The sequence below is a fragment of the Scyliorhinus torazame genome, chromosome 24 (assembly GCF_047496885.1).
Source record: "Scyliorhinus torazame isolate Kashiwa2021f chromosome 24, sScyTor2.1, whole genome shotgun sequence".
In the NCBI taxonomy this organism is placed as follows: domain Eukaryota; kingdom Metazoa; phylum Chordata; class Chondrichthyes; order Carcharhiniformes; family Scyliorhinidae; genus Scyliorhinus; species Scyliorhinus torazame.
The window spans coordinates 46,133,293-46,255,188 of NC_092730.1; the positions used below are offsets into that span (position 1 = coordinate 46,133,293).

General features: G+C 47.7%; 1 protein-coding gene and 2 non-coding genes across 10 annotated transcripts; all 3 read right to left on the reverse strand.

The window, feature by feature from the left end:
• Positions 1-16,335: 16,335 nt before the first annotated feature.
• Positions 16,336-16,408, reverse strand: trnak-cuu (transfer RNA lysine (anticodon CUU)). The gene has a single exon. It is a non-coding gene; the product is annotated as a tRNA-Lys (tRNA).
• A 9,217-nt stretch (positions 16,409-25,625) lies between these two features.
• trnaw-cca (transfer RNA tryptophan (anticodon CCA)) lies at positions 25,626-25,697 on the reverse strand. The gene has a single exon. It is a non-coding gene; the product is annotated as a tRNA-Trp (tRNA).
• A 2,776-nt stretch (positions 25,698-28,473) lies between these two features.
• LOC140400040 (histone H2B-like) lies at positions 28,474-121,613 on the reverse strand. Of its 8 annotated transcripts, XR_011937998.1 has the most exons (3): positions 62,143-62,353; positions 43,065-43,300; positions 28,474-29,090 (listed from the first exon to the last, which is right to left on the reverse strand). XR_011937998.1 is itself a non-coding variant. In XM_072489524.1 (2 exons), exon 1 carries the CDS (start codon positions 34,819-34,821, stop codon positions 34,435-34,437), a length of 387 nt encoding a protein of 128 aa, XP_072345625.1. In that variant the 5' UTR covers positions 34,822-34,915; the 3' UTR covers positions 28,474-29,049; positions 34,107-34,434. The 8 variants fall into 8 exon arrangements, 3 of the variants coding, with proteins under 3 accessions (XP_072345625.1, XP_072345623.1, XP_072345626.1); XR_011937996.1 differs by lacking the exons at positions 43,065-43,300; positions 62,143-62,353 and adding an exon at positions 121,532-121,613 and having other exon boundaries at positions 28,474-29,049; XR_011937994.1 differs by lacking the exons at positions 43,065-43,300; positions 62,143-62,353 and adding an exon at positions 121,532-121,613.
• Between the last annotated feature and the right edge of the window lie 283 nt (positions 121,614-121,896).

A 121,896-nucleotide genomic window follows, 5' to 3' on the forward strand; every position in this document is an offset into this window, starting at 1 on the left:
ACCATTCGATTTGGAAAGAAGCCTTCAGATATTCGAAAATCTGAGTTCCCTGAACGCACAATTCGACTGATTAAATAGTTTGTGTAACAACATCAGTTACATTGGAAAAATATCAGAAATTCATGTTCCTTTTCAAATGCAGCAGCACTAAACTTCCCAGTCTGGATGAAAATTAAAATGATGAATCTAGAAATTAGAGCACAGAGGGAGACCAGTGGAGACCGAATGGTCACGTGATGACGCAACTAAAATGATCACGTGTCTGGATTCCTGCAATTCTTCCCGGATCGCGGTCAGAGAACAAGCCAGGAGGAGCAGCTCAATTATTAAATCAATTATTTTTTTATTACAACTCCTTGGTTTCCAGTGATTCAAAGACGACCATTTCTACATGGTGTCAGGAGTGGACATTATAGCAGAAGCATTTGAACGCATCAACCTCCTTGCTTCATAGAATCGTAGATTCTCCAGCGCAGAAAGCCATTTGGCCCAACAAGTCATTACTTACCCTCCGAATGAGCACCGCAGCCACTCTCCACAAGAAGATGTTTAATGGGCAATGCAGCACCAGCTCGGCTAGCTCAGTCGGTAGAGCATGGAACTCTTAATCCCAGAGTCGTGGGTAAGAGCCCCATGTTGAGCGCTTCCTTACTATTATCGGAAAAGATTGATGCTGAATGAACTGTCTTCACAACAAGAAGACAAGGTTATGTCGCTGGACTGGGAATCCAGAGGTCTGAACTAACCCTTGGTGACAAGATTTAACAAATCTGGAATTGAAATTTCGTCTCAGTAATGGCGCAGAAAGGTTCTGCTTCAGGCGGATCAATTTCCACAACTGGGAACACATTTACACAACAGGGAACGATTTGACACAACCACAGTGAAGATCTGTCACCAGCAGAGTGACGGTTCCGACAGAGAGAGCACAGTTACACAGCAGAGAGCACGGTCACACAGCAGAGAGCACAGTTACACAGCAGAAAACACATTTTCCGAAAAAAACAGTTTCTTCATATCGGCACCTTTTCTGTGTGTCATTGTGTGTGTGTCCTGATAGTCCCTTCCTGCATTTCTCTGTGTCTTTCTCTGTCTGCCACAGCCGTGATGATGTTACGGATTCATCTCACTTTTCCCAAACAGTAATTGTGATTGACAGATGCAGAAATATTTTCACACTGACATTCAGTACCAATGTCTGATAGAGACTGAATTCCACTCTCACAAAAAGTACCAGACATTGACTCATAATGAAGGCATCCTGCTCTCACAACCTGTTCCAGAGACTGAGGTGCAGACTGTTCCCTCCACTCGCGAACACTACCTGTGATTTACAGATCCAGAACAAATCTCAGTCAGGTGAGTAGCAGAGTGTGATGGGTACGACATGTATTCCACAATCGCCTTCTCTGCGCCAGATAATCAGACGCAGTCGACATACGGTGTCTGTGTTGTTTTAACAAGAGTTTTACACAAGAACCGGAACACATTTACACAATATCAGGGTATAAGACGGAGGAGCAGAAGTAGACCATTCAGCCTATCGAATGTGCTCTGTATTTCAATGAGATCATGCTTGATCTGATATATGACGTGTTATGACCTCATACGGTGGCACGTTGTCACAGTGGCTACCTCACAGCGCCCGCGATCCGGGTTCAATTCCAGCCTTTGGTCACTGACTGTATGGAGTTTGCACTTTTTTTCTGTGTCTATGGGTTTCCTCCGGGTGCTGCGATTTCCTCGCACGTCCAAATGTGTGTGGGCTAGGTGGAATGCCCATGCTAAATTGCCCCTTTGTGTTTATAAAGTTGGGTAGTGCGTTGCAGGGATGTGGTTGGGGCATAGGGACTCTTTCAGAGGGTCGGTGCAGAGTCGATGGGCCGAATGGCCATCTTTTACATTTTAATGATTTCATGATGATCCTCATGCCCACTTTCCCGGCTTTTCATCTCTAGATTTCATGATTAACCTTTAAAACCAATACTCCAACTAAGCCTCAGGTACCAGTAACTCCTGAATGGGCGCTAATTTGCCGGCTGCCAATCATTTGATCAGTCTGAGGGAAGTCACATCCTGGAGACATCATAAATTGATCCAGTTCCAAAGTAAATTAAGTGGCTTCAGTCCCTGATAACCAAAGGCTGCTTTCCCCGTTGATGGTGAGACCTGACTGATGGTGATTTAACCTGAGGATCACGATACCTCAGGCGAGTGGCAAGGCTGCGAAGGCGGGGTTTTCCTGATTCAGTTCTATTGTAACCGTGTGATCTGAATCTAATTAACCTGGTTCTCACTCTGTTAATATTGTCTCACGCTGATGCAGACCTCACCGATTGGATAGACGAGTGATCGTTCTTCAGTCTCGTCATGGACGAATCCGCTAAATATTAGACCATAAGACCATAAGAAATAGGAGCGGAAGTAAGGCCATTCGGCCCATCGAGTCCACTCCACCATTCAATCATGGCTGATTTCAACTCCATTTACCCTCTCTCTCTCTCCACAGCCCTTAATTCCTCGAGAAATCAAGAATTTATCAACTTCTGTCTTAAAGACACTCAATGTCCCGGCCTCCACCGCCCTCTGTGGCAATGAATTCCACAGACCCACCACTCTCTGGCTGAAGAAATTTCTCCTCATCTCTGTTCTAAAGTGACTCCCTTTTATTCTACGGCTGTGCCCCCGTGTCCTAGTCTCCCCCTGCTAATGGAAACAACTGCCCTACATCCACCCTATCTAAGCCATTCATTATCTTGTAAGTTTCTATTAGATCTCCCCATAACCTCCTAAACTACAATGAATATAATCCCAGGATCCTCAGACGTTCATCGTATGTTAGGCCTACCATTCCTGGGATCATCCGTGTGAATCTCCGCTAGACCCGCTCCAGTGCCAGTATGTCCTTCCTGAGGCGTGGTGCCCAAAATTGCTCGCAGTATTCTAAATGGGGCCTAACTAATGCTTTATAAAGCTTCGGAAGTACATCCCTGCTTTTATATTCCAAGCCTCTTGAGATAAATGACAACTTTGCATTTGCTTTCTTAATTACGGACTCAACCTGCAAGTTTACCTTTAGAGAATCCTGGACTAGGACTCCCAAGTCCCTTTGCACTTCAGCATTATGAATTTTGTCACCGTTTAGAAAATAGTCCATGCCTCTATTCTTTTTTCAAAAGTTCAAGACCTCGCACTTGCCCACGTTGAATTTCATCAGCCATTTCTTGGACCACTCTCCTAAACTGTCTAAATCTTTCTGCAGCCTCCCCACCTCCTACATACTACCTGCCCCTCCACCTATCTTTGTATCATCGGCAAGCTTAGCCAGAATGCCCCCAGTCCCGTCATCTAGATCGTTAATATATAAAGATAACAGCTGTGGCCCCAACACTGAACCCTGCGGGACACCACTCGTCACCGGTTGCCATTCCGAAAAAGAACCTTTAATCCCAACTCTCTGCCTTCTGCCTGACAGCCAATCGTCAATCCATGTTAGTACCTTGCCTCGAATACCAAGGGCCCTTATTTTACTCAGCAGTCTCCCGTGAGGCACCTTATCAAAGGCCTTTTGGAAGTCAAGATAGATAACATCCATTGGCTCTCCTTGGTCTAACCTATTTATTATCTCTTCAAAGAACTCTAACAGGTTTGTCAGGCACGACCTCCCCTTACTAAATCCATGCTGACTTCTCCTATTCCGACCCTGCACTTCCAAGAATTTAGAAATCTCATCCTTAACAATGGATTCTAGAATCTTGCCAACAACCGAGGTTAGGCTAATTAGCCTATAGTTCTCCATCTTTAGCCTTGTTCCCTTCTTGAACAGGGGGTTACAACAGCGATTTTCCAATCCTCTGGGACTTTTCCTGACTCCAGTGACTTTTGAAAGATCATAACTAACGCCTCCACTTTTTCTTCACTATCTCCTTTAGAACTCTGGGATGTAGCCCATCTGGGCCCGGAGATTTATCAATTTTTAGACCTCTTAATTTCTCTAGCACTTTCTCCTTTGTGATGGCTACCATATTCAACTCTGCCCCCTCACTCTCCGGAATTGTTGGGCTCTTACTCATGTCTTCTACAGTGAAGACTGACGCAAAGTACTTATTTAATTCCTCAGCTATTTCCTTGTCTCCCATCACTAGATTACCAGTGTCATTTTGGAGCGGCCCAATGTCAACTTTTGCCTCCCGTTTGTTTTTAATGTATTTAAAGAAACTTTTACTATCATTCGTAATGTTACTGGCTAGCCTACCTTCATATTTGATCCTCTCTTTCCTTATTTCTCTCTTTGTTATCCTCTGTTTGTTTTTGTAGCCTTCCCAATCTTCTGACTTCCCACTACTCTTTGCCACATTTATAGGCTTTCTCTTTTGTTTGATGCATTCCCTAACTTCCTTTGTCAGTCATGGCTGCCGAATCCCCCCTCTGATAATCTTTCTTTTCTTTGGGTTGAACCTCTGTACTGTGTCCTCAATTACTCCCAGAAACTCCTGCCATTGCTGTTCTACTGTCATTCCCACTAGGCTCTGCTCCAAGTCGATTTTATCAGTTCCTCCCTCATGCCCCTGTAGTTACCTTTATTTAACTGTAACACCTTTACATCTGATTCTACCTTCTTTCTTTCAAACTGGAGATTGAATTCTACCATATTATGATCACTGTCTCCTAAGTGCTCCTTTACTTTAAGATCTTTAATCAAGTCATGCTCATTACATAACAGTAAGTCCAGTATGGCCTGTTCCCTCGCGGGCTCCATCACAAGCTGTTCCAAAAAGCCCTCCTGTAAACATTCAATGAATTCCCTTTCCTTGGGTCCACTGGCAGCATTATTTACCCAGTCCACCTGCATATTGAAGTCCCCCATGATCACTGTGACCTTGCCTTTCTGACATGCACTTTCGATTTCGTGGTGCATTTTGTGCCCCCGGTCCTGACCACTGTTTGGAGGCCTGTACATAACTCTCATTATGTTTTTTTGCCTTTGTGGTTCCTCAACTCTACCCACACAGAGTCCACATCATCTGACCCTATGTCGTTTAGTGCTATTGATTTAATTTCATTCCTAATTAACAAGGCAACCCCGCCCCCTCTGCCCACCTCTCTGTCTTTTCGATAGGTTGTGAATCCCTGGATGTTTAAATGCCAGTCCTGAATCCCCTGCAACCATGTCTCTGTGATGCCTACCACATCATACCTGCCAGTCATAATCTGGGCCACAAGCTCATCTACCTTGTTCTGTACACTGCGCGCATTTAAATATAGCACCTTTAATTCTCTATTGACCGTCCCTTTTTGTTTTCTTAGTGTGGTGGACCTTGGTTTACTGAGCCTTTCCATACACTGTGTCATATTTTGTGGGATGGGGACTATCGTAACCTCTCCTGAGTTTTGTCTTTTCGTGCTTTTTTGTATTCCTAAGCAGCTACGCTTCCCACTGATTACGACTTCACCTCTTGTTTCCCTGACTTTCCCTTGCCCCCCAATCTTTAGTTTAAAGTCCTATTGACCACCCTATTTACTCTTTTCGCCAGAACACTGGTCCCAGCTCGGTTCAGGTGGAGACCATCCCAACGGTATAGGTCCCCCCTGTCCCAAAACTGATGCCAGTGTCCCATGAAAAGGAACTCCTCTTTCCCACACCACTCTTTCAGCCACGTGTTAACTTCCCTTATTCTTGCCTCCCTATGCCAATTTGCACGTGGCTCGGGCAGTAATCCGGAGATTATGACCCTTGAGGACCTGTTTTTTAATTTGAATCCTAGCTCTTTATAATCTCTAAACAGGTCCTGTTTCCTAGACTTGCCTATGTTGTTGGTACTGACATGGGCCACAACAACTGGATCCTCCCCCTCCCTCTCCAGTATCCTTTCAAGCCGGTCAGAAATACCAGGCAACGTACCATGCGGGACTCTTTATCATGCTCACAAAGGATACTATCTATCCCCCTGATAATAGAATCCCCTACAACTACAACTTGCCTCTTTACTCCCTCCCCTTGAATGGCCTGCTGAACCACGGTGCCTTGGTCAGCTGACTCATCCTTTCTGCAGCCCTGTTCGCCATCCACACAGGGAGCAAGTGCCTCACACCTGTTGGACAGGGTCAAGGGCTGAGACTCCTGAGATCCTGACTGCTGGTTCCCTTTAACTGCCTGACCTGCAGTCACACCCTGCTGTCCCTGGCCACTGGCAGGATTTAAACTAGTTACTCTGACAGGTGTGACGGCCTCCTGAAACACAGTGTCCAGATAAGTCTCCCCCTCCCGGATGTGCCTCAGTGTTTGAAGCTCAGACTCCAGCTCATCAACTCTGAGCCGGAGCTCTTCGAGCAGCCAACACTTACTGCAGATGTGGTCGCTGCAGCTCGGAATGCGATCTGCCAGCTCCCACATCAAGCAGCTCAAGCACATCACCTGACTAGCCATCACTGATTAATTAATTAGTTTAATTTAAGTTTACGAGTTAAGCTGTGTTTTGTTTTAAATGTGGTGCCGATTTGCGATCAACCACAATATGAAGGCACTTTCTGCAAAGTTTACCTTTCAACCAGCAATAGTCTCATCGTACCACAATAATTTACCATTAATCTGCTCCAAGTATACTTTCACGACTCGCTGAAAGAATATAATCCCTATTTCCTGGGGAATAAAGCCAGGCAGGAGTAGAAACCTGTAACTGAAATGTGTGTTCCGATGATCGACGGATTCCTCTGTGAAGCCGGGAGCGTTTGTTTTTGCTGTCAAATGCTGGTTGATTCCAGTCTTTCAGCGGGGGCCTTTCACACTGTGTGGAAATATCTTGGAAATAATATTGAAGTGTTTCCCATCAGTCCATTCATAAAAGTCCCTGAATGTGATGGGAATTCATTTTATTGAAAAACACTGCATTTCCAACATTGAACACGGGGCTGGAGTCAAAGATCATAGAATTTACAGTGCAGAAGGAGGCCATTCGGCCCTTCGAGTCTGCACCGGCTCTTGGAAAGAGCATCCTACCCAACGTCAACACCCCCACCCTATCCCCATAACCCACTAACCCCACCCAACACTAAGGGCAATTTTGGACACTAAGAGCAATTTATCATGGCCAATCCACCTAACCTGCACATCTTTGGACTCTGGGCGGATATTTTCCATCAGTTCATGGATGCAAAACGAATTAAGACGTTTCGACGCATGCACTTGTCGGTTGAGGTGGCCGAGTGGTGAAGGCGATGTACTGCTAGTCCATTGCGCTCTGTCACGGCGTTCGAATCCCATCCTCGTCGATTTTTCATACGCTGTTTTCTCGGAAGTGGGACTCATTTTCCGATGATGGATCTGCAATCACTGACGTGCAAATCCATTCCAGGTTGTGAGGCCGGATTGCATCGAGCTGTGTTGGAAAAACGAGAATTCAAAATTCAGTCTTGTTCTGATTGAGATGAATTGATCGGGTAGGGAGAGAGGAACCACTTTGATTTGACTTACTGTCACATGTACTGAAGTACAGTGAAAAGTATTTTTCTGCTACCCAGGCACATACACATTACATACAGAGTGGGCAAAAAAAGAATAATCGACACAGTGCATTGCCAAATGGTACATCGACAAACAGTGATTGGTTACAGTGCGGAACAAGTGGACAAACAAAGTAAATCCATGAGCAAGAGCAGCATAGGGCGTCGTGAATAGTGTTCTTACAGGGAACAGATCAGTCCGAGGGAGAGTTGTTGAGGAGTCTAGTAGCTGTGGGGAAGAAGCTGTTCCTATGTCTGGATGTGCGGGTCTTCAGACTTCAGTGCCTTCTGCCTGATGAAATAGTCTGTAAAAAGTCAAAACCTGGGTGGGAGGGTTTCTGATAATGTTGTCTGCTGTCCTGAGGCAGCGGGAGTTGTAGGCAGAATCACTGTGCGGGTGGCTTGCTTGTGTGATGGGTTGGGCTGAGTTCACCACATTGCAGTTTCTTGCGAAGTTGGACCGAGCAGTTGCCATACCAAGCTGTGATGCAGCCCGATAGGATGCTCTCTATGGCGCATCTGTACAAGTTTGTGAGAGTCGAAGCAGACATGACGAATTTCTTGTCCTTCCTTCGGAGGTAGAAACGATGTTGGGCTTTCTAGCTTGTTGCATCAACGTGAGTGGACCAGGACAGACTGTTGGTGATGGTGACCCCAGAGTTGTAAAGCTATCGACCATCTCCACTTCGCACCCATTGATGCAGACGGGTGTGTGTGTTGTGCAACGCTTCATGGCGTCGATTATCAGTTCCTTGGTCTTTGCGATATTTAGAGACAGGCTGTTTTAGGTACTGTTATGGACGAGGCGTTTTCCGAACCCCAAAATGTACCAGAGAGTTCAACCAATCTCTCCCTTTAATGGATTTGTTGCTTTTGCTAGCACATGGCTTTTTCCCTAGGTGTGGGATTACAATTATGGACACGTGGGTTTTTAAACACAAAACATTGTTTATTCCATGAACTCAACTGAACATCTTAAATAAACATTGGATCTCTTAACACCCCTTACTTCAAAGATAACTCAGAAAATATTGCAACAGTAAATAATTCCTTAAACTGTTCCTTCAAACTTCCAAGAGACTTAACACCTTGAAACAGAATCACATCAGGTTAAAGGCTTTACAATCAACAGTTTAAATCACCCAAATGATCCAAAGATGGTCTTTTATGTCAGAGATCCAGCTCCCTGCTAACACAGACACTCCCAAGCTCTTTTCAAACTTGCAGCTCCCTGGAAACACACAGACACACACAAGGTGCTTTTTAAACTGAAAGTAAAAACCTGAAAAATGGCCGACCTAAAGCCCAGCTCCACCCACTCTCTGACCTCACTGTTTTCTTAAAGGTACATTGCTCAAACATCCATGTCTTAAAGGTACTCTTACATGACACCTCCACCCAAGAAAAAAAAACTTCAATTTCAAGATGGTTTCATTTTTCACTTTTGCACCATTCACTAAGAAATATACACAGTAAATATACACTTTCGCTTAAAAAAAAACAACACATGCAAACAGGTATAATAATATAGTCCATTTTTTCTTTGTTATTCTTCCTCCAACCGAAATCCTTCTCGATTGACAGTCTCTTTGAACAAAATCTCTGCACGAGATCTCTGCACGGGGGCAGCACGGTAGCCTTGTGGATAGCACAATTGCTTCACAGCTCCAGGGTCCCAGGTTGGATTCTGGCTTGAGTCACTGTCTGTGCGGAGTCTGCACATCCTCCCCGTGTCTGCGTGGGTTTTCTCCGGGTGCTCTGGTTTCCTCCCACAGTCCAAAGATGTGCGGGTTAGGTGGAATGGCCATGATAAATTGTCCTTAGTGTCCAAAATTGCCCGTGGGGTTACTGGGTTACTGGGTTATGGGGATAGGGTGGCGGTGTTGACCTTGGGTAGGGTGCTCTTTCCAAGAACCGGTGCAGACTCGATGGGCTGAAAGGCCTCCTTCTGCTCTGTAAATTCTGTGATAATGATCCATCCATTCCTCTACTACTCTGCATTTCTCTTTAGAATCAGATACTTTAGTTCAATCTGACCACAGAGTCCCTTGCAATTCTCCAATACAGGGACATTGGTGATCACAGCTTTCAGGCAGTCAAATGCCTGTTGAAAGTACGCTGTCCATTGAATATTTTTACGTTTCTTCAGCAATTCCATCAGTGGAGTAATCACGCCACAAAACGTTTGCACTAAAGTTCGATTAAATCCACTCATTCTAAGAAATCGCATTATTTCCCTTCCTCTTGAGGATATCAGAAACTCCTCAAGGAAAGTGACTCGGGCTCCTGCAAATTCACTTTCGGCTAGTTTCATTACCAACCCCGCCACCTGAAGTCGATCGAAGAACTCCATACGATGCTTTAAATGTTCTTTCCATATCTGGAAGTTGGAAATAAAAGCAGATTGTCCTACTTTCTCAATGCAATCATTCAAACGTGGGATAGGGTAAGAGTCAGTTCTTGTAACTGTATTCACCTTTCTATAGTCCACATACAACCGTTGGGTACCGTCTGGTTTAGGTACCATCACTATGGGTGAGCTCCATTGGCTGCTACCCACTTCAATTATGCCATTTTAAGCATACTCTCAATCTCTTTGTTAACCTGTGCCAATTTTAAAGGATTAAGTCTATATGAATGTTGTTTGATAGGAACAGCATTTCCTACATCTACATCATGTATAGCCACTTTAATACTACCCAATTTATCACTACAAACTTGCCCATGTGATTTCAATAACACTCTCTGGTCAGTTCGCTTTTCCTCTGGAAGGTAACTTAACAATTCATACCAAATTTTAAGAACATCCTCATTATCCAATTTAATTTGAGGATGTCAAATTCACAGTCATCTGGATTTGGTTCGTCACTTTGAGTTAGAATCATTAAAACCTCCTTTTTCTCTCCTTCCCTTTCAAAGTACCTTTTAAGCAGATTCACATGACACACTCGGTGAGTCTTCCTTCTATCTGGTGTTTTTACCACTTAATTCACCTCATTTAATTTCCTTTCAATCTGATACTGTCCACAAAACCTAGCTTTTAAAGGCTCCCCTGCCACTGGTAACAACTTTATCCCCACTGGCAAAACTACGAACTTTGGATTTCTTGTCCGCTACCCATTTCATTCCATTTTGTACAACTTTCAAATGTTGTCTAGCCAATTCACCTGCTCTATTTAATCGTTTCCTAAAAATTGACACGTAATCCAATAGTGTAATTTCCGATTTCGCACCCACCAATTTTTCCTTAATCAATTTAGGCGGACTAAAGGACTAAATTTGGTAGACTCATTAGGTGCATCCCTAATTGCAAACAATACGAATGGGATTCATTTATCCCAATCCTCTGGTTAATCTTGACAATACGGCCTCAACATTGGCTTTAATGTCTGATGCAAACTTTCTGACGCTCCCTGCGATTCTGGATGGGACGCAGTTGATTTAAATTGTTTTATTCCTAAGCTATCCATAACTTCTTTGAATAACTTTGAAGTAAAATTAGTTCCTTGATCGGATTGAATTTCTGGTGGTAGTCCATATCTAGTAAAGAAATGAAGTAACTCCTCCACAATCCTTTTAGCTGTAATATTACGTACTGGAATGGCCGCTGGAAACCTAGTAGACACATCCATTACAGTCAAAAGATATTGATTCCCACTTTTTGTTTTAGAAAGCGGTCCTACACAATCGATTAGGACCCTTGTAAAAGGTTCCTTAAATGCTGGAATGGGTATTAAGAGCGCTGGTTTTATCATTGCTTGAGGTTTCCCTATCACTTGACATGTGCGACATGATTTATAAAATTTAACTACTTCTTTATGTAGTCCAGGCGAATAAAACAATTTTGGATTTTAGCTTGTGTTTTCCTTATTTCCAAATGACCTCCCACTGGTACCTCATGTGCAACTCGCAACACCTCCTTTCTATACCCTATCGGCAATTCTACTTGATGATCTTCTGCCCACTTTTCATCCGCCTGCATATGTACAGGTCTCCATTTTCTCATCAGGCCATCATGTTTACGGTAATAACACACTGGTATACTCTCAGATTCCTCTTCCGTATATGCTTTCTGATATATCCGTTTTATTTCTACATCTTTCTGTTATAACTCAGCAAATATTCCTGAACTAAAAATATCCGCCTCATCCTCCACCTGTTCTTGTTCTTTTTCAACCATCTGATCAAAAGTTGTTGCTGATAATTGCACTTCAACTTCACCTTTACTCTTTGATTTCTCCTCTTGTCTTAACCTGTAACTTTGCGACCTTGTTACGACACAAACCGGAAAAATCCCAGGATATTCGTCCTTCAACCCTTCAGTTGACTGATTTTCCACTGGCTTATCAACCACAGTAGGCATCACTCCCACCTGCGATGCAGGTATATCATTACCCAAGATAAACTGTATTCCTGGACAAGATAGTTTATCTATTACTCCTACTACCTCTTCACCATTCTTCACTGGACTTTCCAACCTCACCTTATACAATGGAACGCGACTCCTCTCACCCTGAATTCCACATATCACCACCTTTTCTGGCAACATTCTTCCCAAACTACATAATTCCTCATTTTTACCATTAAAGATTGACTAGCCACTGTATCTCAAAACATTGTGACTTCTTCACCTGCTCCTCTTGATACACATAAGTAAATTCTACCCACACAAGTAAATTCTTTAAATACATCTGGCACCTTCTTAACAATTACTTCTTGAACAGGCTGTACAATTGTTTGCACCTCCTTCGCGTCCCTTGGGATTTCCTTTACCACTCTTACAAACCCCACCGTCTTATCCTGTTTTACCACATCACCCTTCTCAGTGCTTGTCTTCAACCACCAACACTGTGACTTTAATGACCTTGTTTATTACAGTGAAAACATTTGAAACTTTTCATTTCTTTTCCACCCTCCTGGATTTCTTTTTTAATCAGAGGTACACTCCCTTTATTGTCTCCCATCATATCACCTTTACCTTTACCACTTGAGTATTTCTCATGTCCCCAGTTTCTATCCCTCATCGGCTGAAACTGATGTCGGAAAACAATCTTTGATTTATGAACGTATTCATAATCATCTGCCATTTCTGATACTACTTTCGCAGCTCTAACCTTCTGTTCTTCCACATGAGTTCTCACTACATCAGGAATTGAATTTTTAAACTCCTCCAAAAGTATAATTTTCTGAGAACGTAATACATTTGGTCTATTTTCAAAGCCCTTATCCACCTATCAAAATTACTCTGTTTCAGCCTTTCAAACTCCATGTATGTTTGACCAAATTCTTTCCTTAAATTTCTAAACCTTTGTCTGTAAGCTTCAGGCACTCGCTCAGATGCACTTAAGATGGGTTTCTTCACCTGCTCATACGTTCCAGATTCCACCTCCGGTCGTGATGCAAACACTTCACTAGCTCTACCTACCAGCTTTGTTTGAATCAGTAACGCCCACATGTCCTGTGGCCATTTCATTTGTTTAGCTACCTTCTGAAATGAAATGAAAAAGGCTTCCACTTCCTTCTCGTCAAACCGTGGCAGTGCTTGGACATATTTAAATAGTTTCCCACCAAGCCTTCGACTATGACGCGCTTTCACACTATCCTCATCACTATCATCCAGCTGTACGTTTCCCTTTACGTCTGCCAATGTTAACTGATTGTCATGTTTCATGGCCATTTTCTGAAGTTCAAACTCGCTCTCTTTATCTTTTTCCCTCCTCTGTATTTCCATTTCTTTTTCTTTTCGTTCTGCTAGGACTATTCTTTCTTTTCGCCTTTCTGCTCTCTCCATTTCTTTATCCTCTCTCTCTCTCTTTCTCTTTCTTTTTCCTCTCTCTCCCTCTCGTATTCAAGCCGCTTTCATTCTTTCTCATGTTCCATTTGTTTAATTTGCAACTGAATTTTTGGCATTTCCAATGAATCAAACTCTATCGCATGCAAATTTAAATGCTTAACCACCGCCATAATTACTTCATCTTTTCGCATTTTGTCAGGTAAGGTTAACTGCAATGTTCTTGCCAAATCTAACGGTCTGCTTTTCGTTTCTGCCCGTAAAGTACTTCGTGTGACATTCTCCGCCCCCAAAAACTTCTGAGCCTCTGAAAGAGCCATTGTTCACAACACTCTCCCCACGTAAACTAAAATACCACACCGGAAAAGGAACAATCCTTCACTGTCTTTAAGTTCACAAAAGCCAATCCAATAGATAGACTTTTATCCCGGACGAGCCCCCAATTTCTATGGGTGAGGCGTTTTCAGAACCCCAAAATGTATCATGGAGTTCAACCAACCTCTCCCTTTAATGTATTTGTTGCTTTTCCTAGCACACGGCTTTTTCCCTAGGTGTATTATTATTATACAATTATGGACGCGTGGGCTTTTAAACACAAAGCACTGTTTATTCCATGAACTCAACTTAACATCTTAAATAAACATTGGATCTCTTAACGCCCCTTACTTCAAAGATAACTCAGACAATATTACAACAGAAACAATTACTTAAAATGTTCCTTCAAACTTCCAAGAGACTTAACACCTTTAAACAGAATCACATCAGGTTGAAGGCTTTACAATTATCAGTTTAAATCACCCAAATGATCCAGAGATGGTCTTTTATGTCAGAGATCCAGCACCCTGCAAACGAAGACACTCCCAATCTCTTTTCAAACTTGCAGCTCTCTGGAAACACACAGACACACACAAGCTGCTTTTTAAACTGAAAGTGAAAATCTGCAAAATGGCTGACCTAAAGTCCAGCTCCACCCACTCTCTGACATCACTGTTTTCTTAAATGTACATTGCTTAAACTTACATGTCTTAAATGTACACTCACATGACAGTGCACTATGCAACTATGTGATTTATCTACCTTCTGTATCTGATTCGTCATTGTCTGGGATACGACCTACCGCAGTGGTATCATCCACAAACGTATAGCTTGAGTTGGAGCTAAATCCTGCCACACAGGATATGCCTCCATATTCAGCGGGACCGACAATGACAAGACTGAAGAACGATCACTCGTCTATAAATTAGTGAGGTTTGCCTCACTGTGAGACAAGATTAGCAGAAGGAAAACCAAATTAATTAGATTGAGATCACACGGTTATACTAGACCTGAAACATGAAAACCCCGCCATCTCACAATTCCCGTTCCAGCCTCCCCGAACCGGCGCCGGAATGTGGCAACTCCGGGCTTCTCACAGTAACTTGATTGAAGCCTGCTTGTGACAATAAGAGATTATTAGTATTATTATTATTGCTCCTCGCCTGAAGTATGGTGATCCTCAGGTTAAATCACCACCAGTCAGATCTTACACTCAAAGGGCCTATGGTCATCAGGGACTTGAGCGACTTAATTTCTTTTAGAACTGGATCAATGTGTGACATTTCCAGGATGTGACTTCACTCAAGACTGGCCAAATGACTGACAGCCGGGAAATTAACGACCATTGAGGAGTTACCGCTACCTGAGGCTTGGTGGGATTGCTGGTTTTAAAGGTTCATCATGAAATCTAGAGATAAAATGCCGGGAAAGTGGACATGAGCATTATCATGAGATCATTAAAATGTAAAAGGAGGCCATTCTGCCAATGGACTCTGCAACGATATTCTGAAAGAGCCTCTGTGTCCCCATCACATCCCTGTAACACCACCCAACTTTCTGAACACTAAGGGTCAATTTAGCATGGATAGTCCACCTAACCCGCACACATTTGGACTGTGTGAGGAAATCGGAGCACCCGGAGGGAACCCACACAGACACGGAGAGAAAGTGCAAACTCCACACAGTCAGTGACCAAAGGCTGGAATTGAACCCGGATCGCGGGCGCTGTGAGGTAACCACTGTGATAACGTGCCACCGTATGAGGTCATAACACGTCATACATCAGATCAAGCATGATCTCATTGAAATACGGAGCATATTCGATGGGCTGAATGGCCTACTTCTGCTCCTACGTCTTATACCCTGATATTGTGTAAATCTGTTCCTGTTCTTGGGCAAAAACTTTGTTAAACCAAGACAGACGCCGCATGTTGTCTGCATCTGATTATCTGGCGCAGAGAAGGCGATTGTGGAATACATGTCGTACCCATCAAACTCTGCTACTCACCTGACTGAGATGTGTTCTGTATCTGTAAATCACAGGTAGTGTTCGCGAGTGGAGGGAACACTCTGCACCCCAGTCTCAACAGTTTGTGAGAGCAGGATTCCTTCATTATGAGTCAATGTCTGGGACTGTATGTGAGGGTGGGTTTCAGTCTCTATCAGACATTGGTACTGAATGTCAGTTTGGAAATGTTTCTGTATCTATCAATCACAATTACTGTTTGGGAAAAGTGAGATTAATACACAACAGCAGCACTGCTGTAACAGACAGAGAAAGATACACAAAAAATCAGGAAGAGACTATCAGGACACACATACAATGACACACAGAAAAGGTGCCGAGATGGAGAAACTGTTTTTTTAGGAAAATGTGTTTTCTGCTGCACACAGAGAGGCCCTGTTTGTAAAATTATATCTTGCTGTGTCACTGAGCTCTCTGCTGTGTCGCCGTGCTCTCTGCCATGGAACCGTGACACTGCCGGTGACAGATCTTCACTGGAGTTGTGTCAAATCATTATCTGTTGTGTAATGTGTTCCCAGTTGTGGAAGTCAGATCCGTCGGAAGCAGAACCTTTCTGCGCCGCTACTGAGAAGCAATTTTAATTCCATATTTATTAAATTTTGTCACGAGGTTCGTTTGGACCTCTGGATTCCCAGTCAAGGTTATGTCCCTGTTATGAAGACAGTTCATTCAGCGTCAACATTTTCAGATAATAACAAGAAAGCGCCCAACGTGGGGCTCGAACCCACGACCCTGGGATTAAGAGTCCCATGCTCTACCGACTGAGCTAGCCGGGCTGCTGAGGCGCTATTTATTAAACCTCTTCTTGAAGAGAGTTGCTGCGGTGCTCATTCGGAGGGCCAGTGCTGACTTGTTGGGCCGAATGGCCTACTTCTGAGCTGGATATTCTACGATTCTGTGATACAAGCATGTTGATGCGGTGAAGTCCTTCTGCCATACTGCCCACTCCTGACACCATGTAGAAATGCTGCTCTCTCAATGACTGGCGACCAATGACATGTAATAAAAAATAACTGACTTAATAATTGAGCAGCTCCTCCTGGCTTGTGCTCTGACCGCGATCCGGGGAACTGCCGGAATCCCGACACGTGACCATTTTAGTTGCGTCATCAGGTGACCGTTCGGCCTGCACAGGTCTCCTTCTGTGCTGTAATTTCTAGATTTCATCATTTAAATTTTCTTCCAGACTGTAAAGTGTGGTCCTGTTCCATTTGAATTTCTAATATATTTCAATGTAACTGATGTTGTTCCACAATCTATTTAATCGGTGTAATTGTGCGTTTAGTGAGCTGAGGTTTTCGAGTCTCTCAAGGCCTCTCTCCAAATCCAATGGTCATTTTCCACGAAGATTCAACCCCTCCTCACATAAACACCGGGGCCCCGTTGATCGTTTGAATGCAATAACTTCCTGGAATGATTCCAGGCTGGTTTTAGAATGTATTCTATCGACCAAATTACTAGCGAATGACACTCTAGACACAGCTGCGATGGCAGAGTGGTTAAGGCGTTGGACTTGAAATCAATGTGGTTTCCCCGGGCTGGTTCGAGCCTTGCTCGCAGCGACTGTGATTCGAAGTGTTTGCTGAACTCCCCGCGCAAGCCACTGAATCGGAATGTTTGTAAATGAACGGTTTGAACCTATATCAGAATCGGTCAGCATTTGTTTTGGAAACTGAACGACATATAAAGAAGCTCGCACTCAAAACAACGATCAATAAATAATAATGTTTCCTGCAATGTTTGGAAGGAGAAGCAGCAACGGCAGCGAATGGAAACGTGGTTTGGTTTCATTCAGCTGAATGTATTTCTGGGTAAAAAGATCGTGTTAGAAATGGAACATATTTTATCTCTCTATCTGTTTCTTTGTTTCTTTCTCTCTCCCTCACTCACTGTTTTTGTGCTTCTCCGGGGACTGATTGGATACACAGTGAAACTCAGCCCTATTTCATCCCAACTCTTTTGGACGAATACGTCCTGGTGATGGACGGTCCTGAATCAGTGGAAGAATCGACAAACTATTCCATTCTTGGCTCTGTGAGAAATTCCATTCCTGGTTGTGAGGTGGCTCTGAGATAAAGGGATCGAGAGAGAACGAAGTGACTGCAGTCTGACTCTTACTCTGAAAACCAGTTAGTGCGCCCTTGTACAAAGTGGATGTGTCTGAGAACAGGAGGAAAGCAGATCATGGGCCTGTGACTGATTTTATTGAGCCGGACCTTGAAAAGTGAAGCAAACTTCTAACCAGTCGGCGCCTGTCTGAGAACTGGTAAGGAATTACGGCTGATATTGAAACGGTTCATCTTTAATTAGTTACAGCAAATCGATTCTTTCAGAGGTGATGGTGTATTGTTTTCAGAGTCACTGTCATAGTTTCTTAAAATATGATTTGTGCTTGTTTTTGTTTTGTTCAGTAATGTGGGGAATCTATTTGGAGCGGGTGCAGTTGGTCAGTATCTGTGCCTCTTGCTTGGCAGCTCCCCGGGAAGCAGCAGCTCCATTCCTGTCGAGATCTGTGGACACAATCAGGAGACCCAAACTATTGCGCACTGCTGCCATCTCCTGGCTGAAAGCAAGTTGCGCAACAAGGTAACGAGGTATTCGTGACAGGTTTCAATTGGAGCAAAATAACATTAACATGGTTAAATATTATTACTGTAGTAATCACATTTAAATCCCCAGATATCTGATTTCTGACTGAGCGATCCAGCTCATCCCGATTTATCGGAAAATGAAGGATTCCCATTACAACGGTATTGGTTACAAGAATATCCAATCTCTGATTTAATACATTCTCCCTCTTCATTGCTTGTGTATTCGTTCTATAAATACAGGCAAAGTTTGAAGAAATCAGCAACAGAGTGATCAATGTTCCCGGAGAGGTGAAACTGCCGCCCCGATCTTCATTTTATGAAGGTGATTCCAGTCACTCCCCACTTTCCCATCAGAACAACGTCCCAGAAGAAATCAAATCACCTTCACAGAATAACCATTCAGCACGAAAGTAAATGATCTCAACTATGCTGACCAGAATCAGTGTGCTCAAACGTGTGTTCTTGTTGAAAGAAAAAATGAGGAAGTGAATAGTGTGGCTACCGCAGGGCAGTAATGCTGTAGCTCCTGGTTTAAGGAGCAGAGTGCCGTAGCGGAAGCGTGTTGGGTCATTAGCCCGAGGCCGAGGAATCGAGGCTATTCTCTGCTATTTACATCCTCCCTGACACGAAAAGTAAAAATAACGCACGTTCTTGTTTGCTTTGCAGCAAATACCTATCAGAAACTTTCTTGCAGTCTCATCCCGACATTAAACCCAGGAATGAAGCAGACAGCGTGACACATTACAACATTGTAAAGCTCACACAGAGGGAACCACAGAGAAAATGCTTTAAAGTCTCAGCAGGTCTGACCAGATCTGTAGGGAGAGAAAAGAGTTAACGTTTCGAGTCCAGATGACACTTTGTCAAAGCTGGACCGGATACGATATCCAGTAGTACCCCACAAAGGGGCAATATAGGGATATAACGATATCCAGTAATAACTCACACGGGGCATATAAGGAAATAAAGCTTTATCGAGCAACAAATCACAATAGAAACCAAGTTCCCATCTTCTCCTCTCGGACGGATGTGAACAATCGAACCTGCCGGACTATTCACAAGAGAAGACGAATTTTACTCGGAGTCCAGGGATCAATATTAATTCCTCAACCAAAGTCACTGAAGCAGATTATCGAGTCATTAACTGCGCTTTTGCCTGTGTGGTCTTGCTGTGCGTATTTAAGCAGGAATCTCATGTCCTGAGACCAACGCTTTTCCATTGAAAGGAAGGTATTGGACATTCGTGAGGTTGAAAATCTCGCTGGAGAAATTTAACCTCGTGGGGGAAAGGTCAATGTCAGGAGTGGGATTCGCACCCACGCTTCCAAAAGAGACTGAGACCTGAACCTTTGACCGCTCGGTCACCCTGATGCGTTGTCGCCGAAACTAAGATCCGTGCACAAATCGACTCAAATTCTATCTTCATCATCATTCCATTTCAAACAAGATATGCTTACCCTACTTTTGAACACCAGCCAGAGTCCTGTATCTGAGTGTCATCCTTGTCCAGGCCGCTGAGGGTTAAGGAGCTCCTCATTGCTGCATTGGTCAGTTTGCTCCAATCAACCAGGGACGAATTCCCGCTCTACCTGTTCCTCACTCGAAGAAATTGAGAGCCTAAGATCTGAGCGACGTGAAGTATCCAATTGGAGAGTTGCATCCTGGCGACTGCAATCTCTCTCCACAGCTGCTCCCGGTGCTGCTTTCACAGAGAAGTAGCCGAAGAATCCCTCCTGTGTCCAAACAGGAAAACGTTCATCCAGGAGAGGTGCCAGAAGAGTGTTCTGGGAGAAGTCAACTTTGTCACTTCGACTATACTGTGGGTAGCTGAAGAACAGGTGTCAAAGAGCGGATCAGACTGTAAGTAAAACGTTGATACTAATAAAGAAAAAGGTAGATGTGCTGCTGACAAATAGCGACTTGTTTCCGTTTGGTGTGAGTGAGAATATGAATAGCAGAAGATGGTTTGGATCCATCGACCTCTGGGTTATGGGCCGCTGCTCCACGCTGCTCGTGCTTGACCCTGTCCGGGGTCGGACTTGAGGCAAAGTTTGAAGAAATCTCTAACAGCGTGATCAATGTTCCCAGAGAGGTGAAACTGCCGCCCCGACCTTCATTCTATGAAGATGATTCCAGTCACTCCCCACTTTATCATCAGAACAACATCACACAATAAATCACATCACCTTCACAGAACAACATTCAGAACGCAAGTAAATTATCTGAAATTTGCTGACCAGAATTACTGTGCTCAAACGTGTGTTCTAGTTGAAAGAAAAAATGAGGAAGTGAATAGCTGTGTGGCTACCGCAGGGCAGTAAAATGGTAGCTCCTGGTTTAAGGAGCAGAGTGCCGCAGCGGAAGCGTGTTGGGGCATTAGCCCAACGTCAGGGAATCGTGGCTATTCTCTGCTATTTACATTCTCCCTGACACAAAAAGAAAACATAACGCACGTTCCTGTTTGCTTTGCAGCAAATACCTATCAGAAACATTCTTGCAGTCTCATCCCGACATTAGTCCCAAGAATGAAAGAGACAGCATGACACATTACAAGATTGTAAAGCTCACACATAGGGAACCACAGAGAAAATGCTTTAAAGTCCAGGTAACTGTTTGTCAAAGCTGGACTGGAAACGTTATCCAATAGTACCCAACAGAGGGGCAATATAGAGAAATAACGTTATCCAGTAATACCTCACAGGGGGCCAATAAGAAAATAAAGTTTTATCCAGCAGGAAATCACAATAGAAACCGAGTTTCCAACTTCCCCTCTCGGACGGATGTGAACACTCTAACCAGCCAGACTATTTACAAGAAGATAAGACGAATTTTACCCGGAGTCCTGTGCTCAATATTAATTCCTCAACCAGAGTCACTGAAGCAGATTATCGAGGCATTAACTGCGCTTTTGCCTGTGTGGTCTTGCTGTGTGTATTTAAACAGGAATCTCATGTCCTGAGACCAACGCTTTTCCACTCAAAGGGAGGTATTGGATCTTCCTGATGTTGAAAATCTTGCTGGAGGAATTTAACCTCATGGAGAAAAAGTCAATATTAGGAATGGGAGTCGAACCCACGCCTCAAGTGGAGACTTCGATCTAAACGCAGCAGCTTAGATCACTCGGCATTGATCAGTTTGCTCTAATCAGCAAGGTCCAATATCCCGCTCTACCTGTTCCTCAGACGAAGGTATTGAAAGTCTAAGATCTGAGCGACGTGAAGTGTCTAATTGGAGAGTTGCATTCTGGCGACTGCAATCTCTCTCCACAGCTGCTTCCGGTGCTGCTCTCACAGACAAGTAGCCGAAGAACCCCTCCAGTGTCCAATCAGGTGAACGTTCATCCAGTAGAGGCGGCAGAAGAGTGTTCAGGGAGAAGTCAACTTAGTCACCTCGACTGTACTTTGGCTAGCTGAAGAACAGGTGTCAAAGAGTGGATAAGACTGAAAGCAAAACTTTGGTACCAATAAAGAAAAAGGCAGTTGTGCTGCTGACAAATAGCAACTTTCTTCCGTTTGGTGCGATTGAGACTATGAATAGCAGAGGGTGGTTTCGATCCATCGACCTCTGGGTTATGGGCCCAGCACGCCTCCGCTGCGCCACTCTGCTCGGTGCTCTTTATTTTTGTGGTCGGACTTGAGGCAAAGTTTGAGGAAGTCTGTAACAGCGTGATCAATGTTCCCAGAGAATTGAAACTGCCGCCCCGAACTTCATTTTATAAAGGTGATTCCAGTCACTCCCCACTTTCCCATCAGAACAACGTCACAGAAGAAATCACATCACCTTCCATAGAACAACCATTCCGCACGAAAGTGAATGATCTGAACTGTGCTGACCAGAATCAGTGTGCTCAAACGTCTGTTCTTGTTGAAAGAAAAAAATGAGGAAGTGAATAATTGTGTGGTTACCGCAGGGCAGTAATGTTGTAGCTCCTGGTTTAAGGAGCAGCGTGCCGCAGCGGAAGCGTGCTGGGCCATTAGCCCGAGGTCGAGGAATCGAGCCTATTCTCTGCTATTTGCATTCTCCCTCACAACAAAAGTAAACATAACACGCGTTCCTGTTTGCTTTGCAGCAAATAGCTATCAGAAACTTTCTTGCAGTCTCATCCCGACATTAGTCCCAAGAATGAAAGAGACAGCATGACACATTACAACATTGTAATGCTCACACATAGGGAACCACAGAGAAAATACTTTAAAGTCTCAGCAGATCTGACAGCATCTGGAGGGAGAGAAATGAGCTGACGTTTCGTGTCCAGGTGACCTGAACGCAGCGCCTTAGACCGCTCGGCCATCCTGATGCGTTGACGCACAAACTAAGATCCGTGCACAAATCGACTTAAAGTCTGTCTTCATCTTTATTACATTTCAAACAAGACATGCTTTCCCTACTTTTGAACCCCAGCCAGAGTCCTGTATCTGAGTGCCATCCTTGTCCAAACCGCTGGTGGTTAAGGAGCTTCTCATTGCTGCATTGATCAGTTTGCTCTAATCAGCAAGGTCCGATATACCGCTCTACCTGTTCCTCAGACGATGGTATTGAAAGTCTAAGATCTGAGGACGTGAAGTATCCAATTGGAGAGTTGCATTCTGGCAACTTTTTCCTTTGGACCCACGGCGAAGAATCACTGAAACGACTGCACGATGACATCCATAAGTTCCATCCAACCATCAGGCTCACCATGGACTACTCTCCAAAATCAGTTGCATTCTTGGACACACTCGTCTCCATCAAGGGCGGTCTCCTCAGCACTTCGCTTTACCGCAAACCCACGGATAACCTCACACTTCTCCAGCTTCCACCCTAAACACATTAAAGAAGCCATCCCCGATGGACAAGCTCTCCGTATACACAGGATCTGCTCAGACGAGGAGGAGCGTAACAGACATCTACAGACGTTGAAAGATGCCTTCGTATGAACGGGATATGGCGCTCGACTCATCGATCGACAGTTCCAACGCGCCACAGCAAAAAAACGCACTGACCTCCTCAGAAGACAAACATGGGACACAACCGACAGAATACCCTTCGTCGTCCAGTACTTTCCCGGAGCGGAGAAACTACGACATCTTCTTCACAGCCTTCAACACATCATCGATGAAGACGAACATCTTGCCAAGGTCATCCCCACACCTCCACTACTTGCCTTCAAACAACCGCACAACCTCAAACAAACCATTGTTTGCAGCAAACTACCCAGCCTTCAGAACAGTGACCACGACACCACGCAACCCTGACATGGCAATCTCTGCAAGACGTGTCAGATCATCAACATGGATACCACCATTACACATGAGAACACCACCCACCAGGTACGCGGTACATACTCGTGCGACTCGGCCAATGATGTCTACCTCATACGCTGCAGGAAACGGTGTCCCGAAGCGTGATACATTGGCGAGACCATGCAGACGCTGCGACAACGAATGAACGGACATCGTGCGACAATCACCAGGCAGGAATGTTCCCTTCCAGTCGGGAACACTTCAGCAGTCAAGGGCATTCAGCTTCTGATCTCCGGGTAAGCGTTCTCCAAGGCAGCCTTCAGGACGCGCAACAACGCAGAATCGCTGAGCAGAAGCTTGTAGCCAAGTTCCGCACACATGAGTGCGGCCTCAACCGGGACCTGGGATTCATGTCGCATTACATTCATTCCCCACCATCTGGCCTGTGAAATCCTACCAACTGTCCTGGCTTGACACAATTCACACCTCTTTAACCTCAGTCCAACGCCGGCATGTCCACATCAGAATGATACAGGCATAGAAGGTTTCAATTATGAGGACAGTTTAGAATTATAGATGATGGCTTGACACAATTCACACCTCTTTAACATGGGGTTACCCCATCTCTGGATCTGTAAAGGTTTAATCACCTGCTAATGCTCGCATTCCAAGCATTGTCGGGCATCTTTGAATCTGTCTATATATATGTTTGTGGACCATACCTCTTCATTCACCTGAGGAAGGAGCAGCTCTCCGAAAGCTAGTGAAATCGAAACAAACCTGTTGGACTTTAACCTGGTGTTGTAAGACTTCTTACTAGAATTATAGAATGGTTCCAGCACAGGGTGCGGCCATTCCGCCCACCGTGCCCCGGTCAGTCGCCCAGAGCTGGAAAATCTCAGCAGACCTGGCAGCATCTGTGGAGCGGGAAACAGAGAATGGGAAGCAGGGTCAGACTGGACTGGAAACTGTAACTCTGTTTCTCTCTCCACAGATGCTGCCAGACCAGCCGAGTTATCCAACATTGTCTATTTCTGTTGCAGCATTTTATGAAGAATCTCCATAGCGGCCTTGCCTTTGTGCTCGGCGGTTCTATTTATTTATTTAGTTCTGTGTAAATTTAGAGTACCCAATTCTTTTTTTTTCCGATTAAGGGCCAATTTTGCGTGGCCAATCCACAGACCTTGCACATCTTTGGGTTGTGGGTGGTGAAACCCAGGCACACATGGGAAGAATGAGCAAACTCCACATGGGCAGTGACCCAGGGCCCGGATGACGCTTCTATTTATGAAGACTGGTCCCGTATGTAACGTATGGGCACTGAGTGCAATTTAGGACGGCCAATCCACCTAATCCACGACTTTGCACTGTGGGAGGAATCCGGAGCACCCGGAGGAAACCAACGCAGACACGGGCAGAAAGTGCAGACTCCGCACAGAGAGTGAATCGAACCTGGTACCCTGGCACTGTGAAGCCACAGTGCTAGCTACTCGTGCTACCGTGCTTTGTGCCCAGAGAAGTTATTGCAGCGAATATATCAGTGGAGAACACGTGAAGAAATGAAAACGACATTTTAAGACCGTTTCACCATGGTGTGGAACTGATATATCAAATAAAAAACCGCACGCTTGTGCACCCAGGTAACTGGCTGAATGCAATGGTTGTATGCAACCCCGATAAACCTTTGATTTATTTGCTGAACAAGAATTTCCCCATCTCCGCCTTAAAAATAATCAATGTCCCGCTTCCGCGGCCTTCTGGGGCAGAGTTCCAAAGTCGCACAACTTTGAGAGGGAGAAATTTCCTCATCTCCGTCCGAAAAGAGCGACATCCTTGTTTTTAACTGCCCAGTAGTTCTGGTCTCAGCCACGAGCAGTGAGATTGAACCAACTGTTTGGGCAGCACGGTAGCACAATGGTTAGCACAGTTGATTCAATATTCTCAGATAATAATATGGAAGCGGCCAACGTGCGGCTCGAACCCTCGATCCTGGGAAGTAGACTCCCATGCTCCACCGACTGAGCTATCCGAATGTTTGATGAAACTGCTCAAAAATATAAACTGAGCGGGTCAATCTGAAATATCCGGAAAGATACACCAGCATTGTGGCTTTGAACGGAGTCATTTCAGGAACATTCCCACAGAGAGAAATTCCTGGAACCAGCTGCAGAAAAACATCCTGAGCCTGACGTGATTTGAACACGCAACCTTCTGATCTGGAGTCAGACGCGCTACCGTTGCGCCACAAGCCCAAGTGCGGACCATTACGGGTTTCTCCTCATAGATTTATGTTTTATTTATACCCAACTGTGCGAAAGAAACGCAGAGAAGTCAGATTGAGGGATACGAAAGGGCCCTGAAGTAAAGCAGCTGTACCACGTGGTTAAGGTGATGCACAATAATCCATTGTGCTCTGTACACGTGGCTTCAAATCCCATCCTCGTCTGTCACGTGTCTGTTTGGTCCACTTCATGAGGCTGAAGTGAAATTGCTGTGATTTTTAGCTTTTGTCGGAGGGCTTGGGCAGTGAATAGTCGAACACTGTCCATATTGAAACCACATTAAAAATGTTCAGAAAGTTACTTATTTCACTCCTCGCTGTACTTGCCACTAAATTCTGAGTGAGAAACTTTCTCTTCCTCAGTTTGAAACTCACAAAGAGGTGCAAAAATACTTACTTTGCGTAAGTTATTTCACTCCAATTTAAAATGCTCCTGAATGAAAGTGTCCGTGTCGCACGGCTCCCGTTCAACCAGGAGGCGGCACCAGTCCACAATAAATGTACATTCTATGTGTCATTACACAGGACACTTCCTCTCGCCTGAGACCTTAACTCGTCCCTGTGTCCTGATGCTGCCATTTTCACCCTATTTCAGTAATCATAGAATGCCTCCAGTGCAGACGGAGGCCATTCGGCCCATGGAGCCAGTACCGACCCTCGGAAAGACCACACGATTTCGGTCAGGATGGCCGAGCGCAGGTCGCAGTCTCCTCTGGAGGTCAGGGCTCGAATCCCACTCCTGAAATTGACTTTGGCACCATCCAAACCTGGAACCCCTCCCTAACAGCACTGTGTGTGTACATACACCATATGGACTTGCAGCGGTTCCAGAATCACCTCACCGCCCATTCTCACGGTCAATTAATGATAGATTGTAAATGTTTGGCCGAATCAGCGACAATCACAGCCAGAGAGACCTTCAATAACCCTCAGAGCAGGAAAGGCAACTCATTGTCCTTTGACCCAAAAGCAAAATACTGCGGATGCTGCAAACCCGAAACAAAGACAGAAAATGCTGGAAATATTCAGTTGATCCGGTAGCTTCTGTGGAGAGAGAAACAGGTCGTTCCAACGAAAGGTCAGGTTGTGAAATGTTAACTATTTCTCTTTTCACAGATACGACAGATCTGTCCAGTATTTCCAGTATTCCCTTGTGATTAGCTGAACATCATCAGACTCTGTAGCTTCGTCCGGTAAAGTGTCTGTTCACTGAAGAAAAATCTGGACTCAAATCCCAGCCCAGCCTTATTCCGTTTGACCACCTGTGCGATTGAGAACTTCCTCCACAACAGGGGAAAATGTGTTGGATTTCTAGTCGGAAAATATGCCTTTTGCAGGGTTAAATTCAGTAGAATATCTACAGAGATTGTAACGCAAGGACTGATTTCAGCTGCCATCATCCAGTTGTTAAATCTTTCCACTAGAAACCCACTGGATTTTCCCCTTTGACTTGAGTCCTGCTCCCAGAGGATCTGTTCAGTATTTTCAATAATATTATATTTTGAATGCTCTGTATCCAGAGAATTGTGACGCTGAAATTGCTCACCCTTCTCCTCATTGTTATCTACTCTGCAGGTATTGACTACACCGTCTAATGGAGACACGCTCACAGGGCTGTGAGAGAGGCTTTCTTTCAGGCGTGAGGCCTCTTTTGGTCCATCAACAGCAACCGGATGCCTGCAGAGAAACTCGGAATACCGAGCCCCTCTTCCCAGGATGAACTTAATCAGGGACAAGATGTTGTTTGAAGAGATAATCAAAGGTCTGAGGATTTGGGTTGAGGTTCCTGGACTTTTGTGAAGAGACCAAGGTGGTGGAGCAATGTGACAATAGCAGGATACGAGTTTGGGATATTATCCAGTCTGTGCTGGGGGGCTGCGGGAAGGACGTTGTCTTGTCTGCCCACCCAAGCTGAATGTTGGGATTGAGGTGGTGTTCAGATTCCGAGAGGAATGTGAAATCCTTTCACTGAGTTTCAAGCCCACAGTGCGGTTGAGTGTCTTGAGTTACAGGAAGATACAGACGGGATGGTCAAATGGGCAGAAAAGTGGCTGATGGAATTTAACGCTGAAAAATTAGATGTGATCCATTTGGTAGGGATTTTCGCAGTAACTTCATTGAGGTGTTAATATAAGCCTATTTGTGACAATGAAGAATATTATATTATTATTGTAGAACTAATGTGAATGGCCTGACACTGGGAAGTCCTGAGGAACAAACGTCATAGATCTCTGAAGGCAAGGTTAATAGGGTGGTGGAAAAGACATTTGAGATACTTGTCTTTATCAATCGGGGCATGGATTACAAAAGCAGAGAGGTCATGGTGGAGTTGAATAGAATGTTGGGGAGGTCACAGCTGGAGTACTATGTGCAATTCTGGTCACCACATTCTAGGAAATATGTGACTGCACTGGGTGCATTGCAGAGGTGATTCAGCAGGATGTTGCTTGGGATGTAGCATTTAGGATATGAAGAGAGGTTGGATAGGCTTGTTTTCTCTCTCTCGCGGGAACAGAGATGACTGAGGGGTGATCTCATCGAGGTGTACAAGATTATGATAGGTATAGACAGGGCGGATAGGGAGCACCTGTTCCCTTCAGTCACAAGGGGACACTGTATTATTCTGTGATTCTGTTACAGATCAGATCTTGGAGGTATCGCTGCTGTATTCCCAGGAGGTGGTGGTCTGATCCGGAGAGCAAAAGCTTCCATCGAGGACGGGGTTCTCAATAAGAACAAACTGGAGGTGTGGGATGTTAGAATCTGCTCAGCACTGATTCATTTTTATTCATTGTTGTGTCCTAGAATAAACACGTGGATTGTAGCTGTCCATTCAAAACAAAAATAGAATTCGGAAATTTCTGGCCAGTAACTTCACCATGTCCACGTTACATTACTCAGCATCCTCAGCGGCATCACATCTGGTCCACGTTTCCTCAGCAGAGAGCACAGTTTCACAGCAGAGAGTACATTTCCACTGGAGAGATCGCAGTTTCTCAGCAGAGCACACAGTTTACGGCAGAGAACACAGTCCCACAGCAGAGAACACAGTAACACAGCAGAGAGCACAGTTTCACAGGAGAGGCACAGTTCACAGCAGAGAACACAGTAACACAGCAGAGAGCACAGTTTCACAGCAGAGAACACAGTTTCACAGCAGAGAACACAGTCCCACAGCAGAGAGTACATTTCCACAGGAGAGGTCGCCGTTTCCCAGCAGAGGCACAGTTCACAGCAGAGATCATATTCCACAGCAGAGAGCAGTTACACAGTAGAGATCTCGGTTCCACAGTAGAAATCACAGTTCAGCGGGAGAGAATATACTGAAATATCGGAAAGCAGTTTAATTAACATCAGGGAAGACCTGTCAATAACAGATGAAGATGCAGATAACACAGTTACACAAGAGGAAAGAGGGGAGATTTTACAACAAAGAACAAAGACAAAGAAAAGTACAGCAGAGGAACAGGCCCTTCGGCCCTCCAAGCCTGAGCCGACCATGTTGCCCACCTGAACTAAAATCTTCTAGTCTTCCTGGGTCCGTATCCCTATATTCCCATCCTATTCATGTATTTGTCAAGATGCCCTTCAATGTCACTATCGCCCCTGCTTCCACCACCTCATCCGGCAGCGAGTTCCAGGCACCCACTACCCTCTGTGTAAAAAACTTGCCTCGTACATCTCCTGTAAACCTTGCCCCTCACACCTTAAACCTATGCCCCCTAGTAATTGACCTCTCTACCCTGGGAAAAAGCCTCTGACTATCCACTCTGTCTATGCCCCTCATAATTTTGTAGACCTCTTTCAGGTCTCCCCTCAACCTCCGTTGTTCCAGGGAGAACAAACCAAATTTATTTAACTGCTCCTCATAGCTAATGCCCTCCATACCAGGCAACATCCTGGCAAATTTCTTCTGCACCCTCTCTAAAGCCTCCACATCCTTCTGGTAGTGTGGCGACCAGAATTGAACACTATACTCCAAGTGTGGCTTATCTAAGGTCCTATACAGCTGCAACATGACTTGCCAATTCTTATACTCAATGCCCCGGCCAATGAAGGCAAGCATGCCGTACGCCTTCTTGACTACCTTCTCCACCTGTGTTGCCCCTTTCAGTGACCTGTGGACCTGTACACCTCGATCTCTCTGACTGTCAATACTCTTGAGGGTTCTACCTTTCACTGTATATTCCCTACCTGCATTAGACCTTCCAAAATGCATTACCTCACATTTGTCCGGATTAAACTCCATCTGCCATCTCTCCACCCAAGTCTCCAAACGATCTAAATCCTGCTGTATCCTCTGACAGTCCTCACGCTATCCGCAATTCCACCAACCTTTTTGTCGTCTGCAAACTTACTAATCAGACCCGTTACATTTTCCTCCAAATCATTTATATATACTACGAACAGCAAAGGTCCCAGCACTGATCCCTGCGGAACACCACTAGACATAGCCCTCCAGTCAGAAACGCACCCTTCCATTGCTACTCTCTGCCTTCTATGACCTAGCCACGTCTGTATCCATCTTGCCAGCTCACCCCTGATCCCGTGTGACGTCTTCACCTTTTGTACCAGTCTGCCATGAGGGATCTTGTCAAATGCTTTACTGAAGTCCATATAGACAACATCCACTGCCCTCCGTGCATCAATCATCGTTGTGACCTCTTCGAAAAACTCTGTCAAGTTAGTGCGACACGACCTCCCCTTCACAAAACCGTGCTGCCTCTCTCTAATACGTCCATTTGTTTCCAAATGGGAGTCGATCCTGTCTCGAAGAATTCTCTCCAGTAATTTCCTTAACACTGACGTAAGGCTCACCGGCCTGTAGGTCCCTGCATTATCCTTGCTCCCCTTCTTAAACAAAGGAACAACATTGGCTATTCTCCAGTCCTCCGGGGCGTCACCTGAAGACAGAGAACACTGGAACTTAATGGGAGCACTTTCTATATATGATCAGTCAGTCGATGCTTGTGTGCGTGTGTGTTATCTTGTGTAAGGTGACAGTGTCCAGCTGCTGCGCGTGTGTGTGTGTGTGTGTTCAATTGTTGGTGAGTTACACAGTGGAATTGTGCCGCCAGGGTGCGCTGTCGAGCACATGTGGTCCTGATGAACAACATTGCGGAAGTGAGGAATTGTGTCGCTTCAACGCAATACTAATAATCATAGAGCAGAGTGTGCTGGGCCCATAACCCAGAGGTCGATGGATCGAAACCATTCTCTGCTAGTGATTTTTTATACTTTCCGTTACAGTAAAAATAAACATTTAGCTTCTCACCACAAGTGTATCTGACATTTCTTTCCAGGAAACGGGTTTTTTACTCGGCTGGAAGAGGGTTCCAGCAAACACTTAATTTGTGCAACCAATGTCTGAAATGGCATTTACTCCCACAGGGACACACGCTGTAAATGCTGCAAACACACACAGGCTTTCCATGATTGCAGAATGTTCAGCACCATTCACAACTCCTCTGTTAATGAAACAGTCCATGTCCAAATGCAGCAACCTGGACAATATCCAGGCTTGGGCTGAAAAGTTCCAGGCAAAGACCATGTCTAATAAGTGAGAATCTAACCATCGCCCCTTGACATTCACCGGAATTCCCATCACTGAAACCCCACTGCCAACATCTGACTGATTGCCATTGGGCAGAAACTGAACTGGTCATATAAACACTGTGGCTAGAAGGCAGGCCAAAGACTCGGACTCCTGTGGCGAGGCACTCACTCCCTGACTCCCCAAACCCTGTCGACACAGCATAAATCAGGAATGTATTGGAATAATTTCCATTTCCTTTAATAGTTGCAATTTCAACAACACTGAATAGGTTTGACACCATCTAGGACCAGGCATCCTGCTTGATCGGCACCCCATCCACAAACACTCACTCGCTCCACCACTGATGCAGAGTGGCAGCGTGTATACCAGCTACAGGATTCACTGCAGGAAGTCACCAAGGCTCCTTTGGCAACACCTTAAAAAACCCACATCCACCACCATCTAGAGAGGGACAAGGGCGGCCGACACCACGACCTGGAGGCTCTCCTTCAGCCACTCGCCATCCTGTATTAGAACTATATCTCTGTTACTTCACTGCAGCTGGATTAATTATTTATCTGATGTAATGTATCTGTCTCTGTGTATATATGTGTCTGTGAGCACATGCGTGTTTCTATATATGTGTGTGTATTTGTGTGAATGTTTATGTGCCTGTGTGTGTATACCTGTGTGTGCGGGTGTGTACAACTGTGTGTGTATAACGCGTGTGACTCTGTATACTGTGTGTGTACACGTGTATATACCTGTGTGTCTATGTTTGTGTCTCTGTGTGTGTGCAACTGTATGTATAATGTGTGTGGGCCTGTACACTGTGTGTGTATCTCTGTGTATACGTGTGTAAAGCTCTGTGTGTATACCTGTGTGTGTGTATGGGAATACGTTTGTGTGGTGTGTGTGCACGCAGTCTTCCGTTTGTATGTCATTATTGTTTCCTCTCTGAGAGTCTTTTAACCATTTCTAAATCTCTCAGAGGTACAATTGTTGAGTCTGATTGCTTTTTGTGATTGCTATTTATGAGTGAGTACAGTGTCTTTCAGCATCTTACTCTGAACAACCGTTTGAGAATAATCCTGAATCTGTCATGCTCCAGGACTCAGTGTGAGGATGGATCTTAGTCTAAACATGTGTTTGGGGATTATCCTGTACCTGTCAGGCTCTGTGACTCAGTGGGAGGATGCGATTCAGGATGTGACCTTTCAATCTCTGGGACAGTTTATAAGTTTGCATTCATTCCACGTAAATTTCCAGCACAGAAAGAAACCATTGCTGTGGGAGGTTTGAAGCAAACAATGTGAGAATTTTGGACCAGCATTTAATATCAGAACACAATTGTGAAAGATAATGTAACCTTCAATCTGATACTGGATTGCTCTGGAAGTTAAACTCAGGTTGTACACATGATTTGATCTGTGACACTCAGTCTGATTCGGAGTCAACATTTTGACATGAATGTAAAATGGACCACAGTCTGGAATTGCTGCAGTATCTTCCATCTGGAACAGATTCAGTGAGGATTTTGCAATAGTTTGCAAGTTACAGCTCAGTTCATAGTCAGCGAAATGAGATTGTATCTTTTATTTTCATAAACTTTGTCGCTTTCAGCATATCTCAATCTGAGAATGCACCTGATATTTGTGTTTGCAACTAATGTATTTGAGAGGACACACTCGGAGGATTAGTACAGCCACCCCTGATGTGAGTGATGTGGCTGGTATTTAACTCGAATCCCAGAGTACATTATTAAGTTTAATTGTGTAATTCTTAACCGGAAACCATGCGTCAGTTTTCTCTGATATTGATTATTTCACGAAGCTGCTCCATTGTGGAACTGATACAGTGATGATGAGAATGGGTGAGAATTTGCACTGGGATTTATGGGGCCTCCTGTCAGTGGTACTGAGTTAGGGTGACATGGACACAGCGTCTGTCTCTCCTGCTGTTTGATTGATGGGTTGAAACTGTGTCCCTGGAGCGATTTCTGCTGCCTGAGACTGTGGAACTGATGACCTGTCTGTGTCTCTTTGCTCTGTCAGTGACAATGTACGGATTGTGTGTGACAAGGAGCTGGCGACACTCTTCCCAAAAACTTGCTTGGAGGAAAGATCACATTTATTCATCTTCAGAATATTCTGGTATTTGTCGGTGGAAACAAATTATATTTAAAACTCAAGGACAGTCAACAATTAACCAATCACAGGCCAGGGAGAAGAATGTGGAGGTTTTGATTGGCTGACATTTTCAAATTCGAAACTCCCGCCAATCTCAGTTCAGGAAAATCCCAAATAACGGAACGTCTCAATGTTCAGGAAACTATTTTCCCTCCCAGAATCCGGGCGCTATTATCGGAACAGTTTGATTTTGTCAATCTCTTCTCTGTAACCGGCGACCCCGTTCAGCAATTTAAAACGGAGCAAATCTCAGCTCACTGCAAAAGCAGAAACATAGAGATTACCAACCAACTCCTTCACACAGGCTTCACAGGGACAGAGAGAAAGGGCTGATTTCGGAGCCTCTCTCCTGAAAGCGGCCGGGAATGTTACTGGGAAGTGTGGAGAGAATCCCCGACTCTATCCAGCCGGTGGAACAGGCAGCTTTGTGTCCGGAGAATAGGGAGGGCCGGGGAGAGGCAGATCTTAAAGCGCGGCAATGGACTCAGGTCCTGTGTGTGCTCAAATCTCGCTGGTTCCGGCCCCTGAGAAAACTGCGGAACAACAGATCAGCCCGAAAATAACCTCTTCACTCCCGCCTTTACTCTGTTCCGAGAGCGGGAAACACGTCACCCGAGAGAAAAAAAATAATAATTTCCGTATTAATTTAACTCACCAGTTGTTAAACTCTGAATATGGTTATCATTAAATAGAAAGAATTCCCTCCTGAAATTGCGTTTCTCCTCATTGTCCGTCACAAATGCCAGACTGCGTTTAAAATCCGCCCTCAATTCAGTTTGATTCTCTTGTGTGAAACTGTCTGTTACGGGCGGGTATGAAGCCACATTCACAACATTCTGGAACTGGACAAATCTCTATCCTCCACAAAGAGATTTCTCATCAAGTCAATGCGGGAAAAGATGGTGCAGCTTTTTCACAGAGATTGTGGGTGGCTCTTAAAAGAGCCGTTGTGTTTGGGGTGGTTTTCAGTCCATTGTGGAGTTTTACTTGGAGCTGGTGTACTTGGTCACCGCCTTTGTCCCTTCCGACACGGCGTGCTTGGCCAGTTCCCCGGGCAGCAGCAGGCGCACGGCGGTCTGGATCTCCCGGGAGCTGATGGTGCTGCGCTTGTTGTAATGGGCCAGGCGGGAAGCCTCACCCGCGATGCGCTCGAAAATATCGTTGACGAAGGAGTTCATGATGCTCATGGCCTTGGAGGAGATGCCGGTGTCGGGGTGAACCTGCTTCATCACTTTGTAGATGTAGATGGAGTAACTCTCCTTCCTCGACCTTCGCCGCTTCTTGCCGCCCTTTCCTGCCGGTTTCTTAATGACTTTCTTGGCTCCCTTCTTGGAAGCTGGTTTCGATGTTGGTTTCTTCTCGTCAGCCATCTTCAATTTCACCCAGAAATAAAGCAAACCCCTTCCGAGCGCTGATTAAATAGACAGAGCCTCACATCTATGCTAATGAGGAATGGGGAAAGGAATAATTGTGATTGGACATTGTGAAAATGAGGACTGCCAGTTACGTTCTGTTTATTTGACTGGAGATGTAAACAGACCAATCACATTTAGGAATTTCCACCAATCAGAAACCTTCTTACTACAAACAGGGAATCCATTTCAGAAAGAATGTCTCCAGTCCCAGTTTGTCAGTGTGTAAAGATTCACCGGGAAATGTCACCTAGCTGTCGGTGAGAGGGATTGTGCGGCAGTCTGGGATTCCTTCAGGAACTGTGAGTGTCTTGTAATGTGTGAGAGTGTGGGATTTACTCACTCTCCGATACTGTGTGTGAGTGTGGGATTTACTCACTCACTGATACAGTGTGTGAGTGTGGGATTTACTCACTCTGATACAGTGTGTGAGTGTGGGATTTACTGACTGTCAGATACAGTGTGTGAGTGTGGGATTTACACACTCTCTGATACACTGTGTGAGTGTGGGATTTACTGATTCTCTCATACAGTGTGTGAGTGTGGGAATTACTCTCTGATAGTGTGAGTGTGGGATTTACTGACTCTGATACAGTGTGTCTGTGGGATTTACTCACTCTCTGATACAGTGTGTGAGTGTGGGATTTACACACTCTCTGATACAGTGTGTGAGTGTGGGATTTACTCCCTCTCTGATACAGTGTGAGAGTGTGGGATTTACTCACTCTCTGATACTGTGTGAGTGTGGGATTTACTCATTCTCTGATACAGTGTGTGCGTGTGGGATTTACTCACTCTCTGATTCAGTGTGTCTGGGGGATTTACTCACTCTCTGATACAGTGAGTCTGTGGGATTTACTCACTCTCTGATCCAGTGTGTCTGTGGGATTTACTCACTCTCTGATACAGTGTGTCTGTGGGATTCACTCACTCTCTGATACAGTGTGTGCGTGTGGGATTTACTCACTCTGATACAGTGTGTGAGTGTGGGATTTACTCCCTCTCTGATACAGTGTGAGAGTGTGGGATTTACTCACTCTCTGATACTGTGTGAGTGTGGGATTTACTCACTCTCTGATACAGTGTGTGAGTGTGGGATTTACTCACTCTCTGATAGTGTGAGTGTGGGATTTACTCACTCTCTGATACAGTGTGTCTGTGGGATTTACTCACTCTCTGATACAGTGTGAGTGTGGGATTTACTCACTCTCTGATACAGTATGTCTGTGGGATTCACTCACTCTCTGATACAGTGTGTGAGTGTGGGATTTACTCACTCTGATACAGTGTGTGAGTGTGGGATTTACTCCCTCTCTGATACAGTGTGAGAGTGTGGGATTTACTCACTCTCTGATACTGTGTGAGTGTGGGATTTACTCACTCTCTGATACAGTGTGTCTGTGGGATTCACTCACTCTCTGATACAGTGTGTGAGTGTGGGATTTACTCACTCTGATACAGTGTGTGAGTGTGGGATTTACTCACTCTCTGATACAGTGTGAGTGTGGGATTTACTCACTCTCTGATACAGTGTGTGAGTGTGGGATTTACTCACTCTCAGATACAGTGTGAGTGTGGGATTTACTCTCTCTCTGATACAGTGTGCGAGTGTGTGATTTACTCACTCTCTGATACAGTGTGTGAGTGTGGGATTTACTCACTCTCTGATACAGTGTGTGAATGTGGGATTTACTCACTCTCTGATACAGTGTGTGTGTGGGATTTACTCACTCTCTGATACAGTGTGTGAGTGTGGGATTTACTCACTCTCTGATACAGTGTGTGAGTGTGGGATTTACTCACTCTCTGATACAGTGTGTGTGTTTGGGATTTACTCTCTCTCTGATAAGCTATGAGGAGCGATTGAATAAACTCGGTTTGTTCTCACTGGAACGAAGGAGGTTGAGGGGCGACCTGATAGAGGTATACAAAATTATGAGGGACATAGACAGAGTGGATAGTCAGAGGCTTTTCCCCAGGGTAGAGGGGTCAATTACTAGGGGGCATAGGTTTAAGGTGAGAGGGGCAAAGTTTAGAGTAGATGTACGAGGCAAGTTTTTTACGCAGAGGGTAGTGGGTGCCTGGAACTCACTACCGGAGGAGGTAGTGGAAGCAGGGACGATAGGGACATTTAAGGGGCATCTTGACAAATATATGAATAGGATGGGAATAGAAGGATACGGACCTAGGAAGTGTAGAAGATTGTAGTTTAGTCGGGCAGTATGGTCGGCACGGGCTTGGAGGGCCGAAGGGCCTGTTCCTGTGCTGTACATTTCTTTGTTCTTTGTTTGTTCTTTGATACAGTGTGTGTGTGTGGGATTTACCAACGTTTTACAGTTCCAGCAGAACCTGCCTGTTCTTAAACTCTGTGCCTCGGCTAATATAGTCTGTGGTATCATGGGCCTGGCATTTTTAAGCTCAGGGTCGTGTCCTGTGGGTGGATCTCGGGAAGGTTCCAGGATGGTGGCGGTAATCAAGATTGCGGGGGGAAGCTGCAAGCTGACCTGAGGGCCTGTATCAAAGATGAATTCTAGCAGCAGAGGGAACAACTGTGAAAAGACCTCATCAAGGCCACTGAAGGGACTTCCGGTTGCGGTGATGCCTAGCTAGCCGCACGCTTCGGCGACTCCAGCTCCGACGGACCTTCGGGCTCTTTTAAGAGCCCCAACAGGGAATTTTTCGACGCGCAACCCTGTGTGGGGTGTGTGAGAAGGGAGTCCCCCCCAAACGAAGGAGGAAAAAACCGGCGGCGGCGGCTGCAGCGCGAGGAATCGTCGACCAAAGGGTCAGAAAGAGAGAAGTACAAGATGGCGGCGGAGAAAGCGCAGGCGACATGGGGGCCTGAGCAGGATGAAATTGTGAGATGGTGCGTGGAGCTGCTGAAGAGGGAGGTGCTGACCCCGTTGCTACAGGCAATTGAGGGGCTCAAGGAGACATTAAAGACCCAGGAGACTGAGCTCCGCGTGGTGGAGCAGAAGGTGACAGATATTGAGGACGAGATCCTGGGCCTGGCGGTTAAGACACATACGCATGAGGCACTTCATAAAAAGTGTACTGAAAGGATCGAAGCCCTAGAAAATGGAGCGCGAAGGAAGAACCTTCGGATATTGGGTCTCCCTGAGGGTGTGGAAGGAGTGGACTGTGGAGCGTATGCAAGTACGATGCTGAGCTCACTGATGGGTGCTGAGGCCCCGACCGGCCCCTTGGAGGTGGAGTGGGCAAATCGGATTCCGGCGAGAAGACCAAAAGCGGGAGAACCACCCAGGGCGATAATCGTGCGATTTTACCGCCTTAAGGATAGAGAAGAGGTCCTGAGATGGGCTAAAAAGGTGCGGAGTAGCAGATGGGAGAATGCAGTGGTACGGGTATACCAGGATTGGAGTGCGGAGGTGGCGAGAAGGAGGGCGAGCTTCAACCGAGCCAAAGAGCTGTTGCATAAAAGGAAGGTGAAGTTCGGGATGCTGCAGCCGGCAAGACTATGGGTCACGTATCAGGAGAGACACCATTATTTCGAGACGGCGGAGGAAGCATGGACCTTCATCAAAGAAGAGAAATTGGATCGGAACTGAGGGACTGATGCTGCAGGAAATGTTATTGTTAATGTTATGGTTGAAGTTAATTGAGAAGTAAATTGGGAAGGGGGGAGACATTGGGAAAATGTGGGCGCCGGTGAGGGGGGAAAGACGGAACATAGTTGGGGAATGGGGAAGGGGAGGGGGAGGGGAAAGGGAGCTGCGCCATAAGAGGCGGGTCAGGTAAAGGGATGTTCCCGCACCAGAAAGAATAAGGCGGGAAGACAGGCGCAAGGCGGATGGGAGTTCCCCACACGGGGGGGTCGAGGAGTGAGCAGGAGTAGCCGGGGTCAGTTGAAGTCAGCTGACTTACGGAAGTAATATGGGGGGAGCAATCATGCTAGAAAGAGATCTAGCGGGGAGGGGGGTAGGGAGGCGGAGGGGGGGTGGACAACTGGGTTGCTGCTGCGGAAATCCAAAAGGAAATGGCTAAAGAGTGGGTGGGCGGGGATGGTGTGCGACGCTGGGGGAGCGAGCGGGAGCGCGGAGGCGGGATATGGGACTGGCCTAGAGAAGGTAATGGCTAGTCGACACGGGAGGGGGGCAGGTAGCCCCTTAGTGAGGCTGATCACGTGGAACGTGAGAGGCCTGAACGGACCGATAAAAAGGGCTCGAGTGCTCGCGCATTTGAAAGGACTAAGGGCAGACGTGGTTATGCTCCAAGAGACGCACCTAAAGGTGGCAGACCAAGTTAGGCTAAGGAAAGGATGGGTGGGACAGGTGTTCCACTCAGGACTGGACGCAAAGAATAGAGGGGTGGCCATTTTGGTGGGGAAACGGGTAGCATTTGAAGCAAAGAACATCGTAGCAGGTAGCGGAGGTAGATATGTAATGGTGAGTGGCAGGCTGGAGGGAATGGAGGTCGTGTTGGTTAATATGTATGCCCCAAACTGGGACGATGTGGGATTTATGAGACGGATGCTGGGGCGTATACCGGACCTGGAGGTAGGAAACTTGATTTTAGGAGGGGACTTTAATACGGTGCTGGACCCGGGGCTAGATAGATCCAGCTCAAGGACCGGAAGAAGGCCGGCAGCGGCCAAGGTACTTACGGGGTTTATGGACCAAATGGGGGGAGTGGATCCATGGCGATTTCTTAGACCTAGGGCTAGGGAGTTATCCTTCTTCTCCCATGTCCATAAAGTGTACTCCCGGATAGATTTTTTTGTTTTGGGAAGGTCGTTGATCTCTAGGGTGGAAGAAGCTGAGTACTCAGCCATAGAGGTTTCGGATCATGCCCCACATTGGGTGGACCTGGAATTAGGAGAGGAAAGGGAGCAGAGAACACTCTGGCGATTAGATGTGGGACTGATGGCGGATGAGGGAGTGTGTGCAAGAGTGCGGGTGTGTATTGAGAGATACCTGGAGGTCAATGACGACGGCGAGGTCCCTGTGGGAGTGGTATGGGAAGCACTAAAAGTGGTGGTCAGAGGAGAGCTGATCTCCATTGGGGCCCACAAAAGGAAAACAGAGGCCAAGGAAAGGGAAAGATTACTGGGGGAGATTTTAAGGGTGGATAGGGAATTTGCAGAGACCCCGGAGGAGGAATTGTACAGGGAGAGGAGACGACTCCAGACGGAATTTGACCTTCTGACCACCAGAAAGGCGGAGGTACTGTGGAGGAAGGCACAGGGGAGGAGGCATGAATATGGGGAAAAGGCTAGTCGCCTGTTGGCTCATCAATTGCGAAAGAGGGCAGCAGCGAGGGAGATAGGAGGAATTAGAGACAAAAGGGGAGACACGGTGCGAAGGGCAGGAAAGATAAATGAGGTGTTCAAGACCTTCTATGAGGAACTGTATAGGTCTCAACCCCCAGAGGGAGAGGAGGGGATGCGGCAATTCCTGGACCAATTGAGGTTCCCGAAAGTGGAGGAGCGGGGGGTGGTAGGCCTGGGGGCACCGATTGGGGTGGACGAGGTTATTAAGGGACTGGGAAGCATGCAAGCAGGGAAGGCCCCAGGACCAGACGGGTTCCCGGTGGAGTATTACAGAAAATATGTGGACTTGTTGGCCCCGTTGATGGTGAGGATGTTCAATGAGGCCAGGAAAGGGGGGACTCTACCCCTGACGATGTCGGAGGCAACGATATCGTTAATTTTGAAGAGGGATAAAGATCCGTTGCAGTGCGGGTCCTATAGACCCATTTCATTATTGAACGTGGACGCCAAATTGTTGGCAAAGGTACTGGCATCGAGGATAGAGGACTGTGTCTCGGGGGTGGTGCACGAAGACCAGACAGGGTTCGTAAAAGAGAGACAACTGAATATTAACGTGTGACGACTATTAGGGGTGATAATGATGCCCCCAGTGGAGGGGGAGGCAGAGATAGTGGCGGCAATGGACGCAGAGAAGATTTGATAGGGTGGAGTGGGAGTATTTATGGGAAGTGTTAAGGAGGTTTGGGTTTGGGAACGGGTTTATTAGCTGGGTTAGACTTCTTTATGGGGCTCCAACGGCAAGCGTAGTTACAGGTTGACATAGATCGGAGTATTTCCGACTATATAGGGGAACAAGACAGGGATGCCCGCTGTCTCCATTGTTGTTCGCGTTGGCAATTGAACCTCTGGCCATGGCATTGAGAGACTCCAGGAATTGGAGAGGGGTGATTAGAGGGGGAGAAGAACACAGAGTCTCGTTATACGCGGATGACCTATTGTTATACGTGTCGGACCCAGCGGGGGGGGGGGGGGGGGGTGATAGAGGTTATGCGAATTTTGAGGGGGTTCGGGGATTTCTCGGGGTATAGGCTAAACATGGGGAAGAGTGAATTATTTGTGATACATCCAGGGGACCAGAGTAGAGAGATAGAAGGCTTGCCTCGAAGGAAAGTGGAAAGAAACTTCCGATACCTGGGGATTCAGATCGCTAGGAGCTGGGGAACCTTGCACAGACTTAATCTGACACGGTTGGTAGAACAAATGGAGGAGGACTTCAAGAGGTGGGACATGCAACATCTATCGCTGGCGGGCAGGGTGCAAGCAATTAAGATGATGGTCCTCCCGAGGTTCTTATTTGTATTGCAATGTCTCCCTATACTAATCACCAAGACCTTTTTTAATAAAATAGACAGGAGCATCACGAGCTTCGTGTGGGCAGGGAAAGTTCCGAGAGTAAGGAGGGGGTTCCTTCAGCGGAGTAGGGACAGAGGAGGATTGGCACTACCGAACCTGGGCGATTACTATTGGGCTGCCAATGTGGCAATGATACGTAAATGGATGATGGATGATGGAGGGTGAGGGAGCGGCGTGGAAAAGACTGGAGAGAAAGTCCTGTTAAGGGACGAGTTTAGAGGCGCTGGTGACGGCGCCGCTACCGATCTCACCTAAAAAGTTTACCACAAACCCGGTGGTGGCGGCAACTTTGAATATCTGGGGACAGTGGAGGTGACAGAGAGGGGTGCGGGGAGCCCTGGTGGGGTCCCCAATCGGGAACAACCATAGGTTCGCCCCAGGAAGAATGGATGGAGGATTTCAGAGCTGGTACCAGTTGGGAATTAGGAGGGTGGGAGATTTATTTATAGATGGGACTTTTGCGAGCTTGGGAGCATTGGAGGAAAAGTATAAGTTGCCCCGGGGAAATTTCTTGAGATATATGCAGGTGAGGGCGTTTACTAGACAACAGGTGAGGGAATTTCCGTTGCTCCCGGCACAGGGGATACAGGACAGGGTGCTTTCAGGGGTGTGGGTCGGAGAGGGCAAGGTGTCAGAGAATTACCGAGAGATGAGGGAAGAGGGGGAGGAGTCGGTGGGCGAACTAAAAGGAAAGTGGGAAGAAGAACTAGGGGAGGAGATAGAGGAGGGTATGTGGGCTGATGCCCTAAGCAGGGTAAATTCCTCTTCCTCATGTGCCAGGCTTAGCCTGATTCAATTTAAGGTGCTACATAGAGCACACATAACGGGAGCAAGATTGAGCAGGTTCTTTGGAGTGGAGGACAAATGTGGGAGGTGTGGCGGGAGCCCGGCAAACCACGCACATATGTTTTGGGCGTGCCCGGCACTGGAAGGGTATTGGAAGGGAGTGACGGGAGTGATTTCGCGGGTGGTGAAGGCCCGGGTCAAACCAGGCTGGGGGTTAGCTCTATTTGGAGTTGAGGAAGAGCCGGGAGTGCAGGAGGCGAAAGAGGCCGACGTTGTGGCCTTTGCGTCCCTAGTAGCCCGGCGCAGGATCCTACTCATGTGGAAGGAGGCGAAACCCCCCGGACTGGAGGCCTGGGTAAATGATATGGCGGGGTTCATTAAACTGGAGCAGATAAAGTTTGCCCTGAGAGGATCGGCTCAAGGGTTCACCAGGCGGTGGCAGCCATTTCTCGACTACCTAGGGGAACGTTAGAGGGAAGACAGATGACCAGCAGCAGCAACCCAGGGGGAAGGGGGGGGGTGGGGGTTAGTTTAGTTTAGGTCAAAGATAAAGGGGTTTTGCTACTTGTGTATTGTTAAAAATTTCTGTATTGTTATTGTTGCGTTTGCTTTGTAAGAGGGGAAAAATTGTTGTTTGGGAAAAAAATTTCAATAAAACATATTTTTTTAAAAAAAGATTGCGGGGGGGGGAATGGCCAATGGTCACGACCAGCTTTTATAAGTGCCGGCCGTGAGGCCGTTTTAAGATTAACTGCCATCCGCGCCTGCCCACCTTATCAAGTAGTGCGCAAGGTGGACCGGCTCCTCCTGATGTCAGTGCACAGTCCCAGGCCAGTTATTTTCAGCAAATTCTGGAATCCTCCCACCGGAGGCGGCGCCAGAGAGCAGGTCACACGCCCCGTACGCTGACATCACGTGTTCTGGGCCCGAGCCAGATTCCTCCATTTTGCAGCTGCCAGCAGTGCTGGAGTGAACTCCAGGGCCTCTGGATAACAACCCATGAAGAAGCTGAAAACAGGAACAAAGCAGCACAATGATGATTAGGGGTAGCACGGAGGCAGTGTGGATAGCACAATTGCTTCACAGCTCCAGGGTCCCAGGTATGAATCCGGCTTGGGTCACTGTCTGTGTGGAGTCTGCACATCCTCCCCGTGTGTGCGTGGGTTTCCTCTGGGTGCACCGGTTTCCTCCCACAGTCCAAAGATGTGCAGGTTAGGTGGATTGGCCATGATAAATTGCCCTTAGTGTCCAAAATTGCCCTTAGTGTTGGGTGGGGTTACTGGGTTATGGGGATAGGGTGGAGGTGTTGACCTTGGGTAGGGTGCTCTTTCCAAGAGCCGGTGCAGACTCAATGGGCCAAATGGCCTCCTTCTGCACTGTAAATTCTATGATAATCTATGATTATTTGAGGGGTGGGTTTATAAATTGTGCCACTGCAATCAGGAGTCAAATTTCATGGGTGTTACATGCAGGGAATTACTGGCAAATGAATGTTTAAAACCTCAAATTGTCAAAGACGTTTGAAGAATAAACATGGCGAGTTCGAGGACAAACCTCTGTATTTTTTTCAATGGATGCAGTGAGATCTGCAATCATCAGCTGAAGTCATTATCAGAAATGTAACATTGAATAACAAAGCAAGTGAGATCGTGGGGACCAAGCAGGCCCACCTGTCACATTAAAGTCAAGTGAAAATGGTGGGTCGCGAAGATCAGCCGGCGATGGTCGCAAAGGCCGCCCAGCGAGGGTCCCGAAGGATGGCCGGTTGGTAAAAATGGGACCCCGGTTAAAAAGTTTGATCCACACTGCCAAAGGCTTCCTTAACCATTGTATCCAGCTGCTCTGCTACCTTAAGGTACTGGTGTACATGCACACCAAGATCCCTCGGGTCCTTCGTGCCTCCCAGCGTCCTGCCATTTATCATGTATTCTCTTGTCTTGTTTGTCCTGCCCAAGTGCATCTCTTCCAGATTGAATTCAGTTTGCCACTGATCAGTCCATCTGTGTCGTCCTGTATTCGAAGGCGATCCTCCTCAATATTTACCACCCCACCAAATTTCATATTAGCAGCAAACTTACTGATCAACCCTCCTATATTCATATCTAAAACATTTGTATCAACCACAAACAGCAAGGGCCTCAACACTGATCCCTGTGGGAAACCACTGGACATGATCTTCCAATCAGAGGCTAGCGGCTGGTTTAGCACAGTGGACTAAACAGCGGAACAATGCCAGCAGCGCGGGTTCAATTCCCGTACTGGCCTCCCCGAACTGGTGCCGGAATGTGGCGACTTGGTGCTTTTCACAGTAACTTCATTGAAGCCTACTTGTGACAATAAGCAATTATTATTATTATTATTAGAAAAACACTCCTCCACCAACAGCCTCTGCTTCCTGCCACTCAGCAATTTTGGATCCAATTTGCCAAATTTCCTTCAGTCCCTTGGGCATGTGTCTTCACATCAGTCTCCCATGTGGGACCTGATGAAAAGCCTTGCTGAAGTCCAAGTAGATTACGTCAAATGCATTTCACTCATCTACAAACCTGTTCACCTCTTCATAAAATTCAATCAAGTTGGTCAGAGTCCTCCCCTTAACCAAACCACGCTGACCTTTTAATCTCTGCCTCTACAAATGCAGATTAATTCTGTGTCTCAGATTTGCTTCCAATAGTTCCCCCACCACTCAGGTTAGACTGACTGGTCTGTAGTTTCCTGGTTTATCCTTTCCTCCCTTCTTCAATAATGGTACCACATTGGCGATCCTCCAGTCCGCCAGCACCTCTCCTGTGGCCAGAGAGGAATTGAAAATTATTGCCAGTGTCCCTGCTATTTCCTCGCTTGCCTCACTCATCAGCCTGGTATACATTTCATCTGGCCCTGGAGTTTTGTCGACTTTGAAGCCTCCCAGTCAGAACCTCCTCTCTGTCTATATTAATCTCTTTAGTTTTATTACAGTCCTTCTCCCTGATATCTATACCCACACTGTCTTTCTCACGGGTGAACACTGACACAAAATACCCTTTTAGAACTCCACCTACATCACCCGGCTCCACACACAAGTTACCACTGTGATCCATCATGGGCCTTACTCTGCCCCAAGTTATCATTTTACACTTAATGTACTTGTAGAACAACTTAACAACTTTATTTTACCTGCCAGTATCCTTTCAGTATCTGGTGCGACCGCATTTGGAGTATTGCGTGCAATTCTGGTCGCCGCATTATACAAAGGATGTGGAAGCATTGGAAAGGGTGCAGAGGAGATTCACCAGAATGTTGCCTGGTATGGAGGGAAGATCTTAAGAGGAAAGGCTGAGGGACTTGAGGCTGTTTACGTTAGAGAGAAGAAGATTAAGAGGTGACTTAACTGAGACATACAATAGGGCAGCACGGTGGCTCAGTGTGTTAGCCCTGCTGCCTCACGGCGCTGAGGTCCCAGGTTCAATTCTGGGTCACTGTCCATGTGGAGTTTGCACATTTACCCCATGTTTGCGTGGGTTTCGCCCCCACAACCCAAAGATGTGCAAGTTAGGTGGATTGGCCCCACCAAATTGCCCCTTAATCAGAAAAATGAATAGGGTACACTACAAAAAAAAAAATTTTTTTTAAATAAATTGAGTCATGCAGGATGGTCAGAGGATTGGATAGGGTGGACAGTGAGAGCCTTTTTCCTTGGATGGTGATGTCTCGCACGAGGGGACATAGATTTTAATTGAGGTGAGCTAGATATAGGACAGATGTCAGAGGTAGATTCTTTACTCAGAGAATAGTAAGGGCGTGGAATGCCCTGCCTGCAACAGTAGTGGACTCGCCAACACCAAGGGCATTCAAATGGTCATTGGATAGACATATGGACGATAAGGGAATAGTGTAGATGGGCTTTAGAGTGCTTTCACAGGTCGGCACAACATCGAGGGCCGAAGGGCCTGTACTGCGCTGTAATGTTCTATGTTCATGTCTCCTTTTTGCTCTCCTCATTTCCGTTTTAAGTCCCCTCTTGCACATTCTGTACACCTCTAGCACTTCTGCTGTTTTGAGCCCTTGATATCTGCCACAAGCCTCCCCTTTTCTACTTATCCAACGCTGTATATCCCTCAATATACATGGTTGACTGGATTTGTTGGTCTCACCCTTTTCTTGATTGGAATATGTTGGCCGTGTACTCTCCCTATTTCCTTGCTGAATGTGTCCCACTGTTCTGTCACAGATTTACTGAAAGGTGTCTGCTCCCGATCCACTCTGGCCAAATCATATCTGTTCTTATTAAAATCAGCCTTCCTCCATTTGTGAACTTTGATCTCAGGTCCATCCATCTCCTTTTCCAGAACTATCTTGAATCTAATGAAGTTAAGATCACTGTCTGCAAAATGCTCCCCCAACGATACTTCAACCACTTGTCCAGCTTCGTTACTGAAAGTGAAGCCCAAGACCGCTCCTCTCTTGTCTGTCCTTCTACGTACTGGCTTAAAAAGTTCTCATGGATGCATTTTAAGAATTACGCTCCCTCTAAACCGTTCACACTATGACTACCCCAGTTCATATTGAGGAAGTTGAGATCCCCCACTGTTCCCACTATCACAACCCTATTACTGTTCCACTTCTCTGAAATTTGCCTCCATATTCACTCTTCTATTTCTCTCGGATGGTTAGGGGGCCAATGGAACATGCCAGCAATGTGATTGCTCCTTTTTGGTTTTTAAGTTCTACCCATTTGGCTTCAGTATAGTTCTAATATCTGGGTCCCGCAAGGCTGCCTACTTAGCCCCTTACTATCCTCCCTGTGCACACATGACTGCGTGGCCAAATTTGGTACCAACCCCATCCACAGGTTTGCTGACAATACGATCATAGTGGGCCGGATCGCGAATAATGACGAGTCAGAATACAGGATGGAGATCGAGAACCTAGTGGAGTGGTGTAGCGACAACAACCTCTCCCTCAATGCCAGCAAAACTAAAGAGCCGGTCATTGACTTCAGAAAGCTAAGAACTGGACACACCACTGTCAGCATCTATGAGGCCGAGGTGGAGATTGTTCGCAGTTTCAAATTCCTAGTGGTTCACATCTCCAAAAATCTGTCCTGGTCCACCCACGTCGACGCTACCACCAAGAAATCTCAACAGGGCCTTTACTTCCTCAGCAAACTAAGGAAATTCGGCATGTCCACATTAACTCTTACCAACTTTTACAGATGCACCATAGAAAGCATCCTAGCTGCTGCATCACGGCCTGGTATGGCAACCGCTCGGCCCAAACCCGCAAGACACTTCAGAGAGTCGTGAACACAGCCCAGTCCATCACACAAACCTGCCTCCCATCCATTCACTCCATCTACACCTACCGCTGCCTGGGGAAAGCGGCAAGCACAATCAAAGACCCCTCCCACCCGGCTTACTCACTCTTCCAACTTATTCCATCGGGCAGGAGATACAAAAGTCTGGGAACACGCACAAACAAACTCAAACAGCTTCTTCCCCACTGTTACCAGACTCCTAAACCACCCTCTTATGGACTGACCTCATTAATACTACACCCCTGTATGCTTCACCCGATGCCGGTGTCTATGTAGTTACATTGTGTACCTTGTGTTGCCCTATTATGTATTTTCTTTTATTTCCTTTTCTTTTCATGTACTTGATGATCTGTTGAGCTGATCGCAGAAAAATATTTTTCACTGTACCTCGGTCCACGTGACAATGAACAAAATCCAATCCAGTTGAAGAGCTTTCTAAGATGTCATCTCTCCTTACTGCTGTAATTCATTCTCTGATCAAAATTGTTACACTCCCTCCTCTTTTACCTCCTGCCCTATCTCTCCTGGAGATCCTGTATCCTGGAATATTGAGATCCCAATCCTTCCCCTCTCCCAAGCGTGATTCAGTGACAGCAAATACATCATAACCCCATGTTCTCACTTCATCTGCCTTGTTCGTCAGACTCGCAATCTCGCTGTGATATAGAACGCATACTTACTGTTTACTGCTAAGTTAGTGTGTGTGAGTTTTATCCTCAATGTCTCTGTGATATATAATGCATATTTTACTGCTTCCTGCTCAGTTACTGGTGTGTCAGAGTGAGAGAATGTGAGTGTGTGTGCGTGTGTTTTATTTTCAATGTCACTCTATGATATATAACACGTATTTTACTGCTTACTGATCAGTTATTGATGAGTGAGTGTGTGTTTGTGTGTGTGAGAGAGTGTGAGTGACCGCATTAATGTGTGCGAAAGTGTGTATTACCCTCACTGTCTCTCTTTGATACAGAACACATATTTTACTGCTTGCTGCGCAGCTACTGGTGTGAGTGTGCGTGAGAGAATGTGTGTGAGAGAGAGGGCATGTGTGAGAGAGCGAGCACGTGCGTGTGAGAAAGCGGGCGCGCGTGTGAGAGCGAGCGCGCGTGTGAGAGCGCGCACGCGTGAGAGGGAGCGCGCGTGCGAGGGGGAGCGCGCGTGTGAGAGGCAGCGCGCGTGCGTGAGGCAGCGCGGGTGCGAGAGGGAGCGCGATTTTGTGAGAGAGCGCGTGTGTGTGAGGCATGTGTGTGAGCATGTGTGTGTGAGCATCTGTGTGTGTGAGCATGTTTGCATTTTACCCTCTTTATCTCTCTTTGATATATTACACATATTTTACTGTTCATGCCCAGTTACTGGTGTGTGTGAGAGAGAGAGTGCGAGCGTGTGTTTTCCCATCATTGTCTCTCGATGATAGATGATGCATTTTTTACTCAGGAATTGTTGTGTCAGAGAGTGTGAGTGTCAGAAAGTGTGTGAATATGAAAGAGTGCGAGTGTGTGAGGGAGCGTGTGCAAGTGAGTGTGTCAGTCTGTGTCAGGGAGAGTGAGAGAAATAGTCTGCAGGAGTGTGAGTGTGTGGAGAGAGAGTGTGTGGGGAGAGAGTGTGTGTTTTACCTTCATTGTCTCTCTGTGATATATAACATATTTTACTGCTCAGTCACAGGTGTGTGAGTGTGTTTTATCCTCACTGTCTGTCTATCAGAAATAACATATTTCACTGCTTACTGCTCAGTAACTGGTGTGTGTGTGAGAGATTGTGGGGAGAGCGCGTGTGAGCATGTGTTGTACCCTCACTGTCCCTCTGTGAAATCAGCAAGAAGTCTTGCTGGAGAGGGATAGGGCCATACGGCAGGGCAAGGTTTATAATTGGGGGAGGGGGGAACTTCCAGTTGCGGCTATGCGGAGCTAAGTCGCACATTCGGCGGTTCCCGCAAAAACAGACTTTTGGGCTCTTTTCAGGGCCCCTAACGGCACTTTTTCGACGTTTCCCGGTGTGGGAAGGAGTCTCCAACAGCTCCCCGTCAGTATATGGCTTCAACTAGGAGCGGGGCGAAAAAAAAGGTGGTGGTGGACCCGACGAAGGTGTGAGGGAAGAAGGACAAAATGGCGGCGGGCAGAGACCAGGCAGCGTGGATGCAGTGGGCGGAAGAGCAGCAGGAGGTTATCCAGCGCTGCTTCAGAGAGATTAAAACGGACCTGCTAGAGCCGATGAAGGCGTCGATTGATAAGCTGCTGGAGACACAGACGGCCCAGGGAGTGGCGATCCGCGAGGCTCGAGAAAAGATCTCTGACAATGAGGACGAGATCTCAGGCCTGCCGGTAAAGGTGGAGGCGCACGAGGCGCTCCACAAGAAATGGCAGGAGCGGTTCGAGGAGATGGAGAATCGGTCGAGGCGGAAGAATGTGCGGATTCTGGGCCTCCCGGAGGGGCCGGACGTGGGGGCCTATGTGGTCACCATGTTGAACTCACTGATGGGAGCGGCGTCCTTCTAGGAGCCCCTGGAGCTGGAAGGGGCCCATAGAGTGCTGGCGAGGAGGCCCAAGGCTAACGAGCCTCCGCGGGCGGTGCTGGTGAGGTTCCATCGGTTCGTCGATCGGGAATGTGTGTTCAGGTGGGCCAAGAAGGAGAGGAGCAGCAGGTGGGAGAACGCGGAGGTTCGGATATATCAGGACTGGAGAGCGGAGGTGGCGAAGAGGAGGGCCGGGTACAATCGAGCGAAGGCGGTGCTGCACTGGAAGGGGGTGAAGTTTGGCATGTTGCAGCCGGCGCGACTGTGGGTTTCCGACAAGGACCGGCACCATTATTTTGAGTCTCCGGAGGAGGTGTGGGCCTTTGTTCAGGCCGAGAAGTTGGACACAGATTGAGGGTCGGGATGGGCGATTGGGGACTACGGTTGATATGCTATGTTTATTTTTGTTTCGAGGGGGGGACTTTTGTATTGCTCCGGGTTTCTTTTTCTTTGTGTTTTTTCTCTTTTGGGTCGGAGAAGGTGGCTGGGGCGGATTGGGCACTGTTTTGGTTGGGTTGGTCGGGGGGGCTCTTGAAGGTGAGATGGGGCCCCGCCGGGGAGGGGGAGGCCCGAGTCAGGGGTGAGGGGACAGGGCCTGTAAAAGGAGCTGCGTCAGAGGTGGCGGGGCCTGGTCGGTGGAAAGCGCGGGCTTTATCCCACGCTGAAGACTGGAGGGGGCGGGGCCGGGGCGGGGAAGCGAGGGTTGTTTCCCGCGCTGAGAACAGAAGGGGGAGGGGGAGTGCCTATGGATGGGAACGGGAGAGGAGGGTGTGCCACACAATGGGAGGAGTCGAAGGAGAGGCGGGAGTGGCCGGGGTCAGCAGGAGTCAGCTGACTTGCGGAAGGGCAATGGGGGGAGTAAATCAGCTAGGATGGGTCCTAACCGGGGGAGGGGGGTTGGGTGGGGGGGGGGGAAATCGAGTTGCCGCTGCTATGGTCAAGAAGGAGCTGGAGCGAGTGAGGGGGGGTCGAGACGGGGGTATGCCGCTGTGGGGAACGGGCTGGGTGTGGGGTGCGGGCGCGTGGCTGGCCGAGGAGGAGTCATGGCTCGTCAGCGGGGGAGGGGGGCGGGTAGCCCCCTGATCCGGCTGATAACCTGGAATGTAAGGAGACTGAATGGGCCGGTTAAGCGGGCCTGCGTATTCGCTCACCTGAAGGGGCTCAAGGCGGATGTGGTTATGCTTCAGGAGACACACCTGAAGGTGGCAGACCAAGTAAGATTGAGGAAAGGGTGGGTAGGTCAGGTGTTTCACTCGGGGCTGCATGCCAAAAATCGAGGGGTGGCGATCTTGGTGGGAAAGAAGGTGTCGTTTGAGGCGTCGAGCATTGTGGCAGATAATGGCGGCAGGTACATAATGGTAAGTGGTAAGTTGCAGGGAGAGAGGGTGGTACTGGTCAATGTGTATGCCCCAAACTGGGACAATGCGGGTTTTATGTGGCGTATGTTGGGTCGGATCCCAGACTTGGAAGTGGGGGGCCTGATAATGGGGGAGACTTTAACACGGTGCTGGACCCGGCACTGGATCGCTCTAGGTCTAGGACGGGTAGGAAGCCGGCGGCGGCTAGAGTGCTGAGGGGGGTTTATGGACCAGATGGGAGGGGTGGACCCTTGGGGATTTGCAAGGCCGGGGGCAAGGGAATTTTCATTCTTCTCACATGTCCATAAGGCTTATTCCCGAATCGACTTTTTCACCTTGAGTAGGGCGTTGATAGCGAGAGTAGAGGATACTCAGTATTCGGCAATAGCCATTTCGGACCACGCCCCGCATTGGGTGGACTTGGAGATGGGGGAGGAGAGGGACCAGCGCCCGCTGTGGCGCTTGGAGGTGGGGCTGTTGGCGGACGAGGAGGTGAGCGAGTGGGTCCGAGGAAGTATAGAGAGGTACGTGGAGACCAACGCCAACGGGGAGGTCTGAGTGGGGATGGTATGGGAGGCACTGAAGGTGGTGGTGAGGGGCGAGCTGATCTCCATTAGGGCCCACAAGGAGCGGAGGGAGTGGGGGAAGAGGCTGGTGGGGGAGATGGTGAGGGTAGACAGGAGGTATGCGGAGGAGACCGAGGAAGGATTGTTGAGGAAGAGACGTAGCCTCCAGGCCGAATTCGACCTGGTGACCACCAGGAAGGCGGAGGTGCAGTAGAGGAATGCCCAGGGGGCGATTTAAGAGTATGGGGAAAAGGCAAGCCGGATGCTGGCGCATCAGCTTCAGAAGCGGGACGCAGCTAAGTTAAGGACGGGGGGGGGCGGAGTGGAGCTGGCTTCAATGGGGTCTTCAGTGACTTCGACGAGGAATTGTACTGATCCGAGCCCCCACGGGAGGAGGGAGGGATGGGCCGCTTCCTGGACCAATTGAGGTTTCCAAAGGTGGAAGAAGGACTGGTGGCGGGATTGGGGGCCCCGATTGGGCTGGAGGAGCTGATCAAAGGGATAGGAAGCATGAAGGCGGGGTAGGCACCGGGGCCGGACGGTTTCCCGGTCGAATTCTATAAAAGTTATATGGACCTGTTGGGCCCGCTGTTAGTTAGGACCTTCAATGAGGCAAGGGAGGGGGGGTGCTTTTCCCCCGACGATGTCCCGGGCACTGATCTCCTTGATCCTGAAGCGGGACAAGGATCCCCTGCAGTGTGGGTCTTACAGACCGAATTCCTTGCTAAATGTAGATGCCAAGGTGCTGGCGAAGGTCTGAGCCTTGAGGATTGAGGATTGTGTGCCGCAGATCATCCATGAAGACCAGACGGGGTTTGTGAAGGGGAGGCAGTTGAACGCGAATGTGCGGAGGCTTTTGAACGTTATCATGATGCCGGCGAGGGAGTGGGAGACGGAGATAGTGGTAGCGATGGACGCTGAGAAAGCCTTCGATAGGGTAGAGTGGGGTTATCTGTGGGAGGTGCTGAAGAGGTTCGGGTTTGGGGAGGGGTTTGTCAGGTGGGTTAGGCTGTTGTATGAGGTCCCGATGGTGAGTGTGGCCACAAACAGGAAGAGGTCCGAGTACTTTCGGTTGCACCGAGGGACGAGACAGGGGTGTCCCCTATCCCCCCTGCACTTCGCACTGGCGATTGAACCCCTGGCTATGGCACTGAGGGAGTCAAGGAACTGGAGGGGGTTGGTGCGTCGTGGGGAGGAGCATAGGGTGTCACTTTATGCGGACGACCTGCTGCTGTCTGTGGTGGACCCGGTGGGAGGAATGCCGGAGGTAATGAGGATTCTTAGGGAATTCAGGGACTTTTCGGGGTACATCCTCAACATGGGGAAGAGCGAGCTGTTCGTAGTTCACCCATGGGACCAGGAGATGGGGATTGGCGAGCTCCCACTAAAAAAAGCAGAGAGGAGCTTCAGGTATCTGGGAGTCCAGGTGGCCAGGAGCTGGGGGGCCCTGCATAGGCTAAACTTTACAAGGCTGGTGGAGAAAATGGAGGAGGAGTTCAAGAGGTAGGACACGTTGCCGCTGTCCTTGGCGGGTAGGGTGCAGTCAATCAAAATGACGGTGCTCCCAAGGTTTTTGTTCCTGTTCCAGTGCTTCAGTGTTTATCCCGAAGGCTTTTTTCAGGCGGGTTAACAGGAGTATAATGGGGTTTGTGTGGGCGTGACGGAATCCGAGGGTGAAAAGGGTGTTCCTGGAGCGGAGTAGAGATAGGGGAGGACTGGCGCTGCCCAACCTCTGTGGATACTTTTGGGCCGCCAATGCGACGATGGTGTGCAAGTGGGTGATGGAGGGGGAGGGGACCGCATGGAAGAGGCTGGAGACGGCATCTTGTGTGGGTACGAGTCTGGGGGCGATGGCAACGGCGCCGCTGCCGCTACCTCCAAGGAGGTCTCCCACGAGCCCGGTGGTGGTGACTGCCCTCAAAATTTGGGGGCAGTGGAGGTGGCACGGGGGGGGGGGAAGTGGCGGCCTCGGTGGGGAACCCATTATGGGGGAACCACCGGTTCGCCCCAGGAAGAACAGGTGGGAGGATTTGCGGGGTGGCACAGGGCAGGGATACGAAAGTTGGGGGACCTGTTTGTGGACGGGAAGTTCGCGAGCCTGGGTGAGCAGGAGGAGAAGTACGGGCTCTCCCCAGGGAACACCTTCAGGTACTTACAGGTAAGGGTGTTTACCAGACGGCAGGTGACGGAATTCCCACGGCTACGGCCACACACAGTATAGGACAGGGTGCTCTCGGGGGGGGGGGGGGGGGGGGGGGCGCGGCGGGGGGGGGAGATCTCGGAAACTTACCAGGTGATGCAGGAGGAGGAGAAGACCTCGGTGGTGGAGGTAAAGGGTAAGTGGGAAGAGGATTTGGGAGAGGAAATTGAGGAAGGGACAAGGGCAGACGCCCTGGGGAGGGTGAACTGTTCCTCATCATGCGCGAGGCTCAGCCTCATACAGTTTAAGGTGCTGCACAGGGCACACACACCGGGACAAGGATGAGTCGGTTTTTTGGGGGTGAGGACAGGTGTGTTAGGTGCTCAGGGAGCCCAGCAAACCACACCCATATGTTCTGGGCATGCCCAGTGCTGGAGGAATTTTGGAAGGGCGTAGCGAGGACGGTGTCGAGGGTGGTAGGATCCAGGGTCAAGCCGGGCTGGGGGCTCGCAATATTTGGGGTGGTAGAGGTTCCGGGAGTGCAGGAGGAGAAAGAGGCCGGAATTCTGGCCTTTGCGTCCCTGGTAGCCCGGCGGAGGATTCTTCTTCAGTGGAAGGATGTGAGGCTGCCACGCGTGGAATCCTGGATCGACGATATGGCGGGGTTTATTAAGTTGGAGAGGATGAAATTCGCCTTGAGAGTGTCGGTACAAGGGTGCTTTAGGTGGCGGCAACCGTTCGTAGACTTGCTGGCAGAGCGGGAGACATTGGTCAATGGCAGCAGCAACTCGCGGGGGGCACTTTATTTTTTTGTTTTTGTTATTTACACTGGAGGGTCTGAGGGGTTGTATATACTTGTTGTATTAAGTCGGGGTGTTAATGTTAATTTATTATTTATGTACAGGGGGGAGGGGGATATGGAGGGTTGTTTTTCTGGACTGTGTTTTGTACTTAACTGTGTTTCTTTTTCATTTTGTTGTTGATATTTTATGAAAACCTTTAATAAAAATTTTAAAAAGTAAAATAAAATAATTGTGGGAGGGTTAATGATGATGCGATTAGGCAAGAATTAGGAAGCATAAGATGGGAACAGAAACTGTCAGGGAAAAGCACAAATGAAAAGTGGAGCTTGGTCAAGGAACAAATACTGCGTGTCCTTGAAAGGTATGCCCCTGTCTGGCAGGGAGCAAATGGCCGTGTGAGGGGACCATGGTTCACAAAAGAGGTTGAATGTCTTGTCAAGAGGAAAAAGGAAGCTTATGTAAGGATGAGAAAACAAGGTTCAGGAGGGTCGCTTGAGGGTTAGAAGGTAGCAAAGAATGAGCTTAAAAAAGGACTTAGGAGAGCTAGGAGGGGGCATGAGAAGTCCTTGGCGGGTCGAATCAAGGAAAAGCAAAAGGCTTTTTACTCTTATGTGAGAAATAAAAGAATGACCATGGTGAGGTTAGGGCCGGTCAAGAACAGTAGTGGGAACTTCTGTGTGGCATCAGGACAGGAGAGGCGTTGAATGAATACTTTTCTTCAGTATTCACCGAAGAGAGGGGCTATGCTATTTGTGATTTTAATAAGTGACTTGGAGGAGGGGGCTGAAGGGTGGGTCAGTAAATTTGCTGATGACACCAAGATTGGTGGAGCAGTGGATGAGGTGGAGGGCTGTTGTAGGCTGCAAAGAGACATTGATAAGATGCAGAGCTGGGCCGAAAAATGGCAGATGGAGTTTAACCCCTGCTAAGTGCGAGGTGATTCATTTTGGTCAGACAAATTTGAATGCGGATTACAGGGTCAACGGCAGGGTTCTGAGGAATGTGAAGGAACAGAGAGATCTTGGGGTTCATGTCCACAGATCTCTGAAGGTTGCCACTCAAGTGGACAGAGCCGTGAAGAAGGCCTATAGTGTGTTAGTTTTTATTAACAGGGGGCTTGAGTTTAAGAGCCGTGCGGTTATGCTGCAACTGTACAGGACCCTGATGAGACCACATTTGGAGTATTGTATGCAGTTCTGGGCACCTCATTATAGGAAGGATGTGGAAGCATTGGAAAGGGTGCAGAGGAGATTTACCAGGATACTGCCTGGATTGGAGGGTAGGTTTATGAGGAAACGTTGATGGATCTAGAGCTTTTCTCATAGGAGCGAAGGAGGATGAGAGGCGACTTAATAGAGGGTTGTAAGATGATGAGGGGGATAGATAGAGCGGACGTTCAGAGACTATTTCCTCGGGAGGATGTAGCTGTTACAAGGGGGCATAACTATAAGGTTTGCGGTGGGAGATATAGGAGGGATGTCCGAGGTAGTTTCTTTACTCAGAGAGTGGATAGAGTGTGGAATGGACTGCGTGCTGTGATAGTGGAGTCGGACATTTAGGAACTTTCAAGCGGTTATTGGATAGGCACATGGAGCACACCAGAATGACAGGCAGTGGGATAGCTTGATCTTGGTTTCGGACAAAGCCCGGCACAACATCGAGGGCCGAAGGGCCTGTTCTGTGCTGTACTGTTCTATGTTCTAACAACACCAGGTTCAAGTCCCACAGGTGGTGCTTCGAAACAAACCTTTTGGACTTTAACCTGGTGTTGTAAGACTTCTTACTGTGCTCACCCTAGTCCAATGGTGGCATCTCCACATCATCTCTGTGATATATAACACATTTTACTGCTCAGTAACAGGTGTTGGAGAGTGTGTGAGTGTGTGTTTTATCCTCACTGTATGTCTATCATATACAACATATTTTGCTGCTCACTGCTCAGTTACTGGAGTGTGTGAGTATGTGAGAGTGGCGAGAGTGTGTTTTACCCTCACTGTCCCCCTGAGACATACAATGCATATTTAACTGCTTACTGCTCAGTGACTGGTGTGTGTGAGAAAGCATGAGTGTGTGTGAGAGATAGTGCCTGTATGAGTGTGAAGGTGTGATTTGCCCTCATTGTTTCTCTGTGATATATGATGCTTACTGGTGTGTGTGAGAGTGTGTGTGAGTGAGAGAGTGTGTGAGATCTCTCAGTGATGTCTAACACATTGTAATATTTTGTTACCGGTGTGTGTGTGAGCGAGAGACTGTGAGCAGAAGTGTGTGTGTGGATATCAGTTTTCTCCTCACTGTCTCTGTGATATATAATGCATATATTAGTGTCTGCTGCTCAGTCACTGATGTTTCAGACTGGGTGTGCGTGAGAGAGAGCGGGTGTGCATGAGAGAGAGAGCGGGTGTGCGTGAGGAGAGCGGGTGTGCGTGAGAGAGAGCGGGTGTGCGTGAGAGAGAGCGGGTGTGCGTGAGAGAGAGCGGGTGTGCGTGAGAGAGAGCGGGTGTGCGTGAGAGAGAGCGGGTGTGCGTGAGAGAGAGCGGGTGTGCGTGAGAGAGAGCGGGTGTGCGTGAGAGAGAGCGGGTGTGCGTGAGAGAGAGCGGGTGTGCGTGAGAGAGAGCGGGTATGCGAGCGAGTGAGTCTAGGTGTATTTAACCCTCATTGGCTCTCTTTGATATATAACACATGTTTTGCTGTTGCTGCTCAGTTACTGGGGTGTGTGGTGAGTGTGTGAGAGAGAGAGTGAGAATGTGTTTGACCATCACTGTCTCTGTGATATATGATGCATATTTTACTGCTCACTGCTCAGTTACTGTTGTGAGAGTGTGTGAATATGAGAGTATGTGAATATGAGAGTGTGTGAGAGAATGTGTCACTGTGTGTTTGGGAGTGTCTGAGTGGGAGAAATAGTCTGTGTGAGTGTGTGTGTGTTTTACCTTCATTGTCTCGGTGATAAAAAACACATATTTTACTGCTCAGTTACTGGTGTGCGAATGTGTGTTTTACCCCCACTGACCCTCTGCGATATAAAACGCATATTTAACTGCTTACTGCTCAGTGACTGGTGTGTATGTGTGTGTGAGAGAGAGGCTGCGAAAGAAGCAGCAAGAGTGAGAGAGAGCGAGCCTGAGTGTGTGGGAGAGTTAGTGTTTGCAAGAGAAATAGAGTGTGAGTGTGTGTTTTACCCGCATTGTCTCGCCGCGATATATAATGCATATTTTTCCGCTCAGTTACTGGTGTGAGTGTGTGAATGAGATAGCGTATGAGTGTGTGAGAGACAGAATGTGTGTGAGAGAAGTAAATATGAGTTATATAGCATAAAGAGTCAGTGAGGGTAAAGACACACTCTCAACACTTACTATCTCTCGCACACACAGACACACACATAGACATGTAACTGAGCAGGAAGCACAAGAATATTCATTATATATCACAGAGAGACAGTGAGGTTACTACACACACTCATGGATAGATAGTCCCAAAAGACGTGCTGTTAGGTAATTTGGACATTCTGAATTCTCCCTCCGTGTACCCAAACAGGTGCCAGAATGTGGCGACGCGGGCATTTTCACAGGAACTTCATTGCAGTGTTAATGTAAGCCTACTTGTGACAATAAAGATTATTAGAAGATAGAGTCATATTAACCTCAATGTCTCTCTGCGATATATAATGAATATTTTACTGCTTACTGTTCAGTTACTGGTGTGTGGGTGTGTGAGCGAGAGTGTGTGAGTATATTAGTGACTGTGTGTGTGTTTATTCTTACTGTTCAGTTGCTGGCGTGTGAGAGAGAGTGTGTGCGAGTTTTATCCTTAATGTCTCTCGATGATATATATATCACATATTTTAATACTTACTGCTCAGTTACTGGTGTGTGAGAGTGAATGGGTGTGTGTGAGAGAGCGTGAGAGAGAGACAGAGTTGATATTTAATGATTATTGTACCACTGTTGCTGGTGAGTGAGAGTGTGTGAGTGAAAGTGTGAGTTTTATGCTCAGTGTTTCTATGAAATAAAACATATCTTACTGCTCAGTTATTGTTGTGTTAATGTGTTAGACATATTTAACTGCTTACCACCGGTATGTGTGTGAGTGAGAGTGACTGAGTGTGTGTGAAAGAGAGTCTGTGAGTGTGTATGAGAGAGGGAGCATCTGTGTGTGAGAGATAGCGTGTGTGAGACAGTGTGCGAGTGTGTGTTTTTCTGTGATATATAACAAATATTTTACAGCTTACTGCTCAATTAATGTGTGTGTGTGTGTGGGAGAGCATGAGTGCGATAGTGTGTGTGAGATGGAGGGAGTGTGAGTGAGATTTTTATCCTCACTGTCTCTCTATGATATAGACACATATTTTACAGCGTACTGCTCAGTTAATGGTGTGTGTGAGTGCCAGTGTGTGTGTGGGAGAGATTGAGTGTAAGTTTTATCCTCACTGCCTCTCTGTGATGTATTACACATATTTTACTGCTTATGGCTCAATTCCTGGTGTGAGAGAGTGTGTGTGAGAGGGTGAGTCTGTGAGTATGTGTGAGGGATGGTGAATGTGTGTGAGAGCAACAGGGTGAAAAGTGGATGTGCTGCTGATGGGCAGCAGGATGGCACAGTGGTTAGCACTGCTGCCTCACAGCACCAGAGGCTGGGTTTGATTCTGATCTCAGGCGCCTGTCTGTGCGGAGTTTGGGTTTCCTCCGGGTGCTCCAGTTTCCTCCCACAGTCCAAAGATATACAGGTTAGGTGGATTCAATATGCTAAACTGTCCCTTGGTAGGGTTACAAGGAGATGGTGGGAGATTGGTCTTCGGATAGCATGCTCATTCAAAAGGTCAATGCAGACTCGATGGGTTGAATGGCCTCCTGCTGCACTGTAGGATTTCTATGAGAGAGAGTGTTTTACCCCCCCCCCCCACCCCATCTCCTTTGATACACTTCGTCCCGAGTGCTAAATCTATCTGTTTCTTAAAAAGGGCAGCACGGCAGCATTGTGGATAGCACAATTGCTTCACAGCTCCAGAGTCCCAGTTTCGATTCCGGCTTGGGTCACTGTCTGTGCGGAGTCTGCACATCCTCCCCGTATGTGCGTGGGTTTTCTCCGGGTGCTCCGGTTTCCTCCCAAAATCCAAAGATGTGCAGGTTAGGTGGATTGGCCATGATAAATTGCCCTTAGTGTCCAAAATTTCCCTTCGTGTTGGGTGGGGTTACTGGGTTATGGGGATAGGGTGGAGGTGTGGGATTAAGTAGGATGCTCTTTCCAAGAGCTGGTACAGGCTCGATGGGCTGAATGGCCTCCTTCTGCACTGTAAATTCAATGATTAAAAAAAAAGACCCTCACTGATTCTCTCTGATTTATATCAAATATTTTACTGCTTACAGCACACACACACACTCTCTCCCTCTCACACACACACACTCCAGTCACTGAGCAATTATCAATTAAATATGCAATATATACCACAGAGATACAGCGAGGGTAAAACATGCACTCACTCTCTCACTCACACTCACTCAGTCACACAGCAGTAACTGAGCAGTAAGCTGTAAAATATGTGTTATACATCATAGAGAGACAGTGAGGGTAAAGCACACACACTCACATATTTTACAGTTTACTGCTCAGTTACTGCTGTGTGACTGAGTGAGAGAGTATGAGTGAGAGAGTGAGTGCATGTTTTACCCTCACTATATCTCTGTGGTATATATTGCATATTTAATTGATTACTGCTCAGTGACTGGTGTGTGTGTGTGTGAGAGAGGGAGAATGTGTGTGTGAGAGAGAGAGAGTGTGAGTGAGTGTGTATTAACCTCACAGTCTCTCTGTGATGTACAATTAATATATTCTTGATTACTGCTCAGTTATTGATTTGTGAGTGTGTGGGAGAGGCAGTGCGTGGGTGTGTGTGAGAGTGTATGAGAGACAGAGTGTGAGTGAGTGTGTATAAACCTCTCTGTTTCTGTGTGCGATATATGACTTATTTTACTGCTTAATGCTCAGTTATTGGTGTGTGTGTGTGTTTCACCCTCAGACTCCCTGTGATATTCACTGCATATATAGTGCTTCCTGCTAAGTTACTTGTGAGTGAGCATGTGCATGAGAAAACGTGAGTGTGTGTTTTACCCTCACTGTCTATTTATGATATATGGCATATTTTACTGCTTCTTGCTCAGTTGTTGGTGTCTGAATGTGTGAGTGTGTTTTCCACGGTAGCTGTCTGTCTCTGTTATTGGTCAAGTGTTAGGGGGAAACTTAATTTGACTCACTAACACTCTGTCTCTGTGTTTGCATTTGTAGCTGTCTGTCTCTGTTATGGGATTCTGGGTTTAATCTCTATCTGTAATATTATTTACAGATACACGAGAGGACAGGTAATCTCAGTCTGTCCAGCTCTCTGATGTGCAAGATTTTACTGTGTTTTCTGTACTTGTCAATATCTGTTTTGTGAGTTAAGGGTGAACATTCTGTTCAGTATTCATCCTCCATTATTACTTTTAGTGATAACATTGATATGTTAAATTATCTATTTCCATGTCTGTTTCATGAGAATGACACTGTACCATTATATCTGAGATTGTGTGAGATATTTGGATGGGAATTTTATATTTTGTTTTGGGAGGTGTCTCGGTAGAAGTTTATGATTATTTCTGCACTTTTCAATAAGCTGTACTATCCGACCTTTTACTTGTACCAAAGGTTCACAACTTGTGAGATGAAAGGATGGCCTGACAATTTGATAAGTGTCCCTTTGGAGAACAATTTAAATGTATCATTTTTCTGTTAATGCCTTATTCAAGTGCTTTGCTTCTGAAATATTTTAAACTAAGAAAGTTACAAAAAAGTGCCAATGGATGCTTGCACATTGATTGCTGAATCTATAGCCTAATTAATACTATACTGATTACTTTACAGATGAAACGCTGTTGTCAAAAGTTGATCCAACATTCCATGAGAGAGTAGGGGTGAACTGTGGAAAATTATCCCACCTGCCCTCTCGTGTATCTGTAAATAATATTTACATTTTCTCCAGAAGTCCAGATTTACTTGAATTTCTTCAATTTGATAATGAGGACTGTTGGATAGGACGTGTTTATCTGGGACTTGAGGTCTCTGCGAATCTGACTGCTTCTGCTCTGTGACGGTGGAGCTGATGTTGTGTCTGTGTCTCTGCAATGTTGCATTAATATTGTACTTACAGTCAGTTAGAAGGAGACGGCTGTACATTTATGTTGCTGAGGAATCATCATCATGGAACTCATCTTTTCATTTGTTGAACGAGGAAGAAGAAAACAAATTTCTTGTAAGTTAGGGTCAGATGAGGCCAATGATAGATCAATCGATTCTTTTAACTGATAATCAGTAAAATAAAGAAAATACTCTCCGAATCCTAACCCAGAATCAGACAAATAAGCCAGGCCCAGAAAAAGCTCTCCCTCTCCCCTCCCCCCCCCCCCCGCCCCCCGCCCCCCCGGTTCACTCCAAGTCCCGGAACAAGATCGTGCTCCGCTGCGCCTCTTGCAAACAGCCCCCGATTCTCCCTGAACTCCCCCCGAGTCAGTAATGATCTCTGAGCCTCTTTGCTCACACTCCCAGATGGAGGTGCTGCTGCAATGAGAACGCTGTTTCCTCGCTGACCTGGGCGCTGACATTGACATTTCCCTCAGCTTCAACAAAGCGATTCCACTCACTGACAAAAAGGAGTGTGCGGGAGAGGGGCTCCGCATGCGCTCTAAATATCTGAATGACGACAGGCAAGCGGTTACGCCGGGCATGCACAGATGCCCAAGCAATTCCGCGTTGAGAATCAATTCCCCATTTCACTGTCATCGCATAGAGAGCAAAACATCCTCGAGAGCCCGTGTTGGGGGGACTGTGTGTGTGGCTGCAAATGGCCCTGCGCCCTCGGGCTCAACCAATCACCTTTGTAGCTGTGTGTTTGCGCCAATGAGAGATTCAATTTGCAGTCATTGCCTGCAGCTTGTTTGTTATTACACTGTCACTCAGCCCCTCAAACTCACACTTTCTGCAAACTACCATTTCACTGACCGACTTCATTTTTCATAGAAGCACAGAATTTATTTTCAAAAATATACTTCATTTATAAAATCCCTTGAAATAAACATGGTCAAACATTTCAAATTGTCATCACAATAACATCGTTTCGTACAATAATATTTACATTTTCTCCAGAGCTCCAGATTTACTTGAATTTCTTCAGTTGGATAATGAGGACATTACACACATTTCAATATTTACATTACAATTCTTCTCAAAATATTTACATCAGTCATGTTCCACCCTGTAAAGCTTCAATAATTTTAAACATTTAGTGTTAATCACACATACGAGGTGGATTTTACACAGTTACCAGTCCCTCTTTAGTGTTACTCACACAGACCCGGGGTTTTACCCGGTTACCAGCCTCTCGGTGTACATTTGCTGCAAGAACTTACACAGTGGCCTTTCCCCATTGAGCCTTGGTGCTGGGTACCCCAAGCTTGAGTGCGTCCCTCAACACGTAGTCCTGGACTTTGGAATGTGCCAGTCTGCAACACTCAGTCGAGGCCAATTCTTTACCCTGGAAGATCAACAGGTTACGGGCAGACCAAAGAGAGTCTTTCACCGAGTTTATGATCCTCCAGCAGCAGTTGATGTTTGTCTCAGTGTGTCCCCTGGGAATAGCCCGTAGAGCACAGAGTCCAGTGTCACAGAGCTGCTCGGGCTGAACCTGGACAAATCCCACTGCATCTCTCAAACAAAGAACAATACAGCACAGGAGCAGGACCTTCGGCCGTCCAAACCTGTACCGGTCATGATACCAAACTTTGCCAAAACCCTCAGCACTTCCTTGTGCCGTATCCCTCTCTACCCATCCGATCCATGTGTTTGTCAAGATGATTTTTGACCGCCGTAATGTAGCTGCTTCCACAACCTCCCCTGGCAACGTGGTTCATGCTCTCCCCACTGTCTGTGTAAAAAAACCTGCCTCGCACATCCTCTGTAAACTTTACCCTGTGCACCTTAAATCGATGCCCCCTGGTGACTGGCCCCTCCACCCTGGGAAAGATTGCCTGCCCATTCACTCTATCCATGCCCCTCATAATTTGGTCGGCCTTTATCAGATCACACCTCCGTCTTTCAAATGAAAACAGTCCGAGTCTATTCGGCCTCTCCATAAAGCTCACTTTCCAGACCAGGCAACAGCCTGTTAAACCTCCTCTGCATCCTCTCCAAAGCCTGCACATCCATCTGGTAAGGTGGCGACCTGAATTGTGCACAATATTCCAAGTGCGTCCTTACCAAGGTTCTATACAGCTGTAGCATAACTTGCCAGTTTTTTACTTAATGCCCCGTCCAATGAAAGCTGGCATTCCGTCTGCTTTGTTGACGACCTTGTCCACTTCCATTGCCACCTTCAAAGATCTGTGGACCTGCGTGTCCAGATCTCTCCGACTTTCTATATTCCTAAGAGTTTTGCCATTTACGGTATATTTCCCCTCTTATGTTAAACCTACCAAAATGCATTACCTCCCGTTTGTCCAGATTAAACTCCATTTGCCATTTCTCTGCCCAAGTCTCCATCCTATGTATGTCCTGCTGTATCCTCTGACAATCCTCAACACTCTCTGCCGCTCCCGCCAACCTTGGTGTCATCCATGAACTTTTACTCTCCAGACCTTATTTGGAAAGGCACATTCCACATGGAGGTGAGCGACCGTTTCGCGCCCCCCCCCCCCCCCTCCCAGCCACTTCGAGGGCAGCGTGTGACGGCGTTGAGACTTCGGGAGTGCAGGAAGGATCTGCCGGAAGAGCCCTGCTCACCACCAGTCAAGCTGGGGCTTGGTGCTTGTTTGAAAGTTCTGGTGATGAGATGATCTGACAGATGCCTCTGAGAGTCCGCTCAGGGGAACCATCTGACATGATCCACCGTCTCTTTTTCCCTAAGGGCCTCGAGGACATTACGTGCAGACCACTGCTTGATCGCCTTGTGGTCAAAGGTGTTTTCCTGAACAAATGTTTCCATGAGGGACAGGTGTTACGACATGGTCCAACTACCAGAGCATCCTGCGGCAATGAGGCCAGACCCATCGTTCGTAACACCGGGACAGGTAGAACCTCAGTACGTAGTGACACTTGGTGTTTGTGTACTGGGGGTCCACGCACAGCTTGATGTAATCACACACAAAGGTGAACATCAGGGGGAGGCCGGCCTTGTGTATGTTTCTCCCTCCATTATCCAGAGATTTGTACATGCTGTCCCTTCTGTTTGTATATGGGTCCCTGTGATCTCCAGATGAACTTGATGATGGCTCGGGTGACTGCTGCGCGCAGGACTGGGGAATGGGCCAGACCTGCGCCACGTCCAGCAACACCGAGATCCTTCCCATATAATTACTACAGTGCAGAAGGCCATTCAGTCCATCGAGTCCACAGCGACTCTCTGAAAGAGCAAACCTACCCAGGCCCACTCCCTCGCAACTCCACCTAACACACACGCCGAGACACAAAGGGCTAATTTAGCATGGCCAATCCACCGAACCTGCGTATCTTTGACTGTGGGAGGAAACCCACACAGACACAGAATGTGAGGGTCAGAGTGAACCAGGGTCCCTGGCGTTGTGAGGCAGCAGTGCTGACCACTGTGCAGCCCATCATGTTGCAGTTGTACGTGTTGTTCAGCGCGCTCTTTTCACTTCTGTTTGGAATATAAAATGTGGGTTGGAGCAGGCAGGAGGAGGAGCTGGATGATCAAAGACATTTCACTGCTCTGTCTGTCACTCAGTCTGCTCCCCGCCTCTCTTTCTCAGTCAGGTCGGGGCGGGCTGTATAAAAATGGAAAGTGCAGCAGCTCGTCTCTCATTCAGCAGCGATTTGACTGAACAAGCATCATGTCTGGCAGAGGGAAAGGCGGCAAAGGACTGGGTAAAGGCGGAGCAAAGCGGCACCGCAAAGTGCTTCGTGATAACATCCAGGGCATCACCAAACCAGCAATCCGCCGCCTGGCTCGCCGTGGCGGCGTCAAGCGCATCTCGGGTTTGATCTATGAGGAGACTCGCGGGGTGCTGAAGGTTTTCCTGGAGAATGTGATCAGGGACGCCGTCACCTACACTGAACACGCCAAGCGCAAGACCGTCACCGCCATGGATGTGGTTTACGCTCTCAAACGCCAGGGCCGCACTCTCTATGGATTCGGCGGCTGAGGAAATCCATTTGACAATTTAACAAAACCCAAAGGCTCTTTTAAGAGCCGCCCAAATCCTCACATTGAGAGCACTGACCTGAGAATGGCAGCAGCATAATGTACCCAGCAGGTTTACGAGTAAGGAGGCAGTGTAGCGTTAAAATAGACCAATATTTCCTATCATTGATCTCTTTTCACATTCCAAGGCGACATGAACCTGCTGTAGAGTCTGAATCACAAAAGCTTTCTCCCAAGTCAGACCTGAACCGCACATAGTGAACATAGTAATGAGAGCGGGAATGAATTCTGAAACCCCGCTCACCCATTGCACATAAATGGTCAGTTTAGGAAAGCCTGCCGGCTAAAACTGCCATCCCCCGGTAAATACCAACCATACAGGGGAAGCTCATTCCAGCCGGAAGCCTCTGGGAAATTCTCACAAACACGGCACGAAGCGGATCGAGAACAGGTCACCCTTTTTCAGATAAAGTGAGTGGCTCTGAAAAGAGCCTTTGGGTTATTAGATTAAAGAATGGTCGCTTCACTTCTTGCCGGCGCCAGCGCTGGTTTTCTTGGGCAGCAGCACGGCCTGGATATTAGGCAGCACCCCGCCCTGAGCGATGGTCACCCCTCCCAGCAGCTTGTTGAGCTCCTCGTCGTTGCGGACGGCCAGCTGCAGGTGCCTGGGGATGATGCGGGTCTTCTTGTTGTCCCGGGCCGCGTTGCCGGCCAGCTCGAGGATTTCAGCGGTCAGATACTCGAGCACAGCAGCCAGATAGACCGGGGCTCCGGCCCCCACACGCTGGGCATAGTTGCCCTTTCTCAGGTGCCTGTGAACACGGCCCACCGGGAATTGCAGTCCAGCCCGGGAGGAGCGAGACTTGGCCTTGGCCCGAGCTTTACCGCCGGTCTTTCCTCTTCCAGACATTGTCCCAATCTCACAAACACTTTCACACAGAATGAGGAAACCCGCCCACATTCACTTCTCTTATAGCTTCAGGAGGAGTGGCGGTGCACACATTGCTGATTGGTTATCTGAACAACATTGTGCAGCCTGGCACAAACTGACCAATCAGATATCTGTTTGAAGCACCAATCAGGAGACTCCACGGTGCTGAGGGCGGAAGGTTTGGGCGCCAAATGTTCAGATTCCAACCGAATATTTATTTCAAAGCTTAAAAGAGCGCGAAAAAATAAAAGAGATAAAATTGAATAGGGACCGTAAAACATGTGAATAAATCATTTGTGTTTTGAGTATAAGATTGTTGGATTTTCTCTATTTCCCGAGTCTCCAGTTTCCCTTTATCTGTCAGTTTCTGATTTTCTCTCTAACAGAACAAACCCAAAATAAATTAAAGCAAAATAATGCGGATGCTGCAAATGTGAATTAAAGAGAAAATGCTGGATAAACTCAGCATGTCTGGGAGCATCTGTGGAGAGAAACGTTTAAGATCTGTAGAAGGGACGTTTAGATCCGAAACGTTAACTGTCTCCACAGGTTTAATCCGGCTGCTGTTTAAAACGCGCTCAGCCGTCGGCAGTGTCTATTTTATAGCCATCTGCAAACTATAACATTTGTTCCCATTGTAGACTGCTCCCGCTTCCTCAGTGTTAAAAGTGGAGTGAGCAGTTTGGAGCTAGTGTCAGCATTGAAATGGAGTTTTCCCACCACCGGGGTGCTCCAAATAAACTGATCGATTATTGAGAGTAACCCTGAACATAAATGCAAAGGGAGGTTTTGGATTTCTCTTCTCTCCAAATCCAGCTGCAGCGCCGAGTATGAACGAGTCAGAGGCCAAAGCGTCACCGAGCAGTCACTAAATGATTGGACTTTGTAAACAACGTATAAAGATCGACAGGACGATAACTCGGCATTACACAGGATGTTGTTCTAGTGAAACGCTATTAAAACAGGTCTGGCTATTCATAATAGAAATAAACCAGTAAATTAAAATGTGATAGTTTGGCTGCTTTCCAGAAATTGTGAGTGGCTCTTAAAAGAGCCGTTGGGTTTGATGAGTTTGAGAACAGTTTTACTTGGAGCTGGTGTACTTGGTCACCGCCTTTGTCCCTTCCGACACGGCGTGCTTGGCCAGTTCCCCGGGCAGCAGCAGGCGCACGGCGGTCTGGATCTCCCGGGAGCTGATGGTGTGGCGCTTGTTGTAATGGGCCAGGCGGGAAGCCTCACCCGCGATGCGCTCGAAAATATCGCTGACGAACGAGTTCATGATGCTCATGGCCTTGGAGGAGATGCCAGTGTCGGGGTGAACCTGCTTCATCACTTTGTAGATGTAGATGGAGTAACTCTCCTTCCTCGACCTTCGCCGCTTCTTGCCGCCCTTTACTGCCGGTTTCTTAATGACTTTCTTGGCTCCCTTCTTGGAAGCTGGTTTCGATGTTGGTTTCTTCTCGTCAGCCATCGTCAATATCACCCAGAAATAAAGCAAACCTCCTTCCGTGCGCTGATTAAATAGACAGAGCCTCACATCTATGCTAATGAGGAATGGGGAAAGGAATGATTGTGATTGGACATTGTGAGAATGAGGACAGCCAGTTATGTTCTGCTTATTCGACTGGAGATGTAAACAGACCAATCACATTTAGGAATTTCCACCAATCAGAAACCTTCTTACTACAAACAGGAAATACATGTCAGAAAGAATGTCTCCAGTCCCATTTTGTCAGTGTGTCAAGATTCACCGGGAAATGTCACCTAGTTGTCGGTGAGAGGGACCCTTCACCACAGAGAGAATGTGCGGGAGTGCGGGATTTACTCACTCTCTGATACAGTGTGTGTGTGGGATTTACTCACTCTCTGATACAGTGTGTGAGTGTGGGATTTACTCACTCTCTGATACAGTGTGTGAGTGTGGGATTTACTCACTCTCTGATACAGTGTGTGTGTGTGGGATTTACTCACTCTCTGATACAGTGTGTGAGTGTGGGATTTAATCGCTGCCTGAAACTGTGTGAATGTGGGATTTACTCACTCTCTGATAGAGTGTGAGTGTGAGTATTACTCTAGCTGAGGCCTAACCAATGTTTTATACAGTTCCTGCATAACCTGCCTTTTCTTAAACTCTGTGCCTCGGCTAATAGAGACAAGGATAGCATAGGCCCGGAGGTTTCAAGCTCAGGGTCGTGACCTTTGGGTGGATCTCAGGAAGGTTTCAGGAGGGTGGTAGTTATCCAGATCGCGGAAGGAATGGCCAACGGTCACGACTAGTGTTTACAAATGCCAACTATGATGGACGTTTGAGATTGTCGGCCAATCCGCGCATGCGTCTCTTATCAAGTAGTGCGCAGGCCTGGAGCCCAGCAAGTTGGAATGGCTCCTCCTGATGTCAGTGCGTTGTCCCGGGCCTGTTTTATTCAGCAAATTCTGGACTCCTCCCACCGGAAGCAGCAGCAGAGAGCAGGTCACACGCCCCGTACGCTGACATCACGTGTTCTGGGCCCGAGAGAGATTCCTCCATTTTGCAGCTGCCAGCAGTGCTGGAGTGAACTCCAGGGCCTCTGGTGAACAACCCATGAAGAAGCTGAAAACAGGAACAAAGCAGCACAATGATGATTATTTGAGGGGTGGGTTTATAAATTGTGCCACTGCAATCAGGAGTCAAATTTCATGGGTGTTACATGCAGGGAATTACTGGCAAATGAAAGTTTAAAACCTCAAATTGTCAAAGACGTTTGAAGACTTAGTATGGCGAGTTCGAGGACAAACCTCTGTAATTTTTGTCAATGGATGCAGTGAGATCTTAAATCATCAGCTGGAGTCATTATCAGAAATGTAACATTGAATAACAAAGCAAGTGAGATCGTGGGGACCAAGCAGGCCCACCTGTCACATTAAAGTCAAGTGAAAATGGTGAGTGTGTGTGAGAGAGTGAGCGGGTGTGTGTGTGGGAGAGTGAGCGGGCGTGTGTGTGGGAGAGTGAGCGGGCGTGGGTGTGGGAGAGTGAGCGGGCGTGGGTGTGGGAGAGTGAGCGGGCGTGGGTGTGGGAGAGTGAGCGGGCGTGGGTGTGGGAGAGTGAGCGGGCGTGGGTGTGGGAGAGTGAGCGGGCGTGGGTGTGGGAGAGTGAGCGGGCGTGGGTGTGGGAGAGTGAGCGGGCGTGGGTGTGGGAGAGTGAGCGGGCGTGGGTGTGGGAGAGTGAGCGGGCGTGGGTGTGGGAGAGTGAGCGGGCGTGGGTGTGGGAGAGTGAGCGGGCGTGGGTGTGGGAGAGTGAGCGGGCGTGGGTGTGGGAGAGTGAGCGGGCGTGGGTGTGGGAGAGTGAGCGGGCGTGGGTGTGGGAGAGTGAGCGAGCGGGGGTGTGGGAGAGTGAGCGAGCGGGGGTGTGGGAGAGTGAGCGAGCGGGGGTGTGGGAGAGTGAGCGAGCGGGGGTGTGGGAGAGTGAGCGAGCGGGGGTGTGGGAGAGTGAGCGAGCGGGGGTGTGGGAGAGTGAGCGAGCGGGGGTGTGGGAGAGTGAGCGAGCGGGGGTGTGGGAGAGTGAGCGAGCGGGGGTGTGGGAGAGTGAGCGAGCGGGGGTGTGGGAGAGTGAGCGAGCGGGGGTGTGGGAGAGTGAGCGAGCGGGGGTGTGGGAGAGTGAGCGAGCGGGGGTGTGGGAGAGTGAGCGAGCGGGGGTGTGGGAGCGTGAGCGAGCGGGGGTGTGGGAGAGTGAGCGAGCGGGGGTGTGGGAGAGTGAGCGGGGGTGTGGGTGAGAGAGCGGGGGCGAGAGAGCGGGGGCGAGAGAGCGGGGGCGAGAGAGCGGGGGCGAGAGAGCGGGGGCGAGAGAGCGGGGGCGAGAGGGTATGTGAGAGAGGGTATGTGAGAGAGGGTATGTGAGAGAGAGAGGGTATGTGAGAGAGAGAGGGTATGTGAGAGAGAGAGGGTATGTGAGAGAGAGAGAGGGTACGTGAGAGAGAGAGGGTACGTGAGAGAGAGAGGGTATGTGAGAGAGAGAGGGTATGTGAGAGAGAGAGGGTGTGTGAGAGAGAGAGGGTGTGTGAGAGAGAGAGGGTGTGTGAGAGAGAGAGGGTGTGTGAGAGAGAGAGGGTGTGTGAGAGAGAGAGGGTGTGTGAGAGAGAGAGGGTGTGTGTGAGAGAGAGAGGGTGTTTGTGAGAGAGAGGGTGTGTGTGAGAGAGAGTGGGTGTGTGTAAGAGAGTGGGTGTGTGTAAGAGAGTGGGTGTGTATAAGAGAGTGGGTGTGTGAGATAGAGTGGGTGTGTGAGAGAGTGGGTGGATGTGTGTGAGAGAGAGTGAATATGTGTGTGTGTGAGTGGGTGGATGTGTGTGTGTGTGAGTGGGTGTGTGAGAGAGAGAGTGGATGTGTGTGAGAGAGTGGGTGGATATGTGTGAGAGTGAGTGGACGTGTGTGTGAGTGGGTGGATGTGTGTGAGAGTGGATGTGTGTGAGTGGGTGGATGTGTGTGAGTGGGTGGATGTGTGTGAGTGGGTGGATGTGTGTGAGTGGGTGGATGTGTGTGAGAGTGGGTGGATGTGTGTGAGAGTGGGTGGATGTGTGTGTGTGGGTGGATGTGTGTGAGAGTGGGAGGATGTGTGTGAGAGTGGGAGGATGAGTGTGAGAGTGGGTGGATGTGTGTGAGAGTGGGTGGATGTGTGTGAGAGTGGGTGGATGTGTGTGAGAGTGGGTGGGTGTGTGTGAGAGTGGGTGGGTGTGTGTGTGAGTGGGTGTGTGAGAGAGTGCGTGTGTGAGCGAGTGAGCCTCTGTATTTTACATTGTCACTCTTTGATATGTAACACATATTTTACTCTTGCTGCTCTGTTACTGGGGTGTGTGTGTCTGTGAGAGAGAGAGTGTGTTTTACCATCACGGTCTCTGTGATATATGATGCATATTTTACTGCTTACTGCTCAGTTACTGTTGTGTCAAAGAGTGTGTGAATATCAGAGTATGAGAATATGAGAGTGTGAGTGTGTGTGAGGAAGTGTGTGCGAGGGAATGTGTCACTGTCTGCAAGAGTGTACGAGTGTGAGAAATAGTCTGCGTGAGTGTGTGTGTGTTTTACCTTCATTGTCTGTGATATTTCACACATATTTTACTGCTCAGTTACTGGTGTGCGAGTGTGTTTATCCTCACTATCTGGCTATCATATATAATATATTTTACTGCTTACTGCTCAGTTACTTAAGTGTGAGAGTGGCGAGAGTGTGTTTTACCCTCACTGTCCCTCTGCGATATATAACACATATTTAACTGCTTACTGCTCAGTGACTGGTGTGTCCATGTGTGAGGCAGTCTGAGAGAGAGGGACTAGGAGTGTGAGAGAGTGAGTGTGCAAGTGTGTGTGAGAGTTAGTGTTTGCCAGAGAAATAGTGAGTGTGTGTCACACTGTCTCTCATTATCCCTCTGTGATATATAAAGCATATTTTACCACAGTTACTGGTGTGTGTGTGAAGAGAGAGTGTATGAGTGTGTGTGAGAGAGAATGTGTGAGAGAGTGAAATACGAGTTATATTGCACAGAGACAGTGAGGGTTAACACACACTCACACTCTCTCTCTCACACCAGTAACTGAGCAATAAGCAGTAGAATATTCAATATATATCACAGAGAGACAGTGGTTACTATCACAGAGGTTACTACACACACTCACAGGTCGATTGTCCCTAAAGATGTGCTGTTAGGTAATTTGGACATTCTGAATTCTCCCTCCCTGTAACTAAACAGGTGCCAGAATGTAGCGACTGGGGACTTTTCCAGGAACTTCACTGCAGTGTTAATGTAAGTCTACTTGTGACAATAAAGATTATTATAAGATAGACTATGACTCTATCTATGTGTGTGTATGTGTTAACCTCACTGTCTCTGTGATATATAATGAATATTTTACTGCTTCCTGCTCAGGTACTGGTGAGTGAGAGTGTGAGTTTTACCCTCATTGTTTCTATGATGTATAACATATTTTACTGCTTCCTGCTCAGTTATTGTTGGGAGAGCACAGTACGAAGTCTTACAACACCAGGTTAAAGTCCAACAGGTTTGTTTTGATGTCACTAGCTTTCGGAGCGCTGCTCCTTCCTCAGGTGAATGAAGAGGTATGTTCCAGAAACACATATATAGACAAATTCAAAGATGCCAAACAATGCTAGGAATGCAACCATTAGCAGGTGATTAAATCTTTACAGATCCAGAGATGGGGTAACCCCAGGTTAAAAAGATGTGAATTGTGTCAAGCCAGGACAGTTGGTAGGATTTCGCAGGCCAGATGGTGGGGGATGAATGTAATGCGACATGAATCCCAGGTCCCGGTTGAGGCCGTACTCATGTGTGCGGAACTTGGCTATAAGTTTCTGCTCGGCGATTCTGCATTGTCGACAGTCCTGAAGGCCGCCTTGGAGAACGCTTACCCGGAGATCAGAGGCTGAATCCCCTTGACTGCTGAAGTGTTCCCCGACGGGAAGGGAACATTCCTGCCTGGGGATTGTTGCGCGATGTCCGTTCATTCGTTATCGCAGCGTCTGCATGGTCTCGCCATTGTACCACGCTTCGGGACATCCTTTCCTGCAGCGTATGAGGTAGACAACGTTGGCCGAGTCGCACGAGTATGTACCGCGTACCTGGTGGGTGGTGTTCTCACGTGTAATGGTGGTATCCATGTCGATGATCTGGCACGTCTTGCAGAGATTGCCATGACAGGGTTCTGTGGTGTCGTGGTCACTGTTCTGAAGACTGGGTAGTTTGCTGCAAACAATGGTTCGTTTGAGGTTCATCACCCACCATCTGGCCTGCGAAATCCTACCAACTGTCCTGGCTTGAGACAATTCAGACCTCTTTAACCTGGGGTTACCCCATCTCTGGATCTGTAAAGATTTAATCACCTGCTAATGGTTGCATTCCTAGCATTGTTTGGCATCTTTGAATTTGTCGATATGTGTTTCTGGAACATACCTCTTCATTCACCTGAGGAAGGAGCAGCGCTCCAAAAGCTAGTGACATCGAAACAAACCTGTTGGACTTTAACCTGGTGTTGTCAGACTTCGTACTGTGCTCACCCCAGTCCAACGCCGGCATCTCCACATCATTGTTGGGAGAGTGAGTGGTGTGTGTGTGTGAGAGAGAGTGAGTTTGGCTGTCAGTTTTACCCTCACTGTCTTTGATATATAACACATATTTTACTCAGGTGTGTGTGTGTGTTTTACCCTCACTATGTATCTGTGATATATAACACATATTTTACTCTTACAGCTGTGTGTGTGTTTTACCCTCACTATGTATCTGTGATATATAACACATATTTTACTCTTACAGGTGTGTGTGAGTTTTACCCTCACTATGTATCTGTGATATATAACACATATTTTAATCTTACAGGTGTGTGTGTGTTTTAGCCTCACTATGTATCTGTGATATATAACACATATTTTACTCTTACAGGTGTGTGTGAGTTTTACCCTCGCTATGTATCTGTGATATATAACACATATTTTACTCTTACAGGTGTGTGTGTGTTTTACCCTCACTATGTATCTGTGATATATAACACATATTTTACTCTTACAGGTGTGTGTGTGTTTTACCCTCACTATGTATCTGTGATATATTACACATTTTTAACTGCTTACTGCTCAGTGACTGGTATGTGTGTGAGTGAGAGTGACTGAGTGTGTGTGAGAGAGAGTGTGTGTGAGAGGCAGTGACTGTGAGTGTGTGAGTGAGATAGTGAGTGTTAGTGACAGTGTGAGTGAGAGTGTGTGTGTGTGAAAGCGAGGGAGTGTGAGTGAGAGTGTGTGAGTGAGGGAATGTGAGTGAGTGAAAGTATGTGAGTGAGATGGGGAGTGTTTGTGTGAGGGAGTGAGTGTGAGTGAGAGAGTGAGTGCATGTTTTACCCTCACTGTATCTCTGTGGTATATATTGCATACTTTATTGCTTCCTGCTCAGTGACTGGTGTGTGTGTGTGAGAGAGAGAGAGTGAGTGATTGAGTATTAACCTCACTGTCTCTCTGTGATATATAAATAATATTTTATTGATTATTACTATGTTCTGGATTTGTGAGTGTCTGTGGGAGAGACAGTGCATGGGTGTGTGTGAGAGAGAGAGTGTATGAGAGAAAGAGTGTGCGTGAGTGTGTATAAACCTCACTGTTACTCTGTGCTCTATATAACATATTTTGCTGCTTAATGCTCAGTGATTGGTGTGTGTGTGTTTCACCCTCAGACTCTGCGATATATAATGCTTATGTAGTGCTTACTGCTAAGTTACTTGTGAGTGAACATGTGCATAAGAAAATATGAGTGTGTTTTACCCTCACTGTCTCTCTGTGATAGAATGCACTGCCTGTGGAAGTAGTTGAGTCGGAAACATTAGGGACCTTCAAGCAGCTATTGGATAGGTACATGGATTACGGTAAAATGATACAGTGTAGATTTATTTGTTCTTAAGGGCAGCACGGTAGCATTGTGGATAGCACAATTACTTCACAGCTCCAGGGTCCCATGTTCGATTCTGGCTTGGGTCACTGTCTGTGTGGAGTCTGCACATCCTCCCAGTGTATGCGTGGGTTTCCTCCGGGTGCTCCGGTTTCCTCCCACAGTCCAAAGAACATGGAACATAGAAAATACAGCACAGAACAGGCCCTTCGGCCCACGATGTTGTGCCGAACCTTTGTCCTAGATTAATCATAGATTATCATTGACTTTACAGTGCAGAAGGAGGCCATTCGGCCCTTTGAGTCTGCACCGGCTCTTGGAAAGAGCACCATACCCAAACTCAACACCTCCACCCAACACCAAGGGCAATTTGGACATTAAGGGCAATTTATCATTGGCCAATTCACCTAACCCGCACATCTTTGGACTGTGGGAGGAAACCGGAGCACCCGGAGGAAACCCACGCAGACACGGGGAGGACGTGCAGACTCCGCACAGACAATGACCCAAGCCGGAATCGAACCTGGGACCATGGAGCTGTGAAGCAATTGTGCTATCCACAATGCTACCGTGCTGCCCTTAAGAACAAATAAATCTAGACTATATCATTTTACCGTCATCCATGTACCTATCCAATAGCTGCTTGAAGGTCCCTAATGTTTCCGACTCAACTACTTCCACAGGCAGTGCATTCCATGCCCCCACTACTCTCTGGGTAAAGAACCTACCTCTGATATCCCTCCTATATCTTCCACCATTCACCTTAAATTCATGTCCCCTTGTAATGGTTTGTTCCACCCGGCGAAAAAGTCTCTGACTGTCTACTCTATCTATTCCCCTGATCATCTTATAAACCTCTATCAAGTCGCCCCTCATCCTTCTCCGCTCTAATGAGAAAAGGCCTAGCACCCTCAACCTTTCCTCGTAACACCTACTCTCCATTCCAGGCAACATCCTGGTAAATCTTCTTTGCACCTTTTCCAGAGCTTCCACATCCTTCCTAAAATGAGGCGACCAGAACTGTACACAGTACTCCAAATGTGGCCTTACCAAAGTTTTGTACAGCTGCATCATCACCTCACGGCTCTTAAATTCAATCCCTCTGTTAATGAACGCGAGCACACCATCGGCCTTCTTCACAGCTCTATCCACTTGAGTGGCAACTTTCAAAGATGTATGAACATAGACCCCAAGATCTCTCTGCTCCTCCACATTGCCAAGAACTCTACCGTTAACCCGATATTCCGCATTCATATTTGTCCTTCCAAAATGGACAACCTCACACTTTTCAGGGTTAAACTCCATCTGCCACTTCTCAGCCCAGCTCTGCATCCTATCTATGTCTCTTTGCAGCCGACAACAGCCCTCCTTACTATCCACAACTCCACCAATCTTCGTATCGTCTGCAAATTTACTGACCCACCCTTCAACTCCCTCATCCAAGTCATTAATGAAAATCACAAACAGCAGAGGACCCAGAACTGGTCCCTGCGGTACACCACTGGTAACTGGGATCCAGGCTGAATATTTGCCATCCACCACCACTCTCTGACTTCTATCGGTTAGCCAGTTCGTTATCCAACTGGCCAAATTTCCCACTATCCCATGCCTCCTTACTTTCTGCATAAGCCTACCATGGGGAACTTTATCAAATGCCTTACTAAAATCCATGTACACTACATCCACTGCTTTACCTTCATCCACATGCTTGGTCACCTCCTCAAAGAATTCAATCAGATTTGTAAGGCAAGACCTACCCCTCACAAATCCGTGCTGACTATCCCTAATCAAGCAGTGTCTTTCCAGATGCTCAGAAATCCTATCCTTCAGTACCCTTTCCATTACTTTGCCTACCACCGAAGTAAGACTAACTGGCCTGTAATTCCCAGGGTTATCCCTAGTTCCTTTTTTGAACAGGGGCACGACATTCGCCACTCTCCAATCCCCTGGTACCACCCCTGTTGACAGTGAGGACGAAAAGATAATGGCCAACGGCTCTGCAATTTCATCTCTTGCTTCCCATAGAATCCTTGGATATATCCCATCAGGCCCGGGGGACTTGTCTATCCTCAAGTTTTTCAAAATGCCCAACACATCTTCCTTCCTGACAAGTATTTCCTCGAGCTTACCAATCCGTTTCACACTGTCCTCTCCAACAATATCGCCCCTCTCATTTGTAAATACAGAAGAAAAATACTCATTCAAGACCTCTCCTATCTCTTCAGACTCAATACACAATCTCCCGCTACTGTCCTTGATCGGACCTACCCTCGCTCTAGTCATTCTCATATTTCTCACATATGTATAAAAGGCCTTGGGGTTTTCCTTGATCCTACCCGCCAAAGATTGTTCATGCCCTCTCTTAGCTCTCCTAATCCCTTTCTTCAGTTCCCTCCTGGCTATCTTGTATCCCTCCAATGCCCTGTCTGTACCTTGTTTCCTCACATTGGTCACCAAAGATGTGCAGGTTAGGTGGATTGGCCATTATAAATTGCCCTTAGTGTCAAAAATTGCCCTTAGTGTTGGGTGGGGTTACTGGGTTATGGGGATAGGGTGAAGGTGTTGACCTTGGGGAGGGTGCTCTTTCCAAGAGCCAGTGCAGACTCGATGGGCCGAATGGCCTCCTTCTGCACTGTAAATTCTATGATAATGCATATTTTACTGCTTACTGTGAGAGGATGTGTGAGTGTGTTTTACCCTCACTGTCTGTGTATGATCTATGGCATATTTTACTGCTTTCTGCTCAGTTGTTGGTGTCTGAATGTGTGTGAGAGTGTGTGTTTTCCACTGTAGCTGTCTGTCTCTGTTTTGGGTCAAGTGTTAGCGAAAAATCAATTTGATTCTATAACTCTCTGCCTCAGTTCTGTGTGCTTGCATTTGTAGCTGTCTATCTCTGTTAGAGGATTCTGGGTTTAATCTCTATCTGTCCACCTCTCTGATGTGCGTGATTTTATTGTGTTTTCTGTTCTTGTCAATATCTGTTCTGTGAGTTAATGGTGAACTCTCTGTTCAATATTGATCTTCCATTATTACTTTTAGTGATAATATTGATATAACAAATGATCTGTATCCACGTCTCATGAAAATGACACTGTACCGTTATATCAGAGATCGTTCGAGATAAACCAGGGACTGGTTTAGCACAGTGGGCTAAACAACTGGCTTTTAATGCATAAGAAGGCCAGCAGCGCGGGTTCAATCCCGTAACTGCCACCCTGAACAGGTGCCAGAATGTGGCGACTAGGGGCTTTTCACAGTAACTTTATTGAAGCTTACTTGTGACAAGAAGCGATTATTATTATGTATTTTGCACTAAGAAAGTTGCAAAAAAAGTGCAAATGGATTACATCCACATTGATTGCTGAATCTATACCTAATTATTACTTTACAGATGAAAAGCTGTTATCACAAGTTGATCCAACGTTCCATGATTTGGAGGGAGGACGAATTGTGGAAAATTATCCCACCTGCCCTCTCGTGTATCACTGTTGGATTGGACATGTTTATCTGGGACTTGAGGTCAATGTGAGTGTGACTGCTTCTGTTCTCTGTGACGGTGGAGTTGATGTTGTGTCTGTGTCTCTGCAATGTTGGATTAATATTGTACTTACTGTCAGTTAGAAGGAGACGGCAGCACATACATTTTGCTGAGGAATCATCATCTTGTTCTTGGAACTCATTTCTTCATCTGTTAAACTAGGGGGAAGAAAGCATATCTCGTAAATCGGGGTCAGATGAGGCCAATGATAGATCAATCTATTCTTTCAACTGATAATCACAGAATTTATAGGGCAAAAGGAGGCCATTCGGTCCATCGAGCCCATCTTTGTAAAGAGCGTTCCACGCTTCCGCCCGTACCCAGTAACCCCACCTAACCATGTGAAATGGAATGAAAATCGCTTATTGTCACAAGTCGGCTTCAAATGAAGTTACTGTGAAAAGCCCCTAGTCGCCACATTCCAGCACCTGTTCGGGGAGGCTGGTACGGGACCTGAACTGGGCTGCTGGCCTGCACTTGGTCTGCTTTAAAAGCCAGCGATTTAGCCCAGTGTTCTAAACCAGCCCATGTGCGCTGTTGGACAGTGTTGGACACGAAGTGCAATTTATCATGGCCATTCCACCTAACCCGCACATCTGACTGTGGGAGGAAACTGGAGCACCCGGAGGAAACCCACGCAGATACGGGGAGAACGTGCAGACTCCGCACAGACAGTGACCAAGCCGGGATTCGAACCTGGGACCCTAGAGCTGTTAAGCAACCGTGCTAACCCCGATGCCGCCGTGCTGCCCCCAATCAGTAAAAGAAAGAAAATACTCTCCAAATCCTAACCCAGAATCAGACAATAAGCCAGGCCCAGAAAGAGCTCTCCCTCCACGCCCCCTCACCCCCCACCCACTCCAAGTCCCGGAACAAGATCGTGCTCCGCTGAGCCTCTTGCAAACTGCCCCCGATTCTCCCTGAACTCCCCCCGAGTCAGTAATGATCTCTGAGCCTCTTTGCTCACACTCCCAGATGGAGGTGCTGCTGCAATGAGAACGCTGTTTCCTCGCTGACCTGGGCGCTGACATTGACATTTCCCTCAGTTTCAACAAACCGTTTCCACTCAGTGACCAAATGGAGAGTGTGTGGAGGAGGGCCTGAGCATGCGCTCCCAATCTCAGAATGACGACCAGCAGGGGCGAGGTTACACCGGGCATGCGCACATCCCCGCCGCAATTCAGCATTGAGAATCAAGGGGAACATTCCCCATTTCATAGTCATCACATGTGGAGCAAAACCTCCAAGAGATCCCGTGTTGGGGGGACTGTGTGTGTGTGGCTGCAAGTGGCCCTGTGCCCTAGGGCTCAAGCAATCACCTTTGTAGCTGTGTGTTTGTCCCAATGAGAGATTCAATTTGCAGTCATTGCCTGCAGCTTGTTTGTTATTACACTGTCACTCTCAATATTTTATTGTGGTCACAGTTACAACAAAGACAATTTACAAGGCTCCAGGCCTCATTACACTTCAAATTGACGATCAAACAGTCACTGAACACAACCAGCTGCAAGGCACAGGCCCTAAGCATAGTTCGAAGTAACAATCGAACAGCCACATAAGACAAGCAGTCGCGAGGCACAAGGCCCCGATACAATATGGCCGCTTCCGAACAAATATGACCCACAAAGCTTCAATACATCTTAACAGTGACATATCAAAACCAATCACCAGGCACCAGTCCTTAATTCACCTTTAAAAGATTAACAGGGTAAAATCAATCACCGAACCCAATCTGACACATTTCAACCATGATATAACAAGAAAGGAACCTTTACGAGATATGAAAAACACTGCCAGAAATCCACCCACTCACAAAGACAAAACAAACAAAACCGACAGAAAAGCAACATTTACTGATTGCGAAGGGCCGCCCATGGGCACACTCAACCACCCCCTGTTCGTCACCCCCTAAGGAAGGGGTGCCCAGTTCAACGCAAACGACGGCCCCAAGCCGCCCGCCAGAAAGGTCCAGCAAGTGGCTGCTTCATTCTACCCCCCACCCCCCAGCCCGGCAGTCTACACATCGGATGAAAGGCTCCCTCCGCAAGGAGCACAGACCGCCGGAAAGAGTCACATCCAGGCATGGTAGAGGAGAGAGGCACTCTCAATCATGGGACAGTGGAAACCCACTCAACCGGCAAGGGGCCGTTGTTAGGCTGGGCGGTCCAACTACACAATCAGAGCGAACGAGAATAACCCAACCGAATCTTACAACACTAAAACAATTCGACAACGGTGCAGTCATACAACAATAACCAATATCATGTCGAAAACACCCACTAAACACAGGAAACCACCCGGACGGAAAGGTGTGTAATCACCCCGTTACCCAAGGGGTTCGTAGTCAAAACTTGTAACAACCGTGCTAAGCCACTTGGCAGAAAGCCAGCAAGCAACTAGTCCATTCCCCGCTCACCCACCCCCCTCCACCCCGCCCGGCAGCCGACACACCGGAGGAAAGGCCCCTCCTCGCTAGGAGCACAGACCACCGGAGAGAGCCAGACCCGGGTACGGCAGAGGAGAGAGAGTCCCCCTTCCTGGACCCCGCCCTGAGGCACGGGACCATTCGGAGGCAGAGCAGTTTCACATTAGTTTAACATTCTAAACAACAGAATTAAATAACATTTCAAAGAAAACCAAAAAGAGTTGTCTGTCCTAGACTCAAAAATAAAACAACTCCATTAGTACACCAAAAAGTCCATCAATTTACACGTTCCATGTCGTGACCCCGGCCCAGGAGTTTTAGCCGAAATTCACAAGAAGCAACATGTCCTCAAAGTCCTGCAATGGCAACGGCCAGAGTCGCTCCAATGTAGGCAACAACCAGCAATGGGAAAGAAAGTCCCAGAGTCAGTCCCAACCGTCCAAGGGGCGTCCAAGGGGGCCGAACCCTCAGAAACACCAGGAACGGCAGCAACCCACCGCGGGCGCCCGCCGGGCCTCCAATCCTGGCTCCAACACGCCGCTTCCAGCAGCATATCCAGCTGCCCTCCTTCCTCCATTCCTTCGTCCTCTATTCCGCAAACTCAAACCGCCAACAGCAAACTTTGCAGTCCGAAGCAGCGTCTCCGCAGCTCAAAGCACCATCTCCGCAGCTCGGCCGCTGTCTTGAAACGCGACTGGTCGCAGTACTCCGAAACCAGTCATCTCCACTGCCCTCGGGGACCGGGAGCGATGGGCACTGTGTTGCTGTTCCACCCCATCCAGGAAGCTCCCAGACGCGGCCTGCCTTTCGAATCGGCCCGAATGCGGGCAGCAAGCTCACCCACAACGTCTTCGCATAGAGAGCAAAACCTCCTATAGAGCCCGTGTTGGGGGGACTGTGTGTGTGGCTGCAAGTGGCCCTGCGCCCTCGGGCTCAACCAATCACCTTTGTAGCTGTGTGTTTGTCCCAATGAGAGATTCAATTTGCAGTCATTGCCTGCAGCTTGTTTGTTATTACACTGTCACTCAGCCCCTCAAACTCACACTTTCTGCAAACTACCATTTCACTGAACCACAGAATTACTACAGTGTGAAGGAGGCAATTCGGCCCATCGAGTCTGCAGCGACCCTCTGAAAGAGCGCCCCAGCTCCGCCCACTCGCCGCCTTATCCTCATAAACCCGTAACCCCACTGAACCGACACACACTTGGACACAGCGGGAATTCAGCATTGCCGACCCACCTAACATGCACATCTATGGCCTGTGGGAAGAAAGAGGAACACCTGGAGGGAACCCACCCACACACACGGGGAGAACATGCAAACGCCATACAGGCAGTCACCCAATGCTGGAATTGAACCCAGGTCCCTGGCACAGTGAGGCAGCAGTGCGAACCATTGTTCCACCTCTGGGTTCACTCCCCTGGTTCACTCACTCCCCTGGTTCACTCACTCCCCTGGTTCACTCACTCCCCTGGTTCACTCACTCCCCTGGTTCACTCATTCCCCTGGTTCACTCACTCCCCTGGTTCACTCACTCCCCACGTTTACTCACTCTCCTGGTTCGCTCAACACCCCCGGGTCACTCACTCCCCCGGTTCACTCACTCCCCCGGTTCACTCACTCTCCCGGTTCACTCACTCTCCCGGTTCACTCACTCTCCCGGTTCACTCACTCTCCCGGTTCACTCACTCCCCCGGTTCACTCACTCCCCCGGTTCACTCACTCCCCCGGTTCACTCACTCCCCCGGTTCACTCATTCCCCTGCTTCACTCCATCTCCTGCTTTACTCACTCTCCTGCTTTACTCACTCTCCTCGTTTACTCTCTATCCAAATGGACATATTAGTGAGAGGCAGCATGGTTTTGTGAAGGGGAGTTTGTGTCTCATTAACTTGATAGAGTTTTCCGAAGAGGTCACAAAGATGAGTGCTGCAGGTAGAGCAGTGGATGTTGTCCATATAGACTGCAGTAAGGCCTTTGTCAAAGGTCCCTCATGGTAGACTGGTACAAAAGGTGAAGTCACACGGGATCAGGGGTGAGCTGGCAAGGTGGATACAGAACTGGCTAGGTCATAGAAGGCAGAGAGTAGCAATGGAAGGATGCTTTTCTAATTGGTGCGCTGTGACTAGTGGTGTTCCACAGGGATCAGTGCTGGGACCTTTGCTGTTTGTAGTATATATAAATGATTTCGAGGAAAATGTAACTTCTGATTAGTAAGTTTGCAGATGACACAAAGGTTGGTGGAATTGCGGATAGTGATGAGGACTGTCAGAGGATACAGCAGGATTTAGGTTGTTTGGAGACTTGGGCGGAGAGATGGCAGATGGAGTTTAATCCAGACAAATGTGAGATAATGCATTTTGTAAGGTCTAATGCAGGTAGGGAACAGACATTGAATATTAGAACCCTCAAGAGTATTGAAAGTCAGAGAGATCTTGGTGTACAGGTCCACAGGTCACTGAAAGGGGCAACACAGGTGGAGAAGGTAGGTAAGAAGGCACACGGCATCCTTGCCTTCATTGGCCTTCATTGGCCGGCATTGTGTATTAGAATTGGCAAGTCATGTTGCAGCTGTACAGAACCTTAGTTAGGCCACACTTGGAGTATAGTGTTCAATTCTGGTCGCCACACTACCAGAAGGATGTGGAGGCTTTAGAGAGGGTGCAGAAGAGATTAACCAGGATGTTGCCTGGTATGGAGGGCATTAGCTATGAGGAGCGGTTGAATAAACTTGGGTTGTTCTCACTGGAACGACGGAGGTTGAGGGGCGACCTGACAAGATCGACAAAATTATGAGGGGCACAGACAGAGTCGATAGTCAGAGGCTTATCCCCAGGGTAGAGGGGTCAATTACTGGGGGACATCGGTTTAAGGTGCGAGGGGCAAAGTTTAAAGTAGATGTACGAGGCAAGTTTTTTTACACAGAGGGTAATGGGTGCCTGGAACTAGCTGCCAGAGGACGTGGTGGAAGCAGGGCCGATAGTGACATTTAAGGGCCATCTTGACAAATACATGAATAGGATGGGAATAGAGGGATACGGACCCAGGAAGTGTAGAAGGTTGTAGTTTAGTCAGGCAGCATGGTCGGCACAGGCTTGGAGGGCCGAAGGGCCTGTTCCTGTGCTGTCCTTTTCTTTGTTCTCCTTTAGATTTACACACTTCTCTGGTATCACCATTCTCATGATTCACACAATCTTCTGGTGAATACACTCCCTGCTTTATAAATTCCCCTGTTAAACACACTACCCTGGTTTACACACTACCCTGGTTTACACGCTCTCTGGTTTACACACTTTTTATTGTGCACATTCTCATGGTTTTGCACACTCTCCTGGTTTACACTCACTATTTTAAACACTCTCCTGGATGGAAACTCCCCTGGTTGTGAACATTCCTCTGATTTCCAGGTGCCCGGATTGTGGAAGTGTCTCCCCTCCACACTGAAAGTCCAGCTCTATGAGTTCATCCTTATCCTTGTTTCTATGTCACTCTCTATATTTCTCTGTCTCAAATGTTCAATATTTCATCAGGAGTGTTGTGGACACAGTGACAACTGGTGTAACACTGGCCCTCACTTTGAACACTGGACACAGTGATAACACGTGTAACACTGGCTCTCACTGTGCACACTGGACACAGTGATAACACGAGAAACACTGGCCCTCACTGTGAACACAGCTGCCGTGTTGTGGGTGAGACGGTCACTGTCCCTCCTCTACACAGAACGTCCGGCTCTGCGAGTCCATCTCTATTTATTAAATTTGCTACTGGGATCAGAATGGTCAGAATCTGTGTCACTGTGAAAATCTCCACTCTCAGAGGGGGTGGGATTATTCTTTAACTGGGTGTCCTTGCTTGTTGAGTTTGGGGCTCAGTGTTACCGGGCAGTGCAGGAGGATCACATCAAGCTGGAAAATCTCCACTGAGAGAGAGATCAATTGTATTTTCACCTTCAAAGAAGGTGTGTCATCAATGAATTTAGATTTTAAAATATGACTGGCTGCTGCCGGGTATTTAGGTAAACAGAAAACTCAGAGAATTGATCAGTAAGTGAGATGAAAATCTATAATTAAGACAGGGATTGGGAAACAAGTGTTGAGAAGAGGGAGAATTCTGCCCAGGGAAATGTCATTTCCAGACCTTGTGTGTGGATGTGAATATTGTGGAAGAGAGAGTGTGTGAAAGGGGCGGACCAAACAGGAGAAACCAACTGTGTTTGTGTGTCCGCTCTGACCAGGAGATCTCCCAATCCCTCTGCGACTGAATGGAAATATTTTTCATTCAAACAATCCCCCTGTTCCCCATCTACTTTTCCAAGTTGGATTTCAGGGCAGTTTCGATGCTGCTTTCCAGATTTCTGTGGAAAGGTTGGGAAAATGAGAGCGATCGGGTGAGAGAGCGCGAACAGTGCATCAGTAAAACGGGTTTAAATGCAAAATGGAGCCTTTAAATCGCGTGAAACCTTTTCTACAGCAAACATGAGAGTGTGAGAGACAGGAAGGAATTATCCTGGGACACTGTGGAGCTGGAATTTGAGTGGAATTGGAGAGTTTGGGACGAGAGAAAAACACAGAGAGGCAGCAGCAGCCTGGAGCTGAGAGCAGGTTGTCTCCGCCCCGTCCGCCCGCTGCCTTTAAGTTGCTCAGTGCCGCCACCAGAGGCTTCATTTCTCACCCACATTGACGGAGAGATTTTGTGCAGAGTTCCGGACATGAGCGACAGTGCAGCCGCCGAAACGGCTCCTCCAGCCGCCGCCCCAGTCAAGGCTGTCAAGAAGCAGAAGGCGGTTCCCCGGAAGAAACAAGAAGGTCCCGGGCTGGGCGAGCTGATCCTCCAGATTGTGGCGGAAAGCGGCGATCGCAAGGGGGCTTCCTTACAGGCCATAAAGAAGGCGCTGCGGAGCAAAGGGGTCGATGTGGATAAACGGGGGGCCCAGATCAAGCAAAGTGTCAGGAGGAGTGTGGACAACGGCAGCTTGGCTCAGGTCAAGGGCACGGGCGCCTCCGGCTCCTTCAAGATCGTTAAGAAGACAACCGGGGGGAAAGTGAGAAAGACCGGAGCAGGCAAGAAACCTTCAGTGAAGAAACCAGCAGCCAAGAAATCTCCCAAAAATCCAGCAGCCAAGAAATCTCCCAAGAAACCAGCAGCCAAGAAATCTCCCAAGAAACCAGCAGCCAAGAAATCCCCCAAGAAACCAGCGGCCAAGAAATCTCCCAAGAAACCAGCAGCCAAGAAATCTCCCAAGAAACCAGCAGCCAAGAAGGCGGCAACTCCCCAAAAGAGCGCGAAGAAAGCAGCCCCGAAGAAAAGGTCTCCCGTGAAAAAGACCAAGGGTGTAAAAAATCCGACCCAATCGAGGGCCAAGCCCAAAGTGAAATCAGTAAAGGCTAAGAAACCAGCAAAGAAGTGAAAGAAGGCGAGCAAATAGTAAACCTGAACCCAAAGGCTCTTCTCAGAGCCACCCACATCTCTCAGGAAAGAGCTGATCCCCCGACCAATGAATCGCTGTCCCGGTGCTGGGAGCAGATTTCAGACAGAAATGTCAATCCAGTATTGCCGCTCACTCGCTGACATGCTCTGCACCGGGCCTCGCCCCCCGCTCTGCACTAAGACACAGCCTGCTCCAACACACATTTTATATTCCAAACAGAAGTGAAAAGAGGGCGCTGAACAACACGTACAAACTGCAACATCAGACAGCAGCTAGTTAGAAACGCGGATCTATTAAATCCAGACTTCTCAGTAATATTCCCGCCTCAGTTCACTCCTTAGTAGAACCTCTTCCTAACCGGGGATGTGTCCGGGGGAACAGTCACAGTTTGTGTTAGTTTCATTATTCACAGATTCAGGGGAGAGTCTGTAAAAGAGTTAACATGGCGGAGAAATCCCGCCTCACAACTTAAACACTTTATATCAGCTGGAAGGGATGTTACTAAAATTCTCAACCCGTCTGGGAGAGGAGTTGTGTGGGGATGGAATCGGAGCTGGGGTTGAAATGGGAGCAGATAGTTGGGCTGGTTCTAGAAAGGAGTGAACTGAGGCGGGAATATTACTGACAAGTCTGGATTTAATAGATCTGCGTTTCTAACTAGCTGCTATCTGATGTTGCAGTTTGTACGTGTTGTTCAGCGCGCTCTTTTCCCTTCTGTTTGGAATATAAAATGTGGGTTGGAGCAGGCAGGAGGAGGAGCTGGATGATCAAAGACATTTCACTGCTCTGTCTGTCACTCAGTCTGCTCCCCACCTCTCTCTCTCAGTCAGGTCGGGGCGGGCTGTATAAAAATGGAAAGTGCAGCAGCTCGTCTCTCATTCAGCAGCGATTTGACTGAACAAGCATCATGTCTGGCAGAGGGAAAGGAGGCAAAGGACTGGGTAAAGGCGGAGCAAAGCGGCACCGCAAAGTGCTTCGTGATAACATCCAGGGCATCACCAAACCAGCAATCCGCCGCCTGGCTCGCCGTGGCGGCGTCAAGCGCATCTCGGGTTTGATCTATGAGGAGACTCGCGGGGTGCTGAAGGTTTTCCTGGAGAATGTGATCAGGGACGCCGTCACCTACACTGAACACGCCAAGCGGAAGACCGTCACCGCCATGGATGTGGTTTACGCTCTCAAACGCCAGGGTCGCACTCTCTATGGATTCGGCGGCTGAGGAAATCCATTTGACAATTTAACAAAACCCAAAGGCTCTTTTAAGAGCCGCCCAAATCCTCACATTGAGAGCACTGACCTTAGAATGGCAGCAGAATAACTCATCGAGCTGGTTTAGCGAGTCAGCTTGGAAACCGCGGTTTTCTGTTAAGACGGGTAGCGTTAGAGCATCCTTTCCCATCATTGATTTGTTTTCTCATTACACGGCGACATAGATGCGTTGTACAGTCTGAAACAACCATTCCCAAAAGTCAAACCTGTAACCGCACATAGTGAACACTGACATTGTAATGCGAGCGGGAATTAATTATGTACCTGCTCGATTTTATTCATCTTCTCTCGGTTGCGTCCAATCCGAGACAAAAATTGGAGAAGGAATCATTGATATTTACAACTTGAGATTGATTTTTTCAGTTTTCTCAAATATCCGTTCCTGGTCCCTGTGAAATTGGCGGGCTTTTTGAAATTGATGGGGTGTCAGGTGCAGGTCCACCAATCAGGGCGCTGATATCCTTGCCGCTCATCGCTCTTTTCAAACTTGTCCACGGGTTCGGGCTGCATCCAATGAGGAGAAGTGGGCGGTCACTATAATGTCTTAAATAGGCAGCGAGAGAGCGGCGCCAGCATTCTCAGCGTGTGCGTTTCACCCAGTTTCACATCATGGCCAGGACCAAGCAGACAGCGCGCAAATCGACCGGAGGCAAAGCTCCTCGCAAACAGCTGGCTACCAAAGCGGCCCGCAAGAGCGCTCCAGCCACGGGCGGAGTGAAGAAGCCCCATCGCTACAGACCCGGCACTGTGGCTCTGAGGGAGATCCGCCGCTACCAGAAATCCACCGAGCTGCTGATCCGCAAACTGCCCTTCCAGCGCCTGGTGCGAGAGATCGCTCAGGACTTCAAGACAGACCTGCGCTTCCAGAGCTCCGCCGTCATGGCCCTGCAGGAGGCCAGCGAGGCTTACCTGGTGGGGCTCTTCGAGGACACCAACCTGTGCGCCATCCACGCCAAGCGAGTCACCATCATGCCCAAAGACATCCAGCTGGCCCGCCGCATCCGCGGGGAACGCGCCTAAAGCCCGGATTCAGCACCAACAACAACAAAGGCTCTTTTAAGAGCCACCAAGTCTGTCAGGAAAAGAGCTTCCACATCCAGTGTTTCGATTCAGGAATTTATTTTATTGCCTTTATTTTTTTCTCCCTGCTATCTGTTTCCTCATACCCCTGGATCCGTTCTCAGTTGTGGGCCAGCCTGTATTTAATTTCAGCCCAATTCACTAGACTTGCGGTGATTGCTAATACAAACATCAACAATATCTCATGGAATCATCGAGACTGCACCGACCCTTCGAAAGAGTAACTTAGATTAATGGGTAGAAAGACTGACCGACAGATATGGAGGGATAAATACGAAAAAGAGATAATGCTGGAAAATCTCAGCACGTTTGGCAGCATGTGTAGGGAGATAAGAGCTAAGGTTTCGAGTTCAATGATAGATATGTAGATAGTGAGGTAGAAACTTGCATAGATAAATGGATGGTTCGATAGAAAAGTAGAAAGACCGTAAAGGCCAACTCACTCACAGAAAAGTTGCCATCACAGCAGGAGGAGGCTTGAGGGGAATTCTCACAATTTACTCTGCATCATAATGACGTTTCTCGTCTCCATATCTCAAAGAAAATTCATAGTTTATAAACGATGGTGTCAGTTTTGCCGCACAGTATGCAATATCAAAACATTTTTATTGGATCTACAATTTCAGTTACCCAGGATTTCTTACCCCAATAAACTGCTTCCATAAAAACTTTCCTGCAAATTGAGCCAGGGGTTGAGGTTAATCTGAGGCTCCGAGTATGAAGCGAGTCACACAGTAACCCACTTTCAGATATAGTCATCGCAGTAACATCTACACAGTAAATAGAGCGGAATCAATTGCGGATAGATTACAAGTTACAGACTTCCTTCTTTGAGGAATATTATTGAAACTAAGATCAATTCAGTTCACAGACTTTCATCCTCAATAAACACCGTCAATTCACATGTATCATAAATACTGAATATGTAAATAATCTGCACAGAATGCGCTGCGGATTGATGTCATAAAGCGTGAAACGTTTGCACATTAAGTAGCAGAGCAGAATCTGAGGGACAGACAATAGTTGGCCCTTTTTCAGATAAAGTGAGTGGCTCTGAAAAGAGCCTTTGTGTTATTAGATTAAAGAATGGTCGCTTCACTTCTTGCCGGCGCCAGCGCTGGTTTTCTTGGGCAGCAGCACGGCCTGGATATTAGGCAGCACCCCACCCTGAGCGATGGTCACCCCTCCCATCAACTTGTTGAGCTCTTCGTCGTTGCGGACGGCCAGCTGCAGGTGCCTGGGGATGATGCGGGTCTTCTTGTTGTCCCGGGCCGCGTTGCCGGCCAGCTCGAGGATTTCAGCGGTCAGATACTCGAGCACAGCAGCCAGATAGACCGGGGCTCCGGCCCCCACACGCTGGGCATAGTTCCCCTTTCTCAGGAGCCTGTGAACACGGCCCACCGGGAACTGCAGTCCAGCCCGGGAGGAGCGAGACTTGGCCTTGGCCCGAGCTTTACCGCCGGTCTTTCCTCTTCCAGACATTGTCACAATCTCACAAACACTTTCACACAATGAACAATTTCTGCAGCATTTACTCTTTTATAAACTGACGGCTCCTCTGATTGGTCGCTGCTCAGATCACCTCATTTGCCTATATTCTGCACCAATCAGCTCACTGAAAACAGAAGAGGGCGGGATTTACCCACAACAACCGGCAGAAGCTGAGAATTTGTCCATTTCAAAAAGCCGCCAATTTCATTGTGGCAAAGGAGCGAATTCAAATAAATGTCGTCCTTAGTCAGAGATTTCAAATCCCTTCGATTTATTTGGTTTAATTCAGCGCTTCCCGTCACCAATCACAGGCGCGGGTTTAACATTTAGTTTAAATGTGATTCATTCTCCTCTCGCTTTCTAACTGTCCCGGGCGGGAATCAATCCCTGTTCACAGCATTCCCGGAAGGAAAACGCTCCGTTTAGTCTTCAGTCAGGACCGAGTGTCCTTCACTGAAAACAGGGAGTAGGATTGAGTCCTCAGACTCTCCTTATTCCGCTCTGGAATCATCCCACTCCAGACTGTGACCCTGCGGAGAATTACTGGGAATAAAATGATGGATCAATGAACATTTCAGGAATTGGGAGAAGGCTCCGTTCCCGCTAAAAACAGCTGCTAATGAGGTGATTTGGGGGCTGTGAAAATAACAGAATAATAACAGCTTTCAGCACCAAGCCAAGGCGGCGGAGTGAATTCTGCCTGAACCAGCTGGAGAGAAGGAGCTCCAGGTTTTGATTGGCTGACATTTTCAAATTCCAAACTCCCGCCAATTTCAGTGCAGGAAAATCCCAAATAACGGACCGGTTCAATGTTCAGGAAACTATTTGAATCTCACACTTTGTGATCTGTTTATTGATTTTTCCATCCCAGAATCCGGGCGCTATTTTAGTAACAGATTGAATTTGTCAATCTCTTCTCTGTAACCGGCGGTAATAAGACCCCGTTCAGCAATTTAAAACGGAGCAAATCTCAGCTCACTGCAAAAGCAAAAACATCGAGATTACCAACCAACTCCTTCACACAGGCTTCACAGGGACAGAGAGAAAGGGCTGATTTCTGAGCCTCTCTCCTGAAAGCGGCCGGGAATGTTACACTGGGAAGTGTGGAGAGAATCCCCGACTCAATCCAGCCGGTGGAACAGGCAACTTTGTGTCCGGAGAATAGGGAGGGCCGGGGAGAGGCAGATCTTAAAGCGCTGCAATGGACTCAGGTCCTGTGTGTGCTCAAATCTCGCTGGTTCCGTCCCCTCGGAAAACTGCGGAATAAACAGATCAGCGCGAAAATAACCTCTTCATTCCCGCCTTTACTCTGTTCCGGGAGCGGTAAATACAACACCCGAGAGGAAAAAAAAATTTCCTTATGAATTTAACTCACCAGTTGTTAAACTCTGAATATGGTTATCATTAAATTTAAATAATTCCCTCCTGAAATTGTGTTTCTTCCTCATTGTCCGTCACAAATGCCAGGCTGAGTTTAAAATCCGCCCTCAATTCAGTTTGATTCTCTTCTGTGTGAAAGTGTCTGTGACGGGCGGGTATGAAGCCACATTCAGAACATTCTGGAACGGGACAAATCTCTATCCTCCACAAAGAGATTTCTCATCAAGTCAATGCGGGAAAAGATGGTGCAGCTTTTTCACAGAGATTGTGGGTGGCTCTTAAAAGAGCCGTTGTGTTTGGGGTGGTTTTCAGTCCACTGTGGAGTTTTACTTGGAGCTGGTGTACTTGGTCACCGCCTTTGTCCCTTCCGACACGGCGTGCTTGGCCAGTTCCCCGGGCAGCAGCAGGCGCACGGCGGTCTGGATCTCCCGGGAGCTGATGGTGCTGCGCTTGTTGTAATGGGCCAGGCGGGAAGCCTCACCCGCGATGCGCTCGAAAATATCGTTGACGAACGAGTTCATGATGCTCATGGCCTTGGAGGAGATGCCGGTGTCAGGGTGAACCTGCTTCATCACTTTGTAGATGTAGATGGAGTAACTCTCCTTCCTCGACCTTCGCCGCTTCTTGCCGCCCTTTACTGCCGGTTTCTTAATGACTTTCTTGGCTCCCTTCTTGGAAGCTGGTTTCGATGTTGGTTTCTTCTCGTCAGCCATCGTCAATATCACCCAGAAATAAAAGAAACCCGTTCCGTGCGCGGATTAAATAGACAGAGCCTCACATCTATGCTAATGAGGAATGGGGAAAGGAATGATTGTGATTGGACATTGTGAGAATGAGGACAGCCAGTTATGTTCTGCTAAATTGATTGGATATAAAAACAGACCAATCAGAATTAGGATTTTCCACCAATCATAAACCTCAGATTACAATCATATTACAAACAGGAAGTACATTTCAGAAAGAATGTCTCCAGTCCCAGTTTGTCAGTGTGTAAAGATTCACCGGGAAAAGTCACCTGGCTGTCGGTGAGAGGGACCCTTCACCACAGAGAGACTGTGCGGGAGTGTGGGATTCCTTCAGGAACTGTGAGTGTCTTGGAATGTGCGAGTGTGGGATTTACTCATGGATAGTGTGAGAATGTGGGATTTACTCACTCTCTGATACAGTGTGTGAGTGTGGGATTTACTCACTCTCTGATACAGTGTGTGAGTGTGGGATTTACTCACTCTCTGATACAGTGTGAGAGTGTGGGATTTACTCACTCTCTGATACAGTGTGTGAGTGAGAGATTTACTCACTCTCTGATAGTGTGTGTATGGGATTTACTCACTCTCTGATAGTGTGTGTGGGATTTACTCACTCTCTGATACAGTGTGTGTGGGATTTACTCACTCTCGGATACAGTGTGTGAGTGTGGGATTTACTCACTCTCTGATACAGTCTGTGAGTGTGGGATTTACTCACTCTCTGATACAGTGTGTGTGTGGGATTTACTCACTCTCTGATACAGTGTGTGAGTGTGGGATTTACTCACTCACTGATACAGTGTGTGAGTGTGGGATTTACTCACTCTGATACAGTGTGTGAGTGTGGGATTTACTCTCTCTGATACAGCGTGTGAGTGTGGGATTTACTCACTCTCTGATACAGTGTGTGACTGTGGGATTTACTCTCTCTGATACAGTGAGAGTGTGGGATTTACTCACTCTCAGATACAGTGTGAGAGTGCGGGATTTTCTCACTCTCTGATACAGTGTGAGTGTGGGATTTACTCACTCACTGACATAGTGTGTGTGGGATTTACTCACTGATACAGTGTGTGGGGGGGATTTACTCACTCTCTGACACTCACTCTCTGATACAGTGTGACTGTGGGATTTACTCACTCTCTGATACAGTGTGAGAGTGTGGGATTTCTTCACTCTCTGATGTAGTGCGAGTGTGGAATACACATACTCTCCGAGACAGTGTGTGAGTGTGGGATTTACTCACTCTCTGATAGTGTGTGAATGTGGGATTTACTCACTCTCTGATAGTGTGTGAGTGTGGGATTTACTCACTCTCTGATACAGTGTGTGTGTGTGGGATTTACTCACTCTCTGATAGTGTGTGAGTGTGGGATTTACTCACTCTCTGATAGGATTTACTCACTCTCTGATACAGTGTGTGTGTGGGATTTACTCACTCTCTGATACAGTGTGTGAGTGTGGGATTTACTCACTCTCTGATACAGTGTGACTGTGAGATTTTCTCTCTCTGATACAGTGTGTGAGTGTGGGATTAACTCACTCTCTGATAGTGTGAGAGTGTGGGATTTACTCACTCTCCGATACAGTGTGTGAGTGTGGGATTTACTCACTCTCTGATAGTGTGAGAGTGTGGGATTTACTCACTCTCTGATACAGTGTGTGTGTGGGATTTACTCACTCTCTGATACAGTGTGTGTGTGGGATTTACTCACTCTCTGATACAGTGTGTGAGTGTGTGATTTACTCACTCTCTGATACAGTGTGTGTGTGGGATTTACTCACTCTCTGATACATTGTGTGACTGTGGGATTTACTCTCTCTCTGATACAGTGTATGTGTGGGATTATCTCTCTCTGTGATACAGTGTGAGTGTGGGATTTACTCACTCTCTGATAGTGTGTGTGTGTGGGATTTACTCACTCTCTGATACAGTGTGTGTGGGATTTACTCACTCTCTGATAGTGTGTGAGTGTGGGATTTACTCACTCTCTGATACAGTGTGAGTGTGGGATTTACTCACTCTCTGATACAGTGTGAGTGTGTGGCATTTACTCACTCTCTGATACAGTGTGTGACTGTGGGATTTACTCACTCTGATACAGTGTTTGAGTGTGGGAATTACTCACTCTCTGATACTGTGTGTGAGTGTGGGATTTACTCACTCTCTGATACAGTGTGTGTGGGGGATTTACTCACTCTCTGATACAGTTTGTGAGTGTGGGATTTACTCACTCTCTGATACTGTGTGTGTGGGATTTACTCACTGTCTGATACAGTGTGTGAGTGTGGGATTTACTCACTCTGATACAGTGTGAGAGTGTGTGATTTACTCACTCTCTGATACAGTGTGTGAGTGTGGGATTTACTCACTCTCTGATACAGTGTGTGTGGGGGATTTACTCACTCTCTGATACAGTTTGTGAGTGTGGGATTTACTCACTCTCTGATACTGTGTGTGTGGGATTTACTCACTGTCTGATACAGTGTGTGAGTGTGGGATTTACTCACTCTGATACAGTGTGAGAGTGTGTGATTTACTCACTCTCTGATACAGTGTGTGTGTGTGATTTACTCACTCTCTGATACATTGTGTGACTGTGGGATTTACTCTCTCTCTGATACACTGTGTGACTGTGGGATTTACTCACTCTCTGATACAGTGTATGTGTGGGATTATCTCTCTCTGTGATACAGTGTGAGTGTGGGATTTACTCACTCTCTGATAGTGTGTGTGTGTGGGATTTACTCACTCTCTGATACAGTGTGTGTGGGATTTACTCACTCTCTGATAGTGTGTGAGTGTGGGATTTACTCACTCACTGATACAGTGTGTGTGGGGGATTTACTCACTCTCTGATACAGTGTGTGAGTGTGGGATTTACTCACTCTCTGATACAGTGTGAGTGTGTGGCATTTACTCACTCTCTGATACAGTGTGTGACTGTGGGATTTACTCACTCCGATACAGTGTTTGAGTGTGGGAATTACTCACTCTCTGATACTGTGTGTGAGTGTGGGATTTACTCACTCTCTGATACAGTGTGTGTGGGGGATTTACTCACTCTCTGATACAGTTTGTGAGTGTGGGATTTACTCACTCTCTGATACTGTGTGTGTGGGATTTACTCACTGTCTGATACAGTGTGTGAGTGTGGGATTTACTCACTCTGATACAGTGTGAGAGTGTGTGATTTACTCACTCTCTGATACAGTGTGTGAGTGTGGGATTTACTCACTCTCTGATACAGTGTGTGTGGGGGATTTACTCACTCTCTGATACAGTTTGTGAGTGTGGGATTTACTCACTCTCTGATACTGTGTGTGTGGGATTTACTCACTGTCTGATACAGTGTGTGAGTGTGGGATTTACTCACTCTGATACAGTGTGAGAGTGTGTGATTTACTCACTCTCTGATACAGTGTGTGAGTGTGGGATTTACTCACTCTCTGATACAGTGTGTGAGTGTGGGATTTACTCACTCTCTGATACAGTGTGTGTGTGTGGGATTTACTCTCTCTGATACAGTGTGAGAGTGTGGGATTTACTCACTCTCTGATACTGTGTGAGAGTGTGGGATTTTCTCACTCTCTGATACTGTGTGAGAGTGTGGGATTTACTCACTCTCTGATACAGTGTGTGAGTGTGGGATTTACTCACTCTCTGATACAGTGTGTGAGTGAGAGATTTACTCACTCTCTGATAGTGTGTGTATGGGATTTACTCACTCTCTGATAGTGTGTGTGGGATTTACTCACTCTCTGATACAGTGTGTGTGGGATTTACTCACTCTCGGATACAGTGTGTGAGTGTGGGATTTACTCACTCTCTGATACAGTCTGTGAGTGTGGGATTTACTCACTCTCTGATACAGTGTGTGTGTGGGATTTACTCACTCTCTGATACAGTGTGTGAGTGTGGGATTTACTCACTCACTGATACAGTGTGTGAGTGTGGGATTTACTCACTCTGATACAGTGTGTGAGTGTGGGATTTACTCTCTCTGATACAGCGTGTGAGTGTGGGATTTACTCACTCTCTGATACAGTGTGAGTGTGGGATTTACTCACTTTCTGATAGTGTGTGAGTGTGGGATTTACTCACTCACTGACATAGTGTGTGTGGGATTTACTCACTGATACAGTGTGTGTGGGGGATTTACTCACTCTCTGATACTCACTCTCTGATACAGTGTGACTGTGGGATTTACTCACTCTCTGATACAGTGTGAGAGTGTGGGATTTCTTCACTCTCTGATGTAGTGCGAGTGTGGAATACACATACTCTCCGATACAGTGTGTGAGTGTGGGATTTACTCACTCTCTGATAGTGTGTGAGTGTGGGATTTACTCACTCTCTGATACAGTGTGTGTGTGGGATTTACTCACTCTCTGATACAGTGTGTGAGTGTGGGATTAACTCACTCTCTGATACAGTGTGTGAGTGTGGGATTTCTTCACTCTCTGATACAGTGTGTGAGTGTGGGATTTACTCACTCTCTGATACATTGTGTGACTGTGGGATTTACTCTCTCCGATACAGTGTGTGAGTGTGGGATTTACTCACTCTCTGATAGTGTGAGAGTGTGGGATTTACTCACTCTCTGATACAGTGTGTGTGTGGGATTTACTCACTCTCTGATAGTGTGTGAGTGTGGGATTTACTCACTCTCTGATAGTGTGAGAGTGTGGGATTTACTCACTCTCTGATACAGTGTGTGTGTGGGATTTACTCACCCTCTGATACAGTGTGTGAGTGTGGGATTTACTCACTCTGATACAGTGTGTGTGGGGGGGATTTACTCACTCTCTGATACAGTGTGTGAGTGTGGGATTTACTCACTCTCTGATACAGTGTGTGTGTGGGATTTACTCACTCTCTGATACAGTGTGTGACTGTGGGATTTACTCTCTCTGATACAGTGTGTGAGTGTGGGATTTGCTCACTCTCTGATACAGCGTGTGAGTGTGGGATTTATTCACTCTTCGATACAGTGAGAGTGTGTGGCATTTACTCACTCTCTGATACAGTTTGTGAGTGTGGGATTTACTCACTCTCTGATACAGTGTGTGTGGGATTTACTCACTGTCTGATACAGTGTGTGAGTGTGGGATTTACTCACTCTGATACAGTGTGAGAGTGTGTGATTTACTCACTCTCTGATACTGTGTGAGAGTGTGGGATTTACTCACTCTCTGATACTGTGTGAGAGTGTGGGATTTACTCACTCTCTGATACTGTGTGAGAGTGTGGGATTTTCTCACTCTCTGATACTGTGTGTGAGTGTGGGATTTATTCACTCTCTGATACAGTGTGTGAGTGAGAGATTTACTCACTCTCTGATAGTGTGTGTGTGGGATTTACTCACTCTCTGATAGTGTGTGTATGGGATTTACTCACTCTCTGATAGTGTGTGTGGGATTTACTCACTCTCTGATACAGTGTGTGTGGGATTTACTCACTCTCGGATACAGTGTGTGAGTGTGGGATTTACTCACTCTCTGATACAGTCTGTGAGTGTGGGGTTTACTCACTCTCTGATACAGTGTGTGTGTGGGATTTACTCACTCTCTGATACAGTGTGTGAGTGTGGGATTTACTCACTCACTGATACAGTGTGTGAGTGTGGGATTTACTCACTCTGATACAGTGTGTGAGTGTGGGATTTACTCACTCTCTGATACAGTGTGTGAGTGTGGGATTTATTCACTCTCTGATACAGTGTGTGAGTGTGGGATTTACTCACTCTCTGATACATTGTGTGACTGTGAGATTTTCTCTCTCTGATACAGTGTGTGAGTGTGGGATTAACTCACTCTCTGATACATTGTGTGACTGTGGGATTTACTCTCTCCGATACAGTGTGTGAGTGTGGGATTTACTCATTCTCTGATACAGTGTGTGAGTGTGGGATTTACTCACTCTCTGATAGTGTGAGAGTGTGGGATTTACTCACTCTCTGATACAGTGTGTGTGTGGGATTTACTCACTCTCTGATAGTGTGTGAGTGTGGGATTTACTCACTCTCTGATAGTGTGAGAGTGTGGGATTTACTCACTCTCTGATACAGTGTGTGTGTGGGATTTACTCACTCTCTGATACAGTGTGTGTGTGGGATTTACTCACTCTCTGATACATTGTGTGACTGTGGGATTTACTCTCTCTGATACCGTGTGAGAGTGTGGGATTTACTCACTCTCTGATACAGTGTGTGTGTGTGGGATTTACGCTCTCTGATACATTGTATGTGTGGGATTATCTCTCTCTGTGATACAGTGTGAGTGTGGGATTTACTCACTCTTTGATACAGTGTGAGAGTGTGGGATTTACTCACTCTCTGATAGTGTGTGTGTGTGGGATTTACTCACTCTCTGATACAGTGTGTGTGGGATTTACTCACTCTCTGATAGTGTGTGAGTGTGGGATTTACTCACTCACTGATACAGTGTGTGTGGGGGATTTACTCACTCTCTGATACAGTGTTTGAGTGTGGGATTTACTCACTCTCTGAAACAGTGTGAGTGTGTGGGACTTACTCACTCTCTGATACAGTGTGTGAGTGTGGGATTTACTCACTCTGATACAGTGTATGAGTGTGGGATTTACTCACTCTGATACAGTGTGTGAGTGTGGGATTTACTCACTCTCTGATACATTGTGTGAGTGTGGGATTTACTCACTCTCTGATAGTGTGTGAGTGTGGGATTTACTCACTCTCTGATACAGTGTGTGAGTGTGGGATTTGCTCACTCTCTGATACAGCGTGTGAGTGTGGGATTTATTCACTCTTCGATACAGTGACAGTGTGTGGCATTTACTCACTCTCTGATACTGTGAGAGAGTGTGGGATTTACTCACTCTCTGATACTGTGTGAGAGTGTGGGATTTACTCACTCTCTGATACTGTGTGAGAGTGTGGGATTTACTCACTCTCTGATACAGTGTGAGAGTGTGGGATTTACTCACTCTCTGATACTGTGTGTGAGTGTGGGATTTACTCTCTCTGATACAGTGTGAGAGTGTGGGATTTACTCACTCTCTGATACTGTGTGAGAGTGTGGGATTTACTCACTCTCTGATACTGTGTGAGAGTGCGGGATTTACTCACTCTCTGACACAGTGTGTGAGTGTGGGATTTACTCACTCTCTGATACAGTGTGTGAGTGTGGGATTTACTCTCTCTGATACAGTGTGAGAGTGTGGGATTTACTCACTCTCTGATACTGTGTGAGAGTGTGGGATTTACTCACTCTCTGATACTGTGTGAGAGTGTGGGATTTACTCTCTCTCTGATACAGTGTGTGTGTGTGGGATTTACTCTCTCTGATACAGTGTGGGATTTACTCACTCTCAGATACTGTGTGAGAGTGTGGGATTTACTCACTCTCTGATACAGTGTGTGAGTGTGGGATTTACTCTCTCTCTGATACAGTGTGTGTGTTTGTGTGGGATTTACTCTCTCTCTGATACAGTGTGTGTGTGTGTGTGGGATTTACTCTCTCTGATACAGTGTGAGAGTGTGGGATTTACTCACTCTCTGATACTGTGTGAGAGTGTGGGATTTACTCACTCTCTGATACTGTGTGAGAGTGTGGGATTTACTCTCTCTCTGATACAGTGTGTGTGTGTGGGATTTACTCTCTCTGATACAGTGTGGGATTTACTCACTCTCAGATACTGTGTGAGAGTGTGGGATTTACTCACTCTCTGATACAGTGTGTGAGTGTGGGATTTACTCTCTCTCTGATACAGTGTGTGTGTGTGTGTGGGATTTACTCTCTCTGATACAGTGTGGGATTTACTCACTCCCTGATACAGTGTGTGAATGTGGGATTTACTCTCTCTCTGATACTGTGTGTGTGTGTGGGATTTACTCACTCTCTGATACAGTGTGTGAGTGTGGGATTTACTCTCTCTCTGATACAGTGTGTGTGTGTGTGGGATTTACTCTCTCTGATACAGTGTGGGATTTACTCACTCTCTGAAACAGTGTGTGAGTGTGGGATTTACTCACTCTGATACAGTGTGTGAGTGTGGGGTTTACTCACTCTCTGAGACAGTGTGTGTGTGTGGGATTTACTCACTGTCTGATACAGTGTGTGAGAGTGTGATTTACTCACTCACTGATACTGTGCGAGTGTGGGATTTACTCACTCTGATAGTGTGTGTGTGAGATTTACTCACTCTCTGATACAGTGTGAGAGTGTGGGATTTCTTCACTCTCTGATGTAGTGTGAGTGTGGGATTTACTCACTCTCTGATACAGTGCCCGAGTGTGAGATTTACTCACTCTCTGATACAGTGTGAGAGTGTGGGATTTACTCACTCCCTGATACAGTGTGTGTGTTGGATTTACTCACTCCCTGATACAGTGTGTGTGTGGGGGATTTACTCACTCTCTGATACTGTGTGAGAGTGTGGGATTTACTCACTCCCTGATACAGTGTGAGACTGTGGGATTTACTCACTCTCTGATACAGTGTGTGAGTGTGGGATTTACTCACTCTCTGATACAGTGTGTGAGTGTGGGATTTCCTCACTCTCTGATACAGTGTGTGGGGGATTTACTCACTCTCTGATACAGTGTGTGAGTGAGGGATTTACTCACTCTCTGATACAGTGTGTGAGTGTGGGATTTACTCACTGCCTTATACAGTGTGAGAGTGTGGGATTTACTCACTCTCTGATACAGTGTGTGAGTGTGGGATTTACTCACTCTCTGATACAGTGTGTGAGTGTGGGATTTACTCACTCCCTTATACAGTGTGAGAGTGTGGGATTTACTCACTCTCTGATACAGTGTGTGAGTGTGGGATTTACTCACTCTCTGATACATTGTGAGTGTGGTTGTATTACTCCAGCTGAGGCCTAACTAACGTTTTTATAGTTCCAGCAGAACCTGCCTGTTCTTAAACTCTGTGCATCGGCTATTAGAGACAAGGGTACCATAGGCCTTGCATTTTAAAGCTCACGGTCGTGACCTATGGGTGGATCTCGGGAAGGTTACAGGAGGGTGGCGATAATCCAGATTGCAGGAGGAATGGCCAATGGTCACGATCAGCTTTTAAAAGTGCTGGCTGTGATGGCCGTTTTAAGATTAACGGCCATCCCGCGCATGCCTGCCTTCTCAAGTAGTGCGCAAGGTGGACCGGCTCCTCCTGATGTCAGTGCACAGTCCCAGGCCAGTTATTTTCAGCAAATTCTGGAGTCCTCCCACCGGAGGCGGCGCCAGCGAGCAGGTCACACGCCCCGTACGCTGACATCACGTGTTCTGGGCCCGAGTGAGATTCCTCCATTTTGCAGCTGCCAGCAGTGCTGGAGTGAACTCCAGGGCCTCTGGTGAACAACCCATGAAGAAGCTGAAAACAGGAACAAAGCAGCACAATGATGATTATTTGAGGGGTGGGTTTATAAATTGTGCCACTGCAATCAGGAGTCAAATTTCATGGGTGTTACATGTCGGGAATTACTGGCAAATGAAAGTTTAAAACCCTCAAAATGTCAAAGACGTTTGAAGACTAAGCAGGGCGAGTTCGAGGACAAACATCTGTAATTTTTTCAATGGATGCAGTGAGATCTTAAATCATCAGCTGAAGTCATTATCAGAAATGTAACATTGAATAACAAAGCAAGTGAGATCGTGGGGACCAAGCAGGCTCACCTGTCACATTAAAGTCAAGTGAAAATGGTGGGTCACGAAGATCAGCCGGAGATGGTCGCAAAGGCCGCCCAGCGAGGGTCCCGAAGGATGGCCGGTTGGTAAAAATGGGACCCCGGTTAAAAAGTTTGATCCACACTGCCATAGGCTTCCTTAACCATTGTATCCAGCTGCTCTGCTACCTTAAGGTACTGGTGTACATGCACACCAAGATCCCTCGGGTCCTTCGTGCCTCCCAGCGTCCTGCCATTTATCATGTATTCTCTTGTCTTGTTTGTCCTGCCCAACTGCATCTCTTCCAGATTGAATTCCGTTTGCCACTGATCAGTCCATCTGTGTCCTCCTGTATTCGGAGGCTATCCTCCTCAACATTTACCACCCCACCAAATTTCATATTAGCAGCAAACTTACTGATCAACCCTCCTATATTCATATCTAAAGCATTTGTATCAACCACAAACAGCAAGGGCCTCAACACTGATCCCTGTGGGAAACCACTGGACATGATCTTCCAATCAGAGGCTAGGGGCTGGTTTAGCACAGTGGACTAAACAGCAGAACAATGCCAGCAGCGCGGGTTCAATTCCCGTACCGGCCTCCCCGAACTGGTGCCGGAATGTGGCGACTTGGTGCTTTTCACAGTAACTTCATTGAAGCCGACTTGTGACAATAAGCAATTATTATTATTATTAGAAAAACACTCCTCCACCAACAGCCTCTGCTTCCTGCCACTCAGCAATTTTGGATCCAATTTGCCAAATGTCCTTCAGTCCCTGGGGCATGTGTCTTCACATCAGTCACCCATGTGGGACCTGATGAAAAGCCTTGCTGAAGTCCAAGTAGATTACGTCAAATGCATTTCACTCATCAACACACCTGTTCACCTCTTCGAAAAATTCAATCAAGTTGGTCAGACATCTCCTCCCCTTAACCAAACCACGCTGACCTTTTAATATCTGCCTCTACAAATGCAGATTAATTCTGTGTCTCAGATTTGCTTCCAATAGTTTCCCCACCACACAGGTTAGACTGACTGGCCTGTAGTTTCCTGGTTTATCCTTTCCTCCCTTCTTCAATAATGGTACCACATTGGCGATCCTCCAGTCCGCCAGCACCTCTTCTGTGGCCAGAGAGGAATTGAAAATTATTGCCAGTGTCCCTGCTATTTCCTCGCTTGCCTCACTCATCAGCCTGGGATACATTTCATCTGGCCCTGGAGCTTTGTCTACTTTGAAGCCTCCCACTCAGAACCTCCTCTCTGTCTATATTAATCTCTTTAGTTTTATTACATTCCTTCTCCCTGCTTTCTATACCCACACTGTCCTTCTCACGGGGTAACACTGACACAAAGTACCCATTTCGAACCCCACCTACATCCCCCGGCTCCACACACATGTTACCACTGTGATCCGTCATGGGCCTTACTCTGCCCCAAGTTATCATTTTACCTTTAATGTACTTTTAGAACAACTTAACAACTTTATTTTACCTGCCAGTATCCTTTCAGTATCTGGTGCGACCGCATTTGGAGTATTGAGTGCAATTTTAGTCGCCGCATTATCGGAAGGATGTGGAAGCATTGGAAAGGGTGCAGAGGAGATTCACCAGCATGTTGCCTGGTATGGAGGGAAGATCTTATGAGGAAAGGCTGAGGGACTGAGGCTGTTTTCGTTAGAGACAAGAAGGTTAAGAGGTGACTTAATTGAGGCATACAATAGGGCAGCACAGTGGTGCAGTGTGTTAGCCCTGCTGCCTCACGGCGCTGAGGTCCCAGGTTCGATCCTGGCACTGGGTCACTGTCCAAGTGGAGTTTGCACATTCTCCCCATGTTTGCGTGGGTTTCGCGCCCACAACCCAAAGATGTGCAGGGTAGGTGGATTGGCCACACCAAATTGCCCCTTAATTGGAAAAAATGAATAGGGTACACAAAAATTTTTTTTTTTTTTTTTTTTTAAATTGAGGCATACAAGATGATCAGAGGATTGGATAGGGTGGACAGTGAGAGCCTTTTTCCTTGGATGGTGATGTCTAGCACGAGGGGACTTAGATTTAAATTGAGGGGAGATAGATATAGGACAGAGGTAGGTTCTTTGCTAAGAGAGTAGTAAGGGCATGGAATGCCCTGCCTGCAACAGTAGTGGATTCGCCAACACTAAGGGCATTCAAATGGTCATTGGATAGACATATGGACAATAAGGGAATAGTGTAGATGGGCTTTAGAGTGGTTTCACAGGTCGGCACAACATCGAGGGCCAAAGGGCCTGTACTGCGCTGTAATGTTCTATCTTCATGTCTCCTTTTTGCTCTCCTCATTTCCGTTTTAAGTCCCCTCTTGCACATTCGATACACCTCTAGCACTTCTGCTGTTTTGAGCCCTTGATATCTGCCACAAGCCTCCCCTTTTCTACTTATCCAACGCTGTATATCCCTCAATATACATGGTTGACTGGATTTGTTGGTCCCACCCTTTTCTTGATTGGAACATGTTGGCCGTGTACTCTGCCTATTTCCTTGTTGAATGTGTCCCACTGTTCTGTCACAGATTTACCTAATGGTGTCTGCTCCCTATCAACTCTGGCCAAATCATATCTGATCTTATTAAAATCAGCCTTCCTCCATTTGTGAACTTTGATCTCAGGTCCATCCATCTCCTTTTCCAGAACTATCTTGAATCTAATGAAGTTATGATCACTGTCTGCAAAATGCTCCCCCAACGATACATCAACCACTTGTCCAGCTTCGTTACTGAAAATGAAGTCCAAGACCGCTCCTCTCTTGTCTGTCCTTCTACGTACTGGCTTAAAAAGTTCTCATGGATGCATTTTAAGAATTACGCTCCCTCTAAACCGTTCACACTATGACTACCCCAGTTCATATTGAGGAAGTTGCGATCCCCCACTGTTCCCACTATCACAACCCTATTACTTTTCCACTTCTCTGAAATTTGCCTCCATATTCACTCTTCTATTTCTCTCGGATGGTTAGGGGGCCAATGGAAAACTCCAGCAATGTGATTGCTCCTTTTTGGTTTTTAAGTTCTTCCCATTTGGCTTCAGTATAGTTCTAATATCTGGGCACCGCAAGGCTGCCTACTTAGCCCCTTACTATCCTCCTTGTACACACATGATTGCGTGGCAAAATTTGTTTCCAACCCCATCCACAAGTTTGCTGATGATACGATCATAGTGGGCCGAATCGCAAATAATGACGAGTCAGAATACAGGAGGGCGATCAAGAACCTAGTGGAGTGGTGTAGCGACAACAACCTCTCCCTCAATGCCAGCAAATCTAAAGAGCCGGTCATTGACTTCAGAAAGCTAAGAACTGGACACACCACTGTCAGCATCTATGAGGCCGAGGTGGAGATTGTTCGCAGTTTCAAATTCCTAGTGGTTCACATCTCCAAAAATCTGTCCTGGTCCACCCACGTCGACGCTACCACCAAGAAATCTCAACAGGGCCTTTACTTCCTCAGCAAACTAAGGAAATTCGGCATGTCCACATTAACTCTTCCCAACTTTTACAGATGCACCATAGAAAGCATCCTAGCTGCTGCATCACGGCCTGGTATGGCAACCGCTCGGCCCAAACCCGCAAGACACTTCAGAGAGTCGTGAACACAGCCCAGTCCATCACACGAACCTGCCTCCCATCCATTTACTCCATCTACACCTCCCGCTGCCTGGGGAAAGCGGCAAGCACAATCAAAGACCCCTCCCACCCGGCTTACTCACTCTTCCAACTTCTTCCATTGGGCAGGAGATACAAAAGTCTGGGAACACGCACAAACAAACTCAAAAACAGCTTCTTCCCCACTGTTACCGGACTCCTAAACGACCCTCTTATGGACTGACCTCATTAACACTACACCCCTGTATGCTTCACCCGATGCCGGTGTCTATGTAGTTACATTGTGTACCTTGTGTTGCCCTATTATGTATTTTCTTTTATTTCCTTTTCTTTTCATGTACTTGATGATCTGTTGAGCTGCTCGCAGAAAAATATTTTTCACTGTACCTCGGTCCACGTGACAATGAACAAAATCCAATCCAGTTGAAGAGCTTTCTAAGATGTCATCTCCTTACTGCTGTAATTCATTCTCTGATCAAAATTGTGACAGTCCCTCCTCTTTTACCTCCTGCCCTATCTCTCCTGGAGATCCTGTATCCTGGAATATTGAGCTTCCAATCCTTCCCCTCTCCCAACTGTGATTCAGTGACAGCAAATACATCATAACCCCATGTTCTCACTTCATCTGCCTTGTTCGTCTAACTCGCAATCTCGCTGTGATATAGAACGCATACTTACTGTTTACTGCTAAGTTAGTGTGTGTGAGTTTTATCCTCAATGTCTCTGTGATATATAATGCATATTTTACTGCTTCCTGCTCAGTTACTGGTGTGTCAGAGCGAGAGAATGTGAGTGTGTGTGCGTGTATTTTATTTTCAATATCACTCTATGATATATAACACATATTTTACTGCTTACTGATCAGTTATTGATGAGTGAGTGTGTGTTTATGTGTGTGAGAGAGTGTGAGTGATCGCATTAATGTGTGTGAGAGCGAGTGCGCGTGAGAGCGAGCGCATGTGTGAGAGCGAGCGCGTGTGTGAGATTGAGCGCGTGTGTGAGAGCGAGCTCGTGTGTGAGAGCGCACGCGCGTGTGAGAGCGAGCGCGCATGAGAGCGAACGCGTGTGAGAGCGAACGCGTGTGAGAGCGAGCGCGTGCGTGAGAGCGAGCGCGTGCGAGAGCGCGAGTGCGCGTGTGAGAGCGAGCGCGTGTGAGAGAGTGTGTGTGAGCATGTGTGTGTGTGAGCATGTGTGTGTGTGAGCATGAGTGTGTGTGAGCATGAGTGTGTGTGAGCATGAGTGTGTGTGAGCATGAGTGTGTGTGAGCATGAGTGTGTGTGAGTATGAGTGTGTGTGAGCATGTGTGTGTGTGAGCATGTGTGTGTGTGAGCATGTGTGTGTGTGAGCATGTGTGTGTGTGAGCATGTGTGTGTGTGAGCATGTGTGTGTGTGAGCATGTGTGTGTGTGAGCATGTGTGTGTGAGCATGTGTGTGTGTGAGCATGTGTGTGTGTGAGCATGTTTGCATTTTACCCTCTATCTCTCTTTGATATATTGCACATATTTTCCTGTTCCTGCCCAGTTACTGGTGTGTGTATGAGAGAGAGTAAGCGTGTGTTTAACCATCATTGTCTCTCTATGATAGATGATGCATATTTTACTGCTTTTTACTCAGTAACTGTTGTGTCAGAGAGTGTGAGTATCAGAAAGTGTGAATATGAAAGAGTGTGTGTGTGAGGGAGCGTGTGCAAGTGAGTGTGTCAGTCTGTGTGAGGGAGTGTGTGAGTGTGAGAAATAGTCTGCAGGAGCGTGAGTGTGTGGGGGGAGAGAGTGTGTGTTTTACCTTCATTGTCTCTCTGTGATATATAACATATTTTACTGCTCAGTCACAGGTTTGTGAGTGTTTTATCCTCACTGTCTATCAAAAATAACATATTTCACTGCTCAGTAACTGGCGTGTGTGTGAGAGAGAGTGTGTGTGTGGGGAGAGCGCGTGTGAGCATGTGTTGTACCCTCACTGTCCCTCTGTGAAAACAGCAAGAAGTCTTGCTGGAGAGGGATAGGGCCATACGGCAGGGCAAGGTTTATAATTGGGGGAGGGGGGAACTTCCGGTTGCGGCTATGCGGAGCTAAGTCGCACATTCGGCGGCTCCCACAAAAACGGACTTTTGGGCTCTTTTCAATGCCCCCAACGGCACTTTTTCGACCTTTCCCAGTGTGGGAAGGAGTCTACAACAGCTCCCCGTCAGTATATGGCTTCAACTATGAGCGGGGTGAAAAAAAAGGTGGTGGTGGACCCGAAGAAGGTGCGAGGGAAGAAGGACAAAATGGCGGCGGGCGGAGACCAGGCAGCGTGGATGCAGTGGGTGGAAGAGCAGCAGGAGGGTATCCAGCGCTGCTTCAGAGAGAATAAAATGGACCTGCTCGAGACGATGAAGGCTTCTATTGATAAGCTGCTGGAGACACAGACGGCCCAGGGAGTGGCGATCCGCGAGGCTCGACAAAAGATCTCTGACAATGAGGACGAGATCTTAGGCCTGGCAGGAAAGGTGGAGGCGCACGAGGCGCTCCACAAGAAATGGCAGGAGCGGTTCGAGGAGATGGAGAATCGGTCGAGGTGGAAGAATCTGCGGATTCTGGGCCTCCCGGAGGGGCTGGAGGGGCCGGACGTGGGGGCCTATGTGGTCACCATGTTGAACTCGCTGATGGGAGCAGGGTCCTTCCAGGAGCCCCTGGAGCTGGAAGGGGCCCATCGAGTGCTGGCGAGGAGGCCCAAGGCTAATGAGCCTCCGCGGGCGGTGCTGGTGAGGTTCCATTGGTTCGTCGATCGGGAGTGTGTGTTCAGGTGGGCCAAGAAGGCGAGGAGCAGCAGGTGGGAGAACGCGGAGGTTCGGATATATCAGGACTGGAGAGCGGAGGTGGCGAAGAGGAGGGCCGGGTACAATCGAGCGAAGGCGGTGCTGCACAGGAAGGGGGTGAAGTTTGGCATGTTACAGCCGGAGCGACTGTGGGTTACCTACAAGGACCGGCACCACTATTTTGAGTCTCCGGAGGAGGTGTGGGCCTTTGTTCAGGCCGAGAAGTTGGACACAGATTGAGGGTCGGGACGGGCGATTGGGGACTATGGTTGATATGCTATGTTTCTTTTTGTTTCGAGGGGGGGGCTTTTGTATTGCTCCAGGTTTCTTTTTCTTTGTGTTTTTTCTCTTTTGGGTCGGAGAAGGTGGCTGGGGCGGGTTGGGCACTGTTTTGGTTGGGTTGGTCGGGGGGGCTCTTGAAGGTGAGATGGGGCCCCGCGGGGAAGGGGGAGGCCTGAGTCAGGGTTGAGGGGACAGGGCCTGTAAAAGGAGCTGCGTCAGAGGTGGCGGGGCCTGGTAGGTGGAAAGCGTGGGCTTTTTCCCACGCTGAAGACTGGAGGGGGCGGGGCCGGGGCGGGGAAGTGAGGGTTGTTTCCCGCGCTTAGAACAGAAGGGGGAGGGGGAGAGCCTATGGATGGGGACGGGAGAGGAGGGTGTGCCACACAATGGGAGGAGTCGAAGGAGAGGCGGGAGTGGCCGGGGTCAGCAGGAGACAGCTGACTTGCAGAAGTGCAATGGGGGGAGTAAATCAGCTAGGATGGGTCCTAACCGGGGGAGGGGGGTTGAGTGGGGGGGGAAATCGAGCTGCTGCTATGGTCAAGGAGGAGCTGGAGAGAGTGGGGGTGGGGGGGGACTAGACGGGGGTATGCCGCTGTGGGGAACGGGCCGGGTGTGGGGTGTGGGCACGTGGCTGGCCGAGGAAGGGTCATGGCTCGTCAGCGGGAGAGGGGGGCGGGTAGCCCCCTGATCCGGCTGATAACCTGGAATGTAAGGGGACTGAATGGGCCGATTAAGCGGGCCCGCATGTTCGCACACCTGAAGGGGCTCAAGGCGGCTGTGGTTATGCTTCAGGAGACACACCTGAAGGTGGCAGACCAAGTAAGATTGAGGAAAGGGTGGGTAGGTCAGGTGTTTCACTCGGGGCTGCATGCCAAAAATCGAGGGGTGGCGATCTTGGTGGGAAGGAAGGTGTCGTTTGAGGCGTCGAGCATTGTGGCAGATAATGGCGGCAGGTACATGATGGTAAGTGGTAAGTTGCAGGGAGAGAGGGTGGTACTGGTCAATGTGTATGCCCCAAACTGGGACGATGCGGGTTTTATGCGGCATATGTTGGGTCGGATCCCAGACTTGGAAGTGGGGGGCCTGATAATGGGGGTGACTTTAACACGGTGCTGGACCCGACACTGGATCGCTCCAGGTCTAGGACGGGTAGGAAGCCGGCGGCGGCTAGAGTGCTGAGGGGGGTTTATGGACCAGATGGGAGGGGTGGACCCTTGGGGATTTGCAAGGCCGGGGGCTAGGGAATTTTCATTCTTCTCACATGTCCATAAGGGTTATTCCCGAATCGACTTTTTCATCTCGAGTTGGGCGTTGATAGCGAGAGTAGAGGATACTCAGTATTCGGCAATAGCCATTTAGGACCACGCCCCGAATTGGGTGGACTTGGAGATGGGGGAGGAGAGGGACCAGCGCCCGCTGTGGCGCTCGGAGGTGGGGCTGTTGGCGGACGAGGAGGTGAGCGAGTGGGTCCGAGGAAGTATAGAGAGGTACCTGGAGACCAACGCCAACGGGGAGGTCCGAGTGGGGATGCTATGGGAGGCACTGAAGGCGGTGGTGAGGGGAGAGCTGAACTCCATTAGGGCCCACAAGGAGCGGAGGGAGTGGGGACAGAGGCTGGTGGGGGAGATGGTGAGGGTAGACAGGAGGTATGCGGAGGAGCCCGAGGAAGGATTGTTGAGGAAGAGGCGCAGCCTCCAGGCCAAATTCGACCTGGTGACCACCAGGAAGGCGGAGGTGCAGTGGAGGAAGGCCCAGGGGGCGATTTACGAGTATGGGGAAAAGGCAAGCCGGATGCTGGCACATCAGCTTCAGAAGCAGGACGCAGCTAAGTTAAGGACAGTGGGGGGGGGGGGGGGGGGGCGTGGAGTGGAGCGGGCATCAATGGGGTCTTCAGGGACTTCTACGAGGAATTGTACCGATCCGAGCCCACGGGAGGAGGGAGGGATGGGCCGCTTCCTGGACCAATTGAGGTTTCCAAAGGTGGAAGAGGGACTGGTGGCGGGATTTGGGGCCCCAATTGGGCTGGAGGAGCTGATCAAAGGGATAGGAAGCATGCAGGCAAGGTAGGAACCGGGGCCGGACGGTTTCCCGGTCCAATTCTTGAAAACATATCTGGACCTGTTGGGCCCGCTGTTAGTTAGGACCTTCAATGAGGCAAGGGAGGAGGGGGCTTTGCCCCCGACGATGTCCCGGGCACTGATCTCCTTGATCCTGAAGCGGGCAAGGATCCCCTGCAGTGTGGGTCTTACAGACCGATTTCCTTGCTAAATGTAGATGCCAAGGTGCTGGCGTAGGTCTTAGCCTTGAGGATTGTGTGCCGCAGATCATCCATGAAGACCAGATGGGGTTTGTGAAGGGGAGGCAGTTGAACGCGAATGTGCGGAGGCTTTTGAACGTTATCATGATGCCGGCGAGGGAGTGGGAGGCGGAAATAGTGGTAGCGATGGACGCTGAGAAAGCCTTCGATAGGGTAGAGTGGGGGCATCTGTGGGAGGTGCTGAAGAGGTTTGGGTTTGGGGAGGGGTTTGTCAGGTGGGTTAGGCTGTTGTATGAGGTCCCGATGGCGAGTGTGGCCACAAACAGGAAGAGGTCAGAGTACTTTCGGTTGCACCGAGGGATGAGACAGGGGTGTCCCCTATCCCCCCTGCTCTTCGCACTGGCGATTGAACCCCTGGCTATGGCACTGAGGGAGTCAAGGAACTGGAGGGGGTTGGTGCGTGGTGGGGAGGAGCATAGGGTGTCACTTTATGCGGACGACCTGCTGCTGTCTGTGATGGACCCGGTGGGAGGAATGCCAGAAGTAATGAGGATTCTTAGGGAATTCAGGGACTTTTCGGGGTACATCCTCAACATGGGGAAGAGCGAGCTGTTCGTAGTTCATCCAGGGGACCAGGAGAGGGGGATTGGCTAGCTCCCACTAAAAAAGGCGGAGAGGAGCTTCATGTATCTGGGAGTCCAGGTGGCCAGGAGCTGGGGGGCCCTGCATAGGCTTAACTTTACAAGGCTGGTGGAGCAAATGGAGGAGGAGTTCAAGTGGTGGGACGCGTTGCCGCTGTCCTTGGCGGGTAGGGTGCAGTCAATCAAAATGACGGTGCTCCCAAGGTTTTTATTCCTGTTCCAGTGCCTCCCAGTGTTTATCCCGAAGGCTTTTTTCAGGCGGGTTAACAGGAGTATAATGGGGTTTGTGTGAGCGCGACGGACCCCGAGGGTGAGAAGGGTGTTCCTGGAGCGGAGGAGAGATAGGGGGGCACTGGTGATGCCCAACCTCTGTGGATACTACTGGGCCGCCAATGCGACGATGGTGCGCAAGTCGGTGATGGAGGGGGAGGGGGCCGCATGGAAGAGGCTGGAGACGGCATCTTGTGTGCGTATGAGACTGGGGGCGCTGGCAACGGCACCGCTGCCGCTCCCTCCAAGGAGGTATACCACGAGCCCGGTGGTGGTGGCTGCCCTCAAAATTTGGGGGCAGAGGAGGCGAAAGAGGCCGGAATTCTGGCCTTTGCATCCCTGGTAGCCCGGCGAAGGATTCTTCTTCAGTGGAAGGATGCGAGGCGGCCAAGCGTGGAATCCTGGATCAACGATATAGCGGGGTTTATTAAGTTGGAGAGGGTGAAATTCGCCTTGAGAGGGTCGGTACAAGGGTTCTTTAGGCAGTGGCAACCGTTCTTAGACTTCCTGGCAGAGCGGTAGACATTGGTTAATGGCAGCAGCAACTCGGGCGGGGGGGGGGTTCACTTTATTTTTTTTGTTTTTGTTATTTACACTGGAGGGTCTGAGGGGTTGGATATACTTGTTGTATTAAGTAAGGGTGTCAATGTTAATTTATTATTTATGTACAGGGCGGGAGGGGGATATGGAGGGTTGTTTTTCTGGACTGTGTTTTGTACTTAACCCTGTTGGGTTTCTTTTTCATTGTTATTGATATTTTATGAAAACCTTTAATAAAAATTATTTTTAAAAAAATAATAATAATTGTGGGAGGGGTAATGATGATGCGATTTGGCAAGAATTCGGAAGCATTAGATGGGAACAGAAACTGTCAGGGAAAAGCACAAATGAAAAGTGGAGCTTGGTCAAGGAACAAATACTGCGTGTCCTTGATAGGTATGTCCCTGTCTGGCAGGGAGCAAACGCCCGTGTGAGGGGACCATGGTTCACAAAACAGGTTGAATGTCATGTCAAGAGGAAAAAGGAAGCGTATGTAAGGATGAGAAAACAAGGTTCAGTAGGGTCGCTTGAGGGTTAGAAAGTAGCAAGGAATGAGCTTAAAAAAGGGCTTAGGAGAGCTCGGAGGGGGCATGAGAAGTCCTTGGCGGGTCGGATCAATGAAAACCCCAAGGCTTTTTCCTCTTATGTGAGAAATAAAAGAATGACCAGGGTGAGGTTAGGGCCGGTCAAGGACAGTAGTGGGAACTTCTGTGTGGCATCAGAAGAGACAGGAGAGGCGTTGAATGAATACTTTTCTTCAGTGTTCACCAAAGAGAGGGGCTATGTTTTTGAGGATGAGTGTGTGAGACAGGCGGGTAGGCTGGAGGAGGTAGATGTTCTGAGGGAAGATTTATGAGGAATTTTGAAAAATCTGAGGGGCAACATGTCCCCTGAGCCAGATGGGAAATATCCTCGGTTTCTTTAGGAGGCATGGGATGAGATTGCAGAGCCTTTGGCTTTGATCTTTGGGTCCTCACTGTCCACGGGGATAGTGCCAGAGGACCGGAGAGTGGCGAATGTTGTTCCTCTGTTCAAAAAAGGCAATAGGAATGACCCTAGTAATTATAGGCCAGTTAGTCTTACTTCGGTGGTCGGTAGGTTAGTAGAAAGGGTCCTGAGAGATAGGTTTAATGACCATTTGGAAAGATTGCCCAATTAAGGGGCAATTTAGCTTGTCCAATCCACCTAACTTGCACATCTTTGGGTTGTGGGGGTGAAACCCCCGCAGACACTGGGAGAATGCGCAAACTCCACACGGACAGTGACCCAGGGCCAGGATTCGAACCCGGGTCCTCAGCGCCATAGGCAGCAATGCTAACCACTGTGCCACCGTGCTGCCCTTGGTGGTCGATAAGTTCATGGAAAGTGTCCTGAGGGATAGGATTAATGACCATGTGGAAAGATGCAGCTTAATCCGGGATTGTCAACAAGGATTCGTGAAGGGTCTTGCCTCACAAATTTGATTGAATTCTTTGAGGAGCGAAGTGTGCAGATGAAAGTAGAGCAGTTGATGTACTATACATGGATTTCAGTAAGGTTTTTGATGAGGTTCCCCATGGTCAGGTCATGAAGAAAGTAAGGAGGTATGGGATCGAGGGAAATTTGGCCAATTCGATAAGTAACTGGCTATCACATAGAAGACAGAGGGTGGTGGTGGATGGAAAATTTTCAGACTGGAGACCAGTTACCAGCGGTGTACCACAGGGAGCAGTGCTGGGTCCTCTGCTATTTGTGATTTTTATCAATGACTTGGAGGAGGGGGCTGAAGGGTGGGTCAGTAAATTTGCTGATGACACCAAGATTGATGGAGTAGTGGATGAGGTGGAGGGCTGTTGTAGGCTGCAAAGAGACATTGATAAGATGCAGAGCTGGGCCGCAAAATGGCAGATGGAGTTTAACCCCTGATAAGTGCGAGGTGATTCATTTTGGTCGGACAAATTTGAATGCGGATTACAGGGTCAACGGCAGGGTTCAGAGGAATGTGGAGGAACAGAGAGATCTTGGGGTTCATGTCCACAGATCTCTGAAGGTTGCCACTCAAGTGGACAGAGCCGTGAAGAAGATCTATAGCGTGTTAGTGTTTATTAACAGGGGCTTGTGTTTAAGAGCCGTGGGGTTATGCTGCAATTTACACGACCCTGATGAGACCACATTTGGAGTATTGTATGCAGTTCTGGTCACCTTATTATTGGAAGGATGTGGAAGCATTGGAAAGGGTGCAGAGGAGATTTACCAGGATACTGCCTGGATTGGAGGGTAGGTTTATGAGGAAAGGTTGATGGAGCTAAAGCTTTTCTCATAGGAGTGAAGGAGGATGAGAGGCGACTTAATAGAGGGTTGCAAGATGATGAGGGGGATAGATAGAGCGGACGTTCAGAGACTATTTCCTCGGGAGGATGTAGCTGTTACAAGGGGGCATAACTATAAGGTTTGGGGTGGGAGATATAGGAGGGATGTCCGAGGTAGTTTCTTTACTCAGAGAGTGGTTAGAATGTGGAATGGACTGCCTGCTGTGATAGTGGAGTCGGACATTTAGGAAGTTTCAAGCGGTTATTGGATAGGCATATGGAGCACACCAGAATGACAGGGAGTGGGATAGTTTGATCTTGGTTTCGGACAAAGCCCGGCACAACATCGAGGGCCGAAGGGCCTGTTCTGTGCTGTACTGTTCTATGTTCTAACAACACCAGGTTCAAGTCCCACAGGTGGTGCTTCGAAACAAACCTTTTGGACTTTAACCTGGTGTTGTAAGACTTCTTACTGTGCTCACCGTAGTCCAACGGCAGCATCTCCACATCATCTCTGTGATATATAACACATTTTACTGCTTAGTAACAGGTGTTGGAGAGTGTGCGAGTGTGTGTTTTACCCTGACTGTCTGTCTATCATATACAACATATTTTGCTGCTCACTGCTCAGTTGCTGGAGTGTGTGAGTATGTGAGAGTGGCGAGAGTGTGTTTTACCCTCACTGTCCCCCTGAGACATACAATGCATATTTAACTGCTTACTGCTCAGTGACTGGTGTGTGAGAGAGCATGAGTGTGTGTGAGAGATAGTGCCTGTATGGAGAGTGTGAAGGTGTGATTTGCCCTCATTGTTTCTCCGTGATATATGATGCTCACTGGTGTGTGTGAGAGAGTGTGTGTGTATGAGTGGGTGCTTTATCCTCACTGTCACTCTATGGTACATAACATATATTTTACTGCTTACTGCTCAGTTAATGGTTTATGAGTGTGCGCGTGAGTGAGAGAGTGTGTGTGAGATTCTCAGTGATGTCTAAAACCTTGTAATATTCAGTTAACGGTGTGTGTGTGTGAGAGAGAGAGTGCGAGCAGAAGAGTGTGTGTGGGTGTCAGTTTTAAGACCATAAGACATAGGAGCGGAAGTAAGGCCATTCGGCCCATCGAGTCCACTCCACCATTCAATCATGGCTGATTTCAACTCCATTTACCCGCTCTCTCTCCTTAGCCCTTAATTCCTCGAGAAATCAAGAATTGATCAACTTCTGTCTTAAAGACACTCAACGTCCCGGCCTCCACCGCCCTCTGTGGCAATGAATTCCACAGACCCACCACTCTCTGACTGAAGACATTTCTCCTCACCTCTGTTCTAAAGTGACTCCCTTTTATTCTAAGGCTGTGCCCCCGGGTCCTAGTCTCCCCTGCTAATGGAAACAACTTCCCTACATCCACCCTATCAAGCCATTCATTATCTTGTAAGTTTCTATTAGATCTCCCCTCAACCTCCTAAACTCCAATGAATATAACCCCAGGATCCTCAGACGTTCATCGTATGTTAGGCCTACCATTCCTGGGATCATCCGTGTGAATCTCCGCTGGACCCGCTCCAGTGCCAGTATGTCCTTCCTGAGGTGTGGGGCCCAAAATTGCTCACAGTATTCTAAATGGGGCCTAACTAATGCTTTATAAAGCTTCAGAAGTACATCCCTGCTTTTATATTCCAAGCCACTTGATGTGAAAGTATACAAACTCAGCAATAGCATGATGGGAAAAATAGCCAATTTATGTAACCAAGTGTAGGACAGCTGTGTCAGCTAAGTGCCAAGATCAGACCCTGACAAACTAGACAAAGCTAAGAATCCACATAATTGTATCATACAAGGCCAGAAGAGGGAAAATAGTGCCTGACCTTATTAAAACCTGATAACAAAGCCACGATCTAGGAATGTCCTAATAACACAACCTCCTCATGTCCTAGGTTCATCTGCGTCAAGGCATCATGAGGGCAGAGGTAAAAACAAAATAGGACCACGTCTTAAACCCTCTAAAGACAAAATACTGCAAATAAGCCGAGTCAGGGTCTTTCCATGACAACATGTTTGATCAGAAGTTATGACTGTATTGACATTTTTGAACAAGGTCTGTTTTTGTAAAATGATACAGCTTTTGTATAAATATTGAACGTTTTCTCCATGTCTTTGCGAGCTTGAGAAAGAATGAGCAGGTTTACCTTAACAGCTCTCTCTCTCTCTAACCTGTAGCCATCTGCATGCAGACTTTGGTCAATAAAGACAAAGTTAGTTTTATCGAAACCAAGGTGTAAAGTTGTTTTTGTCACAGTCTTGAAGTAGGAAAGATTTTAAAAGATGACATTGCATTTGCATGAATGACAACATTGCATTTGCTTTCTTAATTACGGACTCAACCTGCAAGTTTACCTTTAGCGAATCCTGGACCAGGACTCCCAAGTCCCTTTGCACTTCAGCATTATGAATTTTGTCACCGTTTAGAAAATAGTCCATGCCTCTATTCTTTTTTCCAAAGTGCAAGACCTCGCACTTGCCCACATTGAATTTCATCAGCCATTTCTTGGACCACTCTCCTAAACTGTCTAAATCTTTCTGCAGCCTCCCCACCTCCTCCATACTACCTCCCCTCCACCTATCTTTGTGTCATCGGCAAACTTAGCCAGAATGCCCCCAGTCCCGTCATCTAGATCGTTAATATATAAAGAAAACAGCTGTGGCCCCAACACTGAACCCTGCGGGACACCACTCGTCACTGGTTGCCATTCCGAAAAAGAACCTTTTATCTCAACTCTCTGCCTTCTGCCTGACAGCTAATCGTCAATCCATGTTAGTACCTTGCCTCGAATACCATGGGCCTTTATTTTACTCAGCAGTCTCCCGTGAGGCACCTTATCTAAGGCCTTTTGGAAGTCAAGATAGATAACATCCATTGGCTCTCCTTGGTCTAACCTATTTGTTATCTCTTCAAAGAACTCTAACAGGTTTGCGAGGCACGACCTCCCCTTACTAAATCCATGCTGACTTGTCCTAATCCGACCCTGCACTTCCAAGAATTTTTCTCCTCATTGTCTCTGTGATACATAAGGCATATATTAGTTTATGCTGCTCAGTTACTGATATGTTTGAGAGTGGGTGTGCGCGAGAGAGAGTTGGTGTGTGTGCAAGAGGGGAGTGGGCGTGCGTGTGTGAGAGAGAGTGGGCGTGCGTGTGTGAGAGAGAGTGGGCGTGCGTGTGTGAGAGAGAGTGGGCGTGCGTGTGTGAGAGAGAGTGGGCGTGCGTGTGTGAGAGAGAGTGGGCGTGCGTGTGTGAGAGAGAGAGAGCGGGCGTGCGTGAGAGAGAGAGAGCGGGCGTGCGCGAGAGAGAGCGGGCGTGCGCGAGAGAGAGCGGGCGTGCGCGAGAGAGAGCGGGCGTGCGCGAGAGAGAGCGGGCGTGCGCGAGAGAGAGCGGGCGTGCGCGAGAGAGAGCGGGCGTGCGCGAGAGAGAGCGGGCGTGCGCGAGAGAGAGCGGGCGTGCGCGAGAGAGAGCGGGCGTGCGCGAGAGAGAGCGGGCGTGCGCGAGAGAGAGCGGGCGTGCGCGAGAGAGAGCGGGCGTGCGCGAGAGAGAGCGGGCGTGCGCGAGAGAGAGCGGGCGTGCGCGAGAGAGAGCGGGCGTGCGCGAGAGAGAGCGGGCGTGCGCGAGAGAGAGCGGGCGTGCGCGAGAGAGAGCGGGCGTGCGCGAGAGAGAGCGGGCGTGCGCGAGAGAGAGCGGGCGTGCGCGAGAGAGAGCGGGCGTGCGCGAGAGAGAGCGGGCGTGCGCGAGAGAGAGCGGGCGTGCGCGAGAGAGAGCGGGCGTGCGCGAGAGAGAGCGGGCGTGCGCGAGAGAGAGCGGGCGTGCGCGAGAGAGAGCGGGCGTGCGCGAGAGAGAGCGGGCGTGCGCGAGAGAGAGCGGGCGTGCGCGAGAGAGAGCGGGCGTGCGCGAGAGAGAGCGGGCGTGCGCGAGAGAGAGCGGGCGTGCGCGAGAGAGAGCGGGCGTGCGCGAGAGAGAGCGGGCGTGCGCGAGAGAGAGCGGGCGTGCGCGAGAGAGAGCGGGTGTGCGCGAGAGAGAGCGGGTGTGCGCGAGAGAGAGCGGGTGTGCGCGAGAGAGTGTGGGTGTGTGTGTGAGAGAGTGGGTGTGTGAGAGAGAGAGTGGGCGAGCGTGAGAGAGAGTGGGTGTGCGAGCGAGTGAGCCTATGTGTATTTAACCCTCATTGTCTCTCTTTGATATATAACACATATTTTGCTGTTGCTGCTCAGTTACTGGGGTGTGTGTTGAGTGTGTGAGAGAGAGAGTGAGAATCTATTTGACCATCACTGTCTCTGTGATATATGATGCATATTTTACTGCTCACTGCTCAGTTACTGTTGTGAGAGTGTGTGAATATGAGAGTATGTGAATATGAGAGTGTGTGTGTGAGAGAATGTGCCACTGTGTGTTTGGGAGTGTCTGAGTGTGAGAAATAGTCTGCGTGAGTGTGTGTGTTTTACCTTCATTGTCTCGGTGATAAAAAACACATATTTTACTGCTCAGTTACTGGTGTGCGAATGTGTGTTTTACCCCCACTGTCCCTCTGCGATATAAAACGCATATTTAACTGCTTACTGCTCAATGACTGGTGTGTATGTGTGTGTGTGAGAGAGAGTCTGTGAGAGAAGGAACAAGAGTGTGAGAGAGAGAGCGTGAGTGTGTGTGAGAGTTAAAATATGAGAGTGTGTGCGCTTTACCCTCACTGTCCATGATGCATAACACATATTTTACAGCTTACTGCTCAGTTACTGCTGTGTGACTGAGTGAGAGAGTGTGAGTGAGAGAGTGAGTGCATGTTTTACCCTCACTGTATCTCTGTGGTATATATCACATATTTAATTGATTACTGCTCAGTGACTGGTGTGTGTATCAGAGGGAGAGTGTGTGTGTGTGTGTGTGAGAGAGAGTGTGTGAGTGAGTGTGTATTAACCTCACAGTCTCTCTGTGATATACAATTAATATATTCTTGATTACTGCTCAGTTATTGATTTGTGAGTGTGTGGGAGAGACAGTGCGTGGGTGTGTGAGAGTGTGTGAGAGACAGAGTGTGAGTGAGTGTGTATAAACCTCTCTGTTTATGTGTGCGATATGACATATTTTACTGCTTAATGCTCAGTTAATGGTGTGAGAGTCCCTGTGATATACACTGCATATATAGTGCTTCCTCCTGAGTTACTTGTGAGTGAGCATGTGCATAAGAAAACGCGAGTGTGTTTTTTACCCTCACTGTCTATTTATGATATATGGCATATTTTACTGCTTCTTGCTCAGTTGTTGGTGTCTGAATGTGTGAGATTGTGTTTTCCACGGTAGCTGTCTGTCTCTGTTATAAGTGTGAGGGGAAAAATTAATTTGATTCTCTAACTCCTGTCTCTGTGCTTGCATTTGTAGCTGTCTGTCTCTGTTATGGGATTCTGGGTTTAATCTCCGTCTGTAATATTATTTACAGATACACGAGAGGACAGGTAATCTCAGTCTGTCCACCTCTCTGATGTGCAAGATTTTACTGTGTTTTCTGTACTTGTCAATATCTGTTTTGTGAGTTAAGGGTGAACATTCTGTTCAGTATTGATCCTCCATTATTACTTTTAGTGATAACATTGATATGTTAAATGATCTATTTCCATGTCTGTTTCATGAGAATGACACTGTACCATTATATCTGAGATTGTGTGAGATATTTGGATTGGAATTTAATATTTTGTTTTGGGAGGTGTCTCGGTAGAAGTTTATGATTAATTCGGCCCTTTTCAATAAGCTGTACTATCCGACCTTCCACTTGTATCAAAGGTTCACAACTTGTGAGAATGAAGGATGGCCTTACAATTTGATAAGTGTCCCTTTGGAGAACTATTTCAATGTATCATTTTTCTGTTAATGCCTTATTCAAGTGTTTTGCTTCTGATATATTTTAAACTAAGAAAGTTACAAAAAAGTGCCAATGGATACTTGCACATTGATTGCTGAATCTATAGCCTAATTAATACTATACTGATTACTTTACAGATGAAACGCTGTTGTCAAAAGTTGATCCAACATTCCTTGAGAGAGTAGGGGTGAATTGTGAAAAATTATGCCACCTGTCCTCTCGTGTATCTGTAAATAATATTTACATGTTCTCCAGAAGGCCAGATTTACTTGAATTTCTTCAATTGGATAATGAGGACTGTTGGATTGGACATGTTCATCTGGGACTTGAGGTCTCTGCGAATCTGTCTGCTTCTGCTCTGTGACGGTGGAGCTGATGTTGTGTCTGTGTCTCTGCAATGTTGCATTAATATTGTACTTACAGTCAGTTAGAAGGAGACGGCTGCACATTCACGTTGCTGAGGAATCATCATAATCATCATCTTGGAACTCATCATTTCATCTGTTGAACTAGGAAGAAGAAAACAAATTTCATGTAAGTTAGGGTCAGATGAGGCCAATGATAGATCAATCCATTCTTTCAACTGATAATCAGTAAAAGAAAGAAAATACTCTCCAAATCCTAACCCAGAATCAGACAATAAGCCAGGCCCAGAAAGAGCTCTCCCTTCCCCCCGCTCACTCCAAGTCCCGGAACAAGATCGTGCTCCGCTGCGCCTCTTGCAAACAGCCCCCGATTCTCCCTGAACTCCCCCCGAGTCAGTAATGATCTCTGAGCCTCTTTGCT

Excerpts from the sequence above, each read along its gene's own strand:
- LOC140400040 (XM_072489524.1), bottom strand. The coding sequence starts at position 34,821 with ATGGCTGACGAGAAGAAACCAACATCGAAACCAGCTTCCAAGAAGGGA.